Source organism: Alosa alosa, chromosome 17 (genome assembly GCF_017589495.1).
Source record: "Alosa alosa isolate M-15738 ecotype Scorff River chromosome 17, AALO_Geno_1.1, whole genome shotgun sequence".
Lineage (NCBI taxonomy): Eukaryota > Metazoa > Chordata > Actinopteri > Clupeiformes > Clupeidae > Alosa > Alosa alosa.
Genome location: NC_063205.1, coordinates 8,898,815 through 9,006,314, shown reverse-complemented (window position 1 = coordinate 9,006,314; position 107,500 = coordinate 8,898,815). Strand labels below are relative to the sequence as shown.

Below are 107,500 nucleotides of genomic sequence, written 5' to 3'. Positions count from 1 at the left end.
GGGGGAGAGAGAGGAGAGAGAGCACCATTGCACACAACAACAGAGGTGAGGGTGAGAGAGGGGGAGAGAGAGAGAGAAAGTCGACTACAAAATGTATGTAATCCTCCTCTTCTCAATGCGTCTCCCTGGATGAGTGATATCATTGGGGTTTGATGAGGCACCTGGAGTAAAACAGTCAATGCCTTTATTAAAGAGCTATAAATAGTCGGACTGCTGACTGGTGAGCTCCTTCTCCCTCCGCTCCGAGGGATGCGCGCCAGAGCATCTCAGCGTCACCATAGTTGCACAGCACGCGCACCATTGCCTCAGGCCAAAAAAACAATGAGACGATTTTCATGATGGTTGTTGACCTCTGTCCACTGCCACATCAATATCACAGTGCAATCATGAAATACTCGCTGCAATATTTAGGAGGCAATATCCCATATAAGAAAAACTGACCATTCTAACTTTTCTTTAAATATTGTATATATGCCCGGAGCTACGATATAATCTGTAAAATATGTCCATTTGTTATTTGAGAGGTCACTGGTTTGCAGCAGGTTCACAAGCTGACAGTTTCTATCCTCCTCCATCTCTTTTTTCTTGTAGTTCCAGTATCAGGAGAGATCATTAAATGAGGTTTCTTTTCTCTTTGTTCTCACTGTATCTAGCCCCCTTGACACACACACACACACATACACACACACACACACACACACACACACACACACATACACATTGTAATATTTCCTCCCCACTACACACAGACACACATATTCTCACCTGCCTGTTTGTCTATGTGCTCAACACCTTCTCAGACATTCCCTTGTGATTCGCTGACCTTTGCCAATCACACACGCCCATGCAACACACATACACACACACACACACACCAGGCAAACATGAAACATGAACATGAAAATCATGATCAAGTGCACACACACACACACACACACACACACAGCCCTGCACTGGAATGTTTCAGGCACATCCGCGTCACCACGGCAACAGCTGGCTGAGCAGGGTCCCAGAGATTTCAGCAGTGGAGGGGGATGATGTTATCATGCATCCACTGGCCCAGGGTCAGCCAGGGACACGTCTCCTCCACAGTCATGGCTTGGTCCAGCAGAGGCAAGGAGCACTATCCCCTTGGGGGAGGGGGGGGGGGGCAGCCTCAGTGTGCCCTCGCTGTCCCAGTGTAACCCTCCCTGTCCCTGACCCTTCCCCTGTCCCTGACCCCTCCCTGTCCCTGACCACTCAATTCATCTTGTCTCTGCTCTGCCGCACTTCATTTATTTCCTCCTTCAATCGCGCGCTCCTCCACTGATTTGGCCTCTGGTTTCGATTCTTTCCATTTTCACATTAGCAGCAACTCTCTCTTTCTCTCTCTCTCTCCCTCTCTCCTGCCTCTTTCTCACTGTGTCTCTCCCTTTCTCCCTGCCTCTTTCTCTCTGTCTCTCTCTCTCCACTCTGTTTCTGTGCTGTGAGATCTACAGATGTTTGAATGGCTTAGCGTGCCCTTCTCTCACGCTCTGATGACTATCTAATTGCCTCTCCACCACTCTGTCCTTTTGCTGGTGGATCAAAGTTTAGTCCTTTCTGGCTGCCTCAGTGTTCTGCTGCGCGTTGTTCTGCTGCGTATCTGTGTTTCTCAAGCATCTCAACACACACATTTACATTCACACCTGTCACTCACACTCACATTCTTTCTCTCTGTCTCTCTCTTTTTCTCTCTCTCTCTCTCTCTCTCTCACACACACACACTTACACATACATGCCAAACACACACACACACACCAAACAAGTAGTTTCGTAGTTAAATTCTTTTGCAACACAGAGCAGTGACTTTAACATGTGACTTGCGTGTGAAGGTACACGTGTGCCCAGACACCCAGACGCAGACGGACACTGTGTCATCCAAATTACCCGTCCGCCAGATGTCCATTACAGACATTAGCTTAGGCCCTAAATAATTGCATCAAGAGCATCTGCATAACACATGCATCCCCGACAAGTGTTGTGGAGTCTCACAGAGGCCGCGGTAAGACAGTGTGAATTGTTCTAATTGGGCACAGGCGGAGAGGGGGTGGAGTAGGGGTGGAGGAGCGAGGCAGTGGGTGCTGAGGGGCATGTGGGTGCTGTTGGGTGCTGTCACCCTGACAGGTCTGTCTGTGGTGATGAAGCTCTAGGTTCCCTCTCCCACCTTCTCTTGGCAAACCCCTGTAGAGGACTTGGAGGAAGTGTTGCTGTATCACATGTCTATTTCAGGAGTCTTACTGCAGGGTCGAAAACTTCTGTACACACACACACACACACACACACACACACACACACACACACACACACACACACACACAGACCACAAACAGACCACAAACACATATACACACACAGTATACACCCACACACATTCAAATATATTCTGACAAATATACATGTAAAAGTACTTCAACAAACATTGCGAGAGACTAACACAAACACTTGATTAAATAGCAAGAAATACCTCACACACATTCAGCTAAATATTGTCCTTCTTTCCCACGGGGTTGCTTTCCATTCCTATCCCCCTCACGCTCTGTCTCTGTGTGTCATTTCTTCTTACTCTAAGTTATTATTTTCTCCTCACATACACACACACAAGAAGACATACATAAACACACACACACACACACCTAGACACATGTTGTATTCAGTACCTATCTAACACGCTGAGTCTGAGGTAACTCCTGCTGTTCAGCCCCCTTGACTCGCCAACCCGATCCTGCTGCTCTGGCGTTTATTAATATCTCTGACGGTTATGTTTTCAGTCGGCGGCTTGTTTAATTTTAATGAGCTTTGGGTATGTGTCTCACAGTTATTTATATCGTGTTTTGTGCCCGGGGGCATCACAAACGCTGCCATATCCCCCATCCTGTTTCACTCTTCCCCTATCCCCTAGAGCAGAGGAGAACTTGACTAAAGTGCAAAGACACAAAAACACTTCTTCGCTTTCTAGCTTTTTTTTTTTTATTTTTCTCCGCTGGTGATTGAGAGTCAATGGAGGTAGCAACCAGGAAAAGACTGTTAGGTGTTGCTGTGAAGAGCAACACCATTTGCAAAACACAATAAGCCCTTAAGCGCTCTGCTTTTGCAGTGATGATAAGGATGGTGCTCTCTCCAAGGGAAGGGTTGCATGCCAACGGATATGCCCTGATTTATACAGTATATATAAAAAAAGGCCATGCATTTATTGCATTATGGGATGAGATTATGCATTATGTGTCGTCATCATCACCAGCACTATTTCATTACTCGAGGACGAGACGTGGCCAAAGAAATAGGTCACTATTGTGCCGTGCACCAATCACATCATCATGGATTACCAAAGCGTATCCCATGAAGCCATTAGATATTGAAAAGTGACCTGAGGATTTTAGAACAATGACAAGATCGTCCCCCATCAAGGTTATTTGCCTCTTCCCCAGGAAAGACGAAATCTCAAGCTTTGATGGAGCTGTTTTTAGTTAGCAACATAGGCTAAACTGAAGAACATAGAGCTCTGCAGTCCTTTTGACCAGATCACTCGAGACATTATGCTAGCATGTTTCTTTTTATAGCCTTTTCTGGGTTTCCCCATTAAAAACTCATCTGCATTTGCGGACTGAATGGTTTCTGTTGCCTTGCTGGTTTTGAGTGTGCCCTGTTGAGTGGAATGATGAATGGGAGGTTTCCCAACTATTAGTCAGAACTACAATATGTTTTTTTTGTTTTGGTCTATCTATCATGAGTGCTGAGCTTAAGCTGGATGAAGTCAATACACTCACAGTCATATTTCTCCTCTCCCAGACTAATTTGTGAGTGTATGTGTATATTTGTATGTGCTGCCTCGATGGTTGCGTGCAAGCGCGTTTGTAAGAAGATTTGGAGATTATTTGGCTGTGTGTGTGTCTGCTTCTATATGTGCATGTTTGTGTGTGTGTGTGTGTGTGTGTGTGTGTGTGTGTGTGTATGTGTGTTTATCGGTGTGTATGTCTGTCATCTTTGTACAAGGATCTTAACCTTTTTGTCACAGGTCTTGTCGTAAATTCAGTGTTTGGCAAATCAGCTCTCTGTCGGGCCACAGCGGGTGGCCGTATGTAATGGCGGCGGGCAATGCACTTTTTGTGGCAAGGTTGAGGCAGATTTGTGTTTCATGCAGCAGAGCAATGCCACTCCCTGAGCAGAGCCCCTCGTACTCTCCCTCTCCATTGCAATTACCAGTCTCCCCAAGTCCCCCCTTCCCCCACCCCAAACTCCCAGGTGCCACTAGTGGTTTAATTTAAAGCAATCAAGCCCAAGGCCATGGCGGTGGATATTTCCTTGATGAGTCATCTGTCACTGTCACGGGGTCAAGCGTCCAATCACCGAGGACCTTGCTTGTGTCATGTCCAATCAGATTGATGGCTGATGTGTCCCGCGCCCCTGGCCGTACAGAGCGGCACCAGGGCTGGCCTCGCACACTTCATCAGGGGCACGTTGGCACGCCACTCCGCCACTGCAAGGATGCCCTGCCGGCCGAGATGAAAGTCATAAAACCTCCACTCGAAGAGTTATCTCAGATTTGCCGGTTTAATCACGCGTTAGTGAGAAGCGGTAGCAACTTCTCCCCCCTGTTTCACCATTCATTTTCTCAGTGTGTGTGCCGGAAACAAGGGGGAGTGAAGGGTGTATGGGAACCCTGATTAGGTTTGAGGGATATGGTCTTGCCAGGATACTATATCACTTTTAATAGATTATGCAGAATTTCCTGAGGTGACACCTCAAGGTAATCAATATATGCAAACGGTGATTGAATTTCTACATATGTGTTGCATCCACATTCACAGCCTGATACATGTTTCATTACCAGTCACATGAATAACATTATGTCCCATCTCCCAAGCAAACTTATGCACTGTTTTTAGTGATATGTCTTTTCAAAAGGCAACCATGGAAAATCACCCCTCACCGATTTTCTTAACTTGTCCTTGACTTCTCTGTGCTGTTTTTTATTTGTGATATTGTAGTGTGATATTCTAAACACAATATTTTTTATTTGTGATATTGTAGTGTGATCTTCTAAACACCATGTCATCATCACAATGAAGAAGAATACAGACCAACACACACATACTGTATATATACACAAAGGAACACACACATGTGTTTGTCACATACAGCGATGCTGATGAATATGTGTCATAGTTGTCAGGACACACACACACACACACACACACACACACACACACACACACACACACACAGAGAGAGAGAGAGAGAGAGAGGAAGTGTGGGGGAGTGAAGGAGCTCTTCAAATCCCTCTCTTTTCAGACAGAGGTGGCAGCACTGTAGGTGAGGAGGAGCCAAAAAAAGAACAGGGCCGCAGGTAGAGACAGATTGAGGGGGTCATGGAAAAAAGGGGGAGAGATAGACGGAGAGGATGAAAATAGAGAAAGAGGAAGAGAGAGATAGATAGAGAGAGGGATAGATACAGAGAGACAGAGAGGAGGGGGGGCTCCCCAGAGAGCAGCCTCCCCTGCTGTGTGAACATGCCACTGAGCTGCAGGACAGAGGCCGACAGACGGGATGCATCCTCCCCTGACCTTTCCCTTAATCCCTACAACACCCCCTCCTCTGCCCCTCCACCGCAGGCTTGGCCTCCGTCTCCATCCGCGGGCCCCAGCGCCCGTCCCCACCATCCGCCGTGTCGCCGCAGCGTTTGAAGTCCCCACATCAGAGCCCATGAAAGGGTTCCCTCGACAAACTCTCCCACGCACAGATACGCCGCCTTGGTCCCTGGCCACTCATCTGACCAAACATCCCCACCCCCCCAACCCTCTCCACCCACTGCTCCCCTCTCCTGCCCCCACCAACCCCACTACCCCCCGTTCCCTCGCGGTCATAACTTCCGAGTCCTCCAAGACTTGCTGAAAGATGCCTGTGGTGTGGTGGCCAATCGACTGATTGATTCCCCAAGTCCATTGGTTGGCATGGGACGAGGCTCATTGCATGGTGTGCCAGTATGCCAGGGTAATCACCCAAAGCATGATGGATCACATCTCGCCCTTCCATTTTGGCCCAGATCACTTCTGGCAAGATCTGTGCCCGCGCGTCTTCCATCCAGAGACGCTGCATCCTTCACATGCGGAATCAATGGTCATCTCTGAGGTATGGGTACCTTTAACAAAGTGAATGAAGGCTGTATATTTAATCATTTGCTTGTTGTTGCTGTTTTCCTGGACAGCAGACGTGTAAGATGGTGCGGGCACAAGTGCTGCCAGCACGGTAGAGGACAAATGTGGTTAGAGGAAAACTGATCATATATCAAATCCCTTTCTAACAGATGTTGCTTTTTTGGAAGGGGGAACTTGATTTAGAGTGTTTTAAGATGTTACAAGAAAACTCACAAACGAATCTTTATAGGTTACGCTTCTAGAAAAAAATGGCTGTGTATGTGAGAAACAAGTGGTGGTAAATGCCATCCAACCTGCCTGCCAATCACGTGTCAAACTAAATCAGCTATTTATTTGGCTTCTCTGATTTAAAATGAATGACTTCCATCTGTATTGCTAACCCGTCTGTTACTTACCTAAAAATGCTAAGGAAGTGTAATGGTGGACTGCACACCAGACATTTGTTCAATGAAAAGGGGGTTTTCACACATACATGACAGTGTGACAGGGTGTCTGTATGGGGAAAGGAATGCACTAGTCTGAAGCAACAAATCCAAATGTGACGTTTAGTTTGCATTTTATGCCTTTCCACATGTGTTTAAACACAATTAGCGAGCATGCTGGGACGTCCTTAGAAACAATTTTTTAATGGCTACCTCTCCTACCCTTAATGTTTACCACTTTCCATGAGAAAGTGTGTGTCTGTGATTTATACTGCGGTAAGGCATGCATATGAGCATAGTACTTGGTCATCTTGTAGCAGTTATTAGCACTAGTAATGTGCAATTGTGGTTAGGCCCAGCTTTCAGAATAGCAACATCTTTCTGTGCTCATTAAAATTGTGCACTGTTCAAAGAAATGGCTTCAGAGTGCAAGAAGCAGGAGTGCTTTTGCTGTAGTGCTCAAGGACTCCCATGAGTAACAGAGGAGCAATGTAGAAGGGATGTCTCTAAGTGCTACACATTACAAGCTCTATCTGATTTTGAGGTGTATTTTCCACATTTGTCAGTTTGTCTAAACAAGGGATGTTTGTTTGGACAACAAACTTCTGCCAAACCTCCCATTAAACACTGGCATTATTTCATATTCTTTTTTTAACGTAACAGTTCCTGTCGTTTAAATTTTTTTGTTTGTTTCTTTTATTTACTTTCTGTGTATCTGAGGTGCTTTTTTCTGGGTTTCAGTGGAGGAGAGGGAGGCCCAGTGCAAAAGAGAGCACGGCAGGGCAGGCCTCCGAGTTTGTGTGTCCCACATCCTCGGGTTACTCATCGGCCTCACCTCATCCATTATTTGGGCCCTTCGTCCATTATTGATGTCCAGGTACAATGCACACTGCTCCAGACTTGCTCACTCTGACCCACATGAGCGGCGACAAAGGCCCAGTGAGCTACCACCTTATATGGGGCACAGGGAGAGATTTCAGATGATGGTGGTGGATGGTTGATGGTGACATTGATTACTGCCCATAATTAAAAGCAATATAGAGCTCAAACAAACCTAAACATACCCTCAGTTAGATGTCCAGCACCACTTAAGGTAGCAGAAGTTGTGTCTTCTTTGTTTAAGTATTTACAGTGGACACGGCCTGGATCATATCTGGAGATGATGGGTTGCAGAAGAGCTCCCCCGAAACTCCGCTCTGATTCCTTGCCTTATATAGCAAAGCCGTTATTTCTAGCCATAGCTCTGGGGAGTGTAGTTTTTGTCACCTCCCCTCCACGTTTGACAGCTCCGAGGACTCTTGTTTGAGTGAAACGAGCAGTTGCCAGATTCCAGCCTGTGCTCCACATCACAGAGATGGACGTTCAGCAGACCAGTGCCTGGAACTAGCCACCCGCCCTGCACTTGGCCCGTCTGGCTGGAAGTTTCATTCAGTGTTGCCATGACACTGTGGAAAGGCCTTTCCCGCCTTCTGTGGGAAGCTGCGATGTGTGCCTTAGGCTCAGAGCCGAGTATTTACTTGCTCCTTGCTTGTTTCACATCCAACAGGCACGGTGCAACTATGAGAGGACATATCTGTATTGCGTAGTGCGGCACTGGGTATGAGAGGACATGTCTGTATAGCTTATGTGGGGCACTGGGTATATCAGGCATCCACATCACAAAAGGTTGTGTTTGTTATAGGGCAAATGTGACAAATATACCACAGGTTTCCATTCAGTTTCCACAATGTTTTATCTCTTGTCCCTCTGTGTCACTTGATGAATGGTAGATACTCAGAATAAACACTCAATTCTACCCAGAGCTCTTACCCTCAATCTCCATTCTCTCCCCAACAGAACTGGATCTCCAAAACAGCATTCTGTTATCCCTAAAACATTATTTTGAAAAGTGTCGCAGTAATGTTGACTGGATGGAAACTTGGAGTGGTAGCCATTTGTGGTCCTATAAATGGATGTAGCCTACATTCAAAGGGAAACTTAGTCAAAATGTATTTTCAGTGAACTAGGAGTGTGTGAGCTAGTTTGGGGCTTAGCGATGTTTTTCTGAGCGGGTGTGTCACTGGCTCGAGGCCCTCCCACTTGAAAAACAAAGGACCGCTTGTTTCTATGGTTTCACACTTACGGGCGATTGGGATGGAATTTTGCATGGTCAAATCTATGCATTGAGACCATTTTCATTTCAGAATATAGGAGTGCACTATACTGTACGTGATACTGTAATGATCCGTAATGAAATATTGTTCTACGCTTGTTTCCTCATTGTCAGATTTTCACAAGAAAATGTCAACATTCAAGGGCAATGAACTTCCTCAAGTCCTTAAATGTTTTGTGCTATTATCACTGCCACTATTAGGCTCAGAGAGAGAGAAAAAAAGAGAGAGAGACTTTCCACAAGTTGTAAGTCCATGGTAAGCATGGAAGCATCACCACACTCAATCCAAGGCACAAAGTAACCAAATATGGTGGTGTGTAACAGACACCCTGCTACTCACATACCAGTAACCAAAGGTAGGTAGGGCAAGTCTACTAACGTAAAACGCTACATGTCAGATGTACAACAAAATCAGATAAGCAGGGGTTAAAGTGACAGCTTACCTAATATAAAGAGAAAAGAGCAACATATTAGATTCCCAATACAGTTATAATAAACATCTAATATGTTGCTCAATAGATAGCAAGTATGTAAGTAGATGCCTAGTTTACTTTTCCAGAGATACCATTATATCAAGACAATTCAGTGAATTGGAACTACACTACACAATAATCCAATTATCCAGTCCAGTTGTTTTATGCTCTGGAGTCACTTGATTAATTCTAATCTAATTCTAATATATTTCAGCCTGAGCTCAACTGGAATCAAATTAAAGCGCTATCTACAGCATTTGAGTGTTTCAAATTCACTCAACATTTGGCATGATGATCAATCACATACATTATTAATGGGAATGGTTACAACAACATTGTTTTGTATGTTACATTTTACATAGGCTCTAAACCCACCAATAACTACTGTAGAGGCTGAAGCAGCCTGACCCCAGTGTAAGTATTTCCTAGCTATTTCAATGTGTCCAACGCAGTCATGTTTAAGTTTAAGTGAGGTTTTGGCTAAACCGCTCATCAATTAGCAGCATCAGATGATTTCCACGGATGGCTCTGTTTTATGAATGGCGGGCAGTACTTCTGAAGGCCTCCCCTGCACTCCCTTGCCTTGAGCCCCCAGTGTTGGGGCGATCGATGGGGGTGGGATTGGGTTAGGGTTGGATGTGGGGTTGTGTGTGTGTGTGTGGGCGGGGGGTATAACTCCGGCTCTTAAAATGTTTGTGGCGAGATTCTGCGCAGCATCTTTCGCTCCCAGTGAATTTCCACTCTGCTCTTTTTATGGGTTGTTAACCGCACGCTCCCTTGCTCCCTGGCGTGCAGCTGTGTATCGGAGAGTTGTGGTCCAGGGCAGGCCAGGGGGAATTCGGCCAGATTAACTGAGCGAACGTGACGTGCACAGACAGGCGTTTGACAGGCAAGGATTGAATGGTCAAGATTCTCTCTCGCTCTCTCTCTCTTTCTTGCTCTCCCTCTCTCCCTCTGTCTCTCTGGCTCACTTCCACAGAGGTCAAGGTCATTACCTGTTGGAGGAGGAAGTGTACAATGCTGAGCTGAGCACCAGGAAAGCAAGGTCTTATGTATTAGCCAGTTTGCTCTTCCCTCACGGTGCCCTCGGTTCCCCTGGGGCGGGGGTTCCATGTGAAAAGGGAAGAGCCAGGGGAAAGGGCATCCAGTTCCCATTAGATCTTGGCTTGCTGGCTCGGTTCCTCCAGCAGCTCAAAGCATGGTCCGGTCCACCGCCGTAATTGATGGGTTTTAATGAAAGAAGTGGCCTTTGATGTGCCAATCCAGCTCTGTTGACTCGCGGCACCAGGTACGCTTGTTAAATTAATCGCTGCTTTCCCTCCTAGCCTGTAGTTACATGGGGTTGAATGATGAGGTGTGTGTGTGTGTGTGTTTCTTTGTGTGTGTGTGTGTGTGTGTGTGTGTGTGTGTGAGGGAGAGTGAATGGGGGGATTTGGTGGGGGTTTATGGGGCTTGAGCTGTATGCTTAAATGAACATCTGATCACGGTGAAAATGAGCAGTAATTACGGAAATTATGGCCAATTTAGAAAAAAACCCACCTTCCCCCACCCCACCCCTACCCTATCCACTGCCAACTCCACACACCCACCACTTGTATCAGTGTTATGAGTATGTGTGTCCACCGCTTAGCTAATCCAGTAGGTGTTGGTCTGCAGACAGGCCCAATAATACGGCCCTATTTCAGCCGTTGCGCTGGAGTGAGTGAATGTAAATATGCTCTGTATCAACGGAAAACAGGCCATGGAAAAATAGGATACTGGTGGGTGGGGTGCTCGGCACGGCACGGCGCAGGGCAGTGTGGCCCTCTGCAGTGGTCAGGGCTGTGGCTGTGTCCTCGTCGGCACACAGTGGGCACTTGAGGTGAATGATTGTTTGCTAGTGGAAACTTGGCCCCACCACGGCTCTCTTCTCCTGGGCCCCGTGCTGAGTAAGAACACTGTCTTCTTTCTGTACATCACTCTCTAACTTGTTCTCTCTCTCTCTCTCTCTCTCTCTCTCTCTAATGGCCGCTCTCTCGCTCTCTCTCTCTCTCTGTCAGTTGGCGACTGGTTCCTCCGCAATTCTCTCTTGAACAGCAGGCACGTGCATACATACACGCACACACACAACACAGATGTATAGACATACACACACACACACACACACACACACACACACACACACACACACACACACACACACACAGACATGCAGATTCAGTACAGCTGCGATCTTTATCCTCTGGGCTGTTCACCTCTCAGCTTCTGCGTTGGCCGGCTCCTGCTGTAAATTCCAGGAGTTGTTGGAAACACAAACATGCCGGAACCTAAAACGAGCGGGGCTGTTTCTCCTCCCTCTCCCTCCTCCCTCTCACACATCTTTGGCTTTTCATGTTTCCCCTCGTCACACATCTATCCTCAAATCGCATTGCTTTCTTCACCAACCTATTAGCTGAGTGTGCTGCTGACTCCACTGAGAGAGCCCTTTGTGAGAGGTCCCAGCCAGCCGGCCGGCGTTGGACTGGCCAGAGTATTTTCACCTCCGCTGTGCCGCTCACCCACTCGCTGCGCTGCCATGGGGGAAAGACAGAGAGGAGGACTGTTGCGCTCGCGTTGCCCTGTGTCAGCACTGCCTGAGAGTTTATTGTGGGAGTTTAATTGGGAGAGTCTTCCACCACACAAACCCCACGCCGACCCCCGTCAAGCATTCCAGGGGGCAGAAGCCATTATGGCAATTACGGCTGATGATATGGTCGGCGTTATGAATGTTTCTCATTAAACGGCGTGCTCTCCTCAAGCAACCTGTACCCATTTTAACTGTGGCCTCTGATATGGAAAATCCACAAGTAGGGGTCACCTTTTCAGCTATGGACTCATGGTCTTCGATAAGGATCACATCTCATGTTCACTTTTTCTCTCTTTTTGAGTATGTATGGGGAGGGGGGGGGGGCAGTTGTGTTTTGTTTGACTTCAGTTTCTTGTGTCTTTCCCTTTGCCTGTCTCTTTACTGTCTTCTTCTTTCTCTCCCCCCCCCCTCCCTCTCTCCCTCCCTCCCTCCCTCTTTTCCCTCCCTCCCTCCCTTTCCCTCTCTCTGAGCTCCTCTAATAAGGAGGAAGTTCATTTCTGACATGCTGACAGAGTGGAAAATGCTGGCTCAAGAAACATAGTGATGGGGAGAGATTGGTGGCTAGAGGAAGCAATAATACAACATGTCCGGACTGATAGTGCCCAGGCGTTTCTTGTGTAAGATGGCTAATGAGCAATTTCCAGCGGCACAGCTTTTCTGCTTGCTCAACATTGATCAAGAGTCACATGACGTGCACAAGCTACATGGAATATGCCACATGGTCTGCATTTCAGCATTTCTTTCCCATTGCAGAGGCTGAAAAGTTGCATAAAACACTTCTATTTTTCAGAAAAACAGCCACACAAGTGTGTTTGTGTGGGAATGTTTTGTTGTCCTTAGTTGCCTTATTAGTAGCCAGTCTTACTACATGTTGTGGTTCAAGGCCAAAAGCTGCAAGAGAATATCCTCTTATAATTCAAGACTGTTCAGTGGATCTGGTCAGAGTTCCACCATATGTTCGACCAGAGCTCTTTTAGACTTTTTCATCCAGAGCCTTTTCATTGTTTATTATCTGTCATTTCCCATCACCATTCAATCTCATTACAATGTTCAATCTCATCATTGTCTTTAAAGCACACCAGTGAATGAGGGAGTCAATGTGTCTCCACAACATTTAAAGACATTTGCAAATATCTCATAAACAAAGGAACTAATTGTTGTTGCTGCTTCCCAAAAGCTCAGTGGTATTTATCACTATTTTGAGCTGTGAAATGAGGGCCTATTGCCATGCATTACATGCAGCAACACTTGACATTTAGCTATTTTTCTGTTAAATGCAATAAGCTCAAGGGACTAAAGGTCAAATCACACAGAAAACAGTGTCTGCACAGGGAGACTTTAGGATTTGCATCCATATTGTGTCTATAAAACATGTTGGAGTTACGTAGCCAAACTACATTTGTTACATAATGTCAAAATATGCAATTAGTCGGCATCTGTCCATAATTCTGTTTTAGATTTCAGTATCTCTCCATGTCAGTAACAGACATGAGAAATTACTTTATGCAGAAACCCAGAGAAATGGTGGCTAGATTAGAGAGAATGATATATCACAGTGAATATTTGACTTGATTTGTCCCACCTAATGAACAATGCATGAGTTTACTCCAGCCAATTCTTCCAAACAGCTCAATAAAAGACTCCGAGAGGGGATGCAGTGAATGAGTCATATGCGAGAGATGCACATGGGTATAACCTGGCCTGGATTGAACCATAGGAAAGCTGTTGCATAGCAGCCGACTTTGTCGTTGCTACACCCAACAGCGGAAATGGCTCTTGAGAGAACAGAGCTAGGGCTTTGTGCATGCATGTGTGAGTATGTGTACTTATCAGTGTGTGTGTGTGTGTGTGTGTGTGTGTGTGTGGTATAGAATGGAGAAATGGAGGCCAACCGTGTGACCACCGAGGGCAGAGGACCCCAGTAAAAAAAAGAAAAAAATAGGATGTATGTTGTGCATTCTTACTTTGGAAGCCAGCAAGGAAACCTGTTTGTCAATCTGTTGTGGCAAAACAAAACCTACAAAATTAGTTGATGTCCAATTCAGCACACTGACTAAGGAGAGCTAACAGGCGCAACACATTTTTACTCTTATTAAAGACTCTTTACAGAGAAAAATATGTGTTTCATTAAGCCTTGTTTTCCTCTACCTTAACTTAACATTACCCAACCAGTGAACACAAATGCATGTAAGAAGGTTAAAGGTTTGTGTTCACAAGCCAAGAGGGGCCAACACACTGAAGTCATGGCTGTTTAAAGATGTCCATTGTGTCAATGATAAAACCCATTTTGTGAAGACGGCCAGTCAATTGCTCTCTGCAAGAAATGTTCTGTTTATCATCAACTTCTACCTCTCTAAGGATCTGCTCAATGAGGGCAGGTTAACCAGATATTAACCAGCAAGGGGGTTGAGAAGGTGTGGTTGCAAACAGTGGTTTACATTTCTGTGGTATATCACCACCTCATCAAACAGCTGAAGAGAGACCCATCCTGAAAATGGTTAGGGAGTGGATTACCACTAAAGTGTTGAACAACAAAGCCATTTAAGAAGCTGATCACTGCTTTTTAAGATGCCATGGTTCAAGTTCACCAACAAAATCCTGAATTGATTGATGAAACAGGACATGCCTTCACTAAGATTTGTACACACCACAGACTCCTTATATTCACCTTCAGTAGCCATATTTATTTAACATTGGCTTTTCTGCCATTTAAGATGATGTCTCTTTTGTATAACCTAAAAAAACATGACAACTGTAGCAATTTGACTTGCATTAAAACAGTAATATTCATATGCCTACACTTTGCTACAGAGTGTCTAGCCTAATGGAGACAGCACAATTATGAGAGAGCCTTGCTGAAGCTGTGTCCAGCAGCGCAATAAATGCATAGATCAATATAAGCCAGATGACAGAGCAGGGAAAACACAGATCAATGACGACCAGATGTCATCACACACACACACACACACACAGAGAGGGAGGAGAGAGAGAGTAGCCTATAACACTTTACAGAATGGCCATATTCTGGTGTGATATCGTATTTAAAATATGAAATATGAGATCTAGTTGCTTAAGCCGCATAATACAAAAAAATCACATGCATACATTTCAAACCATTACAGTATTTTCAGGATAAAATGTTCTTCATGTAGCCTTCTTGTCACAGTAAATGCAAAAAAAAAAAAACAGCCGCATGCTCTGTGCTGTTGGTGTTTGCTCCACATTGCAGATAGTGAAGTTTTTTTTCCATAGGCTAAGTGACGGAATATGTACATTGCTTTGAATAACATTGCTTCAAATAGGCTATTATTATCTTGCAAAAGCGTACCTCTGGCTGTTCCACTTGGTCTGCAGAGAGAAGAGCTCAGACCGAAGACCTGAATAGAGAGAATAAAAAACGCGACGTCATGGAAAGAGTGACGTCAGGTTTAATTAGCCGCCGGGGAAGACTTGTTCCGGACTGTGGGTGGAGTTTGACGGTAGCAAACCAAGTTGAAACAACTACACATTAATCATTAATAAAATATGTATTAAAGTATTGTCATGCAAACTGAGGCTTCCCATTAACTTAACCGAGATTATTTTAAAAAATATAATCAATGCTTGACTCGCAGAGATAGAACAAGAAAATCTCCATACAGGCGATTGATTTGTGAGTTCAGCCAATCATGAGCCAAACTGAAGACAGACAGATGCTCCCCTCCAATCTTCGCAGATTTTCCCACCTACTACACAGCGTCCCTTGGGACATGTGATTCACGTCAGGGGGACGGACTCCAGCCTCGTAACGTGAATCACATGTCGTTTTGTAGGGGGCGGGATTTCTGTGCAGATTGGTGGAGGGAGTCTGTCTTTGCAGAGCGAGAGAGGTAGGGAGACGAACGAGAGTGAGGGGGTTTCAGGGCACCATTCGAGAGCGGAGTGAGTATTGTTCTTCAACATTTTTTGCCTGAATATTTTTGCATTTGCCATGTTGAAACTCCAGTGTCTCTGTGCTTAACCACCACCTTGCGTAAAGCACCATCTCATTCTGATATCAAATTATTTTGTGTTCACCACATCGGACGTCAGCAACCCTACGTTAACGTTAGCCAACTTGGCTAACGTTAGTTAATTGCCGCTAGTTCGTATTTCTTTGGCAGCTAAGACGGGCAGGCAAGAAGGTGTGCCTTCCTTTCATATCCAGCTGTAGTGAATGGATTATCATTTCAAGGTAAAACCATCCACAGATTTGTGTTGACTCACTACGACGAGCTGCATTGGACATTAACGTTAGAGTTTGGTGCACAATGGAAAGTTGCTGGTTTGCTTATGAATATTTTCAAATGTGTTCCACTGCACGCGTTTCAGTTCTGGAAGAGCTTCTTTAGCCTATCTGACTGGAGGTTGGCGTTGCTCGTGGAAGGGGAGAAGAAAGTCTGTGGAAGACATATCAACTAGTTAGCAAACGCTAAAACCTGCGTTATAGAACAAAATGTGAGTATACATGTCTTGTCAGGAGACTCCGAACACCGTAAGATCGAAGAAGTAATATAGCACCAAACGAAATGTAAAATAATGCCATTGAAAATTAAACATTAGCGATAACGTTAGCTCGAGACGCTAGGCAACCTCAACGTTACGTTTTTCTTGAGCCAGCATGCCATTAACGTTAACGTTAACCAACTGTCTGGAGATAGATATGACTGGACCTCTGTCCACACATTTCAAATATAATTTCACCTTAATCTTGAATTGTATGTATGATAGTAAACATAACCTGTGGTTGTCAAACTTAAACGATTGGCAATAGCTTAACGTCATTATTTTTCAATAGCAACAGTTCTGAATTAACGTTACATTAACGTTACCGTTAGCAAGAGTGACCGTAGAACAAGTTACGGTAAAATTACTAAGTTAACGTTAATCGACGCAGACAAGTGTGTAACGTTATCCTGTCAACGGATTGCTTCGTTGGGCGTTGTAAGAAAATGTTCTTGCTAAGATAATGTCAGTCAGCAATGAATGTAAGTGAGAAGTGGACGTTAACATGTTTATGTAATGACAGCTTCTTTACAAGCTCCTGACTGTCTTGAAACGTCTCAATTCTGATTCATCACTTTTTGTACAGTCAACGTTATTGTTATTTTTAAAAGTTTAACCCCATCTGCATATCGTGACGTTATATCCAGGTGGTGGTAACGTTAACTTTTGTTAGCTTGTCAGTCAATCCATGCTTAACGTTAACTTATCAGTTCAACCCAAGCCAACATTATCAATCAGGCTAGCTGCTAAACAAAAAACGTTTTGTTGCTTCCTGTTGTATCCATTTAATAATCCATAGTAATCAGTTCGTAACGTTATTACGTTATTTGTCCGCCGACTTGTTGGGTAAGTTAACTTGATGTCAATCTTGGATAACGGTCTTGTAAATGCGAATCAAACTAACGCTAGCTTTAGATAACTTAAGGTTAACGTTGGTGAGAACGTTATTGTGATTTCACGTCAACGTTACTCACCACTGCATTTCAGTGTCACTAATCTGACTATGGGGAAGACTTAACACTTGATCTGTTGGTGTCTATCTAATGAACTCTTCAGGACAATCCATTCACAGAAAGACACAATTTTTGCCCGCCGATTTAACGTTACTTACCATTATATGCACATAATGAAACCATAACGCTGTAACGATATGGCTGAATGGTATAATTTAATACATGGGAACCAATTGTCATAGTTGGCTAAAAGACTGTCCAGTCACTAGTTCATCGATGTACATTTGACTGTTTTCTGAAGGCGTTGAACATGTAACGTTAGTCCAGCACATCCCTTAAGCACTAATCGGAGTAGTCAATAGCCAGAGTTTTCCCGTATAACGTTTCTGTGTCAGATAACCAAATAATCCGTATTTACCTGTAAGTAACTGAAAAAAAGACATATTTTAATTTTTACCTAATTAACAGCGATGCGGTTCTTGACTCCATGAATTTATACAAAGTGTGCAATCAGTCCATTAAAGCTTGGTGCAGTCATTTTAGTGTCTGAGTGTCAGACAACTATCAGCTTCTACCGATAGTATACAGACAGAAGCATGCAGCCCCTTGTTGGAACAAGTTGTGACATTTTAGTGTCTGTGTATGGGTTATGAGGTTGCATTGTGCTTCACTAGGTAGATGCTTGAGAGAAAATGTAATGTATAAGTAAATTCAGACGTAGGTTTAATGATTTACTTTATCCATGAAATCAAGTAACCTTTGACTGTGAAATACATTTCTGAGGCCTTTGGACTACTGTTGGAACTCTACCAGTTTAGAGGAGGCTTTTTTCTGCTTTGCTATACATTATGGAGAATAGTGATGTGTGGTGTCCTGCAATTATGATTTTTGTTTTCCTAATGTTCAGATATCGAATGCTATTATTTATTTTGGTTGCTGGTTATTTATTTTCAGTATGCAAGAGTGGGCTCTTACTGTGTAAGAGTGGAAGGCATAACATGCAGCCCAGTAAGTTCCTCAAAGGCATAATACGGAAAGAATTGTAACTGAGCCTCCATGCAGTTGTACTGATTTATGTAAGAGGTAGCAGAAGTTTTTGTCACATTAATCTGAGGTGACATTCAACCCCATATTGGCTATCATGGTAAGCTAAATATAGTCTGCTGTACTATCAAGTACATTGTAATATGGTCATTTACTGCATATAGAGTGTTTTTCCATCTCATTCAATTTATATTAAGGTTTAAGAAAAAGTTAGGTCTATTAAAACCTAAATCAGATGTTGCCTTTAGCTAGGCATTGTTTGTGCTATTGTTTTTATTTATCTGAAGAGAAGTAGGCTAGATCACTTTAAAATAAAGTAACAGAAAGAAGATATTCTTTTGCAGACTGAAGCTGGACTATACACATAATGGACCAGCCTTTGCAAATTGTCATGGCACAGATTTGTGGGACTGATCTGCAGTTCTATTTGACTCAATTACATATCCACATACCACATATGGAGTTACATTTATAAGACTCTTACACACTGAGCTATGTCTAGTTTTGTATTATGATTCTCTTTGTTGTTGATAGTGCTAGATGCACTCCTTTTCTGAGACGAAATAGACACTAATGTCGCTTGAAACAGTGTGCGATGAATTGTAAATGATCATCGGTGGGAGGTCATGCATTAACTGCACAAAGAGAATAGAGGGGGCAAAAGACAAACTTGGCCTCCCATGACAAAAGATCCCCAAGGTCCTCATCTTCAAAGACCCCTCTTCAAAGATAAGGTTATTCTTTGGAATTTGACTTGGCACATGAAATCATTGGACTTACCAGTGGGACTCACACAAACACATCTCTATAGGATTAATTTCCATTTACTTTTCTCTCTTCATCCCCTGAAGTCAAGAGGTTATTTTTGCTTCTAATTTTGCGGAACTAGTATATGACTATGTAGCAAAGTGAAAAGCTATTCTCCTTTTTTAAGCCCTTGTCCCGGATTGAAGTACTCTAGAGAGGCAAGTGGTACGACGTGTGTGAGCCGACGTGTGGTGTTGAGAGTTGGCAGGCTAGCTAGGGTAGAAGTGCCCGGCCACCAGTGTGAAGTGAGGGTCTGAGAGCACTGAGCTGTGCATAGCAGTGTTTGGCTGCTTTGTATCCTTCACAATTACATGCCCTGACCCACTTCATCCGTACCCGGCAGAGGGGAGGGGGAGAGGAGAAGAGGAGGGGGCAGACTGGGGGCCGCTAAAAATATACCCAACCCCTGGCAGGCCGCTCCTGAGTGGAGGGATCCCTGGAATTGCTGTCCTTGACTATCCACAACAGGATTGGCACATACAGTAAAGGGGAGGGGGTTTTACCCAGCAAGATGACAGTGCCAATGCATACGAATAATGAAACTAAGTTGACGTTCAGGGCATAAAAAACATCACTTGTATGGATAATGGAGTATTTTTTCAGCCAGTGATTTATGTTGTTTAGACTTGTCCCAAAGAACAGGCTCACTTTAATTTACTGGCTAAATTCTGTTGATATCATAGGTCTTGGTTTTGAGAGCCTGAACTAGAGTTCTATGCAGTTTTTCAACCTCTACACCAGGCCTGTTTCCTGTTGCTTGCTCCTGCATGGAAAGGGTTAAATCGCCTCCTGTCGTTAGTCAAGCAGACCATGCCAGCTGTTAGTCCAGAGATCCAATCACAATGATTTTCCACTGTTGTGACATGTGACCTGCGCTGCAACCCGAAACTGTCACTGCGCAGCAAATGTTGGCACTTCCCTCATCTTGGCATTGCGGCTGCTGTGCCGGGGAGTGGGGGGGGTCTGGGATGCATGGACTGGCTAATGGAGTCGGCTGAGCCCCTTTTGTCTTGCAGCCAGCTAGCCAGCTAGCTTCCTTCAATGCTCCTTGCACACCACCTTTGCAATTTTGACTTTAAATCCCATGTATTTGTTCAATAGGAAAATAATATAAAGACCCCTTAAAATATTACTGTTTATTTAAGGTTTTACCATCTTTTTTTGCCTGTTCTTTTTGTTGTTGTTTCCAGACCGAGGCCATAGAATGAGTCACAGTGGAAAGGTTTGTAAGGGTTTTATACACGAGTTTCACTTCTGTCTGTTTGTGTGTTGAAGTCAAGGACATGTCTTTGTAAGTGTAGGAACTGTGTATTCTATGGTGGTTGGAGAGACATTGTGAACGGTTAAATTGTAAGCCTGAAACATTATTTATATATTTATATATTTATACATTTGATTTGACTGGAGCTTGACAGTTCTAGGTTTCAAAACAAAATTAAATTAAGTTTTGTGTATTCTTCATTTACTGTCTGTGGGTAAAAGACACTACCCAGCTGGTGGTGTCATGTTAACATTTCCAGTGCAAGAACTGTGTCCTGTCTGCACTGGGTCAGTCCTGGAGGGAGCCATTATGCTGTCAAACACACACACACAAAACGCACACACACAGAGTGACACACACACACATAGAGTGACACGCACATCTGTGTGACTTATCCACACAAAATCATCTGAAACAGTTGTCTCATTCATTCCCCTTTCCCTTACTGTACCCTTACACAAGTCCTCAGTGACACACTCCACTTTCCGTCTCCATATTCATGGTCAATCGACGTGACATGTCTTGTATGAAGAATCCACTAGAGCCTGCGTCATTTGAAATGAATGGGTCTGTGCATGCTACATACAATGGACTTTGATGCAGCCATTTTCGTTATGAGGACTAATGCAAATGTGGCACTGGATCTCACAGTGTAAAAGGTTAAAATAGATGGCTGTCCTAAGGGCCTAAGGCAATGAATGAGTTGCCTTCCAGAGAAGTGGTCCTGTTGACCATGTTGATGAAAGCTGCAAGTTTAGTTTTTCCTCAATGGAAGTGGCTACACCAAAGATGAGAGTGGTATGCATATTTAAAAAAAAAATTGATCAGGCTTCCAAAACTATTTTTACGCTCCAGCTACGCAAACAAAACACTTCAGTTGTGTGCCTGGTGTTGCCCAGCTGTTAGGGTCTCTGTCTTTTGCTATTGCTCTGAACAAGTTCAATTGAAGAGGATGTAACGTCAGCTTAACGTTAGCTAGCTGGCATCTTTGTACTAAAAATTGAGTGATTTCAAATGCATCATTTCAAACTGAGCTCAAGAAATGATCACCAATCATGCTTGGTCTGTTCCAAATGGAAGGCATCGCCTGAATGGTTGATGTTCCTGTAAAAAAGGGTTGGATGGAAACCCATTTAGTGACTTCTATAAGTTATAGAAAGATTATTTTCTACCAGAGATACTGAGATACTGCGATGTATGCCGGGCCTTGACTTCTAACTTAAAGGAGAAATCAATCGGTTTTACCTAGCTCGAGTTGCTACAGCCAGCAGCTACATTTACATGACCATAGAGTATAGCGCTGTAGCTGCCTTGCTGCATTAGCTGCTGGCTGTAGGAACTTGAGCTAGGTAAAACCGATAGTACTTGATGACCTTGAGAAGCGGAGATCTATGTGAAAACTCGCCAGATTTCTCCTTTAAGTTAGAAGTCAAGGCCTGGAATACATAGCAATATCCCAGTATCTCTGGTAGAACAGAATCTTTCTATATAGGTTAAGGTTGCGGACAAGAAACTAGAAGGGAGTAACCGATTACAAACCTAAACCAAGCCAAGTTCCAAACTGATGTGGTCTTGTGTAGTTTTTATTGATTTACCCTCATGACTTGCATGTTTATTAAAAATAATAATACATGTGTGTTTTTCCCATCATTTCCCCTTCCCTTTTAAAATCCAGCCATGTTCGAGAGTGTGGATAGAATAGTGCACAATGTGCCTCTTAGGACCTGTTGTGGAGTGGACAGCTGCCCTTTCTCCACCTGTTAGCTGCTCTCTCTCGCTTGACAGTTCCAACGCCCACCCATTTGTATGGTAGTCTAGTCCACCCTCTTTTCTCTAGAGTCTAGACCTGGAGAATCTTTCTGGTCCTTTTTCGCAGTTGTCTGGCTTGGTTTTGTTGTTAGCCCCCCACCAGTCCATTACTGTAAGCGAGTCAGCATTTCATATGCTGTGCTAGCTTGAGAGAGCTTGGAGACCTCAGCTCAGAGTGCCAGGCTGGCTCTGTGGCTCCTCTCAGGGCATGCCTCACATGCATAAGAGTCAAGATGGCAGAGTGGTTCCCACGCTACTCCTCAAATAAGCCTAGGCCCCCTCACTGCCCCAGCCCCCCTCACTCACAAACACTAGATAGGGGGTAGCATATCATATTGAACCCCCGCCAGTGACCTGGGGGTTCCTTTCATTCTATTTTAAGAAAGTAGTGTCAAGCTCTCTTGTTTTATTTGTTTTTGAAGACATAAACGTAGGTTTTCCTCTTTTTTTCTTTGGCTACGTTTTCTTTCAACAGGTATTTTCTCCCTTGCAAGTATTAGTGAGAACCAGAGCATGATGTATTATGTACTGTCACACTGAATAACTCTCTCTCTCTCTAGCAGGTCTCTGAGGGCTTTGTTCTCTGGATCTGTGACTCGCTGCTGGATAGGCATGAGCAACTAGGCATGCGGCGCTCCAAGGGAAATGGCTTCTGAACTGCCCACGTCTCGGTGCCCGCTGCATGGCCTCCTCCTCTGAACAGGGACTGCACAAACATTTATGGGATCTACTTACCTCCCCTCACTAAGGATTTAAAACTCCCCTCCCTTTTTTTCCCCTTGGCCCCCCTCCCCCATTTTTTTAATTTTCCTGTCCCTGCCCCTTCTTGTCCAGTCCTTTTGATCTCTGTACTGTCCCACGCGGAAGAAGGACACGGGGACGACTTTTCCCAGCCACGTACGCTTGAAGCGGGGCGGCCAGCCTAGGAAGGCCTGATGGCGAACAACTCGTACAGTGGGGTGAAGAGCCCCCGAGCGCAGGCTAACCACGATGGTGGGGACTTTGGAGTCACGCTCAAGGACCTGCGCTCGCTCATGGAACTGCGGGGGACTGAGGGTCTTACCAAAATCCAGGAAAACTACGGCGACGTTAACGGACTCTGCACCAGATTGAAATCATCACCTATAGAGGGTAGATATTCCTATGTCATGTTGTGTCCTGGCAGACCTTTGAAACATATCTGTACGAGGTACAGGGTTGTCTAAAGAGAGGTTATACTGAGAGTCTATGCTGGCATTTGCACTGTCCTGTAGGATCGCCAGAAGCAGAAGTGGTTAGCTGCTCGGGTCCATATCACTGCTTACATGACTAGCCACACTTCCAGAGCTGAGGATGCAGTTTAGAGTGGTTACTCACACTTGCCATTAGGGGTGTAAAGATTAACCGATACGTATCGGTATCCGTTTTTAACGTGCAAGATACAGCTACATCGATACGTGAAGCCCCGTATCAGAATAAAACTGAAATGAACCGGTCGCTATATCGATTTACTTGTTACGAATTGGTTCACAACCTTTTCTGCTCCCTCAGACTCTCATTTACGCAATTTGCAAGCAGCGCGTTCATCCCACTTCCTGTTTTGAAGCTACACGTGGCACGGATTTGTGGGTAATGCAGTTCGTTTTTGGCTACATTCATTGCTCAAAGTTGTCAAAGGACCTCATTACCCATACATCTACTGCAACTTAAGCACGTGACAACTCGCACTCGGTCGTTTGTTTGACAATTTTTACTCTCTTGTTTTTCAATGTCCAGCGCGAAATTAAACACTTACTATAGCATAAGCATTCCTAAACAGCAATGATGGTCTGTAGAGTAGCCTTACGTTTGATGAAGGGATTTCCTTAATGTTAAAGAATAATTTGGCCCTTGCTGCTAAAACGATGCACAAATTATTATTATTTTGTTCATATTCACTCAGACTTATGGCATTATAGGTTTCTGCATATTAGGTCTACCGTTGGAACAAAATAAGCCCAGAGAGTTCATTGACATGTAGGCCTATTTTATTCTTGTAGGCTATATGAGAAAAGGCCAAGAGTCTTAAGCACTGTTTTATTTTATTTCGGTATTGTCTTACCTCAATAATAGGCTACAGCTCCTTGAAAGCAATCAGATATAACTCTATAAAATCTATAAACTTGAATTTCCCCTGAGGATCAATAAAGTATCTATCTATCTATCTATCTATCTATAAAGTCTATAAAAATGTATTTTTATGTTGTATTTGGCTGCTGTGTTTGACTGAAATGTAGACTATTCTTTTTTCATTTCAATACAGTATATGATACAAACCTCAGTTTAGATAATCATATTCACACATTTTTTTTGCCTTATTGACAATCATGACCATGATAATTGATAATATAAAATTAATGTGCACCTTGAGCAAATGATAAAAAATCTTTCAGAATGCTTTTCATTCTTGAACTGCACCAAATTGCATCGAATCGTACTAAATCGTTTTTTATGAACATGTATCTTGTATCGAATCGTGCCCATGTATCTAGATGCGAATCGTATCGTCTTTTACATGAGATTCACACCCCTACTTTCCATCCAACATTCGGTTCTATGGATGCCTGTGTAGGGTAGGGGTGTGATGATACACTCAGCCCACGATATTGGGTTCACGAGAACGAGACTATATTTTAACACTTTAAAAAAAAAAAAAAAAAAAAAAAAAAAACTTAAATGATGAAATGACTGGAACAATAGCCTATATGGACTGAAAGTCACAGAATGCAAAATGATTCAGGTGTACGGTATTTGAAGTTTTAACTAGTGACTTTTCTTTCCAAGTACGAGTATTTACATTTGTTAACTTGCTGATGGGCCTACTGATATTTCTACAAAAATAATTTTTAGGCTAGTATAAAAATGCAATGAATTGGAACACTTTTTTTGAATAGCCTAAGCCTAAAATTAAATAATAATGAGTATCAAATAAAATATGTAATAGCAGGCTATTTCAAACTGAAATGTCTCTATCTCTCGTTATCTCTCCCTAGTCAGTAAAATCAGACAAGTTGCCATAAGACTGTGAGTAGACCCTTGTGAAAGTGGTGTAGCTCCTTTAAGAATGTGGACTCCCTCCACAGAGTTTTGTTTACTTTTCCCTCAACTCCCGGTGAAGTGCAGAGCTACTGTAACATGCTAGCCACCAAGTGTGTGGTACTTGCACAGGTTAGGTGAGCTATAGTTTCAATGGAGAACCATTTGTGCGAGGGTATTGGGCTGTGTTGATCCAACACGGATCCATAAATATTGCTAACTTTATGTTTTTGAAGTCAGCTGAGCAAGACTGAAATAAGCATATTGGCAGGACATGGAAGCAATAGTGCCAGTTATGTGCACTGTGTTATGCTGTGTTTTAGGGGAAACGGTGTAATTGAGTGATATTGTTTCCAGCAGATACCCAAAATGGTGCTACACAAAAAAAAAGTGGCTGGGCAATCTTTCTATGCTAATTTCGTCAGACTTGTCAGTCATGCTGGCTACAGCTAGCTACTCCAAGTGACTCCACGAAATCGATTTTTACCTTGACAACAAATATTGTGACATTATAGTATCGTGAGATCTAGTGGATTGTTGATGAGTTGAGGTAGACTTTGTTTTTATGACTGGTGTTGACCTGGGGGTTGTTTCCAGAAAAGTTAGCAACAACGTTGCTCAACCACCATGGTACGACGCAACTTGCGACCAAACAACGACACTGTTACACCTGTTTCCAGAAAGCATCGTACCTGTGTCGCAATTCGCTACCTCGAACGCTCGAACACACAATAGTTCCAACAACGTTGTTGATGATGCAGCCGATACATATCATTGGTAGAAACAGTGGCAACGTGTAATACCCCACCCCCTAGAAATGTTCTGTCACGCCTATGTCGGCATGTTTCTAATCTAAACCGAAAGTGATTAATGCTGGTATTGTCATTGCCATCAGCCAAAACCTAAACCTATTGCAAGCATATAAAACAGTTAACTTAAGGCGAGACACGGCAGGTGAAAACATCGTTTTTTCATGCACTGGTCAATTTCGAGATTTTGAGCTAGTATGTTACCTTAGCATGTATTCTATCACACTACTACAACAAAAGTCCGATTTACACATTTAGGTGTTTATTTCATTATATTGTGTCTACTCACTGTATATTTCTCCTAAATTCAGCAAAATTCAGCATTCTAACCTTGCATGCACTCACCGACCGTGGTCCAAAACATAACATGTGTACTACCGTTTGAAAGCTCTGTTTTTCCTGTATCACGCTATGTGATCCATATATGGACACTTCCTTTGTATCAGTAACCAATCAAAAAGTTCAAAGGCGAAGTCTAGGCTGAGAACGGAATCTCATTGGCTGTCTTTTCAAGGCTGTTTTCTCAAAATGAGTTTCCACTGCACTCTGAGCTCAAAACTCCACTTCAGAAGCACGCATACACCAAACTTTCTAGACTTATGCCTAACTATATGTCAAGATTTCTACAGAGGGGTTTGTTGATATATTATTCCTAGCCTGACTTACATGACATTTTATGCCTAAAAACATGGAAAAAGCGATTTTTAGGGCTAGTGACATAATTTTCTGATTTACAGGATAACAAAAAAGTAGATATTCATAAATCCCTCTGTAAATGTTTTCCCATCTAATATCTGAACACAATGAAAACATAATTTTGAACTTGGCTGTATCCAATGCTCAGGTTTCAGGCCTTAAAATGTATGCAAATTAGCGATATTTAATTAGATAATGCCTAATTTGCATATGTAAACATTAAATTACAGCAAACTTGTAATACATTTTTTTCTCATATTAATGTAAGTAATCAACTGGGGAAGTTTCATAGTGATATCTGCTTGTTAAAAATTTTACCCTATTCACCTGTAGTGTCTCGCCTTAAGCAGACCACTATGAGTCATTATTTGTGTTAAATATCTAGGTGTTGGAAAAAATATATAGCCTGGACAAATATCTGGGTATCCCCAGATAGCTTATCAACTGTCTCGTGGCTTAACGGCAGCGCGTTGGTGCACTGCGCGCTCGGCTGGAGTTCGCATCCTATCTCTTCTTTTCATCTCTGAGTAAGAGTAGGCCTACGAGACACAACAATAGTTTTTGACCATACATATTTATGTATATAGTTACTCTACATCGAGAGACCATAGGTACAATACATCAGTCAAAAACAATTGAATCTATGTGTCACACTAGTTCACCTGCAGGTAGCGAGAAACAAGAGGAAAATCGAACCTACAACGTTGGGATAATAAGTCATCTGCTTTAGCCACTACACCATTTGTCATTGCTGATGCAAGGTCTGTGAAGATTATAATACTAAAAGCAAGGCAATACTTGAATTAACATAAATAGCAAGAATGAGCCAAGTAGGGGAGTCAGTGTCTTAATCAAAATTAAGCTACAGGATAGATCAATCATTGAGTCACTTAGATAAACATCCACTTCGCAAATTTTGGTTAGGGCGGTTGTGATTTTTGGTTAGGCGCCCGACACCAACAGGAACTACCAAGGAACGACACAAAGTGCGACTGCCTAGGGGCAGTAGTTCAAACGACCAAACTTTTAAGGCCCTTGTTTGCGATTGAGAGTTCGAACTACCCTTTCTAGAAACACCAAATCCAAGAACGATGGAGCGTACTACCAAGGTTGCGACGCAAGTTAGCAAACGATGCTTTCTAGAAACGACCCCCTGGTCGTTAGTGTGCACTCTGGCTGTGCTTTAGATGAATCCTTGTGTTAGTATGGGGGATGGGGGGTCTTTTCCCCAGTGGCTGCAGTGCCTGAGGAGGGGTGCTGGGGTTGTTGGCAAGGTAAGGGAGGTGTGGTGGGGTTTGGAGTGATGCGTCAGTGACTGCCAGGGGGCCTTGGTGGAGAGGCTCCTAGCAGATTTATTGCCTCCGCATAGACATTCAGGCATAATCGCCGGCGTGACCTTGATTGAACTCGTTTGGGGAGGGGGGGGGGGTTGGTCTCAGATTAAAACAGCACCACGTCCACAGCAATTCCGCTGCTCTCTCCTTCTGTCCCCTGTGGTGAGGAATGTGAATAGACACATTGTCTGTAGCTATTTTTTTGTTTTTTCCCCACTGCATTGTGAAGTATTAAGGAGGGGGTGGTTGTAATAGTTGTAAACTATACATGAGCATAGTGTCAGATGTACAGTGTACAATGGCTGAACTCATCAGTCCAGGCAAAAGCCGGCAGGTTATTATTGGATAGGAGTTTGTATGCTCTGATGCTATGCAAAATGCTTGCTGTGTTCTTTACACACTCGCTTTGTAGCCAGAACTGCACAGAGGAGACCGTGTGGTGCTCATACCTCAGGCATGGAAACAGCTCAGCTCCTGTGTCGGGTGTCAATTCCTGTCCCGTCCTGCCCTTACACGTCTTTTTATTGTCTGCTGGTAAGAGAGGCTCACTACGTTCCATGGATGTCTGCAATCCCAGTGCAAATGACTGCACAAATGGTGGGTGGGTTGGGGGGGTAACACACCACCGCAAGTATGATTTCAGAAGACTGGCTCATGCCAAGGGGGCTGTGAGTTGGCTATGTTTGTGTCCTTGTGCTGGTTCCTCCGCGAGAGACTCCTGCCAGAGTCACTCACCACTGTCATATCGGGGTGTCACACAGTGATAAGGCTGTAATGGAGTCCTGGCGGGTTCCCTCTGCTCGTAACAATAACCCCCTGGCCGGTGGCCTCGCAGTTATGACATGTTTTATAGTTCTAATCAGCTCATTCAGCTTTGGCATAGGAAATTAAGCAGTCATTCAAGATTACCACAGCTTTGACAATTGAAAAGGGATTTCTAATTAGTAAGTAGGCCCTTTCTCCATTCTAAACCAAATCCTTCCCTAATCTTTTCAATCACTTCCAGTGCAAAGAATTAGTAGCAGCGCTTGGGGTGTGACTGATGGGGTGGGGTGGGGGGGGGGTCTGCTGCTGGTGCTACATATACTTGCTAGTCTTAGTCCCTCTCACTGTCTTCGCTGAAAGTATTAGGCATAGTGTGACAATTGTACAGACTCTCTCTTGCCCTGGTGCTCTCCCTGTCCAGTTTTTTCTTTCTGTCTCTCTCTCCCCCCCTGAATTTGAGAAGAAAGAGAACAACAGTGTACCTGTTGTTAACTAATCCCTCACTGCACTCCATAGTAGCAGGCTCAGACAGCATAAGGCTGGGCTAGGAACTGCAGAATCCTCTGCGCTTCTCCCCCGCGCTCCCTGTGCTTCATTATGCCGACCTGTTCTCTGCAGTGGCCGTCTCAACCACCTCCTGCGTGTGTGTGTGTGTACCCAATCCGAATGTGGTGTAGTACTAGCAGAAGGACTCGGCATGTCTGGGGCTGGTGCACCTGGGATTGGTGCCAAACGTAGACTGACCGCTATGACATGCAGAAAAGCTCCCGCATCCCCATTTTTTTTTTTTTTTTTTTTGGAGTCCCATTGCTCTTAGGTGTCCAGTCAAGAGCTAGTGAATCATCTGGCTGCATGAATTTAGCCATTGTGTCCAGGGGGAGGCTGTTGGCCTAGTGAAGGTGGCTCGTTGTCTAAGTTGTTCCCAGCTGATGGCGAATGTTCAATCCGCAAATGCAAGTAATTGGGTTGACCCTTTTTGATAAAAGGGTGAGCTACGTGGAAGGGAGACAGTGGTGTTGGGGGATGGGGTGTGTGAGAAATTAAATGGGTATTAGCTGTCAACATGTTTTCATTGGATGTGGTGAGAATCAAAGCAAACAGTGTGGGCCGTTGTGGCAGGAGAAAGCGGAGCCCTCCAATGGAGCTGTCATCCCTGAGTCATCGGCGCCTCATCTCACACAGGACACACACAGCCTCTAATCCGCTGTGTGACACACACACACACACACACACACACACACTGTCACACTAGTCTACGAGCGAGCACACACACACACACACACATGCTCACTCTTGCTTCATGCATAGTTATATATATACACACACACACATAGTTGCACCAGTGTACACATGTGCTCTCACTTTCACTTTCGTGTGTGATTGCACACACGTTCAACACTGAAACTGCAAGGGTTCCAGACTAAAAACACTTCAGAAAAAAACACATGGTCACTGACCAAGCACAGAGGATCAGCTTTGCTCGTGAAAGGGGAGGGATAAAAAATCTGAGCGTCCTGTTAGGCTCGAGAACAAACAGTGCAGGCGACGCGAGGAGGAAGCCGCCACTCAGCACTTATCAGCTGGCGCGAGTCCGTCTGGATTAATGGGGCCTAATCAAATGTCACGCCTGTTGGCGCTCTCTGCCTGCTTGTTTTTCACTAACACAGTCTGGTGATAGTTTTTTATTATATCTCTGTTTTTTTTCCCCCTGTTTTGTTTGCAAGTCACCCTGCAACACAAGTAGTGGTTAGTGGGCAGACAGTGTTGGTGCCTATTTAGCCTGTGGTTTGTTGTGCCATAGAGCGCTGTTTCTGGGCTGGACACGGTGGGGGATAGTTGGGGGGAGACAGTCGGTGGTGTCAGGCGCACCCCGATCACAGCTCCCTTGGGCTACCCCTGGACTGGCCTTTGGACAGCTGAATGGCACTCTGCCCTGTCCCCTCTGCGGTCTGTTGCTGGTGCTGCTGACTGGATGTGATGTCTGTTACGTGTTGTGCTGAGGCATCACAGTGTGTGTGTGTGTGTGTGTGTGTGTGGAAATGTATGTTGGCAGGAGACCAGTTGCTCCTGCTGACCAAGCTTCAGTGCTTCTCACATCAGCCAGGCCAACTCAACAATGGACCTTTGAACCGAAGGCCAAACTGACTTGTCATATCCCCTCATGATGAGGTATAGTACAGTAGCATACCTCAGATGGTAGCTGACTGAAATGTAGTCAGACTTATGTAACCTATCAGTCTGATGAAAACTTAATTATTTATTTATTTTTAGAAAATGTATCCTTCATTTAATATTATTTGCTCTAAAAGGAGTGAGTCTATGATGAGAACTTATTAGCTTTCATTCATTGTTATTACTTGAAGACCTAGAGTCAGCTTTGAGTTGCAGTTCAAGCCGCCAGTGCTTGTGGGTTAGCTTATTTTCCATTCAGCCTATTTTTTTCCATCATCTTTATTTAGGCCTTGTTTCTCTGTGGCCTGTTTGTTCCTCTTCTGTGGGGAATTATGCATAGCAACAGTACAGACTCTTTTGAATGGAGGCACCAGTCATTTGAATGAAGCTGTTGTGCACTGCATTGCACAGCCGTGACCGTGTTCATGAATAAAAATGTCTGTCTCTGTCTCTGTGTGTGTCTGTCTGTGTGCAGACAATACCCTTTAATGCCGCTTTCCCCCACCTCTCCTCTCCCACATTGTTCCACACTGTCTTGTGTGTTCATAATTCACCTGGTCAGTAGTCACAGCAGAGGAAAGCCACATTGTTCCTGTGGCCTCACCGCTGCACTGGCCAGTGACAGAGGAGAGGAAGGATATGCATTGTCCCGGCCTGCTTAGCGAGCCACCGGCCCTGGCCAGAACTGCTGATTCTGGTGGAGGCTTGTTGTTTTTGGGAACCCTTTTTTGCATAACGCACCAGTGACCTTTTTGGTTCTTTCCTCGCTCGACAGCACACTATATCTCGCTTGCCGCTTGCCATGGAGCAGGAGTGTATTTGTTGCCGCCTGATGTAATTGTCATCTACTGAGACACCAAGAGAGCCAATTTAGTCTAACTAGAAGTAAGGGCCTGTTTATTGGCTTCTGTTGTGAAAGGCTTAACTACACTTTGTCTTTCATCCAGTGACTGCTGACTGTGCTACCCACTGCTCTCTAATAATGAAGTAATAGGAGTCCGCGTATTCATGCTCCCAGCTCTGACATAACCCTAGTACAGCAGAGATTGTATGAAGTAGTAGCATGGGCCTGGTGATGTCTGTCAACATCTTTGGAGTTGTGTGGATTAGGTAGGGGCTTGAGCAGCCATAAGGTGGGATTGGACCTTTTCAAAAGGTCCTTTGGAATCAAAGGTCAATCAGCAGACTGTGTTAGGCTGGAATGTGTCTATGTTTGTTAGAGCTCTGTACCATCATTTGACATCATAGTAACATTTGTTTTCTCTCTGCTCCCCCAACCCCCTTTCCCTGCCCCCCACACAGGTTTAAGTGGGCAGCCTGCAGACGTTGAGAAAAGACAAACAACGTTTGGACAGAACTATATACCTCCAAAGAAGGCAAAAACATTTTTGCAATTAGTTTGGGAAGCATTACAAGATGTGACGTTGATTATCTTAGAAGTGGCAGCCATAGTTTCATTAGGCCTTTCATTTTATAGACCTCCTGAGGCCGAACATGTAGGTAAGCACTTGAAACTTCCCTGACACCCTTTCTGCTTCTCTGTACAGTTCTGTTTTGTTTTTTGCTTTTTTTGTTAATCATCAGGCACACTCACTCTATGATTACACATGAATGATTACAACATGTACTAAATGATTTAAGTGTGTTAAAAGTGTGTAATGGATACAGAGGTTTTATATTTTGATCTTGACTGTGTGTGCAGACTGCGGTAGAGCAGCCGGTGGCGTGGAGGATGAAGGCGAGGCAGAAGCTGGTTGGATTGAGGGTGCTGCCATTCTGCTGTCGGTGGTCTGCGTGGTGCTAGTGACTGCCTTCAATGATTGGAGCAAAGAGAAGCAGTTCCGTGGCCTCCAGAGCCGCATTGAACAAGAACAGAAGTTCACCGTGGTACGGGGTGGACAGGTCATCCAGATCCCAGTGGCCGATATAGTGGTCGGGGATATAGCACAAATCAAATATGGTGAGAGCCACTATGTGTTCAGAGTATCTACTATCTTCAGAGATTTGCATTATTACCTTTTATTTTATTACCATGACTGAATAATGAATGAATTATACTCCCTTGTTGATGTGCACATGAACAGCTGGGATCATCACACATTTGCTTTTATTTTACTAAGAAGTTTCAGAGATATATTGTTTCTTGTACTTTACATAGATTTTTCTGCTGGCCAAACCCTAGGATGTATTGCCACATTAGCATATTTTTGCATCTCTCAATGTGCTTTGTTTTAGTCAGGAGTGACTGTTGTAAACGTGTTGTAAATGCATGCTTTCCAGGTGACCTTCTCCCTGCTGATGGCGTCCTCATCCAAGGGAATGATCTGAAGATCGACGAGAGCTCGCTGACGGGCGAGTCCGACCACGTGAAGAAGACACAAGAGAAAGACCCCATGCTGCTGTCAGGTATCCTGTCACCATTCTACCACCCATCCCCAACTCCCCAACTTCATTTGCTAAACAAAACAGTTAGCAGGCATTAGAGTGGCCTTGGCTGACTGACTGACTACAGGAGTCCTAACTGGACACTCACCATCCTGCTTAGGACTTATAAGGCTTCACAAAACCCCAAGCCTCTCTTCTGCAGTGATGATGATGTTGCTGCTGCAGCACCACAGATCCCAGAGCCAGGGGTTGCTGTTCTGTTTACTTTTCGCCCCTGCAACTGTGGTCCTTGTTGGCCACTAATCCCATTTTATGAAACAAGTTGGTCCTGTGTGCTGAAATGGTCTCTCTCACCCCCCCAACACACACACACACACACACACACACACAAAATCTCCACTGAGTGCGGTTGTGAATTCACCTAATAGGCCTAATAGTTTGATGTTCTTGAAGTTATTAATTGTTCACCAGTTATTTCAGTTAACATTATATTTTCCATGTGTCACTGATGGTTAAAGTTTTCATAACTAAAAGGCACTCAGGGAGCTTCCATGGCCAAATGCAGCCATTAACAACGAATCGGAAAGTGGACTTACCTAGGCTAAATTTTGAGCTGCTTAGTGAGTCAAGATTCAAAGTAAAAAAAAGTACAATTTTGGTCATGGTGATTACGTAGGGAATGAATTTACACAAATGTGCATATCGTGATCGTGAACTGACTGGGTCTTCAACCCGCACCTTCAGGCGCACACCATTGCAAACCTCATTCTGATGCAGGTTATATAGACCAGCCTTTCTCAAACTTCTTTGACCTGAGGTCCGGTCATGGCAGACTTTGGGGTCATAGGGCTCATCTTACATGTACCCAGAAAGAAGGCTACAAGCTCTTTGGCCACGCTATATTGAAATTTGACTATAGGCCTACAATACTCAATGCTATACAGTGTATTATACAGTCTCTGCTCTGTTTCTAAGGAAGTTCCAAAAACAACGCCGTTTCTATTAAGTTTAGTTAAATAAATAAATAGCCTTCCAACAGGTTGAAGCGGAGCTTTGATACCAACGCTATCGATTAGTTTCAGTTTCTCTCACGCAGACGCCAAGCATTGAATGAATGCTCATGAGGAGTGTTCAATTTGGTTTTTCTTTGGAGCATATAGATCATTCTTCTTGATTATTAGTGCAAGAACAAATAATATTTACAAAAAATAAAGACACCGCAAACGAAAAATATTTTTAAGGATGGCCTGAGGAGTGTTCAATTTGGTTTTTTCTTTGGAGCATATAGATCATCTGAAAGAAACTGAGTGCATGTGCAAGTGAAATTCTTTAAAAGCAATCAGTAATTTGCATTAGTCAGCAGGTAATAATTGAACATTGAATGTATTTAAAGGGAAAAAAAAACATGTAGGGTATTGTGAGTTACCCTGCGGTAGCCTGAAACACTGAAAACAGCAAATGTCCATAAGCCTCTATCTGCTGTAGCCTATATTCAGGTGAATTATTAGGCTCAAACAGATTGTCGACATTATAGAACTACTGTAAAAGATTCAGTTTGCACTTTCAGGAACACATTGAATCAAATTTAGATAGGTATCTGACATTAAAGATGGGTCGCTATCCAAAATGTACCTTGCGTGTATGGCTGTCTGTTTTTGGCTGCATGCCTGAAGGCCGACGTGAGCATTTTTTTTTTGTCGGCTCAAGGTGCTACTCAAAAAATGTCTTCAAGGTTGGCAGGTCTGCTCTCCCATTATCTATGATGCTCCCAGCAAGGAGGTCAAATTAAATGTGTGTGTACAATCACGGCAATATAGAAGATTGCAGCCTTTTGAAGGTTGGGTGTTTACTACCTGCACAAATGTAATAAATATGCAATGATGACAAATGGTCAATATAGAATCCTGGAGGATTGGGTATGGGTGCAGGTTAGAAACGATAGCCTATATATAATAAGTTGATAATGTTGTCAAATTTGAAAGGATGAAGCAGTATTACAAAGAGCAATGTGGTCTGAGGTGTGTGTGTGTGTGTGTGTGTGTGTGTGTGTGCGTGTGTGAGTGAGAAACTAACTCTGGCCTCTATATCCTCTACAGGAACTCATGTCATGGAGGGCTCTGGGAAAATGCTGGTCACTGCCGTGGGAGTCAACTCCCAAACTGGAATAATCTTCACTTTACTGGGTGCTTCAGAAGACGACGACGATGAAGAAGAGGAGAAGAAGAAGAAAGAGGAGAAGAAGAAGGACAAGAAAAGTAGGTCACCCAATGTTTTACTCCCCTTGGCCTCTCTGGCTGCCAGTTTGCTCATTTCCTCCTGAATGGAAGTTTTCTGCGGGCAGTTTCTCGTGACACATCTTGGTGTTTTCATTTGTGCCAAAGACTTTGAGTCAGAGTCAGGTGGGGCTAGGCAGGCAGAGATACCTGTACACACACACACAGTTGGACACAAAGCAATGATAGGGGACCCTGTGTTAGGAAGTGAATAAGCCATGGAGGAAATTAATCTTTCATTAACCTTACTAGTGCAGTGCCCGTTCAAACATGCCATTCCTGAAGAAAACCCATAGCCCAATTACATGCCCACAGGTATACCCGTGTTTGATGGCGTGATAAGTGACGTCGCTCAGTCTGCAACTAACGTTAGCTATGTGGCATTAACCTATCGCTTGTTTCAATTTTGGACCTTGCAGTCGGAATTGTCGTTTGTTTAGTCAAAGTCTCAAGTCCAAAGTAGCCTGGTGTCAGCTAAGCCACGTACTTTTATTTTGAGTGATCACTACATACCCGTGTTTGTTGGCGTGTTGTTGCAAAATCCGCGTAATAATTTTATGCAAGCAAACTGCATACAGGGAGTTTTTATTGTTGAGGTCAGACATGATAATCATCTTGCATCTTAACCCACAAGCGGTTCCCAAGTAATCCGTTTTTTAAATTGCGACTGAATATCATCAAAGTGAGACCTAGCTAGCAACTTTCAGTACACAATCCATGGGGTGGAGCTCCGCTGAAACTGGTCCCCTTGGAAACAGTGCAGTGCAGCGATAAACGTCCTACGTAAATAAGCATATTTTTGAAATATGCATTCAAAAATCTTCAAAATCGAGAGTGCACACCTTTGTGCCACGCGCGAGCCACATACGAAATCTTAGGTCAGTCTGACAAACAGTCAGCGAGATATGCGTGTTTAACCCAATGAATTGGCACTTCCAATTATGATGCGCAATAATTCCCTGGTAGCCCCCAGATGCGTGCACGAGACAAATGTTAAAAAACAACAACAGAAAACCGTCAACCGGTAAATGGAGAAGAAGAAGTAGCACTACGTCTGGTGAGAGACGGAGAGGAAGATTGCACTTTGCACAAGTTGGACTGAACCATTTGCCCTTTTCATTTATTTTCTTTTCTTTATTATTTTCTTGAGTGCACTCACATTTTGTTTTGGGTTGGGTTTTATTGTGTTTAATTTATAGTATATAATAATATTGGATAATAAAGATATTAGGTAATATAGTATAAGGTTAGGATAATATATTAATAGTATTTTAAAAAGGAAAATACAATTATACTTAGATATTAAATAGAACAAAAATATAAAGTAGTACAGGGATATATAAATAGAATATTAGAATAGAACATATAAAATAGCATAATAGAATAGTAAACAGATATAACATAATACATCTCTTTTAATATTGATATTGAAATAACTTAAACTGAATTGAATGACTTTGACCTGTGAAATAAACTATATATTTTTATTATAAACTTTATCCACAAGTGCGTGTGTTGTCTTTGGGGTGAGTACTAGAATCTGGTCTAGTAAAAACCTACACCAATCTCCACTGAACCTAGACTATAGACTGTCCCTGCACAAGTATAGGCCATTACCCTGTCGTGCAGGTTACACGTGCCACAGACACACACAGACACACAGACGCTTCTTGCTTTATAGATAGATGTGTGTTTTTTTTTTTTTTTTCCTTTTCACAGATTCAGCTCAGACATTAACAGAGTTGTTATGCAGCCTTGAGTTAAACTTGAATGGTGCATTGTTGAATCAAATATAAAGCAAAGTATGAAAGATTTGCCTCTTATTTTTTGACAAATGTCATGCTGAGTGTTAATAATGTCATAAAATGAAGGCCTCATAAAAATGGAGCTTTAATCAGAACGGACGCTTCTAAAAGTACAGCAAATGCGACTTAAAGATTCTGTGGGTAACATCTGAAGAAAACCATCACACTTGGTTACATTCAGTTTAAATGTCTTGCGATCACCCTCTTTAGTTGATGGCTCATGAAAATGTCTACAGAAATGCCAGGCAATGCCCTTGTGCCTGTCCTACGCATATAGCCTCCTATGCTGTCTCCTACTCTGGTTCCACAGTCTCGCTACTTTCTATCGATGTTTTTGATGATGCTGTTGCCCATTGCACATTTGCCCAGTGAATCATAGCAGTGGTTACATATACAGTGATTCTTGCAGTGGCTCATTAGGTAGCAGCGCGGTAATGGCTCTTTATCGGCTCACTAGTAACTTGTGGCAGGAGGTCAAATTAACACCTGCAGACATTTCAGCAGGTTCCCACTCTGCACTCATTCAAGCAAGACAGCAAAAGCAGGGGGTGGATTTGTATTAGAAGTGGATGTGTTCCCTCTGCGTGTGTGTGTGTGTGTGTGTTTGTGTGTTGTGTATGTGTGTCATCCTTCTGCGTATGTGTGTGTGTGTGATCCTTCTGCGTATGTGTGTGTGAGATCCCTCTGCGTATGTGTGTGTGTAGATCGGAGCAAGCAGTAGCGATAGATTTGCATGTCCGAGCTGCCGAAGAGCCCACATTTGTTTGTTTGCATGCTCATAAAAATTCCGGGGATCGTCTCTCACTCCTATTAAATCAAAGGGAACATTTACATAATTGGAAATGTGTTTAGACGCTCACTGCCTGGCGCTCTCTTGCATAATGGTGGCTAATGGCTAAGTTACTGAGTGGACTCTCTCCCCCTTTACCTCCTTCTCTACAGACAAAAAGCAGGATGGCTCGGTTGAAAACCGAAAGAAAGGTAAGTGGCCCTGTTGACACGCTGGCTAAACGAGCTCTTGATTAGCCCTGCTTGCCCTCTCATGTGGCATCCTGTACTTAAAGCCATCTCTTTAACCCGTTAGCACTATTGGATTTTCATTAAAGCTGGCCAGGTGAAGTGCTATAGGCTCTAATAGGCTGTGCGTGTGTGTGCGTGCGCGTCGGCGAGTATAAGAGGGGTAGTGTGGGAACATGCACGCATGTAGGCTACTTCATTGTGGGTGTGTCTGTGTTTGCCAGCTGGATAATTTGTTTCATGCATGTGTTAGTGTGTCATTAGCGCTGTGTGGTACGAGTGCTAGCGTCCGTGTGCTTTCCCCCATGCTGTGCAGGGATAGGCAGGTGCTGCTGAATCCAGTTATGGCGATTAGCACCCAGCAGATTTTAAAGCTCTCCGAGCATCCTGAGGGAGAGAGCAGCTGCCCACCCAGGTCTAGTGCCAGCTCCCAACGCAATGCCCAAGTCACACAGGCACACTTCTGTAGCCTACTACTCTGTGTGTCTGAACAAAAAACTCACTTCACCAAAAGTGTTCCCCAGTCCCCCTTGGCGGCAAATTGCGCCAAGAAGAGAGCTTAATTCTTCTCAGTAGATGAAGCCATTTGTGCCCCCCCCCACCCCACCCCCTCTAAAACACGCACACAAAATCAGTACACACTCTTCAGACATGGTTTGGCTTGACCCCTATGCTGTTTTTGCTACTACAGTGTGAGATCAGTCTTGTCATGTGACTTTGTGTTGTATATGGGGGATTTGGCTGTGTGTGTGTGTGTTTTGGAAGGCTGGCTGGCAGTAATGATTTTTCCACATTGACGGATGGTGTGGGCATCAGTCTTTTGGCCTCAGCAAAGAGGGCTTTGTGTCTCCAAGGTTACTTGGTTTGATGCGTATGTGTGTTTGGACAGACTGAGTTGAGCTGGAAGAGAGACGAACATAGCTTTGGAGGAATTTAAATGGTGTCTGCCTGGCCAGTGTAGAAAGCCACAGCCCGAACCGCCAGCAGAGTGTAGACTGGAGTAATTAAATTTCCACCTCACTTAATTACATTTTTCGCTCAGTGAAATATACTTAATTAGTTTAACATTCCTCGAGTCCTGGGGAAAATGGGTCTTCGTTCTCTCTGTTTGTGAGGGGGAAGATGGTGACGGGGGCTGAAAAGATTTGCCAGCGGTTGTGTCCTCATGGCCTGTTCTGACCCTACACACATTAGCCGCAAACCCACTGCTGAGTCGGGGCGAGATGAGGCTAATTCAAGTTTACAGGCATTAATGCTGTTTGCCTCCCCATTATTAGGCTGATAACCTGTCAATATTGTCCTAAATCCCACCCACAATGCTGCCTCTATGGCAATGTCATGCCCAAATGAAGCGAGGAGGTTCAAGCATCATACCGGCTGCTATCAAAATATGAACGTTTTACACTAATAAGCAAATAAAGCATTCTTATCACCATAGACTCCTACTCCTTTATACTGTTTAAGTTAAATGTGGATCTGATAAAAACAACTAGTTTACTAGTTCACTAAAATGTATTTAGTGACTAACATTAGCACAATGTTTTGTACCATAAGTACCATGGCTAGCTCATTTTGTGATTTGTAATCTTAAAATGCCCTGGTAGTAGTAGAATAGACAATTCATAGCTCTTATGTAGTGCCCACCTAATTTTGGTTGCTCTCAGTAACACTGTATTAACCCAAATATTAAGCAGAGCTTAACTGACCATTTATTGGTTAATTGCAGTGCTAGCAATGTAGTCTTTGGCATAAGTTTAATGACTACTTATCTTGTTCTGTCACTGAATCACCCTTACCTGACTTGGTTAATCCAGCCTTCTACCTTGACAATGCCTTAAGTACCACTAGGCGAGGTTGGCCGAAGGGTGAGGCGAGAGTCCCGGGCACAATCAAGCCCCAAAAATGATTATGGGGAAGCAATTAGCAAGTTCACTGCTTCCCAAGCATGTTGACAGTCAAGACTTTTCTTTGTTAGGTTAACATTGAATCACAATTACATAATTCCAATTAGCCTGTATTAACGTTTTTCATGTGACGTATTCTAGGTTCTATAGCTTTGTTTACATCCACCTGGTAGGCAAGGGACAAGTTGAACCCATTGAACATTGTTGTCTGCAGCTGCCTCTCAGTAGGCTACATCTCTGTATTTCAGCAATGTCAACATTTCAGGCATCAATAAAGGTGATGATGAAACGTTATCCCATTGTTCAATATTTGATAGCCTGTCACAGGAACGTTATTTCGCTAAAATCGCCCTGATTTGGTGCATTGATCTATATCGATAACGTTATGGGATGGTAGCCTAACTTTTTTTTCTCTGTTCAAAACTCTGTTTACACGAAGACGATAGACTTTCTTAGAAGCTGTGACATTTGGCCAGAAAGGAACATGTCTTCCCTCTGAAAGTTGACACAAAATCAAACAATATTTGATCATTTAACTTAAACTGAACAGCGACAGGTTTTGGTTGGCAGACTCGGCAGACGTTAAAACGGTAGCCTACAGTTATAGCCAGCGTCAGTCAGCATCATGTAACATTAATGCCGTTAAAGTCATGAATCCTGTAACATATTATAACATATAACAGCGATGGCTTATTCGAAGACGGTCTGCATGGATATATAACCACCCAGAAAAACTCAGAATGTGAGTGATAAAATTCATTAATTGTATGAAACTTTGTATTAGTTGTCCATTGCAGCATCGGCTATATTGGGCTGTTATGCTAGCTCAGCCTTTAAATATGCTGTTATTTTGGTCATGTGGACTTGATTAAACGGGTAAAGATAATTCATAAACTGCTTATTTCTTACATGACTGAAGCAGTAACGTTAGCCTAGGTTCAACAGTGGTGTTTGAGGTTGCTGTGTTAAGTTGTTGTGTGTGATTGCTAAACAATTCATAGGATCAAATCAGTTTATTTTGACATACGGGAGTACCTGTAGGCTGTAGCACATAAGCCCATTCTGTTTTCATTTGTTAGCATTTGTTATGATTATACACTCATGATAACTTGAAATAGGACAGAAGATAGGTGATTGATGTCCACAAGCACGAATTTCACTAGACAAATTAGAACAAACTGTTCCAGTAAAAATATTCTTGCCATGTTTAAAATGCTGCACTTTTTCCCTTCATAGCCTATCTCTGGCAATTCATTTTTGGATGACTGTAGATTGTATTTTAGCCTACGTCTTCGTAGACAGTAGCCTATAGGCTACACCATTAGGCCATCTTGAGAATAAAAGACTTCACAGCTGCTAACGATCATCCTCCACAACCATGAGGATAGGTAGGCTAAACGGTCGTTCGTCGCCTTTTTGCTTCTTATTGTGAAACCATCCCGGTCAATATTTGATATTAAAATTTCAATTTTGAAGCTATTTGTAACTGTGTAGCCTATGCAACCTGACTGTTGTAGGCTTGCCTACCACTCTGCAGTGCCTTGCCTACCATTATTGCCTACCACTTTAGTTGTAAACAAACGGTGACGTAACATTAGAACGGAGGTGCAAAACCTTAATAAACAGTCCGATAAGCTATTAGATGCTACAGCTTCAGAGATAGGAGATGAGAGAAGGTGGGTGTGTGTGTGTACCTTTGGGTAATAGCCTAGAGACTGTCTGTTTCAGCCAAAGCCCAGGATGGAGCAGCCATGGAAATGCAGCCACTCAACAGTGATGAAGGAGCTGATGCTGAGGAGAAGAAGAAAAGCAATCTGCCAAAGAAGGAGAAATCTGTTCTCCAGGGGAAGTTGACCAAACTAGCTGTCCAGATCGGCAAAGCTGGTAAGACCCATTGATTTTGGACACTCCCATCCTTTTCATTAATGTGTAAAATAATAGCAGTTGTATGGTGATGAATTAGAGTTTGTGTATGTATTTGTTCTTTCCAGGCCTTTTGATGTCGGCCATCACAGTTGTCATCCTGGTGGCTCTCTTCGCCATCGACACGTTCTGGGTGCAGGGCTTGCCGTGGGTTAAGGAGTGCACTCCCATCTACATCCAGTTCTTCGTCAAGTTCTTCATCATTGGCGTCACCGTGCTGGTAGTGGCTGTTCCTGAAGGCCTACCCCTGGCAGTCACCATCTCGCTGGCTTACTCAGTTAAAGTAAGAGCCTCTTCCTGTCACCTCACTAGTGGCTTACCACAGAACGCTGGTGTCCGTGACCAATCCCCACCAAGTGCATTAAACCAACACTCACTGATCCTTCTTTGCGGGACCACACTGACTAATCAAATGAGGAGCTGACTGCCTTTTGCTGGCGTTAGTAATCAGCTCACCACAAACGTGGACCTGTACTGGTTTAACTTGCAATAAGTAAATCAACTTTGTGGTTTTTACAAAGTGCAACATAATGATGTGTGTGTGTGTGTGTGTGTGTCTGTTTTTGTGTTTCTAGAAAATGATGAAGGACAACAACTTGGTCCGGCACCTCGACGCCTGTGAAACCATGGGCAACGCCACTGCCATCTGCTCCGACAAGACAGGTACCTTGACTATGAACAGGATGACTGTGGTGCAGGCGTACCTGGCTGATAAACACCACAGGAGGATACCCGTGGCGGATACCATCCCAGCGACCATCTTGGACCTGCTCATTGTGGGCATCAGTGTCAACTCTGCCTACACTACCAAAATCATGGTGAGGATCTCTGTGCTGACGTTGTAGAAGCTGGTGGTTCACTATCTGGATATACTGATCTTAGCTAGATAGCGTCTATGAGAGAAATCCAACACCATAGCAAAAATGCAGCGCTGAAGCCCTTTGTGGTTTCAATTCTGCATGTTAAAGCTTGGACTTGTCTGGACTTGTTTGCGCCTAAATATTAAAATATTTTTTTACACTGTAAACAAAACAGAGAATTGCACAGAGCAAGTCGCTCAACATTCTCAGTAGCTGAGGTTGATTGTTGATTTTCATTTACATAGCACGATAAATTGGGTTCGACACAATAGTTTGTCAATAATTATTTTCTGCATTGGGATGTGTGTAAAGTTGCTTTGTAGTAATTTTCTATATCGAACAGAGAGGTGTGCAACTTACATTAGTTGCATATTCCTTATCCTCCATATCTTTGAGCTCAACTGGAAGTGAAAATTTCAGTCCATGCTGTCGATCCTCGCTCATCCTTGCCTTAATGTGCTGTCTGGCCTGGCTGGAGCCTCTGTTTATCTTCCTCCACCACAAGAGTTGGTGCATTAGTTCAGGACACACTGGGTCTGAGATTCTAAAAGAGCATGGAGAACAGGGAGCCGATGATTCAGTGATTCGATGTGTGTGTGTGTCCTCTCTCCCCTCTTCTAGCCACCGGAGAAAGAGGGTGGCCTGCCTCGTCAGGTGGGCAACAAAACAGAATGTTCCTTGCTGGGCTTCGTGTTGGACTTGAAAAAGGACTACCAAGCAATACGGAACGAGATCCCTGAGGAGAAACTCTACAAAGTCTACACCTTCAACTCTGTCAGAAAATCCATGAGCACCGTGCTGAAGAATGCTGACGGAAGCTTCCGGATGTTCAGCAAAGGCGCCTCAGAGATTCTCCTCAAGAAGTAAGCAGCAATTTACCCCCCAACCTCTTTTCTTTTTCACGTTTCACTCGGCTACTTACTCTTTGCTACTGTGAATTTCACTCTATGAATATCAGCTAAAAGTCATAAGTTGCCTGTGTTTATTTACGCTAAGGAGCTTTGCAGCAAGGCTTTGCACTAAAGCCTTTCCCTCCAAGCTTGGCAAAGACCGCAGTGAGAGCAGCAATTTCCCCCAGAAATGTGCCGGTCTAATGCACTCCTCTAACAAGGAGCTTGCTGCAGGGTTTCTGCCGTATTACCTCAGGGGAAATGACCACACTCTCACAGACACACACACACACAGACACACACACTCTCATTTTCTCTCTAACTCTCTTACCCCGACCCCTCTCTCATGCAGGTGTTGTAAGATCCTGACCGCCTCGGGTGAGGCACGGGTGTTCCGGCCTAGGGACCGGGATGACATGGTCAAGAAGGTGATTGAGCCTATGGCCTCAGAGGGCCTTAGGACCATCTGTATGGCCTACCGCGATTTCCCCGCCGCAGACGGAGAGCCGGACTGGGACAATGAAACGGACATCCTCACCAGCCTCACCTGCATCTGCGTAGTGGGCATCGAGGACCCGGTCAGGCCAGAGGTAATGGCTCTGGAAATGGCCATGGTTTTTAACCCTCTATACCCCATAGCGGCCGTCGACGGCCGTTCTATATTCTTCTGTAATGGCCGCGGCCGGCCGCAATTCTTAAAGAGACATCTGCTACAGTATAACCTTCATACATGAAATAATACAGCGTTAGTGGATACATAAACATCAGACTTTTATTTTGACACACTTAAATGGCTAGGTCGCTATTGACATTTCTCCGGTATTTTTGAGTTTAGCCTGTTGACTGACTGGCTGAGGACTTACGGTGCCTGTGGAGTTATGGCTTCTAACAAGCGTCCGCGTCTTTTCTCATTAGATGAAATAGTATTGATGTGCATCCACCATGTTTTGATGTCAGTGACAATCATATTAATGTAAGAAAATGACAAAATAAAATCATGAAAGTGTAATATATTTAACGTTAGCAATTAAAGCAATTATATATTAACACATAACATTAACATTACTCCTTTCTGGCATGTACAGTAAAGCTAACATTATCGTTATCCCACTTACAGATAGTTATTGCAAACTACTACTTATGGATCTGTTCTCTCTCAATGAGTTTTTATGTTGACTATAATAACCAAAGCGGGAACCACCGTTGTGTTTTCTGCTTATGGATGTCAGGAAAATGTATTTGTATACAAGTAGGCCAGTGTCTCGTCATCTTTGTGATTACAAAAAATAGCCTGCTAATTTGCTACCTTCACTCATGCATTCACTGAGGTAACGTTAGTCTGAGACTCGTAATGTTAGCACAGGATAGGTTGAAGGTTAGTGAACGAGTGCAACAGGTTCATTGTCATCAACTGATCAAGTTTAGATAAATTATGTGCATGTAATAACAAAACGTAAATCCATGTCAGGTTTAACAGTCCCTGTTCTTGGTGACATGCTTAGTCAAATGAGTCACGGTTTAATGCACTATGCTTGCTGGCCTACGTTAGTTCATATCCTCATCATTTTTTAGCTGTAAGGCTCAACTGTCTAGCTAAATCCCAAATAAGTGCAAGATATGCCAGTCTATTTCAATGAAATCAGAACTGATATAGTATCTTGTTTCCCAGCTTCTAATACAGAAATATGTGAACCATATTTATAACTTTTTGTTAGTGAAAGACTTTGAGACTGTAAGTGAGTAGGCCTATGGCCATCTATGGGAAACTTCATAATGGATCATATATCATTTGAAAGAGCCATTTCTAATCTTTAAACTGAAAGAAACTTACAATTGACACTTTTCATTAGATTTTTAGTTATTCTTGGTTATTTTAAATGTTTCTGAAATAATGTTTTTGAAATATTTGAAAACCCTCCACTGGGGTATAGAGGGTTAATGGGCTTACACCAGGAATGGAAATGAAATATTTTGTCCACCTGCCACTGTGGCTGGTGGATTCCAAAATCTACCAGCCACTGAATTGTTTCACCAGCCACTAGAGATACGGTATGAACATTTTGGTCATGATATCAAATTATCACGGTTATCAGTATTATTGCGATATGAGTAAAATGTGCTGAATTTTTCTCTAAACCTACAGAACAGCATTCATATGCCATAGTGTCATAAAAGTGGTGTGGCTCCTTTAAGACACAATCCATTGGTATAAGTTCTGGGGCTATCCAACTTGATCTAACTATATTGTGTAGCCTTCATCTGATTTTAATATTTACAGATATCTAGGCTATATTTAACATTTTATTTTCTATTTGGCCTGTTATGAAATCATGCATTGACCAATTTACGCACAGCTCAGTTTTAAGAAATTGAAATGCATGCTTAGCATTTTGTGAAAATAAATAATTATGAGCCATGAGCTGTATATCTTCTGATTTTACAGATATCTAGGCGATTTAAGCACAGCTCAGTTTTAAGAAACGCTTAAAGCCCAAAGTTGGAGACCACGTTGAAATTTTCTACAATCAAAATCATATTACTCTGGAATGGCTTATTGTACACAGTAATGCATTACACCTTTTGTGTTCGTAAAGGTCTGCTGTTTATTCAGAGATGCAATTTGTCATGTGTTGAGTGAAGAGTTCGTGAGCTATTCCACCGAGACAAATGGGTGTGGAGATGGGCGCAGAGAATATGGATTACATTTCTAGAAAAAACGTTTGTCACACCAAATAGTGGCTAGCTAGCACCATTTTTTTAAAAGCTGAGAAAATGCTCTTTCATGTGATCTTTGTGTGATGAGTACTTAGCAAGTAGTTCAACAGAGAAGAATGGGTGAATTTGGACGCACTTTGTGTGCCTATGGTATAGGGCTGCAGCTATCTATTCTTTTGGTAATCGATTAATCTAGCACTTTATTGATCGATTAATCGGGTAATTTTTTTTTTTTTTTTTTTCATTTTTAAACAACCAAAACACAATGCATAACGAAAATGACATGGCTGTAAAATGATCAAGCAATTGGCACAGAGGTATTTATTCTAACTCCAACATTAGGCTACAAAACTAAGCCCATTTATTGCAATTTACCCATTTAGTGTTTTTAAGTGCCAGTGCCATCAATTAAATAATGTTCAAAATGCCCTCTATAAAATTGCAGCCTCTTGTGCATGACTTAGCTGGGCGAACAAAGCTGTCCATACTATGTTGTGAAGTGCTGGGAGGGAGAAGAGGAAAAGCAATTTAATGTATTATTATGTAGCCTACAACAAGTTTCATGCTGTAATCTAGACCTGACATCAACATAAATATCTGTTTTATGTAGATTTCTACACCTGCAGCATTTACCATTAGGCTACTAACAAATAATTTTACCATTAGGCTACTAAAAAAATAATTTCTGGGGTGAGCCTATTTGCTATGGTAACCTAGCAACCTGTGTGTGTGTGCACGCGTGCGGTGTGTGAGGAAAGATGAGGGTGCATGCATGTGTGTAAGGGGTTCTTTTTTAGGCATACTGTCTTGCAATTGAACGTGAATAAGTTTACTTAGTTAAAAACATCAAAGCTAAACAAGCTATCATGACATCGCTACAAATATAGTATGTGATTAAAATCAGCCAACATCAATGTAGGCTATACACGGGTTTCCCGTTTACCAACAAAACTAGATGCGCGCGCAGCCGTGAGGCAGAAGACGCTTGGTGGCTGTCCACAACGTTATAAACTTAACCTAAATAGTCGGGCTGTTGTGCTACAATCGGATTTTTTGTATACCCCTGTTGTCTCAATGATAATAACATCTCATTTCAGACTATATTTCAAAGTTTGACGTTCATTTGGATTATGAATATAACATCGTATTTTGTCATTGTTGCCGAAGACATGCATTCTGTTAGGGATATTGAACATATTTAACATTCTCTAACCATCGTAATTTTGAATTTGTGCAGTTTTCAGCGCAAAAACTGTTCTATGGTGCTTTCTGCCTCTTGGTTGCGCATGCATGTTTTCGTGACGTTCCATAGAAATCCATGTATAGGCTACGTAGATAGATGATGGATAGGCTAGATAGATTGATAAATAGCCTAGCCTACTTTATGCTTGGTGAAACAGCATGAAGTGGATATTTAGGTTCAGATGCTTGTTCTTTTCCTTTTTGAGTATGTAATGATCCCAAAACTTTACTTGTAAACTTTAGACATTCTCTGCCATTTATGGATATCTTGACTAAGCCATCGCGCCAGCTAAATTTAGAATGTATCACCAAAGATTGTTAAGGCCAGAGCCCGTCTACGGAGAGCCTTGCCACTCATTGAACCGAATTTTGGATGCAGTTCCACCAGAGTTCCACTGGGGGCGATCGCCATGAGTGCAGAATGAATGGGAGTCAATGGAGCTAGACGGCTAAATTTGTCTCTTTCACCTGATTGTCGTTGACAAATCTCAGATTTGATTGTAGTTTGTATAACTTCAACATGGGTTATAGGTCAAAAGTTGAATGAACGAGTACTTATGTCCTTTTGATTTCTTACAGGTTGGGTCGTTGTTGCACATAACACGCTAGCATTGTGCTAATGAATGACGTCATTGACACATTTGAAAGGCTTTTTAGAACAATTAAGTGACTTTAAAAAATATAATACTCAACCAAGTGTATTTTCTTTGCCTTCCCTTTCGAATACAATACTCACTTACTCACTTAATTACTTGAAAAAAAATTATATCCCGAGAAAAGTGGATTTTGAGGGGTACAGCTCCATAGACATTCTGCACTCGTGCATTCTTAGTCAGAGGTAGCATTCAATAAAGTCATTTTAAGACGTTTGTGTGGGAATCCTTGCAATTAACATTAACACAGTTAAAAGGCTGCTGATGTGTGGATGCAATTCATAACGTAGTTAGTTCAAATAACTGTTCATACTTCTCCTTTGGACAAGCACTTTTGAGTCTTGGAAAACACTTTTCCATTTACATCGGGATTTTGCAAACATTCAGAGTCAATAAAATGAGCCTGAGTAACGAATACAAGCAGCTGCAAGTAAGCATGCTAAACTTGACATCCAAACAGTATTCTAACGTTAGCTTTGAAATACTGCTTGATTGCAAACTGTAACTTAACTTAGTACATTGAGGAGACTAAACTATGTTGTGATAATACCTTAGCAGAGTTTACCTTAACTTTAATGTTGTAGTTTTGAACAAATTTGCGCAGCATGGTCACGACGATGCTAAGCGGATTTAATAGCAATTTAGCCCACTGTGTTCTATGCAGTGCTTCTATGTGGCAACAACAATCCTTAAACAATCGTGAATAATTTGTTATTAAATCACATGCAGAGGAGGAGCAGCGGCTCAAGATACTGAGAGAGAGAGCGGGCGGGCGAGGAAAGGCTGTGTGAGTAAAAAGTGCAGCTCAATGAAATTATCTTATCTTTAATTTAAATAGTAGGACTACAACATAGAACATCAATGTGTGGTGGCCGGTTTTGATTTCGTGGTGCCCAGGCACAGATTAGTCAACGTATGGAAAACACTGAAGGTGTAAAATTAAAAATATTTAGCAGCACATGTAATGCTTGACGAATCGACACTCATATTTTGCGTCGACGTATTTTTTGCGTCGACGTCATCGATTCGAGTAACTCGATGAATCGTTTCAGCCCTACTATGGTAGAGCCAAAAAGTGAAGCGCTGCGGGGGAGACTGCGGCTCACTGGTAGTTATTGTAGATAACTTCAAATCAGCGCGATTTACCCCTATAGGCTACTGATGACATTACACGATCCCTACGAGACACTTAATTATTTTTAACTATCAACCCATATCTGTATATTTGTGGTATATCTAATTACCCGCCACAGTGGCTGGTAAGTTAACCAAATTCACCCGCCAGTGCACAAATTCAGGTCAGTTACACCAGGGGTGAGCAAACTGCGTGCCGGATTTGGCCCGCCAAGCACTATAATCCGGCCCGCCGAGCATTTCATTTGGTTATCGGGCTGCTCGCTATTTTAGCTTTACTGCAAACTTCTTTTCACTCTTCTTAGAGAATGTTTACAATGTCAAAACATCATGTAACATAGAGATGACTGGCCTACTCTTTGTTATGTCCTTTGCAGCAGATCTAACTTGAATGTTATGATACTCCATTTAATTGTGAACACGCCTGAGCGCTCACGAGAGGGAGAGAGAGCGGCAATTTCCAGCTGGCTTGTCATTGTTGACAATTGATAACTCCTCCTTATAAGAAACTTTAAAAAGGAAATCATGAAGGCAACAGTAGTTCCCACTATTGACCATTTATAAACTGAGAGGGCACAGCCATAGGTACAGCACTAGCCACCGGAGCGGAGCTGGCAGAAGATCTTTGAGAACTAAACGTGAATTGTTCTTAAAGCGACAGTGCACAATTTATACATTTGTTAAACGTCATCAAATTAGCAGTATTTGCGGCCGGCCACTGGCCAATTTGTGTCCAATGTGGCCCTTGAGCCAAAAAGTTTGCCCACCCCTGAGTTACACCATTACTGTAGGGTTTTGCCTCAGAGTGGGAAATGTGTCTGCTGTGTGACAGTATGGGTGTCACCCATAATGCTTTGCAATTACATCATATAGTATGCTGTAGTATGGTAGGTCATGACCCATTAATCTTGGTCTGGCGGGGCAGAAGTGAACTCTGTGACAAGCCTCTTATCAGCCATGGCAGCACTGAAGCACCAGAGATGTCTGGCATCAGATTAAATATGAAGGGGCCCTTTCGTGGGGAGAAGTGATACACTGTGTGAGCATAGTGAGCTAGTGAGCATATTTGCTTAAAGCAGCGGTCCCCAACCACCGGACCGGGCCGTGGGACATTCCTAACCGGGCCGTAGCCTACGACAAGAGTTTAAAAAAAAAATGCATGCAAACTAAATAAACTCAATTTAATTCGCAATAATGTCACATTCGCAATAATACCCACTGACGATGGTGAGCCAGATACCTCAAAGAAAAAGAAGGGGTCATTCAATACGAAATATGACGAAGTCATATTTAAAATATGGTTTCGCAGAGACCGTGACTTCCGATGCACCAAGTCCTTTATGTGTGGTATTTAGCGATAAGTTGTCAAACGAAGCAATGAAACCATCAAAGCTAATTCGACATCTAGAGTCCAAGCATCCTACACTTAAGGACAAACCCCTTGAGTTCTTTGAGCGTAAGAAACGCGAGCAAGAAGGACAAAAAACTAGTGCGTAAAGCACTAGTCGGTGAACGTGGCTGCGCTAAAAGCCTCATAGTGGCTAGTCGGATTGCTAAATCGAAGAAGCCCTTTACTATTGGGGAAGAGTTAATTCTGCCTGCTGGTAAAGGCATGTGCAATGAACTCCTTAGGGGGGGGGACTAAAAAAATAGCTCAGGTACCGCTTTCTGCAAGCACTGTCCATAGGCGAATTGATGATATGTCAGAGGATATTGAGGCACAGTTGTTAGAGAGGGTGAATGGGTCACCATGGTACGCTATCCAAGTTGGTTGGTTGCAGGTCACTGGCCAGAGTGTTTGAGTTGCGAGAGCCGCTGCAGAGATTTCTTACAGAAAAAAGTCACCGTTAGCTGCATATTTTAGTGACGAGGGCTGGGTGTCAAAACTCTCTTACCTGTGTGACATATTCGGGTTGCTTAATGACCTCAACCTGTCACTGCAGGGGAGAATGACGACTGTCTTTAAACTGGCAGATAAAGTTGCTGCATTTAAAGCCAAGCTTGATTTGTGGGTACGACGAGTGGATCGGGGTGTATTTGATATGTTCCAAACAGTAGTGGGGTTTTGGGGAGACTGAGGCAGGGCCCTTTCTCTCGCAGCTGGTGCGCCGATCACCTTGTTTGCTTTCAAATGAGTTTGAGCATTACTTCCCATCCTCCAAAGATCCACGGCAAACCAATGAGTGTGTCCGCAACCCATTTGTCATTATCCAGAATAGTCCTAACTTGTCAGCGCAGGAGGAAGAGCAGTTGATCGAAATTGCAAATAACGGTGGTCTTAAGAGTATGTAGGCTATGAGGAAACCTCCAGCCCTGGCGGGTTTTTGAACGAAAACCAAAGCAGAATATCCCGAGATAGCCGTAAAAGCGCTGAAAACGTTGCTACCATTTCCCCCTGCGTATCTATGCGAGGCGGGTTTTCGCAATGACTGCAACTAAGACCAAATTGCGAATCGACTGGACATTTCAAACACACTGAGGGTGTCACTGTCTTCCATCACCCCCAGATGGAACCTTCTTGTTGCAGGGAAACAAGCACAGGGCTCCCACTGATTATATTCGTAATGCACTTTTAGTTCCCATGTTTTGTTACCTTATTTTGTTAAGCATGTTCACACATGATAGATGTTTAAGTTGTTCAATTTTCATAGTTCATATTGTTAAATTTTCACTTCTTCAAGTTCACGTTTTTCACATTTTTAAGAGTTCGTTACCTTCACTGTTCATACATAACTGGAGCTAGTTCTTTTCAAGTAATGCATGCACAACACGGAACATGTGTGTAACTGTCACACACAAACCATTTTACAGTCAACAGCACTCATCAATGCTTCGATTTGTCTGTAAATTATCTTCACATTTGAACCCTTAAAGCGAAGACTTAAGGATTGTTTGTGCAACCGACCCCAGTAGTATTACATCCTGCTTTTAGTTGCCAAATATTTACGTAGACCTATTTGCATGCTGAAGAGGATGCCAACGCCCCAATTGCTTTGCCACTCAGGTCCCTGATGCTATAAGGAAGTGCCAGCGTGCTGGAATCACCGTGCGTATGGTCACAGGGGACAACATCAACACAGCCCGCGCCATAGCAACCAAGTGTGGTATCCTGCAGCCAGGCGACGACTTCATCTGCTTAGAGGGAAAAGAGTTCAACCGCCGCATCCGAAATGAGAAGGGAGAGGTGAGAGAAATTGGCAAAAAATTGGTTTGATTACTAAAGTGTGATTTAGTTATAACTAATACCATGGTTGTAGTTAAAGGGCTTTTTTTTTTTGCAAACACCGCGCTCTCCCGTTCGTTTTCTTGTGGGTGACACTGACGAAGGCCATAAGGCTGAAACGTTTGTTCACTTACCCCTGTTGCTAGTAAAATAAATCAGTGAGGGGGGAAAAAAAAAAACAAATTTGGAGTGCGACCAATTTTTGATTTTCTGTAGTTAAAAGGCTAAATGTGAACATTGTGTGAGACTTGTTTTGAGATCTAGTTGTCCTTTCCAGATTGAACAAGAACGCATTGATAAGATCTGGCCCAAGTTACGAGTGCTGGCCCGGTCCTCCCCCACAGATAAGCACACGCTAGTGAAAGGTACGGCCATTTTGTTCGCTCTTACCACCTGCCCACCATGGGTGGATTTGGTGAGCTGTTGAGAGAACACTGTAACGGCACTGTTTAACACAGTGATTTTGTTTTGCAGGTATAATCGACAGCACCGTCACAGAGCAAAGACAAGTAGTGGCGGTGACGGGAGATGGCACCAACGACGGCCCCGCCTTGAAGAAAGCCGACGTCGGGTTTGCTATGGTAACGAGCCTGTCAGTTGCAAATCCCTGCTGGTCTCCCCCCAGTACAAGGACTATTTAGAAAAGGGCATGCTCTGTTTTGCTGCTGGGGACATACAAATAAATGATGGACATGTTTGCATGACAGGTCTGATCATCTGTGTGTGCATGTGTGTGTGTGTGCGTGCTTTTGTTCTGACAGGGCATCGCTGGCACAGACGTGGCCAAAGAAGCGTCGGACATCATCCTGACAGATGACAACTTCAGCAGCATCGTGAGGGCGGTGATGTGGGGGCGTAATGTCTATGACAGCATCTCCAAGTTCCTGCAGTTCCAGCTCACCGTCAATGTGGTAGCTGTGATCGTGGCCTTCACTGGAGCCTGCATCACACAGGTACAGCCCCAGAGCCCATGACCATTATGAAAATACATGTACATAAACACACACCTATTACCGGGAGCGGTTCTGAATGAAGTCCTTGTATCCTAAATTGGTGGAAGTAAGGAATGTTCTGTAACTTTATATATAAATATTAATAATTAGGTCAACATGCTGGTACATAATCACAAACTCTTGCTCACAGTCATCAAGTGAACAGCTTGTTTTAGCTTGATGAGAACCAAGTAGCTCAGAGCGACATTAAATTAAACTTGGATTGTACAGTTAGTGAATGGACATCTGTGTTCTTTTCTGTGGCGTTTGGTTCAACCTGTACATGGTCTTTCACCTCCAAAGGTCAGACAGTTCAGTTATCGCAGACCTGACTCATCCATGCAGTCGCGTTCTCTCAGAAGAAGAGAGGGAGGAAAGGGGGGTGAAAAAGCCCACCCTAGTCACTTGCGCCTGTCCCTTGCTCAAGGTGGCAGCTGCTAATTACTGCTCAGCCAGGCTAAAAGCAATTGGAAATGGTGGCTGTGAAATGGTGACAAGTAGGCGGTTGGCTGGCGACCTGCGCACTGACACAGAGCTCCAGCGTGGTGTGATAATGCAGGGGCCGGGTGGGAAGGGGAGCCAAGGTCAGAAGCGTCTTTTCCATTCCTTTGCTAGACAAATAATTCGCTCACTTGTGTGACCTGACTTTTTTACGGTGTGAAAAATGGCAGGTATTTGAAATATAGGTTCAATTTTCGTCCAACATAACTTTAGTACTTTAGAACTTTACAGTTGACCTCTTAAAACGTATTTAGGCGAGGAAATACGTCAGATATGCATCAGACTTACAGTAGTAACAGCCTAATAACAAAACAAACTGATATAGTTCAGTCAGTAAAGTTTTTGTCCACATATTCTATAAATGAAGAGTTCAGATGCAAAACCCTCTAAATGCCACCTACGTCAAAAATGAGATAAAGATGGAGAGTGGTTGCTCTCCACACATAGTATACGTTAATCAAATAATTTTACTTCAAAACCCACTAAATACCACCATCTTCCTGGTATGAAATATCGATTTATAGGCAAAAACCTATAGGAGCCAGATTTTAAATGCTCATTTAAAAGAAAAGTGGTCAGACGGATTTGGAGGGTTTTGCATCTGAACTCTTCAAATATGCTACAAAAAGGACAGTATATGATGATGCAACTCACTTAACCAGTCTTACTTAAATTATGTCAACAACTTGAAATGGTAATGAAACCTATTTTATACAAATATTCAACCTGATAATAAAGGTAAAAAACTACATTTATTTCTGTGGCCACTTCAACAACACCTATATACCATTGGATGGATATGTGTAACGAGGGGAGAGAGCAGTCACTCCACTCTGTCTCAAACACAAACTCGGGTCACCAGGGTAACAAACCTGCAGCTTGACTGCAACGCCAAACTGCCAGGCTCGTTGATTTGGCAGTCAGAGCGCATACATATAGTGATGGCACTCCATCACACTGCTCCCCAGTTTGGGAAGCGTGCCCTATGCCGGGATTCACGCCACTGGCATCCCTCACACATCCACCAGCTGTACTTTTCCCATCCCTGGGGGTCCCACATATTAAACCTTGAAATCTGTAAACAAAAGTAATATTTCAAGAAGGTTTCATTTTTATACCTTGTGAAACAAAGTGCTTACCGTGATATTCATATAACCTTGACTGTAAAATTCATTCTGTTGCATCCGTGCATGTACCTGAAGACCTCCGTTTGCAACAGAAACACTCTGGTCCTAACCACAGAGCTTGTTTTTAGATGTAGATTAATGCTGTCAGTCATCCAGCTAAATCTAATGCTACTCTCCGTAAATTGAATGAATGTACATTTTGTGTGTAATATTGTCGGGGTTCCCTGTGCAGGACTCTCCCCTGAAAGCGGTACAGATGCTGTGGGTGAACCTGATCATGGATACCTTCGCCTCCCTGGCGCTAGCCACCGAGCCCCCCACCGAGTCCCTCTTACTCAGGAAGCCTTATGGACGCAACAAGCCTCTTATCTCGAAGACCATGATGAAGAACATATTTGGCCATGCCGTTTACCAGCTCACCATCATCTTCTCACTGCTCTTTGTTGGTAAGATCAATCAACCCTGCTCATTCCCAAATCACAAAAACCATATCATAGTGACACACTACTTATTATGGGAGATCCCAACCGTGGAATTTTAGTTCTATTTCCTTCACTCCAGACCACCAGGTCGGTGCTGTATCTGTGCATCCTCACTTTAACTGAGAATCAGATACCAATCTCTTCTAATCTTGTGACATATGACATGACCCTGCCAATATAAGACTTCCCTTCATTAGACTTTTCCTTTACCTGTGTCGACAGATAGAGTTGTTTTAATGACGCTTGTGTTTCTCAGGTGAGAAGATATTTGACATCGACAGCGGCAGAAACGCCCCTCTCCATGCCGGACCCTCCGAACACTATACCATCGTCTTTAACACCTTCGTCATGATGCAGCTCTTCAACGAGATCAACGCCCGTAAGATCCATGGCGAGAGGAACGTGTTTGATGGGATCTTCAACAACCTCATCTTCTGCAGCATAGTCTTTGGCACCTTCCTCATCCAGGTGGGGGACCACTCTGATTCTTAATCTGAACTTGGTGACCACAGCATGCTTTTTCCTCTCCCTTTATTAACAAGCGTTTTTCCTCTTGGCAGATTGTCATTGTGCAATTTGGAGGGAAGCCCTTTAGCTGTGTTGGTCTCACTATTGACCAATGGCTCTGGTGCGTCTTCCTTGGCTTTGGCTGTCTCCTCTGGGGTCAGGTAAGCCTCCAGACTAGTTCTTCATCATCACTGCTGGCCACAGAATGCTCACCTGCAAGGAGTCATGTTTTGACTGTGGTAGTGGGGCTCCCCCTAGTGGTTAAGTAAGGACAAATGGCTTAAATGCTCCAGACATAAAAATAAACACGGCTGGCAACCATCAGCAAGTCTTTAGATGTTCTAAGCATCTGTAGTATTATAAACATTGCATTAGATGTGTGTTGGTTTACAGCTCCATCACTGTAGGGTTATTATTAGTTGCTGAGCAGTGCATTGGCTGTGCCCAAGTCAACACTATGTTCTCCTGGTGAGCAGACTGAATATGATCTCCTGGTCCTTTGTTTACTAGTCATGTGGGACTGATACAACCTGATAACCTGATTTTAATCCTCAATATGTAAGGGATAATGTATAGAACGCCGGTCATTATTGGGAAAATAAGGCGTTCTATACATTATCCCGCTTATTACACGGCTACTTGCCAAAACGAAATAATAAACTCCCCACGATATGACTTTAGCCTACATAGCCTAGCCTATTTGTTACCGTTCATCGTGGCATTTGCTGAGAAACAAATAGTTCGCAACACACGCTGAACTTGAATCAAACATTCTTTAGAACACAGCTGTTCAACCGTCTGCTTTCACTTTGAATGAAGTTCCAGTCCTTGCGTAGTGATATGAAGGACGTATCAGAAGCACAAAACCCGTTGCCATTGACAGCGGTCATTATATGTTTGCAGCGGTAATTACATGAAAATATTTTACCGTAGAACTTTGGGAAATCCCATTCAAGCCAATGGAGTGTTCTACTTGCCTTGTGAAGAGCCATGTAATAATGCACAATATTTGAGGGGTCAGAAATGGAGTCCACAGTTGTGCAATAAAACCAAATCGGTTGGTTAAAGCCTAGTACAATTTTACTAGTTTAAACTCATTCCAGTTATGTCAGCATAGCTTTTCAAAATTAACATGCATACAGCAGGAGAGGGTAGCGTGGCAGAGATGCTTTGCCTTAGCAGCGGGACAAGGTATAATTACTCGGATAAGTCTAAAGATATTTCAAATGCATTGTAATGCTGTGGCAAGATAAGGTAGTACTATGGTGGGCTGCCACAGTCCAGGTAATTAATGGGGAAAAGATTCTCAAAATACATAACACCTGTTGGTGTATTCATGTAATGCTATCGTCTTGCAGTTGATCTGTGATTGACTAGGAATAATATTGTCATACTGTACATGTAAGTATACTGTCTGCACTACTGATAGTTACTGATAGTTTAAGATTACTGACATCAACCAATTCTGCTAAGTAATGTCAAATCGAAGATCTTGCGCTGGTACTTGCAATAAAAGCACCTGTATTCTGTCAGTTCGTGTAGCATTGTTTACCTCTGTTTTAGTCCATACATTGCTATAGTCCTGAGTGTTCTGTTGCAAAGGCACTACCTCACTCAGTTGGTTGTATCTGCGCTCTGGTAGGTCATCTCTTCAGTTCCCACGAGCTGGCTGAAGTTCCTGAGGCCGGCGGGCCACGGCACGCAGAAGGATGAGATCCCCGCCGAGGAACTGGAAGACATGGAGGAAATGGAGGAGATCGACCACGCGGAGCGTGAGCTGCGCCGTGGCCAGATCCTCTGGTTCCGTGGCCTCAACCGCATTCAGACCCAGGTACTGCCTCTTGCGCCCAGACAATTTTCTCTCCTCTCAGCTTTCCCAAGCCCTCTTCCACCACCATTTCCCTCTCAATTAGCCAAGTAGTTTCTCTACGAACTACAAGCTAAACAGTATCCTCCCCATCTGTTTATTCCCACATCTGTTTCCCTCCAATTCCTACTGACTCCTCAGCAATTCTGAGCCAGTCTGTACCTTTCATCCGTAAAATGTTCCATGTCGCTGAGGCGGAGAAGCCATACCCTGCCGTCTTGGCCCAGATATGTAATGGATGTTTAAAAGCAGCCAGCAGTTATCCATAGGACTATAGGGCTAAGGGCTAGATTGAGCTAAGGGCTACTTTCCTGGTCAGACTCCTTTTTGAGCAGTGCCTTTTTTCCTCTCTTTCATCTCTTGGCTGCTGTTATCTCGTACTTATTTTACTCTGTTGGAAATGGCTTTAAACTGGGTGCCTTTTTTTCTTCTCTTCTGTGTTCTCTTATGTGCTTTTTCCCCTTCTTGTTTCTGCATCTCTCTTCTCTGATTTCAATTTTTCTTCTTTTTTTCTCTCTTTGCTCCTTCAATTGTTTTCTTTCTTCTCTCTCTCTCTCTCTCTCTCTCTCTCTCTCTCTCTCTCTCTCTCTCTCTCTCTCTCTCTCTCTCTCCTGTGCGTTCTGTGGGCTCTGCCCCTGTCACGCTCTCTGATTCCTTACAGATGGATGTAGTCAATGCGTTCCAGAGTGGCACTTCCTTTCAGGGGGCCCTCAGGCGCCAGCCCTCCAGCACCAGCCAACAGCACGATGTAACCAATGTTTCTAGCCCTTCACATGTAGCCTTTTCTACTGCCACTGCTGCCAGCACCGCTTCTGCCGCTGTGGGGTGTGAGTGCGTGTTTCCTTAGTGCATGAAATTAACAATGTCGCCCCTCGGCGACATTCGCTAACGTTCTACATATTTCTCCCTAATGCCCCCTTTATATCCCCCACTATGCTGTCCCCTCTCAAAACCAAACAAATGCGCAAACATGCTCCACATTGCTGCTAGTGTGCGACGGCTGTTATCTCTCTGACTGTATATGTAAATATAAATGTGCGTTGCTGTTGTCTACTGTGCCATTCGGACGCCGCTGCGCCCCTGACGTCTGTCCACCGTTTTGCTCTCTAGCTTGTGGCTGGGTCTCTCTCTCCCCCCTCTCAGGGCTAGATTGACTGTGCACATGTGCATATCTGTCTCTCTCCCTCCAGCAGAGTGACTCTATGTCTAGTCTGTCTGCAGCTGTTGTGCCTCGGCCCTCCCCCCTGTTGCCGCTCTCTAGTCCCTGTTTTTATAAATGTATTTGAGTATATGCCCATGGTCACCTCCCAAAGGCTATGACCAATATACATATATATATATATATATATATATATATATAAGATAGGAGAGGAGAGTGAAATGAAACCGGCTCTCCTCTGGCAATGTCTCTTGAATGTGGTCAGGGAGAATCTGATGTGTAGGAAACTGGGTGTGTGTAAGGCCATGTTGGCTGATGTGTCTCTGACGGTCACCAGATTTAGAATAGAGAGTGTGACCCATTGGAGACTCTTAATAGGTTTCTCCTGGGGTTGATTTCCTGAAGGCTGTGTGTGTGTCCAGTGAGACGACACACTCCTGAGGAGTAGATTGTTGTAGTATATTTAGTTTTTATAGCATTTTAGGTGGTTCGAGAATGTCTGTCTGGAAAAATCCATTACGAGGAAGACTGCAGAAATATTACATTAATATGTTTATTGAAGTCATCACTACTTATCTTGTTTTCCTGTACAAAGGGCTGCCACTTCTGCTTCAACCATTCTCTTACAGGTTTGGAGATGGAAGTAGTCATGTTAATACATTAATTTCTCCCCCAGCTCATGGAATATGTAATGCTAACATTATTTTCTTCTAGGTACCCTGCTGTCAACCACACATTGATTCTGACTTCTACTCTTGACTCTAATATAATATAACCATATTTTATTATATAGCCCAAGTGTGTCCTGTGTGTCTGGTCAACTGCAAAAAGTCAATCATTCACAACCCACAAAAAGCCTTGACCACTGACTACGCCATATTCCTCCTTAGATTCCTCCTTAATGCAATGTGTCATGGGCTATACTCAAAGGTTTACTACTGTTGAAGGAAAAGGTAGCACCGCTCTGCATGGGTCTCTCTCTCTTCTCTCTCCTCTCTCTCTCTCTCTCTCTCTCTCTCTCTCTCTCTCTCTCTCTCTCTCTCTCTCTTCGCACTCTCTGTCTCGAGTCTCGTTTGTCAGTTGTTTTTTTCTCTGTTTGTGCTGTACAGCTTTAGATCTGCTTGGCTGCTCTCTGGAAAGTTGTCTCTCTTGCGTTTATTTTTTCCCCCCTCTTCTCCACAACCATAATCAAATGAACTGATCTCAGTCCCTCACTCTCTCCTACTCCTCCTTAAGCATGCCAGACAAATAACTTCTGTCCTCTTCCTGACTTTACTTATTGGTAGATTTCACTCTTTCTGTCTCTGTCTTTCTCTCTGTCCTTTCTTCAAACTCTTTCAATTGATTTGGCCAAGACTCTCGAGTCTCACAAGAAACCACTTCATTGAATGTGTTAAGACTTATTTATTTTTAAAACTATTTGATTTGATTTGGAACAGTCACGGTAAGACACAATCTCCCTTTCCCTGTCCCTCTGTTTTCTCTCTCTTCTTTTCTCATTGCTATTACTTTCTGCCTTTGAATCAGGGTCTTTTGTCTCTCAAAAAGAATAAGGAATAGCATATGATAAAACAAAGGAATCCAAATCAGTAAAGCTGTTTCAACTCACCAGCCTTGGGAGTGTGTATGGGTGCGTGTGTGTGTGTGTGCTTGTCCTTGCATATTGCATGAGGAGGCCCTATCTGACACTTCATACACCTCTTGGGAGGTTGTAAGGGTTGATCAATTACTCAGATTGTCCCATTACTCAGATTGTCCCCATCAATAATCAATAATATTAATAAAAGTGGTGGAACTAATATTAATAGTACACATAATATTGTGCTCGGCCATTTGCCTGAAGTTTTAACCTGGATTTGTAATATCAAATTGTGTGGACACGTGTGTGATTTTATGTGTGTGTGTGTGTGTGTGTGTGTGTGTGTGTGCGTGCGTTCATAAGTACAGTACTGAGCACAAATGTATTGATTACTGATTGTCTGCATTCATTGCCCTCCCCTCCTGCAGATCCGAGTGGTGAATGCATTCCGTAGCTCCCTATGTCCTTATGATGGGCTGGAGAAGCCCGAGTCGCGTACCTCCATCCACAACTTCATGACACACCCAGAGTTCCGCATCGAAGACTCCGAGCCGCACATCCCCCTCATCGACGACACGGACGCCGAGGATGACGCCCCCACAAAGCGCAACAACAACAACGCCAGCGGCACCACTGCCTCACCCAGCCCCTCGCCGACCCCCACCCCGACCCCAACACCCCTGGCCACCACCCCACCTCCGCCCTCGCCCAACCAGAACAATAACGCCGTGGAAAGCGGCCTGCACTTTTTCCTGGACGCCAACAGCGGCAAGCCCCGGGCCTCGCCGTCGGCCCCCGCCAGCCCTCTGCACAGCCTGGAGACCTCCCTCTGATCCAGCGCCTCGCTCCCGATCCCACCCACACTGCCCTCTCCACCAACATGCCCCGAGAGGCAGGACTAACTGAGGCGGGTGGAAAGGAAGGCTTGACGGATGGAGGAAAGAGAGGCAGAGAGAGGGAGAGGGAGAGAAAGAGAGAGAGAGAGGTCAAAGTGGAAGGAGCCACTGGCGGAGCATCCTACTTGGAAAGCTCAGCCCATGCTGGATAGAAACCTAAGCACGCATTTAGCCGAATGTAGGGCCTCTTGTTTGGATCTTTTTTTTTTTTTTTTTTCTTTCTTACTTTTATTTTGGTAGTCATTCTTAACACCTCTTCAAGAATTTAAGGGTCTAAACTCTCTGGCTCGCTCTCTCATTCTATCTGCCTCCACTCCCCTCTCCTCAATAAATCTGTTTTAACTGCTATTGTTTTTGTTTTTGTTTAGTCTTTTGTTTTGGTTTTATGGGAAGGGTGGTTCTAAACTCAGAGTGAAAGTGACCTGATTATTTTTTTTTATTATTATTATTATTATTATTATTCATATTATTAATATTATTTTTGAAGGGGTGGGGGGTGGCAGTCGTCCTGGTGGCTTAAGGACGAGCTGTAACAAATGACGAAAAATCCTTTATCATTTTCTTTAGCTGGATGGTGTACATTTTTCTCTGGTCCTTTTGCTCATTCAACAAACACTTTAATCTTCTGCTCTGTTGGCTGTTCATATTTTGAAATATTTATGTTTTTTGTTTGTTTTTTAAGCAGGTCTGTTTACAAAGTTTGTAGATACTTTTTCTTTTTTCTTTCCGTTGGTTGGTTGATAGAGCTTTTCCTGCTGTGATGCAGGAAAAGTAAGAGTTTAAAATGCATTTAAAAAAAAGAGGAAATATTTCAGATACTGCTGTATTTTCAGGAAAAAGGGGTGTTTCTATGGAAACTAAACTATTTTTGCCTGCAAGTTTTATTCGTTATATATTTGTAGATAAATAGAAACCTTTTAGCCAAATAGACAACACTAAGGCTTGTACAGTATGGAGCAGAGGTGAGCAGGTCCAGGGAAGGTTGTGGTGATGTGGTAGCGTGAGGTTAGCATAAGGAATTTTTTTTGGACCAGGGCCTCTGACTTTAAATTTCTATAGTAATCCATCGCTTTCAAAAGAAGATGTTTTGACATTAGCTTTGTGTTCCATGTTGGTGGGACCCCCTGCCCAGTTTCTGGTTCCATTTTTTTTCCCTCCTTTTTCCTCCAATAGTGTGAAGAGGATTCAAAGGGAACGTCACTGACAGCCACAACAGGAGTCTCCTCATGTTTTTAAAAGAGCTTTTTACAACACAGGACTCTTGCATAAGATGGCTGTCATCGGGGGAAACTGTTCCTCTATATTGTGTTTTCCCCCTCTTGAAACTCAACTAAAAATGGTCCACATTTTATTTGGTGATGCATCCATCCCTGCCAATGTACCATATTAAGGTTTGTTTACTCAGGCTTAGGAAAGGTTTGAATTTGAAAACAATATATAAAAAAGGATGAAATGATATAAAGAGAATTTTAAGTTTTAACTTAAGGAGTTTATGTCTTTAGCTAGTTCAACTGTCGTCATGGTCAATGAGAAAAAAGTTAGCGTGGATTATTTTGTTCGAATATTGTTTCATCGTTTTATTATTTTTATATTTAAGGTTTCTTTTCAATGAAAACTTTAAAGCTCCCTGAAGCGTTCTGGTTTGCTGACATGGAAAAAGGTAAAAAACAAAAAAAAAGTTTTCTTCTCCCCCTCATCTGATCTGGAAAGACTCCGACCAGTCATCCAAATGTTGCTGCAGTTGATTTGTAGACTATTGTTTTTTGACACCTGATATACTGGAAAAATGGCAGAATAATCTACACCTTTTTTTCCAAGCAAGGAGAAATCTTAGGCATACACTGGTAGCTCTGCACAGGGTACTTTATTGAACTACACCTCCCTTGGGAAATAAAAGCAACCTTTTGATACAGATGAAATACCACATAGATGAAATGTATCTTTGTATTTTTATGGACAAACTCATGACAATTTTCAACCTACTGAACCAGAACAGTGTGTGTGTGTGGGGAGGGATGGGAGATATTTGATGAAAAATTAGTCACAATTGGGTCGGGGGGTTAACTACAAACATGGGGTTGTGATTTGGTTCTGTTCTGAATCTATTCTACTCAGGGTGGAGGATGGTATGAAAGGAAATGGGCTTTCTAAATAAAGGCTCATGGTTGTAATGCTAACACACAGTTAAGTTATGTTTTGTTCCATATTGTGAAGTAGCTGGTAAACTACAGGGGTGGCATTAGAGGTAAGTCACCAGGCTACATGGTTGGACTGTTAGTCCCTTGTTCAGCTGGCTCTTGAAGGGAAAGGTGTGGGGGGTGGAATGAGGTAAGGGATATATTTTTCAGCAGTTGGGGCAATCTCACAGTTCTTTGGGGGGAATACGTTTTTTTTTTTGTTTCCTTGTTTTATTGGATAAACAAAAAGCAGCTTGAGATTTGCAAATAAAAAGGAAATGGAACGAAACAGGAATCCATACGTTTTATTCTGTAGCTTTCCTCCTGTCATGGGAATGAATGTTTATCCATCTGTTTTATGGATTTATTATTTTTTTATCTTAACATTTGGAAAGAAAATAAAAAAGTACTACATGTCTGTTTATCTTAAGCAATGTAAATGATTATCGTGATTTGATTTACATTTGAAACTTGTTGAGTAATGTGTATGGTTTTTAAGAATAAAAGAAAATAATATTTAGCCTATTTGCAGGACCATGGCCTTCCTTCATACTAAAATACAACTCCATTGATCTACATGCATTAAGTGCTGCGTTTAACTTTTTTTACAGATTTTCTCCTATCATTGTCACCTTTGCACTTGCAGTATATTTTACAAGCTAGCTGTCATGATTTACATTGACTAGACTCGATTAGCAAAACGAAAACGTAAAGGCTGTCTAGACTTCTTTAAGGCGCGCTGTTGTCAACTGTCTACAGACATACACAGGAGGTCTTGCATCCCTTGTGCTGTAGGGGATCTCCCACAGTGACCAACTAACAACCAAGCCTATTTAACATTACATAACATAATACAAGCCACAGCCGTTCGATTTTCTTAATAGGTTTAGCAGTTACCCATGGGAAACAGTTATTTTTAAAGTCTGGGTAGGCACAAGTTATGCATTGATTGAGTCATAGTTGAATATGTTGACAGTCAAACAAATGATGGATTATTAATCCACTGTCCACTAAACTGTCTTCAACGGAATGGTCATAACTCATGCTATGGTGGAAGCACTCACTGACTGACCTGTACGCTTTGCAATTTAGCTCAGTGGGTGGGGATGAGACAGGAAACTGTAGGGCCTACTGCCTAAGCCTACTGCCAAAGATTGCTACTGCCATACTTAGTCCATGAGCCACAGGCTCAAAAAGGGGCGTGTCACTACCTGTCACTAAATTCTGACTACATTTTTCTGAAAGCTACATATCTCTGGAGTATAAAATGGTATGATGGCAAGTTGGATCTTGTAGCTTTGTGGCTGTACAGGCCTTCAAAGTTGACCTCTGATTTGAAAAAAAGGAAATTCTGCCTATTGGCTTTTTTTTGTTAAACCACTCAGAGCCCAGAAAATAATCCAAACCTCATTATTACTGATGCATATGTGGTGTTTGATGTTGGCATACATATTTTTGAATCATTATGTGATTTTACCCTTCATTTTGGTTGATAAAATTCAAGATTTATGTGTAATAATGAGCAAATCTACGTCTTCAGAGACACAACGTGTTGCAGCACTAATTGAAATGCCCACTACTTCATTAATCAATGTATTTATACCTTCCTACCTCCCAGCAGAGACTTGAAATACAAATGATTACATAGGTCTGCATTGCTATGCTATTTACTATTTGTAAATGTACTATTCGGAAACACCCCAAAATTCAGTAAATTAGTATTGTATTGAAGAGATATTCCAAGAGATCAAAACATCATGATTACCAATCACTACCTTTACATTCAAGTAATACCACACAAAAAAATTTCACATCACCACATGTACCCAGCTTAACATAAATATTATAATTTTATAATGTCCAGGGCACATGAAATGCATTCAGTAATTTCCTGTGTATTAGCCGTATTGTGTATAAGCCACAGGACAGTGTTTTATGGAAGTTAAAAGAAACAAAACCATATACCATATTAACTGCCCCCATGTATTAACCTCATAGCTGAAGAAATTTTGCAAAATAGCAGCAGCTAATAGTTGGGAAATTATGGTAAATGCATCACAGGTGCTAAAATGATCTACATTATACATTTCAGTTGTACTTTTGACTAGTAAGAATGTGGGAATGAGATGTAGATGAACTGGTTGGTGAAAATATTCATACTTTACACATTGTTATCATTATGTACAATTATTATTATTATTATTATCATACTTAACATTGTCTTTCATCTGATGTTAAAATCATTTCCATTGAAAAGAAATAATAACTATTTTCCAAGACTTGATCTACAAGTACATACATTTACAACAGTTTTAAACATTCTACACAGTTAGATCTGATGAGACAGAAACTGAAATTGGATCAATCCATTTTCAGAGGAACATGAGTTAATTTGCATATCTACAGCAGGCAAAGCAACACAAGAGGTTAGGGATGATCTGATTCAGGCTCATACTACAGGCAAAGATCATGACATAGAGGCTGGAGTCAGATACACCTAAGCACAAATTCCATGATACATTGACAAAGCAAAAATGAAAGACATTTACGAGCATGATTCAAAAAAGAAAACACAGGCATATGGCAAGACCATCATGTTAAAGACTGGACATGAGAGAAGTTTTTTCTCACCCTCTTGGACCTTAACCATGGTCATTGGCGACACCTGAGGGGACCCCAAGGAAAACCTCTAAAGCAGCACTTGCAAAGCATTTGCAGAAACTTGCATCACTATCAGATAATCTTCCAGATGAATATAATACAGCAACAATCATTGATGGAATGTCTCTGGTCCAGAAGGTCAATAACAATGTCTCAACTTATGCAGACATTGCTGCTGCTATTCATAGCATGATCCGTAAAGAGGCAAAGCAGAGGCAGATACTTTTTTAGATTAAATTAGATTAGATTTAACTTTATTGTCATTGTGCAGAGAACAAGTACAGAGACAACAAAATGCAGTTTATGCCTAACCAGAAGTGCAAAAAAAAGCAGAAAAGCCGCAATGTGATATACACAGTATAGGCAGGTGGTGCATAGACAGGACAAGAAATATAGTGCAGTGTAGACAGTAGTATACAGTTGTTTTGCAAAAGGTGGTTTAGAGTACCATAAATTAAATATAAATATAAATATGTTGCATAAGAGCAGAATAAATATGGCTATGTACTGTAATATGAACAATGTATGAACAACATGTACAGGTATGTGCAATGTAGTGGCGGTACCATTATAGTAGTAGTAAGAACAATATAGATATATGCAGTGTATTAACAGAATATATTACAGAAAAACTGAATAAATATGGATATTTAGTATAAACCATATAGACAGATATGTACAGTATGTACAACTATGTGCAGTGTGGTAACAGTACCATTGTAGTGCAGAAACAGTAACATTACAATAGTATTAATAATAAGTGTATGTGCAGGATGAAAAGCAGTAGAATATGGCTATGTAAGTATAATTACAGTATGCATATTTGTAAATAGATGGATGGGATAGATGGGTTTCTCTGCTTTCAGCTTTCTCTGAACCTGCTGGTTCGGATGCGGAGAGACCTGTAACACCTCCCGGAGGGGAGTAGGGTGAACAATCTGTGGTTGGGGTGAGAACAGTCTTTGATGATGCGCCGCCACGCAAGCATCGCTTGTTCTGGATGGCCTCGGATGGAGGGGAGTGAGGAACGGTGATGTGTTGGGCAGTTTTCAGCACCCTCTGCAGTGCTTTCCGGTCGGGCAGAGCAGTTGCCATACCAAACTGTGACACAGTTGGTGAGGATGCTCTCGATGTTGCATCGGGTAGATCGCTCACCAGGATCTGAGGAGACAGATGGACCTCAGAAAGAAGAGACGCTGGTGAGCCTTTTTGATCAGGGTAGAGGTGTTGAGGGTCCAAGAGAGGTCCTCAGAGATGTGGACACCCAGAAACTTGAAGCTGGTGACATGCTCCACCTCAGTCCTGTTGATGAGAATGGGTGTGTGTGTGCTAGCTTTAGACTTCCTGAAGTCCACAATGAGCTCTTTGGTCTTCTTGGTGTTGAGAGCCAGGTTGTTGTCAGTGCACCACGATGTTAGGTGCTGGACCTCCTCCCTGTAGGCCGTCCCATCGTTTTTGCTGATGAGCCCAATCACCGTAGTGTCATCTGCAAACTTGACAATGGTGTTAGAGCCATGTACACATTGTACAGGTGTGCAGTCGTAGGTGAAGAGGGAGTAGAGGAGATGGCTCAGCACACATCCCTGTGGTACACTGGTGGGTGTTTGATGGTTGAGGAGGTGCGATTATCTAACCTAACATACTGAGGTCTGTTGGTTAGGAAGTCCAGAATCCATAAGTTATTTTTTTCTTTTATCACATGCACATATATTGGTAGATGTTTTTTCTTTACCTTGACATGTTTCGACGTATACTTCCGTCTTCATCAGAAGGTCACACGGTGGAGTAGTGTGACGCGTTTTTATCAGCTGATGTTACGGAGGTGTGATCCACCTGTCAGTTTTTTGACAGGTGGACCACACCTCCTGCATGCCAGAGTCATTAAGCAGGAGAACAACCGATACCACCGCTGGATAAAGAAGGCGATTGAAATAGGAAAGCGGAGCCCAAAGACGATGAACAGAGATGAGGGAGCATATATGCTCTCCCATACCTGGAGTGCCGTCCTGGGGGGCGGCTGACTGACAGCAGGAGGTGTGGTCCACCTGTCAAAAAACTGTCAGGTGGATCACACCTCGTAACAACATCAGCTGATAAAAACGAGTCACACTACTCCACCGTTTGACCTTCTGATGAAGATGGAAGTATACGTTGAAACATGTCAAGGTAAAGAAAAAACATCTACCAATATATGTGTATGTGATAAAAGAAAAACCAAACTTATTTATCTCAAGTGTACACAATGAATGCAATACAAGTAGTCCAGAATCCAGTTACAGAGGGAGGTATTGATGCCCAGTTCACTGAGTTTGGTGATCAGTTTGGAGGGGATGATGGTGTTGAACACTGAGCTGAAGTCAATGAACAGCATTCTTACATAGGTGGTGCTATTGTCAAGGTGGGACAGGGCAGAGTGAATTGCCATAGAGATGGCATACTCTGTGCTCCTGTTCTGACGATGAATTCAATGAATAGATTAAAGATCCTTTGTACTCGTTTCAGCTACAATTTAAAAAACATTTGTACTGCAGACCTCATCATTTAACATTAATTTCAACTCACAATTGAAAGTAAGGAAGGTAGAATAGTAATGATCAATAAGGTCTGCATTCAGGTATTGCCAGGGAGGGATTACTGCATGGGCCTACCCAAATTAGCCTTTTTTTGCACATAAATCTTGAATTTTATCAACCAAAATGAAGAGCAAAATCACATAATGAGTCAAAATATGTATGCCAACATCAAACACCACATATGCATCAGTAATAATAAGATTTGGATTATTTTCTGGGCTCTTTTGAGTTTTTTTTTTTTTTTTTTCAAATCAGAGGTCAACTTTGAAGGCCTGCACAGCCACAAAGCTACAAGATCTAACTTGTTATCATACCATTTTATACTCCAGAGATATGTAGCTTTCAGAAAAATATAGTGAGAATTATATACCCCCACCCCCATTATTATATTAAAACTGCCGACTTTTAGGGTTTGATGAGCGCATGTAAACACTTCCAGATTGGAATATTGTTAAGGAGGTTATCTGTTAAAAGAAATGTTCAACTGCATAAACACGTGTGTTTATTTTTCTCCCAGAATGTGTAGTTTTGAAAAACGGGGTTTTCATGTGGTTTCATTCATTCCCCATGGACGTGCTTTAGTCTCATATGTTCTGGCCGGACAGTAGGTCCGTAAACTCAGACAAACTCTGGCGGACACGGCGTTAATTAAGCTTCTCTCCCACCTTGCCAGACAACCGGGAAGATTATAGAAGGATGTGCAACTGCAAAACTCGCCGCGACCCCAACCGTACGTAGGTGTTGACAAACTTTTGCCCGGCTTAAAACCCAATAGAAGGGGACTCGACGCTGTCAACTAGACATATATTAGTTTGCTAGCTGGCTAGCGCTGAATGGCTTGACATAAACATTTCCTTGTGTGTCTTTACCCTTTGGCTTTTTACCCTGTTGAGGTCAGATATAGTTAACACGGAAGACACTGAAAACTAGACCGAGTAGCCTCTGCCCCATAACTGCACCCCTGACACTGTCACCTTTGCACTTGCAGTAGATCTTGCAAGCTAGTTTTGTCATGAATTACCTTGACTAGACTCGATTAGCAAAACAAAACAGGCTGTCTAGACTAGACTTCTTTAAGACGCGCTGTTGTCAACTGTCTGCAGAGTGACGAAGGCGAGGAAGACTGCGAATCCTCTCGCTGCACCATGAAGGAGTGGTGGTTACATGTGGGCTTGATTTGCGTGCCGCTGGTGGCGGTGTACTTGCACGTCCCACCGCCACAATTGTCTCCAGCATTGCAGACCTGGCGTTCGACCGGAGACCTCTTTGCTTTCAGAGGCAGTCATATATTTTATAGAGGTAAGGACTTTGGGTCATTTTGCTTAAGACAAATACTTCTCCCTTGTGATGATATTTCGCAAGAACTGGTGTTTGCTTTTGTCCATAACAGAGTCTTTTGGAGCTCGTGGAAGCTCAGATGTTGTCATACTATTACATGGGTTTCCCACTTCAAGTTATGATTGGTATAAGGTAAGTGTTATATTGTATTGTGTTGTATTGCAGCTATGCACAAGTTAGAATTGAGGAAGCTCCAGTTGTCTTCTTCAGATCTCTAACTTGAGGATTTGGCCTATAATAATAATGATAATGATAATGATAATTGTTTTATTTTATTACGTGATTGGTTGCGTTTGTAGATTTGGGAAGCTTTGAATCAGCGTTTCAACAGGGTGATAGCACTAGACTTCTTGGGTTTTGGCTTCAGTGATAAACCTGTGAGTATACATTTCCTCTGTTCTACTTAGGACATGTGCGTGTAAATGGTGTTTGCATTTTCATAAAGGGGATACATATAGAAAAAGTTAACATAAAGAGGTGCTGTTGTTTATAAATACAGATATAGTATGATATAGTCATACTATTTAAGGGGTACATGGGCAATTCCACGCAAAACTGTCACGTCCATAACGCCAACACGATGCCATGGTATGATGTGAATGATAATTACTTGAAATTTGAGCATTCACTCTTGGTTGTAGAACTTACATGAAAAACTTTTCACGTAATCATTCGCATCATACAAATACCATGGCGTTTAGTTGCCGTTATGGACATGACAGTTTAGCGTGGTATTGCCCAGATGTTAAAAAATTGCCAGCAGCGAGCAATAGGAGTGTGGTTGTGTAACAACGAAGATGGCCCACACTGTCATTTCAAGCGGTGAAGTCAAGGAAAGCAGGGCACAGAATCATTGACTATTGCCTCTTTAAAAAATGGCCCATCTCCTTAAACACCACAGTGTCCAGCCATTGCGTGTAAAAGAGACAGACATATTCATAGTTAGCTCAAAACTCTGTTAAAGTAGATTTTGGATGGATGGATAATCATAGGTAATGTTACCTTTCATAAATGGAGCCAGTACCACAGTCAATCTTCTTCACACTGGCACTATCTTTTGTAACAGAGGCCCCACAGATACTCCATCTTTGAACAAGCAACCATCGTGGAGGCACTGGTCACTCACCTTGGCCTGGCTGACCACAAAATCAACATTCTGTCCCATGACTATGGAGACACTGTAGCACTGGAATTACTCTACAGGTGAGGGCACAGCTTCAGTGCAGATTGAAGCGAGGCAGATCAGTTCAAATGTTGCTTAAGCACTCCAGAGTACATCTCCAGCGTTTATTCACACAAGCTGAAGCCAACCTGCTTTCTATTTGACAAGTAAAATATACCAGTCTGTTGATAATGAATACCAGTTCATTAGCTCTGTCTAAACTATGCAAAGAAATGTCAAACTCTGTTAACTCATTGAATGCCAAGCTGTTTTCGGAAGCTTTGTCCTAGAGTGCCAGCAATCTAGTACCATTGTTGATGATTTTTGTACAGCCACAGCATATTCTGTGTTATAGCTATGAACACATACAATGGCTCGTTTGAAAGGTGAGACTTTAAGCTCTCAGTGGGTGCAAACCGTGTATTTCTACACGCTTCTGTTCCTGAGAAATCGCAAGCTAAACAGTGGCTAGTTTTCATCAAAATCGCTGTTTTTTTTTTTTTTTTTGAAATGGAGATATAACGTCTTTCATGAAATATGAAGTGTTGCCTGTAAAGTTTCCGGGAAGTGACCTGGCGAGACTGCCACCTAGTGATAGACCCACGAAAATGGCCTGGTTTTGAGCTGACGTGCATGCGTCACTGATTCGACCCAAAGCGGCAACCGAGTTATGATAAAATGTCCAGATTGTGCGTTTTCATGAGTTTTCGATCGTCATATATTTCATTTCCATTCATCACAGAGTTCCCAAAATCACATATAAGGTGTGTTAGAGTGTCTAGTTTCGTAATTTAAAAAAAAAAGCTTTTGGCACTCAACGCATTTGGCACTCAATGAGTTAATCCACCTGCTCAGCCACATGTAAACCCCATAACTATTCTCCCCAGACTGATGTAGCATGGTGGTGTGTGTGGCCCCCTGAGACTAGTAGTTTAATAACTGGATAGCATGAAAATGGGATCTGACAGAATACTGGAACCTTGTCTGAGTTGATATGTAAGTTGCTCCTTTCCTCTCTGTCCCTGTCCCTCTCCCCAACCCAATCTGTGTCTCTGTGTGAAGGAGTGAACACAATCGAACAGGACACCTGGCAATTAAAAGTTTATGCCTCTCCAATGGAGGTAAGAGTGTTATGACATGTATAGAAAGTAACAACTCTACTTAAATTAACAGACTAATACGGTCTGTAATATATTGTGATAGAGTTTGTGTCTTGTAGCAATGCTGCCAGTAGTTTGTACCACTTCATATTATCTGGTACAAGCTCTTTTCACTGTCACACCACTGATGTTGTGGTTATGTTGCATATGCACACTGTGTGGAGGGCTCTAAGAACTGACTGGCATGATGCTTCTGGGTTCGACTGCTTCAACTGCTGTCTTCTGCTTTGACTGCTGCTAATAGAGCTGCAGCCAGCCAGAAGCAGATGGGCTCCCCCTATTAAGTCGAGTTCTACTCAAGGTTTCTTCCGGGAATATGGGAGTTTTTCCTTGCCACTGTTGCCATATGGCATGCATGTAGGGGGTTAAGGGTTACGGCTGCCAGTCTTCTGGTCGTTGTGTTCCTTAAACGTCTGTATATAGATTCATATAAAACACAACAAATACTAAGAACATACTAAGACTAACCGAGTCCACATCAATGGGGAGCATTTGTTAGCCTAAGCATTTGTTAGCAAAGCCTATGTATATAAACTACCGCAACAACTTGCTGCGTTAGCCTCAAGATGTATTATTGTTATTATTATTTTCTTCTATATTATTGTGTTAAATGTTCCAATGTTCCACTTTGAGCTGCATTCTGTGTATGAAAGGTGCTATATAAATAAAGCTTATTATTATTATTATCATTATTATTATTGTAGGGATATTCCCAGAGACGCATCACCCCAGATTTCTGCAGAAGGTGAGTGAGAGGGGTCTGTCCTGTGTTTGTCAGGGGTTTCTCAGGGTTTGAATCTGACAGTGGTTACTTGCTGACGACTCCCAGTCTCCCTCTCAATCTTTTCCTGTCAATATTCACTGTCTTTTCCCAGTGAAAGGCAAAAGGCTTAAATTAAACTCCAAACAAAACCAACCATAACAACACAATTTGAATTATCTCTGTGAAAACTAGGGCCATAACTATGGCACAGTTTGGACAGGTTTATGTCAAGTTCTGTCCTGATCCTATGAATTTTCAAATTAGGCAACCTTCGATTGTGGATGCTGTAAGGACAAAGTCTCACCATTTAAAATTTCAAAACGTGTGCCTTTGAAAGGGGATGGGGAAAGAAGCAGCCTTTATTCTTGTCCAATTTTTCTCACCATTTACAACAACACTATTTAATACGGGGCACTATAAATGACCACTCCACTGAGAAGCCACGAGTGCAGAAGCATGTCTTTTTGCTTTGAATCAGCCAACTTGCCTCTCTTCTACCTTTTTTCTTTTCCCCTGAAGGGTTTGCACGGAGAGTGATTTAATCCTCTATGTTCACCTCTCTCTGAGTACAAGATTCAGTGTGTTGTTGTCATGTTGACTATAGTGACTGAGAAAACATAGGACTGCTGGTACAGTACATTGTTTGGATCAGCATTTGTTAGTGTCATTTATTTTCCCTGTTCCAGTCGCTGTTCCAGGATTTTATAAGTAAGATAAATAATGTTTTTCAATAACAATAAACCACAGTCATGTCCTCAAATGACCTCTTATACCACAGAGAAAACAATGGTGCAAGCAAGGCTGCCTTCATTTACTGGCATGTGCCAACTAAGCCATGAGTTGAAATACTTGACAGATGTCCATCGTGTTTGTGGTTTGACGTCAGGACACGTACTCAGACACACACTGCACGTCGTCAGGGTACACTTTGGCCTCTAGTCCATGGAACTGGACGCATCTGTGCATCAAGGGACACCCCCAGAAGTTATGACTACAGGCAGAAGCTCTGACCACTGGCCATTGTTTATCATGCAGATGCAGGCTTGCAGAGTTTAGTACTATGAGCAGACAGACGAGCCACTGCTACTCCTGTCAGTTAAAATATTGCCAATGAAGGGATTTTTTAAAGACTTTGGTATATTTGATGGTGCTTTGTTTCCACTGTTTACTGATTATGTCATATTGTTTGTTATACACCGAAGAGAATGGTGTATGGATGAGTGTAGTCTGTGTCACGTTACTCACATACATGCTAGACACTTCAATTAGCTCTTATTCACGATCACCCAGAGAATCCGAGCCTAATTTTGCATCATCTCTTTTCAGTGATTGCACCTCAAGTGAAGCCAGTGGCCACACACTTTCACTCAAACGTCCATTTCTGTCCACAGGTGCTGAAGGACGGTGGCATTATAACCCCAGTGCTCACTCGTCTCATGAACTACATGCTCTTCTCTCGAGGGTGAGCGGCTCCCACCTCCACCTCCATGCGTAGGCCCAGTTATCAGATCTGAACAAGCGAGGCCCGTGGAAAACATTGCCATGTTGGGCTACCTAAGCGCCTGGGTTGTTTGTTATGTCTTTGTTATCTGCGGAACAAAGAATGTCGTGACTGACTCCAGATAAGTGGACATAAATGAGGTCAAGCTCATTGAACAGGGCCCTGATCACGCCTGTGAGACTGCATGCTGCAACATGTTGACATCCAGCCCAAGTTATACTTACAATCGTCTGCTTTCTAGACTGTTATTATTTTTAAGAGGCGTTTGGGTGGTGAAGGCTCTTTTCACTGTTACTATAAGCTCTATGCAGCCACAGCAGTGAACTGATTGAGTGTCAACCTTTCTGATTCCAGCATAGGAGAGGTGTTTGGGCCCTTCACCCAGCCCACCGATGCAGAGTACTGGGACATGTGGACAGGCATCCGCTTCAAGGATGGGAATCTCGTCATGGACAGGTAGGCATTTGGGAGTGGAGGTTGTTTGCATATAAAGTCATCAGCATCATGATGTTTTACATTTAGGTCTTGTACATGACAAATGTGTGTCTAAGAATAGGGAAGGCATTTAGTGATAGTGAGAAAAAATTGCCTTAAATGTGATCTGGCTAATTGAGTTCAAAATTTCAAAACGTGTGCCTTTGAAAGGGGATGGGGAAAGAAGCAGCCTTTATTTTTGTCCAATTGTTTGAGGTTTGATAATGACAGGCAGTCTTGGTTTGTGGTGGTTTTGCCTGAATCCACATGAGCAGATTCAGTGGTCCCCAAAAGCTAATTTTTGCAGTGTGGGTGGCAACAGATTCTGTAGACTCAACACTGATCCCAGATCCCAACGCCAGCGCTCTGGGACTTTGTCCCTCTCATTTACTGCTCATCAACACATGGTGTTGCTGTTATTGTCTCTGGAGATTTGACCATTGGCTTCTCTCTCCCCAGTATCCTGCAGTTCATTAACCAGAGACTCAAACACCGAGACCGATGGGTGGGGGCTCTCACGTCAACACACGTCCCTGGTAAGACTGCGGAACGTATCTGCAGGGCTAGGCTGAACTTTGGGGTACCCTCACGTCTAGAGTGATGTCTCTAATCCAGGTGACCTGATTATTAAAGTTGGTTGTTTGGATTGTGGAAATGGAAGACCAGAACCAATCTCTAACAGGCATGAGATACATGAGATTTGCTTTGGTGAATTACAGGGCATTGTGACAGTCAGGGATGGATTACTGCACGGGCCTACCGGGCCCAGGCCCAGGGGGTCAGGGGGCCCTGAAGCCCAAGCCTTTGCATGGAATCATTGCCTCAATATCAACAAATCAGGATGTAGGCTATGAATCTGATTGAATTTAGTATTGGCCATCCCCAAAATGCACCAGAATACAGGAAATCACATCAAACAAATTAAAAATGTTCTGGGGGAGGACCCCCAACCCCCCCCCCCCCCCACATATACGACAATAAGTGGGGGGCCCGTAATACATCAGGGCCCAGGGGCCCGAAAGTTCATAATCCTCCCATGGTGACCGTATATTACAGACTGCAGATGTACATTTCTGCTTGACCATGTAGCTCTCTCCATGCATTTGCATTGTCCTTATCCTCTTCATCCCTTATGATTGTGTTCATTTGGCTCAATACTCTCAGTTACTAGAGATGCAGTACAGGAGACCTGTGTCTCTCACAGACACCCACAGTCTATTGAATCAGTCACAAGAGCAGTCACTTGTGAGCTTTAGCAAACCCGAGTGAACGACATACTCAGGGTGGCGCGTTTCCTCAAACTGTTCGAGTGTGGAGTGATTCATTGAAAGTAAGCTGCTTAGCAGCAGGTAATCTCCCTTGAGCCTATTACCCCATCTGCGGCCTGGTGACTTAACCACTGGGGCACTTTTTGCGGGTCTTTTTCGTTTACGGATACACACCCGTTGTGCAGAGTTATGAATTCTACACAAGAATGAAGGACTTGTGACACACATGGAGGTATAACGGCATTTAGCGTCATGCAGTAGGCTAATTTTGGTAATAACAAAGATTGACCTAATGCTTCAAGTGTATTTAAAGTATTTCAACAAAGAACTTTCTAGAAACCTCCTCTGCAGCGCTTATGTATGTCAATCCAACTTCTGTCCTCCAGTTCACATGATCTACGGTCCACTGGATCCAGTCAATCCCCACCCCCAGTTCATCCGGCACTACCAGTGAGTTCATCCTCGCAGCCTAATCCTCCTCCTCCCCCTCCAGCCTCCTCAGCACTGAAGCTTGCACTTTTTCCTCCAGTGAACCCCGTAGACAGACAGGGCTTAAACAAAAGATATTCTCTGCTAACGTTGGGATTGTGTGTTGACGAGGACATGCTCTTTAAAAGGACTATACGTCTGAGTGTTTCTACCATTAAATATACTACTAATGAAAAGAAATGATAGACTGTGAGAATCTTTTCTAGAGTTGCTGTATTGAAATTCACAGTACTGACCTGCATAAATAACTTAATGTGTTATGTCTTTCATAACTTTTATCTGAGCACAGCCTTCTCTTTCTCTGTTTAGCAAAATGGTTCAGAGATCCACAGTGTCCGTCCTGGACGAGCACATCAGCCACTACCCACAACTAGAGGACCCCACAGGGTTCATGAACGCATATCTCAACTTCATCAACTCCTTTTGAGGGTCGGGATTATTTAGCCACAAGTGGATTTGACTCCGACAGACTCCTGTCCTGTGCAAATCCTCAGTGCTTTGCTGGAAATGCAGACCACTGCACAACACTGCTGTGGCTGTAGTGACGTGACTCCACCAACAATAAAGCCACATGCTGCTCTCAGTGGCTAATACAGACATCTCACCAGCTGGGTGATATCACAGTGGGCAATTATGTAAATGTTTTCACAGTAGGCCAGCAGACTTATTTTTAAACAGGGAAATGAATGTGAAAGCCTTCTAACCGAACACGAATAACTAATGGGCCAAAAATGCATGTGGTGTTATCATAATTCTAATGAATAAGGATGAGCAGCTCAGGCAGACTCACTTTTGTTCCCTAACAGCGTGTATGCCCACTGTGATGTGGCTAATGTACAAATGTTTTGATGATGCCTTTTATTAAAACATATTTTTTAAAAATGTGATGTTTATCTGACTCTCTCCCCTACCTTTTCATAGAACATAGGAACATTATCCTGGAGTGTTCTATCGCCTACTTCGTACTTTACATTTACATTCCGACACAGATTATGTAATCCCTTGTTCATCATTTATTTGTGTTAATATACGAAAATGAAGCGGCATCACAGCCCACAATGAAGACCACATTCTGCTGGAGAGAGAACACGAATCCAAGATAAACGGCAAGACAAACAAAGGAGATAGAAAGGCAATACATCGATCATTTGTGAGGCATTGAAAATAACTCTGTGGGCCATACACAAGTAAGTTGTTTTCCTTCTGTTTGAGTCGGACTTTTGATTAGAACTTGACACTTTTTTCAGCTCTCCTGTAGTAGATAGCACTGAAATAGTTGGCTGTGATGGAGAGGGGGCGAGGAGGGGGGTAGTGATGGAGGATAAGAGTCCTTAAAAGCACGACTGACTAACTCGCTCTCTGGGTGGAGGAGGAAAAAACGAAGCAATCCTCGTCCTCGGCCCAGTCGTGACGTCCTGTCTGGCCGTCTAGCCCACAGAGGCCAGGATGACGTCTACGACGGTCTCCTCGCTGCTCCTGACCGTCACCTGCATGGTCACGCCATCTGCCAGGGCCAGACGAGCGCGCACTAGCACGTCATGACTGCCACGATACACACCTGCCAATGGAAAAGCACACACACACACACACACACACACACACGCACGCACATCAGAAGTCAGAACAGACGGACATCTAAAATATGCACTCCAAAGAGCGGGGCTCAACAAAATACATTTTACAAATAGTGGAATACTGCTTTTACAAACGTTCACTAGAGATGGATCGGGGGGGGGAATGGGAAGATGCCAGTGTATTTTCTCACCACCGAGGAACAGCACGTGTGAGTTCTTATTCTCTGGGACTTTGTCAGAGCGTTCACATGGCTGCATACCCAGGAAGCTAATGATATTGTTGACTGCCTCTGTGGAGAAAGACACATACAGACACAGAGTGAGTTGAGGTGTATTGGTCACCTTGTTGATTACTATTTTGGATACTACAAGTCCACACATCCTACAATTGCCATGTAGCAGATTACAAGGACAATCACGTTTTCACAGTCCACTAGATCAACCAGGCAGAGTCAAGTTGAGAGAGGAGGCATCCTTGAAAACATATCACAAACTATAACAAATACAATAAAACTATCATAGTCCTCTACTGGTAGTTGATCTTGATAATTATATTGAGGGACCCATAGTCAAAAGCACACCCTATTTTTATTGTTAAATTACAGTGCATTGACTAGCGATGTATTATTTACCTTCCAATGTTCGTACGGAGGCCAGCGCAAACGTCTCCTCTTTCTCAAATTCATCGCCCACCTCCTCCCAGGCGGCGCCGAAGTTGGGTTTTAAGACCTTCTGGATGTGGTCTGCCACCGTTACCTCCAGATCCTCCAACTAGCAGGGAGGAGAACAAGGGGACGGACGGAAAGAGGAAAATGGAGTGAATGGGGAAAAAAAGAGGAGGACTAGGTTAGCTTCAACCGGTTTTGGTTTGAACACATCATTGTGTGTCCACTCTGATGCCTGAGACGGTGTCAGTGCTGCTGATATTGCACGTACCACATACTCGTCGTCGTAACCGTCGTCATCTGGCTCTCCTGTGTTGGGGTCACAGTCACGCACCAGGTACTTCAAAGTGCAGCTGAACGTACAAGAAACTGGAGAGAGAGAGAGAGAGAGAAGCAGGATACTCAATTCCCATGACGCATCCTTTGAATATGACATTTCAAGCAGTAGTCCTCAAACAACCCATCTAACCATATTTACACATTCTTTCGCTCTCCTAAAACTAGGGGACACTGTGAGGCTGTCAATCTCTCACACACGCACGCACACACACACACACACAGGAGTCTGTGTGAGTCTGACCTGCGGTGGGGTCGTCCTCGGGCAGGCGCACCAGCGTGTAGCAGGAGCCCGGCTGGCTGTAGGGCAGGTTGGCGGCGGGTACGTACTGCAGCACCTCGTAGGCCTCCGACGGCTCCATCTGCACCATCACGCTGCAGCAGCTGGTCGTTGAGCGTGTTGGTGCAGTCGAACTGGAAGACCATGTGGCCGGTGAACGTGTGCTTGATGCAGCGCACCACGTACTCCGTCTCGGCCTCCGTCAGCTGCACGGGCTCCGACGACTTGAAGAGCGGCCCCAGGCCCTGGAACTCGGGGATACCCGACAGTTGCTCTGTAGTCGGGGAGGACATGAGAAAGTGAGAGAAGACAAGGGATGGAGGTAGCACACCAAATTATGTAGTGTATTAAAAATATGTTATGTATTAAAATATATATATCTATTAAATAAGCACACATGTATTATGGAATCATGAAAAATGAGGAAGCCAAAACAACTCCATGGGGTTTTCAACAGCTGATTTTGTTGTTGTTCTAATACTATCTAAAAAGCAATAGCTTACTCAGAACTGTTGCTTTTAACTAAAGCTTATCAAGTTGTGGGGAGGGAGCCAACCTTGGTAGATGTCCTGCCGCGACGGGGCCAGCTTCTCAGGAAGCTTGCTGGTGGCAACTGGTGCGATTTCTGGAAAACATACCTCGACAGGTCATTTTGAAGCACGCAGAGCATATCTGGGCAAATTTTCACTTAATTACAACTTGGGCAACAACAAACCATTTCCAGACACACTAAAAACTCTTAAATCCTGCTTGTTATGGTGCCAAAGAACAACATGGCCAACGCCAGCGCTTTTCAGCTGCAGGTGTACTAGAGGTCGGATTGTTTCAAAGCGATTTCACAAATTTAGCACAGTGCAAGTTCAGACGTCTTTTCGACCGAGGCCTACCTGTCTTCTGTTCGGAGATGGGCTGGGTCGCCAGAGGCACCGTCTTCATGTCGAACGGCTTCTCTGTGGGCTCCAGCGTGTACTGGTGCAGAGACTTCTCCAGGCCAGGCACAGACACCGAGAGCCCTGCGAGGAAAGAAACAGCCCAATGAGAGGAGGACACGCACAAAGTACAAGTACAATCTGATAGTGATGGGCAAATGAAGCTTTGGTGAACCACTAAACCACAGCAGTGTGAAGCTAGCAACACTAATGAAAAAATCCAATATGGCTGCCACATGTAGATTTTTCAACATAAAAGTCCTTACCCAAACCAGTATATGTAACCAAAAATATTGGTTTGCTAAGGACTTTATGAAAAAAATGTAATGTGGCGGCCATCTTTTTGCTTTTCAGCTAGTGTCACTAGGTTCACACTGCTGTGGTTCAGTGGTTCACCAAAGCTTCATTTGCCCATCACTACAATCTGACCACACAAAGAGTGTTAACATAACAACGTGGGTCCATACTCCTGAGGACATGGCCCAGGTCAAGAAATGACAATGCTATATGCATCAGAACAATCAACACATAACTACTGTATAAAAAGACTCGGAAAACAGAAAAAGTCTTGGTTTCTTTTGTCCATTTAACAGGAACCATACAGACAAGATGATGTGGAAGATGTTTCAGTCCATTCAGACTTTGATGAGTGACGCCTCACATTAAATTGACACACATAGTACAACTTTTATCAGGACAGAATATTTTCACTCTCAACCTGAAGTGTAGCCCAGAATACAGTGAGCATGGTCTGAGCACCTGTGGACGTGTTGGCCAGGGGCTCACCGTTAAAGATGTAGGCGGCATTCAGGGCCTTCTGTTTCTGCTGCAGCACGTTCATGTAGAAGGTGGCTCTGTCTCTCACCTCGTCATCGCTGTCCATCATACACCTGCGCACGCACACACACACAGGAGTAAGATACACCTAACACTCACACACTTCCTTTTCCCCCCTAACTGTTCCTGTGAGTCATACATTACACAATATGTAAAATATGGTAATACAAGAGCAGTGACACATGAAATGGAAATGGGAAGGGGAGTCGTACCTTTGCATCAACACCAGCACGCTTGGTAACAGGTCGTCGTTTTGGGCCCCAAATTTGGCCAGAGCACTTACTGCAGCTGGAGCAGACACACAAACACAGAGCAGTTACAATCTACACTACAATCAAATCAGCAGTGGCAAGAGCACGTAACACACAGCTGTGATGAGGAGATGAGGAGTGTGTGTGTGTGTGTGTGTGTGTGTGTGTATAAATAAAAATGAGAGAAAGAAAGAAAGAAAGAAAGAAAGAAAAAAGAAAGAAAGAAAGAAAGAAAGAAAGAAAGAAAGAAAGAGAAAGAAAGAAAGAAAGAAAGAAAGAGAGAGAGAGAGAGAGAGAGAGAGAGAGAGAGAGATTCAAGGCCCTAAGTACCAACTTCCAGGAAACCCTTTGATGCCACACACCAGCACAAGTATGCATGATGAAACAACAGTAAAACTTGGTTTTAAAAGGTGTGAAAATCTTTACAGATTAGCTAAAGCAGATCGAGAGGGTGCAACCACAGGGAACAGGGTTTGGCTTCAGTCCCAGTGGCCTGATCAAAATGCATCAAACACGTCTGTTCACTTTGGGCTAAGGGGCCAGTTGAGATGCTCTGAGGGGCTGGTTATTCATATGCACAATAAAGATTCAGCGTGATCTGTGCACCCAGACCACCTCTAACATCTAGTATAAGTATAAGTATATATACTCTTTTGATCCCGTGAGGGAAATTTGGTCTCTGCATTTATCCCAATCCGTGAATTACTGAAACACACACAGCACACAGTGTACACACAGTGAGGTGAAGCACACACTAATCCCGGAGCAGTGAGCTGCCTGCATCAACAGCGGCGCTCAGGGAGCAGTGAGGGGTTAGGCGCCTTGCTCAAGGGCACTTCAGCCGTGCCTACTGGTCGGGGTTCGAACCGGCAACCCTCCGGTTACAGGTCCGAAGTGCTAACCAGTAGGCCACGGCTGCCACTAGTCTCCATAGCTATTCTATTAGTTTACTGCCATATTAAATGTTTACAGCCGTATAAAATGTTTAATCAGGTGGTTGCCTTTCCACTCTTGTCTGAAGCCCCAATAATATGTACGGGGTTGACATTTGTGTCTCTTTGCATGTGTATGTATATTAATGCATATGTATGCGTGTCTCATGGTATGCCATGATCGACTGCATGTGAAAAGTGTGTGTGTGTGTGTGTGTGTGTGTGTGTGTGTGTGTGTGTGTGTGTGTGTGTGTGTGAGTGAGTGTCTGTCTCACCAGCACGGACAGCCTCGCTCTCCAGCACCACGCGGTTGAAGATGAAGCGGATGTACTTGGAGGGCGAGGGCGTACGCGGACCCTCCTTGCCCAGCAGGTGCAGGATCTTGGTGGCCAGCACCGTGTGCTCGCAGTCCTCGATGAACTCGCACAGGTGCGCCAGGCCCGTCTCCTTGCTCTCCGGGTTCTCCTCGATGATGCTGATGATGCAGTCCACGATGGCCCGCTTGTACTCGAAACCACCCTACACCCGAAGGAATGTTAGAATTCCATTATCTAAGTAAGGTCTTTAGTCAACATCTCCATGTATTTAAATGTAGAATGCAAATATAAAATGTATGTACACATAAATGTACATATTTAACTTTTACATAAATATCATGGAATAGACAGGTTCCATAGACAGATAATATACTTATATAATATATTATACTATACTAAAACACAACATATATTCATGCAAATGTCTGTATTGAAAACTTGCCTATTGCAGCATGGAGAATTTTAATACTAAATTATCTGTTGAACAAATTGGTATTGTTTGGAGGATTACGCTGTGAACAGCGCAGTCCAGTTCAAATCCCTTGCATTAGTGGACATATTGTGTAAGTGGCAACACAGAGGCCCCCTTCAGGCGCTTCACACAGCGTGCATTGGGCAACACGTGCTGGTTATAACGCGCTCTCTAGACGGCTCACCTGGTCTGACACTGTGGGCTCTGTTGTTTTTATTAGTGCTATTAGCTCACTGCTCCACGGGGGGGAAATGTTGCCGAATTAACGGGATAGACGCAGATTAAGTGCCGATTAACATTTAACCAAAGCTGCTGAGGAAGGAGGGGCTGCTTCATGATGAGGTGTGTGTATGCGAGCCCACTACCACACACACACAAACACACTTACGTCATCTCGGAGCATGTTGGACAGGAAGTTCATCATGACGCTGTGCTTGCGGGGGTACTTCTGGCACAAGGCACTGATAGCCTGGACCACCACCACCTACACACGTACACAAACACACACAACAACACAACTTAGAACAGCACAGAAACACGCTCAAGTCACCTCAGCTTACAGACTGAAATGGCTGTTAATGTGCCGACATCCAGATGTGCCTCTTAAAGCTGTTTTATGCTTCTGCGTCCACTCCACACAATAACCACGCCATTGCCTCGAAGCCGACTACCTTTTGGTAGTTCAGCGTCGCCTGTGTCTGCGTTGCTCACCACCAGAAAGGCAGTCAGTATGGCGAACTCCATAGACTACCGTGTCGAAATATTAATCTAATTTGTTTGGCCTTTTCTTGCTTAGATTTTGTAACAGCTACCGAGAAATAGACACAGTACATTCCAATGACCTAGTTATTGTAACCAGAAAATAAGTCTGAGGTTATTTGCGAGGTGTCTGCCAGCCAGTCTTTGACTGACTAGGAGCCTGTTCAACATCAGCTGTATTCTGTGCCTTGAGGAAGAGGTAAAGGCCCCTAGAGAGGATGACCCAACACAGTGGACGGCGTCAGCGGGCAGTGATCTGAGGTCCACAGGAGCAGTGAGGAGGTCCAGAGGACTGGGCCCCGAAGCACTACGGCTCACCTTGAACTCGTCAGAGATCTCGGAGACGAAGGAGGAGATCTGCTTCATCAGGCGGTCAACGCTGCTCTCGCTGCCTGTCTTGAGCAGCGTGGTGATGGCCAGCGTGGCGATGCTGCGGTTGGAGTCGGTGATCAGGTTCTCCAGGTCCAGATTGCAGGCGGTCACTGCAGATGGGTGCTTCATTGCCACCTAGTGGTCACAACACAAAGTACATTTATTATTGTAAGCAAAGCAGTTTGAATCAATCTTGCAATCTAAAGCTTAAGAGATACTTTATAACAGCATGAATGAGAATCATTTCCATATATACAAACAGGCATTTTTCCATACAAGTACGCATAGTGACTTACCTTGTTGAGGGTCCTGACTGCAGCATAACGCAATGCAGCCTTGGGGGAACTGCAGAAGAGCTGGAGCACTGTAGGAAAAACAAAACACACACACACACACACACACACACACACACACACACACACACACACACACACCATCATCACCTTCATCATCGTCTTCATCAAATAAAGCAGCAGCAGATAAATGGAAGAGGGATGACAGGGGCAGCTGGGAAAGAGAGATGGACGGTATGGAGTGCCAGAAAAGGCAAAGCATGACTGACAGATGAGAAAATTTGTCAGGTGTTTGAAATTTGAAATTTGAAAAGTACTGACAGGTGCAGTGTTAAGGCAGAGAGTGTCCAGCCCAGAAGGTGAGAACCAGGGAGCCAGGAAGTCTACATGACACCTGTTCTTACCTGACACAGCGGGTGCGAGCTCCCTGGCAGTGCAGTTTGGCATGTGGACAATGGCAGAGGCGGCTTCATACACCACCATCTCATGCTTGTTCCTCAGACAGCTCTCAATGAAGTCAAACAGCGGACTGTCGTGACTATCAAAACACAGAGACAAACAACAATGGGACAGTGACAACAACAAAATATGCAACTCTATTTACGCTACAATACCACCAGACTGGTCCACTAATGCTGCGAGACTGATACCCACCCTCCCTCACTCTCCTCCAGAAGCTTGCTGGCAATGCGGATGAGCATGCAGTAGGCAAAGGGAGACTTGAGCCCTGATTTGGTGAACTTGTTGAGCATCTTGGAGACAGCCAGGCGGTCGTTCTTCCTCAGGTGGTAGAGAAGTCCCAGGGCGTGGTACTAGGAGACCAGACGGAGACCATTAACACCAGCATCCAGTTTGAGCACCACAACAGACTGCACTGCCCACAGATGGGCATATTTGTGTGTACAGTTGTCAATGACTACATGTTTTTAATATATGCAACCACATTCAGAAGCTTGGCGACAAAAACTGAAAACTGTGTACATGTGTGTGTGTGTGTGCACACTGGAATAGTTCTTACCTGGACCATGATGTTATCGCTGGAGGCTGCCTCCTGAGCTTCGTTGACCCAGCGTTTCACCACATCATAGCTCATCTTCACCATGTGCTGTAGGGGTGGAAATAGGCAAAAATGTGATTATTCGATACTATTGCGATATATGGGCCACAATACGATATTATTGCAATTCTTCACATATTGTGATACAACAAGTATTGCTATTCATGTCTCACATATTATTCAAAGGCATTAGAAAAAATAAGGAAAATAAGACTGTTCAACTCACAAAGACTTTCACAAAGTCACAGTTAATTCTGTGAACAACATTATCTTCTACACTGAAGTGCAAAAATGTAGTAGGGGGGTAGTGGAAAAAAAACTTTGTCAGGGCATGGTGCATGTCAAGGGCCTTACTATTCGCTTTTTGTTGTAAACCGAAATACACCCACACTTCCGATGTGAAAGACGGAGCGTCGTGTATGTGAAGTCATTTTTATTTGAAATTACCATTGAATGCACAACAACAAAACGGCACAACAAGCGCCAACTTGTCGGCGTTATAAGCAAATTTAATGTTATCAGAGTAAACCTTGAGTAAACCCGACTCAAATAACACTAAAATAGATAATTCAACAATATAATTAAATAGTGTGAAACTTTGAGCAACTGTATCGATATAATTGTATGCACAAAATAATGTGACACTAAACAGAATCGTTTTTGCCCCACCACTTATGAGCTGCACATAAAGTCAAACCGTTAGCCCGCACAGCTAATACCACCGTACAGAAACTAAAATCCTGGACAATACACACTGCCCTCAATCAATCTTAAAGCATGGCTTACCAGAGAGGAGACTAATGCTGAACTGGACACGCTGGACACCTTGTCAACAATAGCCTGCTTCATGTACCTCTCAATTCCCTGCAGCATGGTAGTCTGTTGTCAAAGATGCACATAAACACAAACACAAGCAAAACATTAACATTTCCACCAAATGTGCTTTACAGCATATCAGAATTAGGTCCAAACAGATTAGATGAATGTGCAACTGTGTGTTTCCTGCAGCTGTGGGCATACAGGTACACAGCTGTAGGTACACAGCTGTCTAACAACTTCTTTAAAGGAGACACAACATGAACACAAAACAAGTTTACCGTGTAACAAAGACAAAATACTTTTGGTGTTAATTATTTAAGTAATTTGAATCAAACAGACAGTGGACTAACAGCTGGGGGAAACTACAAGAAAGCAAGAACACTCACGTCAGTGATCCTGCAAAGAGCTCTAATGGCAGGGCCCCTGTACACGTCCTCCTTCCCAGTCATGTCCTTGGTCAGACTGCAGCGCACACGCACACACACACACACACACACACACACACACACACACACACACACACACACCAATATTCTCAGACATGGCACTAGTGATGCTTAGATCATGGTTAATGCTGACATGTGTGCTGTGCGAGTAGCAACATATGGGAAGGGAAAACGGAATAAAACTAGACTCCTGACCTGCTGGTCACAATGATGACATCCTCAGAAATGTTGGCCATCTCCTTGATTGTCAGGTAGCACATCCTTCTGAGTGTTTGCTGGTAGAAGTAAAATTGTTTATGTAAGCATGGGGTATGATAAGGACAACTTGACTGGGTTAAGTAATTGATGTGTATGTATTTTTAGGCAGAATTCTTACATCATTGGACTGGAAGAGTCTCGTCATGGCAAAGAATGCCTCAGTGGCCTCGGTCGTTCCAAAATGCTCCCCCTACCAATTGAAATAGTGTCACATTCATCAAATTTGTATGCATCAAATTAAATCTTGTGAATACAGGGCAAGACCAAATCAAATACTCAACCTGATTAAGGAGGTAGATTATTTTGGTGAGGATGTGGAGACATCTTCGTGGGTTTATGGGGGTCTCGTTGAAAATACGAGCCTACAAGAGAAAAAAATTAAGATATATCACCAAAACTTGTCAGACAAAATGATCAGCTACCAATGACTGGTGGCAATAAAGCAATTTGTATGTACCTCCTGTAACACGGCACTCTTCTCCAAGTGCTGAAATGGATTGGAGCCACTTCCTACGAGAGGTGATGAGAGTTATTTCTTTACAAGGATACAAGGAAGTTTATTGTCACATGCATATAGTTACTGGAAGTAAGAAATGCAGTGAAATTATGTCTGGTGTCAGATTAAGTGGCAAGGGCTGCATAAGAAAGGTGGGGGAGGATTGGGGATTGGGATTTTGGGGGGCACCAACAAGGAGCATTTATTTTACGTTCATGCATTTTACGTTCAATGACAGAGAGAGAGAGAGGAGTAGTTCGCACACTGAAAGAAATGACTTAAAACTCCTTAACGTAGACTTTGTTTTTCATTTAATTTTGGGAGCAAGAGCAGACGTTTCAGCCGTCCGGCTATTCTCAATACTCACGTTTAATGACACAACATTGACACGAAGTGTAAGAAATGCAAGTTCAGGACAACGGAGTAGGCAGAGCACTATTTGCACGGTGCAGCTGTCAACGTCATCCTAATTACTAACGTTAGCTGGGTAGTGTAATGATGATTACACAATATGCAACCTCTAGCCAATACATTCTTAGAACCAAGATAACACAGTACATTTACTACATTACTTGACCGATGAAAAGAGGAGGATTCGTTGTAGTAAGGACTCTTCTTTCCAGATACAGCATGACACTTCCGTATTGATGGCTATGGCTAATCATACGACTTTTGTTTTACTAACATCATTAACGTTATCTGCTTAGCAATCAACATTAGTTGTAAGACAGAGGAACAATTCCATTATTAATGTATTCTGTATTACTTCACGGCAGTATTATTCAGTGGAGGTACACCAAGAAAGATTCCCTTACATTTATTCGCAAGGTAATGCATGCAGCTAACAAACGTTAGCTAACTTTGACTTCTGTATGCTCATTTACCAGTTAGCTCGCTGGAGAGCAATGTCACATTCACTGTTGAGCTGTATGAAAGTATTTTCGGGCATGCTTTGCTAAAAATGCATTAGGAAATAAATTAACTTATTCCCAACGTATAACTCCAAGTGATTTAATTGTCAAGGCCTGCAACCTTTTTTCTGTACTAGCCTAGCTAGCAAACGCAACTAACGCTATCTGAGCTGAAAGCTTCAGCTAACTTAGCGGTAGGCAGCGAACATAATTAAACGTATACAGCCACCCTGAAAAATAGACAAATAACTTACCTGACTCCTCATCCTTCTTGTCAAATTTCTTAATCATTATGCGGAATGTTTTGAGTAACGAGTGGTCTTTCTGTGTACTCCTTCAGATCATAGGTCTGGACTTCCACGTCGTCAGCTGGGGCAGCTAAATTTTTGCTACACGTCGACGAATTCGACGTCACAGCGTGCCGTCATTTCTTCTTGCAGTCGGTGAATATGAACGGGAACTTCGTGCGTGTAACACCGCCACCCTTGGGTCAGCGACAGAAAGGCATTCAGCTCATCTCATTTTTAAATTGCTTGATTGGATTTGGCTGATATTTAATTTTACAGTCCATGTCTGACCCACAAAAGACACTTGTAACTTTATATAAGGCCCTCATTTGAGAGACTAATCAATGTCCAAGAGACCTAAGCCCTAAAGCAATATGGGGAGATAACCAAACCCTAGATTGGCCAACTCTAACCGCAAAGACAGATCAATATGGAAAGATTTACTGTTTCATAGTGCATTGCTTCGAAGAAAACCCAAATTGAAACATTCACTCGTCGTGTCTGTATAGCCTTTTTCTGTAGCCTATAGCATATGTGCATGGTAAAACCATAGGCTACCATTTCCATCACCATGTTGTTGATTAGGCTACACTATCACCAAATTAATCTGGAATGTCCAGTGCAAATAATAATGTATTCAACATAAAGTGTAACTTTACTTAGTTTATGAAACTCAGTAAGGATAAAATACATTTTAATTATAATGTAGGCTGTGTGCTGGATGTTTCAGAATTTCCCCAGAAGAATCTGTTGATCTGTGATCCATCTCGAATTCATTGAATTGAAGATAGGCTACGCCTAAATTAACTGAACTTAAGCTCTTCTACAGAAATGAAAACGTCAAATGTAACATGGAAATGAACATTAGATGAATTCTTTATTTCATTTGCCTTTATTTATTAAAGGAAAATAAATAATCCTTCCAGGTATAAAAATATTTGATGATTTTCTCCATGCGCTCATTTTACTTAAGCAGAGTCTACTTCTTGACATATTGCGCTATGCGCATCAACTAAACAACTTATGCTAAGTTTTAAGTCATAGGTATCTGTAGGCTATCTCTAGTCCACAATTGGCTACAATATCAAAATGAAAATGCAAAAGCTATTCATGTTTATGCAACTTTATATACAAATGAGCAAAGTAGCAAGAAGTCTAAAAGTATGGGACGGATGAGACTATTTTATGCCGCTCTGAACATAAAGTTTATTTCCATATATCCAAACAGAGCCGACTTAACACAATGGATACATTATTCTTTGTCGTCCCTTTAGCTTTTAATTATTTGGATGATTTTATTTCGTATCCTGCCAATAGGCAGAAACACTTCTCAGTGTAATTCTTCATACTCAGTGCATTATTGCAAGCGTAGGTGTGGTTTACAGGGGGTATGTCCATTTAACAACGAAGTTGAATGTTCATCATGGTCGTTTTTTTCTTATTTTTTGCGCACATGGAAACGTTTACAAACGGTACTTATCAGCCAGGATATTCCTGTCTATGGGCTAATGCCTGTCAGTCCAGCAAACTTGTGGACTCAGAAAATTATTAGCCAGGATAACAAAAATGACACAACAACAAATAAACTCATTATGATGAAAAGTCATTGGGTAGTTATGGATTCACTTCCTTTTTCCAATTTGTGCCATCAAACGAGCGTTGTCTGCCGCCTTGGCTCGCAGGTTCTTGGCTTTGGCAATGTCGAAAAGGATGTTCATGATGTTGGTCGGAACATCTAGGGAGAGAGTAACCTTGCTGCGCCGGCTGCCCTTTGCGTTGTTCCTGTACATCTTACTCCTCAGCTGTGTGTGGCTCAGGAACCTGTAGTTAGGTGCCGGGTATGTCCTTTTTTCGCGAGATTCCGCAGATTCGACGTTTTCTCCCGACCCAAAGAGGAAGCCCCGTCCGTCTAAGAGCACGTTGTTGGGCTGCTCGTTACTCTTCGCTCCTGAGAGGACCTCATTACTGCACAGAAAGTTAGATTCGGTTTCATACAGTCGGAAGCACAGACTTGAGGTGGGTGCGCAAAGGACAGCCAGTAGGAACAGCGTTCTCATGAGCGGCATTGTGCGGTTCTGTGGAATGCAGCATTGCGGTATTAGGTTTCAGGTGACTTTTAAATTCCATTACATATTCACTAAAAATTACAAATGTCAACCATTTGGAAAGTTTACACTTATTGGGTATGCGCGTAAAAGTATAACTACGTAATTGTAGACAATGTTCATTTGCATCTCATCACAAATAAATAAAACAGTTATCCATCCAATCAGGTTTATCTTTAAAGTCAAAGCTTACAACAGCCACACATACATTTTCTCACATTAAAATGTTTCAACCCTGTTACAACTTGAAAATCAACGAACTCACCTGGTGTCGCTACTCGTGTGGCACTAAACGATCCAAACTGCCTTAGACAATGTCAAGGTTGTTGAAAGAAAACAGCAATAAACGAGAATTTCCAAACCCAAGTTCCAACCTCTACCTTCCTTTCAGAACTGTTTCTCAACTGTATTTACCAACCAGTCTCGGTGGGCATCCATTTAGTACTGTTCAATTACACGGAGCCCGTGCGCCAGCACAAACGTCATACCTTATTGGTAACCTCCCAATAAGGAGAAGGAGGTAAGATGAGCTTGTGTGCGCTCAGCAAAATTAGTTTATTATTGAGTAAAGCTATATTTATACCTAATATTCAAAATACAGCGGCACTCAACTGCGTAGGCTAATGTAAAGAGAAAATGTTTCATGCGCCAAATATATGGACATGGGCAGCTCTTTGCGCGCGAGCCTGGAATTTCAGGAGGCAAAATTTTACTGATGTATCGTCGATATATGTTACTTTAGATCTCATGCCAACATATAAAAAGAATATATTTGTTACCCTTGGGTTGAAGGAGTGGGTAAAGACTTTTTATTAACCGAGGGACTAGTGACAATTAAGACCCAAACTTCCCGATGTATAATATTTTTATTTTTCCATTAGTTAACCAACCCCACACATACAGATAAACTGTCCATGTTTAAAGTGATGCTTTGTCAAATCTAGAGTGGCATCACTGCAGAATTAGACCTGCATTTAGAAAAACCGTGGTAAGCATGGCATTTTGGGAAAAGTAAAAGTGCTACACACCAACCGATATTTGCGCAGTGTTTTGAATGTGTATGGCGACTTTAACATATCGTGGTGGTTCCTTGATCATACTGTGTTATGTCCTTGAGGTAGGCTAAATAAAGATTACTCAAAGGTACATACACTGTCCTATATTAAATTGCTCCTGTTGCCTCAGTCACCTCTCTCTGGGAACGAAGTTTGTTGTAGTGTGTGGTGGCATATCCTCTGAAAATGACATGTTGCTCAGATCACCTACTGCGCTCTAATCTGGGGAACAGCCTGCCAGGGCGACGCCCCCTCCTGATAGGACATATGCAGACGTTAGATGCATTACACACCACATTTCGAAGAGGCCATTATGATAAGGGGTTATATAACCAAGGTGACTCTGTGAAGGTCAAACACATGAACTCAGACACAGCATTAAGGTGAGGACACCACCACAGCAATAGGTGCCAGAGGTTGTGAAAAGGGTTAAATGCTGTTTTATCTATGTGTAGGAGGTTAAAGGATTGATAAGCCTAATATAAGCAAGTTATTTTCTGGACAAAATAAATATTCGGAACACATGAACCAAAATGCAACATGTGAATGGTCTAAATAACAAAAGAGTCCCATAAGGGTTCACTGTGGTCATAAACAGACAGCCCAAATAATGCCAGCAAGCTGGAGGGTTCTCCCACAAGCTAGCTCTCCAGAGACTGTGTCCAGACACGATCCAGGAACAACACGCTGAAGAGGAGCCAAAGTGGCAACCTCCACACTAACAGGGCCAAGCTCGGACACGACTGGCCAAGAATAAGCGTGGGAGAGGTCACGATCCCCAACACACACTCTCTCTCTCTCTCTATCATACACACACACACACACACAAACATGCACACACACTCACACACAAATGCATATGCCTAGACTCAAATATTATAAGCACATACATCAGCAAGAAAAAGACGCAGTAGTGCGGGGGTGGGCAATGGTAAATAGAATTGAACGTGGGAAAAATCACGACTTGATCACATACCAGTTCACAAACACACACACACATGCATGCACACCTGCTCACACCAAACCAAGGATGTGTCATTTCATTAAGTAAATGCATCATACAGGCAATACTATATATCACTGCAGAGCCTTTGGCCCATTCAGATATTTGCCTTCCCTCAGTATCAATAGTGATTTGATCAAAATCCACACATGAATGAGAAAAGCACAATAAAGGCAAACAGTTGATCCAGAAGAAAACATTAGAAATAAGTGCCACATGAGTTTTAATTTCACCAGATTCATTCAGATGCCAGTACTTAGTTGATGGGAAGACAAGATACAAGTGCTCAGAGAAAAATATAAAAGACACAAGATCATAAAAAAATTAAAAATCAGTCATAGATGACTTGTTGACAAATGGTCTGTGGCTTACTGATAAATGAACGTGTGACAAATTCTGAAAATAATGATAGAATCATCATATACAGTAGTAGTGCAACAAAAACATATCAGTTCCATTACAGTTACTCATCTTTAGTGTCAGTGGAAATAAGCAATAAGATGCAACAACAACACAGTAAGGATTATACAGCTATTTATACATATACATAGGCATTGGAATATGTTGGCCGGATTATTTTCACCTGTGGTCTGAAGCTGTAAAAGAAAAGACAGTAATGTAAAAATGGTGTAACTTCTGAGAGAAAAAATAGAGGAAACATATTAGACATTTAAACATTGACATTTTTCTCACCACTCATCTTTAGTGCTTACCTTTTTGAGCCTGGGCGCAAAGCATCTGACATTCCTGTTTCGAGGCGAAGCGGTTTCTTGTCCCCCCACAGCCACCGTAGACAAAAGGGCGGCATCCTCCAGAGCGCAGGTGGAAGTACCACAGCAGGATGTACTCGGAGCAGTGGCCCTCGGACATGGGCTCCAGACAAGCATCTGAGGAGAGGCCTGCGAGCGAGAAAACAGATTTGCCCTGCTTTTTACCTTTGCTTTGTCTTCATCTTGGCTCCATCACAATAACGTCAAATACCTGCTTTAGATATATGTACACAACTTTATATTATCATTCTTTCTCTTTCTCTATCAGTAAAAAGTAATCTGGGTAGAAGCTGTGGTGCGAGTGGGAGCATGTCAATGCTTTCTTCAAAGTGGTTGTATGCACATCCCACCTCACTGAGGCCAGGTGCAGGACAAACAAGGCTTATCAAGGAAAGAAGAGTAGTTGTCCGCACACTGCAATCTCCCAAAATAACTACATTTATTGAGTTAAAAACATAACGCAACGTTTCGACCCACCAGGGTCTTCATCAGGCATCTCAATGCCACATATGGGTCCAGTGCCCATGAGGACCAGGTTCAAGGCTGGTCTACTCTACGGTCATTTCTCAGTCCCACTCCCCATCTCTCTCCAACTCATGTTCTGTCTACTCTCCACTGTCCTATCAACAAAAGGCTTGAAAAGCCCATAAATAAATAACGAAATAAATCGCACATCAGACAAAAGTAAGTCAAGCAGAGAGAAAGAAGGTCAAAGACAGATGAGACAGCTTTCTGTACTCTTGTGAAGTACGTTTGTGACGTCTGGGCTACCTGAGGAGGGGCGGAGGACACGTCTCCTCCCTCGTCGCTTCCTTCTCGTTCCTTCGTGGACGTCTACATAAGCACATGTGAGAGTGAACATGTGTTAGCACACTCAGAGTGATTCAGCTGGTTAGCACTAAATATGGTCAGACCCAATCCCCTCACGCACACACATTCAACAATTAATCCCCTCATGTATACACGTTCAGCTCTCCTGGTAGGATAATAAATAGCAATAGAACATCTACAGAGACTTCTCCTGATTTGCAGTAATTTCACTGAGATCAATACATTCAACGACTTGCCGAGGATAGAAAGAGAAATCTTGATCGCATTTGTCAAATAGACAGAGTATAACTGTAAGGTGCTTCAGCATACATGATGAATGCATTGAACTGCTGTATATGCCGAAATGGGGCCATCCAGTGTAAAAGCATCTTTTGCAAAACTTTTCAGTATACTCAGGCATTTGGCAGACTACATAAGCCACAATCACAGTTCCAAAATAGTATTCACTTAATTCTCTAATGTACAACATCAATTAGCAACATGTTATAACATGTTATGTTATTTACTTATTTACAGTTCATAACCATTAGAACAGAAATAATACTATATATAACATGTAGGAGAATAAACAAAAAAATAAGGTAAGAGGAAATAACAAAGGGCTGTAATGCCCTGTGTTCTTGAAAAATGAACATGATGTACCACTCTAGTTATGTCTACATCTTTCATTTATTTTTTCTCTCCAGTCAGGGTAAGTGGAGGGGGGTTAGGCCTGTCACAGACAGTGCCTGAAGGCTGGGCTCTCCACTCAGCCATGCAAATGCCCAAGCAGTCCGACTCCAGCCTGTCCAAAGATAACTCTCCCCCCTCATGTCTCACAGATAACCCCCATTAAGAGTGAAAAGGCAATTTCACACATAAGCAAAGATGGAGAGACTCATACACGGAGCTGGGGGAAATTGCCAAGGCTATTTACAAATGGTGACGCTAAGAGTACATAGGTCAAAAGCATGTAAGTGTATGCATGTTGTAACTATTGATAGACTGGGTGCTAAAGTCTTAGTTACTATTGTTCTGTGTATGCACATGCTATGGATATGCGTCATGATAATCATATAATTAATATTGAAAATCAGTGTGACACTATTATGACAAATCCCATATCTATAAGACAGCTCATCTACAGTATAGGACTGTTCATCCCATTCCAGTGATAGCCAAAGAGTCCTTTGGTAGACCAACCTGTGAGGTTGAACGAGGCTGTTGTTGCCTCTGTGTTTGGGGTGGATGGACTGACAGTAGTTGTGTCTGTCTGCTCCTCTTCCTCTCCATAGTCATCCTCACCAGGCGTGCTGCGGATGATGGTGGTGAACACGGTCCCTGGTACACCATCACTGTCCTCTGCATCTGGGTCCTGAGAGTTCACCAGCACCAAAATGTCATTCCCTGAAAGAGTTAATATATTAATCACCCAAAATTATTCACAGTGTATTTCTCTGTCATACTGTTTTAGAGACAGTAATATCTCATAATTTATTTAGCTCATAATATAATTACACACTGACACTGAATAAATAATCAATAATTACTTGTAATTATTGGAATTGTGTAATACTGCTTTTAACATTAAAACACACTTTGCATTGTTTAAGGCTGTTGGTTAGTTGTTGAATGTGTGTTTAAATGACACCCCTTAGGTTATATTAGTGGACATGAATTTCTTTCACTGAGGTCAGTTCTTGTGAATGGTTGCGGCCCCCCTGGTTTGGGCAGTCTGTTCCACAGTGAGAGAGTTGAGGAACACAACAGATGGTGCTTCTTGTGGGGTTTCCATGCCACATCAGCAGGGGTTCCAGAAGAGACACAAACACATGCACACACACATGCATATGCACACACACACACACACACACACACACACACACACACACACACACACACACACACACACACACACACACACACACACACACACACACACACACACACACAAACACACACACACACACACACAAAACACACACACACACACACACACACACACACACACACACACATACCCACAATTACAGGCATGAACTGACCCTTGCACACACACTCACCACACTTTTTCACCACTTCCTTGGTCACAAGCTCCTTCACCTCTTCCACCTCAAAAATGAAAATGAAACAAAAAAATGTTACTTAGATCTCGTATGAATAAATCCACGGGACTACAGGTGCTACAGGTGGGTGGCCAAGTGTCCCTACTCTAGACTCTAACGATCAGTTCATAATGTTGAAAGACCTACAGAGAGTCCTGTTTCCCCCTTGTCTCCTTTGGTTCCCTCTGGTCCAGGTTCACCCTGCAAACAAACCCAAAACAAACCCCAGATCACATCTGCCGTCCCTCCTTGCATAGCCACATGTGATAATGAGAATAGACCTCAGCCATACGTTTTGCCCTCGTTGTCCAGGAGTCCCGGGGAGGCCCCTCACACATGGCTTGCCTCGGCCTCTTCTGCCCTTATCTCCCTGAGGGACGAGAGTTGAAGAGACACATCACACACCTCAGCAGGACAGTACGGAATCATTCAGTGAGCCTCAGGGATCTAACAGGCTGAGCACTGTGGAGAGTGACTAACAATCACATTTTGTTGACACTTCAAACTTCCAATCCTGTTATAGATAACATTCTTGGCTTGGTCCCATAAACATTTCAAAAGTGCTTTTGCGACTGCATTATGTAAAATCAGCTTTGCTGAATTTTCCCATGTCCTGTGTAACTGTGAGTTTTCCATGTAACTGTGTTAACCTGGGCCAACCAATAGATAGAGCATGCTGATAGCGATAGCACTGTGACTGTTAATCTTCCCAGGGAGCAATGGTATATAAACAGGAGAGAATTGTACTCAGTCACTTTTCTCTTTCCACTACAAAGTTGATATGGGGATCAAACAAGTCCTCAGCCAACTCCAAGTTTTCCAAACTTCAGTGAAATAAAGAACTCTGCTTCAACGAAACAATAACAATTAGTAAACACAGCACAAATGAAATTCGGGAGGTAAATATTGTTTGAAAGACGCCAACATAATAAGCCTCAAAGGACTCCTGCTCATTAATTATGCCTCTCGACGCCGTAAATGAATCTATAAATATACACCACCGCATGCCCCCCTCCCTTCCATCTCACCGAGAACAGAAACCATGATCCACTTCAATCAGTGTCAGGAGGCTTCTAATTGTTGCTAAACGGGGATGTTTGTCCAGCGTTTTGCCAGGGATTTCAGTGCCCGTCTCTTCAGAAATAGCTGATTATTGCCACTATGTTAATTACGATGTCCTCCTTCTCCCCTTCACAACTGCTATACGTAGGGCTACTTTTATCTCCTCCAGGAAGTCCACTGCAACGTGGACGTCAGCTGTAATTAAGTCTGCCTTGTTGCACAGCCATTATGGCCTCTTTGGTGTCAGACTGACGGCCAAGCATGACTATGGATTAGTGAGCTTTTGTCTTACTTTTGAGTTTATGTCTGATGTGTGTATGCGTGTGCATATGTTTGTGTGTATATGTACTGTATGTGTGTCCATGTGTGTGTGTGCGTGTGTGTGTCTATGTGTGTGTGTGTGTGTGTGTGTGTGTGTGTGTGTGTGTGTGTGTGTGTGTGTGTGTGTGTGTGTGCATGTGTTCATATGTATGTCTGAGTCTGTGTGTGTGTGTGTGTGTTTGTATGCATGCATACTGTATGTGTGTCTGAGTCTGTGTGTGTGTGTGTGTGTGTGTGTGTGTGTGTGTGTGTGTGTGTGTGTGTGTGTGTGTGTGTGTGTGTGTGTGTGTGTGTGTGTGTGTGTGTGTGTGTGTGTGTGTGTGTGTGTGTGTGTGTGTGTGTGTGCATGCATATGTGTGTCTGAGTCTGTGTGTGTGTGTGTGTGTGTGTGTGTGTGTGTGTGTGTGTGTGTGTGTGCATGCATATGTGTGTCTGAGTCTGTGTGTGTGTGTGTGTGTGTGTGTGTGTGTGTGTGTGTGTGTGTGTGTGTCTTAGCACTACCTTTACTCCCGTGTCTCCTTTGGGGCCGATTGGCCCCGGGCGACCCTGCGCTCCAGAGGCCCCTGGGGCTCCGGCGGAGCCTTTGAATCCCGGGAACCCAGCAAACCCTGTGGCCCCCTGGGAAGGATAGAAAGAGATCAGTGAAAACTACAAAATAGGAAGAGACATCAATATCATCCCAAATCCTGCAGCACTTGTTCAGGGTGTTAGGAGTACCTTCTGGCCTTTCTGCCCAGGCAAGCCATCAGTTCCGTTAATGCCCTCAGCTCCTTTTTCACCCTACAGACAAATTAGAGAACTTGCATTCATTATTCACACAACGGTGCTCAAGTGATGATGCTGAAGACAACGAGGTTCCTAACGGATGTTACTGACAACAGTACAGGTAGTGTTCACATGTTGTCATCATCATCATCATCATCATCATTGTCATCACCTTCATCATCACCATCATCATCATCATCATCATCACCTTCATCATCATCAACATTATCACAATTATCATCATCATCTTCAACATAATCAACTACCACCCTCACGTGGTGACATACTTTTCGCCCAGTGAGCCCGTTTAGGCCTGGAATTCCTGGAGTGCCTGGCAACCCTGGGTCCCCCTACGACAGGCACACACAGGATGTTTAATGAATGACTGCTGCATTTCTCAAAGAAACAGTTATGCCATTTATGTGAACCTGACTCATGTGGTATCTCACCAGCTCTCCATCCAAGCCTGGGCTGCCCATACGACCAGGTAAACCTCGCATTCCCTGTGACAATCACAGCCAATCAGGGCCCAAGGTTTATAGTATTTGAAATAATAACTTCCTGTAGAGTTGATATGATATATGAGCCTAATGTTGCTCTATAAAAAGATTAAATCATTTTTGAAAATGTTCCCTCTCACTTTCTCTCCGTTCTGCCCTGTAGCTCCTGGCAGACCAGGCTCTCCCATCTCACCCTGTCAAAGCAAAACTTCATCAACAAAACCATCAGCTTTTCTCTCAATGTGAGTTCCAGAGTCAGACTATAATTACATACGTTCAATGTGGTGCAAAAGAGACAATTCAGCCACTAATCAGGCTGGTGAAAGAAAAGTTACTTTCCAGTGTGACTGTTACTGGCGCTCACTTGACTGACCTCAGGTGTTGCCCACCTCAGGCCAGTGCAACACACTCACCTGACTCCCCTTCAGCCCCTGCATGCCCATGTCCCCCTTGTCCCCCTTTTCCCCGTTCAATCCGTCCACTCCATGACGACCCTGCACACACCAGAAGGGTCCGTTATAAAGTGTGGTCAGTAGCATCACCACCGTCAATCTCACGAACTCTCCCAGTCCTCCCAAAAGACCTACCGGTTCACCATCGACTCCTTGCTCGCCTTGGTCTCCCTAGGAGAGCAAAAGAATCCTGTCATGCTTGTGACGACGGCTGCATCAATTAGATGACATGAACAAGTTTTATATTTTTCACCTGGGGAACCATCCACAGTATTAAATTATTATTATTTTTAAAAGGCAAACACAACAGTCATACAGATATTCTGCATTTTTGTGTACTGCTATGTCCCCTTGAGGTCAAAAGACTAGATGAAAAGTATCAATGTGTGACATTTCAAACCTTTTACAATACGTTTTTTCGGGGCTGTCAAGCTAACTAGAAAGAAACACTATGGGTATCTACGCAGCTTTCTGCTTGGCCCCCAATTATCAGAAATTGAAAGCCATCAATGTCAGCAGGTAATTGACTGGTGGTTGTGCATTTTGCGTCACAAACCTTTTGACCTACAGCTCCTCTGGCTCCAAACGGACCTACAGCACCTTTGGACCCAGTCTCTCCTTTCAAACCCTTCAGTGAAAAGAGGAAATTACATATGACCTATGACACATGATATATGACGAGATAATGATTACCTTCAATTTTCTGATTTCTTTAACAATATGTGCAATTAGATGGGCAGGGGCCCAGCAAGACCCTTTATGTCCAAATCTTTGAGCAATATTGGCCTTTCTTCACTCTATGCAGGTGTGCCATTCACTCTCCTGCACTGATGTGAGTAATACCTTTCCTCCTGGAGGACCATCTTCCCCTTTTTCTCCTTTATCTCCATCAAAGCCCGGAGGTCCTCTTTCCCCCTGAGTAACATATGCACAATCAAAACTAAACAAAGAGCCAGTGTAGCACATGGTAATACCATCCAACTGCCATTATCACAGAAAGACATGATGTGAGCTAAGCATAGAATGTACTCATACTGTAACCTTAAATGGCTGTTTTTTAACCAGTATATTGTATACAGTATTAGGATACTTTTGAGGTATTTTACAGCTTTTCTCAGTCGCTTTGGTGCATTTCTCGAATCATCATTAACATTTCTCAAAACAATTAGAGCAAACAATATGTTAATATGACAGTTTACTGTGTAAGTATTTGCTAATGAACAATGCACAAGGCAGCACTATTTTCTATTTCAAAACTATAAAGTTACACATAATTGTGTGTGGAGGGGGTTGATTGCAAGACAGTGGATATGTTTCAAAGTTTTTTTTCTGTTGACAGACATTGTGACAGTATAAAGAAAACAAAGGCTTTTATAGCATCCTGCAAATGAAAAATGACCAATAAGTGCAGTAAAACATCCCTTGGTCAGAGCTGTGCACCACTATACATCTTTCTATACATCCTGACGTTCCTGTCTGTCAGGTTACATATATTTATATGACAACTAGTTATGACAGATAGTTCAACACATTTGCATGTAATGACACAAGCGATGAAATAAGGCCAATTTGTTGGGGTAGGACCAGCAGGGAACCAGTATAGTGCATTTTGACCAACATAACATTAGCAATTGAAAAAAAAAAAAAACAGCAACAGCATCTGTGCAAAAACAGTTGCATGGATGTACTAAAGCACTGCTATTTTTTCAAGATTGGGAGAAGATGCTTTACTGTAATGATGTTTTTGAGACTGTAATCATACTGTAGTCAGACAGCTAGAATACATTCCTTACCGTTTCCCCTTTTAAGCCTTTGTATCCGCGTGGGCCATGCACAGTGAGGGGACTGCCCTGAGCAGAGAGAACACACAACATCGACTATTGCTTCCTGTTTCTAAAAAGTTAACTTTTTATTCCAATTTTGTTGTTATAAATGTTGTTTATACCCTCTCTCCCGTGATCCCGGGAAGGCCGTGGTCACCCTGGCAACGCGAATTAAACATACAAAATTATTAGAATGTTATGAGAGAGACAGAAGGGGTGTACAATATATTAGGTGAGTATACTGAGAATAAATTGTTGCTTGGTGGAAAACCAAATATCATTCACCATCCATAACCACTATGGTGTCATCATTTATATTCTTAAATGAATGAAAATTACCCTGAGTCATGATCCGTTTCAATGCCAAGCTGGCTATACGTGCGTATATAAAATTGTTATGCATACAGGCAGTGAGATATTGACAGCGCGATATTTTAAAGTGGAGAGTGAGTGACTTTAAGGCTTTTGAAGAGACTAAGGTCTAGGCCGGCAGACAACTCCTTACAGATGAGAGGAGTGAGATGCCTTTGATAGCCTTCATTCAGACGCACAGAGTAACCCGGTCAAAGTCAGGAAAAACTCTAACTTTCTTCCCTCAAGAGGAAAACATTCTGTGCCATTCATATTAAAATTTAATACCACACCGGCAGTTAAAAGGAGATAGGATCTGTAAATCGAATATGTGCTCAGTGACTAGACATCTTAAGAGACTGAACTATCCTCTTCGTCACTCCCTTACCTTTTCTCCTTTCATTCCCACCAAGCCTTTGGGACCCTGCAGCAATGACAAGAGAGGGGAGAGTCTCAGATCAGACTGTAATACACGGGACAACATTCAGAATATCCATGAGCTTATTCCAGAACAGGGTATAAAACCGAGCTGGATCTGAACAGGAGTGCATGCTCATCCAAGGACAGGTAAAAAAACATCATATCTACTACTTTCTGTCTTCATTACAGCATGCTAAATGTTACATGTAATATAAGTGTAAAGTCAGTAAAATGCTCAGTTAGTAAAAGCTTTAACTGACAATGGGTCCTGACAGTCCTCTAGTTCCTGCTGTTCCCTTTGGACCCTGCAATTGGAACAAGAAAAACACAGCAGTGAGGAACTTCAGAATACAACATGTTCTGCAACAGAGCTACATAAAAGCAAGAGTTTATGACAACTATATTCCACATCTCATGAATGTGACAATCTTACCCGACGCCCAGGCAAACCTGCCACTCCCCTCTCCCCTGGTTCTCCTGGGATGCTGTCACCCTAATTACACGAGAAACATGAATGAATATCTGAATATGTAACACAGATCTAAACCAACTCTTACACTGTAAACAAAGAGTTGATCACTTTTGTTACCTTGTCACCTTTAATGCCTGGTTCTCCTGGTGTGCCCTTTTGAAGAAGATGACATAACACACAATAACACAACATCTCTGGTGAATAATCAAGGTAGGTCCCTCAATGGTCCCTCTCTCATTATTTCTAGATTCTATCCTTCAAACCCTTCATTCCTCTATGTCACTCTCACATACAAGTACAGAGTAACTGTTGTAGATACCAGTATTCCTGGAGTACCAGGACGTCCTGGAGAGCCTGGTGCTCCATTTTTGCCCCTCCTCCCTCTGTCGCCCTGTGTCAAATGAGAGATGTCAATCATTATTCCATTCTAGTAACTGTTTCCTGAACAAACCACATCTTCACAGCCACATTCAGGATGAGGCCCAAACTGAGGGCTGAAGAGGCGCCTCACCTCTCTTCCTGGTTCCCCAGGGTTTCCTGGTGGCCCTTGCAGCCCATGAGATCCTGGGATTCCGTGGTTGCCTCGGATACCCTGGATGCCCTGAGCTCCGGGAGGTCCTGGTACACCTGGCTCACCCTGTTCAATTGGGAGGTGAACAGCACAGTTTCCTTACACATTTTCTTCTAAAGTAAAAGGAATGATATGTTGAAACTGTAGTTCAAAATGACGTTAACCCTTTGTAGGTTGTTTTTTCAAATGACCCGCCCATTTTTATTTTATGAGCCTCTACCAAATGGTTGAGCTGACCGATAAGGGTAACAGAGTTTAGCATTGGATTAGCTTACTTAACTAAACTATACACTATATCTCAATAATGCCTTTAGGCACATGCTTCAAATTTAGTACTAATGTTTACTTGGACTTGTTGTAGGACTGATGTGATTTTGGAGGTCAAAGGTCAAAATTCAAGGTCACTGTATGTAAACATATGTCCAATGCTTATGAATGAGATACCTCATGGCAGGCTATATGCTTTAAATTTAGTATGTTGTTGAATGTTCAAGTAGACTCAAAGATGATCTGATAAGTTTCTAGTGGTAAAAATCTAGGTCCAAGGTCACTGTAACCATGAAAGGCCCATTCTTGTGAATGCTATACCTCAAGAATGGATATACTATACTATATGTATGTTTTTATGCACTGTTATTTTTTTGGAATTGCATTTAGTTGCTTTAGCATTACACAGACAACTATTGAAGTTAATATCAAATTTCTATAATTTGAATTTCTATAACGTTTGAATTTACAGTTCATTCATGCAGTAGTGACCCTTATCGGTCAGCTCAACCATTTGGTTGGGCATGTTTTTATGACCTCTTCTCAACAATATTGTGCGGGAAAATATTGCTGTACTTTGAAAACATAGTATATGTGGTTACAAATGTGATTACTGAATTCATGAACGCTTATGTCTTTCAACCATGCATACTGAAATGACGTGGCCTAAAAGATTGTAAGACTACCCGGCAATTTTTTGGTGCTTAATATGTAGCAACTGAGTTGTAGAAATGGGTGCATGAGGTTAGATTACAGTCAGTTTGGTTTTTAACAGAATAGGATGGGTCAAAATGTGCTCTACCAAACGGTTGAGCCGACCTACAAAGGGTTTTAAACCAGAACTCACCTTTTGCCCAGGTGGACCAGCCTGACCAACTGGACCACGATGACCAACTCCTGGTTCTCCCTACAGATACAGAACATTAGCACCTGTGTTTATCTTTCCAAACACTTCATTTAATGTGTTAATCCAACTACCTAATACTTTAGTGTAGTGTAAAATAATAATAATTAAACATAAAACCCCTCACCTTCTGTCCTTTCTCCCCAATTCCACCCTAAAAAACGAAAGGGAGACATATGATCCACAAGCCATGTTCTGAAACAGGTACCAATTAGCAAGACGTCCAGCTGGTCTGCTCTGGTTCAAGGTGTGAGACATGTATGTACAGTATGTGAGCATGTCTACTGCTGCTGCCTCTGTATGGGTATGAGTATGTCTATGAGTATTATATATGGGTATGTCTGCTGGTTAATTTATGTCACAAGGTGCTACTATGTACACCTCTAGGTTGTCCAAGGACCAGTTACCGATTACACTAACACTTACACTAACATTAAGATCACATCCCCATTGGAACCTTAAGGTTAAATCAAAGCAACATGGAATGATATCTATGCCCCTTGCCCTTGGCGTCAATATTCAATGCCATTTAGTGCCAAGATGATATCCATTTAGTCAAAAACTGACCAAAAGGGTCATGATCCTACCCAATCAATAAGGTTAAAAAGTGCAAAATCAAGTGTTACGGGTGTGCATTGGCAATATCAGATACTGCACTCCATATTATAAGTCCATGTATCAGAATGAGCTTGAAAACATTGTTGTAAGGTAAAAGAACTGCACTCTGTTGCTTTAACATTAAAAAACAGTTTTCACTTCAAGTGGGAATGGGGTATCTGATAGCATGATGAGGGGCCTTGTGGTTACGACTCTGATGTGATGTAAAGTGTTTGTACTGCAAATCCATTTCCCCAGGGCGACAAGTTAAGTATCCCTCTATCTGAAAGCTATTGAACATTTTGTCATTGTACACTTTTTTTGCCGTGCATATATGAGAAAGACAGACAGACAGGGCTACGAAGCTCTCAACTCAGTATCATGATTGAGAGAAAAAAAAAGAAATCTTACAGAGAGAATTATTAATATCCAGATTAAACCCATTCGTCATGAATGAGTAAAAATAGAGTCGGGGAGGACATCAAAGGCCAACTCTGGGGCTGCGCCTGTGCCCGGCGCACTCTGAGTGACAGGGGTACATTTCCCAGCGTACCGAGGGAGCGCCTGTGACGTACGAGGTGGAGACGTGGGTGGGCAGGGGAGTGACACATCCAATGAGGACGAGAAACTCTCGGCACCTCACAATTGAAGCCCTAACCAAACTCAGCCAGGTCAACTTAGTCCTCCACATTGTACTCCATTTGCAGCCTAACGTGGCACTCAGGTGGTGTTCTCACAGTTCATGGGGGTGGAGAGACTGGAAAATGTTTAACTCAGTTTTCAAAGTGGGAATTAGGTTTTACAATGAATGGAAAGGCTAGAGATAACGAGTTTATACTGACAGCGTTGTTAATTAATGGGTAGGACATCCTGTTACTCATATAAAGGGGCAACAACCTTACTTGGGCTTCTGGCACTTTTTGGCTACTGATCAGTTGTACTTGTCAGAACAAAAATTAAAATACCCACACTTTGGGATCTTAATCCATTAATAAGTAATATTATGTTTATTGGACAATTCCACTCTATGAATGAATAAATACAGCTCAGTAGGGAAGGGTGATTTTCACGGAAGGGTGATTTTTACAGAAGGATCACCTTTG

The 107,500-nt window shown here is 43.0% G+C and overlaps 5 protein-coding genes across 16 annotated transcripts; 2 read left to right on the top strand and 3 right to left on the bottom strand.

Moving 5' to 3' along the window:
• The first annotated feature begins 15,646 nt into the window (after positions 1–15,646).
• atp2b1a (ATPase plasma membrane Ca2+ transporting 1a) lies at positions 15,647–80,384 on the top strand. 12 transcript variants are annotated; one of them, XM_048267964.1, is made up of 23 exons: positions 15,675–15,746; positions 20,344–20,375; positions 22,784–23,354; positions 32,356–32,553; positions 32,756–33,013; positions 33,334–33,459; positions 35,535–35,693; positions 38,459–38,497; positions 42,166–42,321; positions 42,429–42,643; positions 42,936–43,178; positions 43,842–44,083; positions 44,463–44,700; positions 52,859–53,038; positions 53,355–53,442; positions 53,552–53,658; positions 53,839–54,030; positions 55,930–56,143; positions 56,436–56,647; positions 56,740–56,847; positions 58,329–58,517; positions 59,215–59,301; positions 61,720–64,889. In XM_048267964.1, exons 3-23 carry the CDS (start codon positions 23,159–23,161, stop codon positions 62,122–62,124), a joined length of 3,852 nt encoding a protein of 1,283 aa, XP_048123921.1. In that variant the 5' UTR covers positions 15,675–15,746; positions 20,344–20,375; positions 22,784–23,158; the 3' UTR covers positions 62,125–64,889. The 12 variants fall into 12 exon arrangements, 11 of the variants coding, with proteins under 11 accessions (XP_048123918.1, XP_048123919.1, XP_048123921.1 ...); XM_048267967.1 differs by having other exon boundaries at positions 15,688–15,746; positions 22,787–23,354; XR_007196308.1 differs by lacking the exons at positions 15,675–15,746; positions 20,344–20,375 and adding exons at positions 16,176–16,301; positions 80,368–80,384 and having other exon boundaries at positions 61,720–62,276.
• mest lies at positions 70,383–78,637 on the top strand. Its single transcript, XM_048267972.1, has 11 exons — positions 70,383–70,897; positions 70,989–71,068; positions 71,236–71,313; positions 72,003–72,139; positions 73,161–73,219; positions 73,963–74,003; positions 75,413–75,483; positions 75,877–75,978; positions 76,456–76,532; positions 77,651–77,714; positions 78,063–78,637. Exons 1-11 carry the CDS (start codon positions 70,744–70,746, stop codon positions 78,178–78,180), a joined length of 981 nt encoding a protein of 326 aa, XP_048123929.1. The 5' UTR covers positions 70,383–70,743; the 3' UTR covers positions 78,181–78,637.
• copg2 (COPI coat complex subunit gamma 2) lies at positions 78,747–90,172 on the bottom strand. The gene is given in 24 exon segments (XM_048267971.1): positions 78,747–79,311; positions 79,519–79,617; positions 79,960–80,098; positions 80,264–80,361; positions 80,573–80,703; positions 80,705–80,882; positions 81,165–81,233; positions 81,496–81,621; positions 82,324–82,427; positions 82,587–82,662; positions 83,833–84,076; positions 84,735–84,830; positions 85,424–85,612; positions 85,774–85,841; positions 86,175–86,308; positions 86,425–86,582; positions 86,789–86,875; positions 87,614–87,706; positions 88,033–88,108; positions 88,288–88,367; positions 88,469–88,540; positions 88,632–88,712; positions 88,808–88,860; positions 90,012–90,172. Coding segments are annotated over 24 exon segments (2,619 nt in total). The 5' UTR covers positions 90,049–90,172; the 3' UTR covers positions 78,747–79,180.
• A 730-nt stretch (positions 90,173–90,902) lies between these two features.
• ucn3l (urocortin 3, like) lies at positions 90,903–92,647 on the bottom strand. The gene is made up of 2 exons (XM_048268307.1): positions 92,415–92,647; positions 90,903–92,119 (listed from the first exon to the last, which is right to left on the bottom strand). Exon 2 carries the CDS (start codon positions 92,108–92,110, stop codon positions 91,667–91,669), a length of 444 nt encoding a protein of 147 aa, XP_048124264.1. The 5' UTR covers positions 92,111–92,119; positions 92,415–92,647; the 3' UTR covers positions 90,903–91,666.
• A 1,766-nt stretch (positions 92,648–94,413) lies between these two features.
• si:dkey-117n7.5 (uncharacterized protein LOC559444 homolog) lies at positions 94,414–100,602 on the bottom strand. The gene is made up of 11 exons (XM_048267254.1): positions 100,490–100,602; positions 100,328–100,390; positions 99,993–100,055; positions 99,777–99,893; positions 98,185–98,262; positions 98,040–98,093; positions 97,851–97,899; positions 96,991–97,194; positions 95,749–95,811; positions 94,921–95,106; positions 94,414–94,803 (listed from the first exon to the last, which is right to left on the bottom strand). The coding sequence occupies exons 1-11, from the start codon at positions 100,538–100,540 to the stop codon at positions 94,787–94,789; spliced, it is 945 nt and encodes a 314-aa protein (XP_048123211.1). The 5' UTR covers positions 100,541–100,602; the 3' UTR covers positions 94,414–94,786.
• Positions 100,603–107,500: the final 6,898 nt, after the last annotated feature.

What these genes read in the sequence shown, in the direction of transcription:
- atp2b1a (XM_048267961.1), top strand. Translation starts at nt 23,159, where the DNA reads ATGGCGAACAACTCGTACAGTGGGGTGAAGAGCCCCCGAGCGCAGGCT. An exon ending in TTGGCACCTTCCTCATCCAG is followed by an intron (nt 56,648 to 56,739) that starts GTGGGGGACCAC and finishes TCCTCTTGGCAG; the next exon opens with ATTGTCATTGTGCAATTTGG. An exon ending in GCTGTCTCCTCTGGGGTCAG is followed by an intron (nt 56,848 to 58,328) that starts GTAAGCCTCCAG and finishes GCGCTCTGGTAG; the next exon opens with GTCATCTCTTCAGTTCCCAC.
- mest (XM_048267972.1), top strand. Translation starts at nt 70,744, where the DNA reads ATGAAGGAGTGGTGGTTACATGTGGGCTTGATTTGCGTGCCGCTGGTG. An exon ending in ACCCCAGATTTCTGCAGAAG is followed by an intron (nt 74,004 to 75,412) that starts GTGAGTGAGAGG and finishes TTCTGTCCACAG; the next exon opens with GTGCTGAAGGACGGTGGCAT. An exon ending in CACGTCAACACACGTCCCTG is followed by an intron (nt 76,533 to 77,650) that starts GTAAGACTGCGG and finishes TCTGTCCTCCAG; the next exon opens with TTCACATGATCTACGGTCCA.
- ucn3l (XM_048268307.1), bottom strand. Translation starts at nt 92,110, where the DNA reads ATGCCGCTCATGAGAACGCTGTTCCTACTGGCTGTCCTTTGCGCACCC.
- si:dkey-117n7.5 (XM_048267254.1), bottom strand. Translation starts at nt 100,540, where the DNA reads ATGCGAGGTTTACCTGGTCGTATGGGCAGCCCAGGCTTGGATGGAGAG. An exon ending in AGCCTCGTTCAACCTCACAG is followed by an intron (nt 95,812 to 96,990) that starts GTTGGTCTACCA and finishes GTGCTTATGTAG; the next exon opens with ACGTCCACGAAGGAACGAGA. An exon ending in TGTCCTCCGCCCCTCCTCAG is followed by an intron (nt 95,107 to 95,748) that starts GTAGCCCAGACG and finishes TCTCGCTCGCAG; the next exon opens with GCCTCTCCTCAGATGCTTGT.